The 144,179-nt window shown below is 49.2% G+C and overlaps 3 protein-coding genes across 7 annotated transcripts in view; 2 read left to right on the top strand and 1 right to left on the bottom strand.

Moving 5' to 3' along the window:
* Positions 1-34,192: 34,192 nt before the first annotated feature.
* LOC149349881 (uncharacterized) lies at positions 34,193-98,841 on the top strand. Its single transcript, XM_089578863.1, has 6 exons — positions 34,193-34,739; positions 66,749-67,195; positions 68,509-68,744; positions 81,856-82,177; positions 86,477-86,650; positions 95,906-98,841. Exons 1-6 carry the CDS (start codon positions 34,236-34,238, stop codon positions 96,182-96,184), a joined length of 1,962 nt encoding a protein of 653 aa, XP_089434989.1. The 5' UTR covers positions 34,193-34,235; the 3' UTR covers positions 96,185-98,841.
* A 172-nt stretch (positions 98,842-99,013) lies between these two features.
* On the top strand, positions 99,014-128,248 carry LOC149349880 (TNF receptor-associated factor 5-like). Of its 5 annotated transcripts, none has more exons than XM_089578859.1 (8): positions 99,014-99,232; positions 100,594-100,828; positions 119,811-119,903; positions 121,108-121,179; positions 121,248-121,445; positions 122,111-122,344; positions 123,697-123,747; positions 127,622-128,248. In XM_089578859.1, the coding sequence occupies exons 2-8, from the start codon at positions 100,802-100,804 to the stop codon at positions 127,847-127,849; spliced, it is 903 nt and encodes a 300-aa protein (XP_089434985.1). In that variant the 5' UTR covers positions 99,014-99,232; positions 100,594-100,801; the 3' UTR covers positions 127,850-128,248. The 5 variants fall into 5 exon arrangements, with proteins under 5 accessions (XP_089434985.1, XP_089434986.1, XP_089434987.1 ...); XM_089578860.1 differs by having other exon boundaries at positions 99,014-99,262; XM_089578861.1 differs by having other exon boundaries at positions 99,146-99,300; positions 100,594-100,819.
* An 11,470-nt stretch (positions 128,249-139,718) lies between these two features.
* Positions 139,719-144,179, bottom strand: part of LOC149349879 (putative caffeoyl-CoA O-methyltransferase 1) — a 16,388-nt gene continuing 11,927 nt past the window's right edge. Inside the window, exons 5-7 of the mRNA XM_089578857.1 lie at positions 143,909-143,963; positions 143,178-143,311; positions 139,719-140,034 (exon numbers count right to left, since the gene is read on the bottom strand). Of these exons, the coding sequence (XP_089434983.1) occupies positions 139,882-140,034; positions 143,178-143,311; positions 143,909-143,963 (342 nt within the window). The 3' untranslated portion in view covers positions 139,719-139,881. The remainder of the gene's footprint in view (positions 140,035-143,177; positions 143,312-143,908; positions 143,964-144,179) is intronic.

Genomic DNA, 144,179 nt, shown 5'->3' with positions numbered 1-144,179 from the left:
GATGCCGACGGATGCCACGGCCGATATTAATGGTCGCGCCGAACTGGGTCGCGCGTCGTCCGGGGTCGGCCGCCGCGCAGGAAGTGTATCACGCGCCTCGGAGTTGCTGCAAATTTGACTCGCTCGCGTGCAGGAAGGGAGGGGGATCTGCTTAACGGCTTTGCTCGCCGCCTTTGCGCGGTGTGCGCTGCGCGAATTTGAGCGATGCTGCGGCACTTAGCCAAACTGGCCGCTTGCGCCGTGCCCGACTCCAGTCCGGCACGCCCCGGTCAGCTTGGGATTTCGAGCATTCTTTCTTGCTTGCTTGCTTCCTTCAGAGTTCACCTCCGCGGATACATTGGCCTTTTCCTTGGCACACCGGGGCGCGCGACTGCGCTGTTCCCTGGGTATGCCTCTTAGGGAACACTGGATTGATTAGAAATTATAGCGTATTGTTTCGGTGATTTTACGTTCCTTTAATAGTTGCGGGTAGTTTGCACGAAACAGGCGAGGCATAAAACTATGGAACCTTGACTGCGGAGAACTCCGACACAAAGTAAACACAGAAGTTTGCATAGGCTTTTTTTGGAGACATACTTCACTGGAGGGCATCCACTGCCCGATATCGCTAGCGCAAACACTTGTTGAGGAATCAGGCTTTATCTTTTCTTTTCAATGCCAGGAACACGAAGGAAGAAGAGCGTAAACAATCTTCTTGCTGAGTGGCAGCGCATGTTTCGGCAGCTTATCTGTTTCTCGGGAATTTCAAGGCCTCACTTCTAGAAAAGTCAATAACTTCTCCTTATTTCTGCCTTTTACCCAGTTCCAGATAAAACTCAACAATCCTGACAATGAAATGGAATAGGAATAACACCAAGGGTACTGTGGCAGCAATCGCCCAGTAACTGGAAGAATCCAAACACCTAGAACATGAACTTCGGATTGATACTTTTCTTTTTGCATAAATGAGTACAAACTCCTCCTTCTCAAAGGAAATAAAGGTGATTGATTGATTGATTGATTGAAACTAAGCGAATCTTGATGATGCGGCCCTTGCCGGAAGTATGGAGTGCTGATGGTCAATATTTGCGGTTCTCTTCTTTAATATCAGCGATAATTATTCGTATTCGGCCTATATTATTTTCCTAAATCGACAGGCTGCGGTACTCGGGGGCGAGGCCAGGGATTAGAAGTGTTTAGTTCTTTACGAGCAGTCTTGAAATGCTCGATTTTAAAATTGAGCTCATTTCTCGTGCACGTTGGTTTGTTTTTTAGAATTTTATTTTATTTCGCATGCATGCCTCAAATTCCGTGCGGCAGGGGTCAAGCTCCAGCAGACTAATATTACCCTTGCTCTCAGGCCATAAGACAGTATACGATGCATTCAGCGGGCTTGGACTCACTCGCTACTATTCCCAGAAGAAATGTCTCAGCTACTTTGAAGGTTCTCACCCGATTGACGCATGTGGCTATGCCAGCTGTTGTCACGACCATGGTTGGTCACGAGGTCGCGAGCCCGCTCTGTAATGGACACGACAAGTTCAGTGCGGCCGTCGAATAAAGTTAGGTGTACTGATGCGCCTCGACATTAGCCTCTGCCCGTTGTTTAAACACGGGACAATGCGACCTGCCTGGTTGCCGCCTACTGGTCAAATTGGCGTCAGCTGAGACGTCGGATACTTGGAAGAAAGTGCCCCATTGAGAATTTTTTGGAATGCGCAATGCTTTTTCAGTTATTGTCTCTAACAGGGTAGTATGAGCACACGCCCTGATTTCGCTAAATAAAATGCCAGCTATTGCATTTTGGTTCGTTTGTCGTGTCTCCTCCGAGTAAGTTATTCCTGCTCCTCATGTCCTCAGGCACAATATTCGTAACAGCAGAAAAATGGGGTTCTCCGAGAAGCAGGAAATTTGATTTAAAAAACACCGTCTTATGCATTTATCGGATTTTCAGGATATATAAAGCAAAAAAAAAAAAGATGATTAAGCACAATTATTGAGATCTGGTTTTTCACGATATCTGCCACAGATTCATTTGTCCTTTTATGTCTTACCGTGTGTCTCTTTCATGCGTTTTCTTGAAGCCGTTAACACACACGGCGGAATCAAACTTGTGGTTGTGAGTTGTTGAGATCGACGGCAGCGGGTCTCGTTTGAAACCAGCCAGCACACCTAAAAAAAAAAACGGATTTTTTAAGGCGGAAGCCTTTAATGCCTCATCGTTGTAAGAAGGAGTTGTCGACAGAAATGTCACGCTTTTCAATTGGTCAAAATGCTCGTGACGTCACAGTGCGCGAATTTCAAATGGGGCTAATTGTACTTTGGCAAGTAACCATGCAGCCAATTAAAGGGATCGTATAGTGATGCTCCAACTAAGTGCAATTGAGTTTAGTTAATTGCTGAATTAATAAATTAGCCTAATTAAGATAAAGGAGAATCAAGAGGTGAGAAGAGGAAAAGAAAAGAAAGACGCGCGTCGCAGCAACAACCGCGTCCGCGGAAGCATACGCTGCTGAAAAAACAGATAAGCGGCCGAAGCCGCGTTCGCTCCACCACCACCCACTTCCCCACCCAGTTCGACATTGCCCGCTTCGACGTTCCTCGTTTCATATACATTGTGTGGAACATCCTAGACAGTTCCAACATTTGACAGGTTAATGACAGAACACGATGGATAGAATTACAATAATGTAAATATCAAATAGCCTAATTAACCTTTCTAGTCAGACCACATAAATAAATAAAACCGATTACGAAATTGGTCGAGTTGGGGAACCGAACTAGGGTCTCCGGAGTGCGACACGAGCACGCTAGCCACTCCGCCATGCCAGCTGAATGGTCTAAATAATACGGCGTCTTCGTTCACTCCCATCTTCCTCCCTTCCCTTACGGCGAGGTTCAGGTGTCCACCCAGATATGCGAGAGAAATACATTTCCTTTCCTCAAAAATAAATTTACCGTCCAGCAAGGCGTAGAGCCAAATGGACGATGGCGTTCTGTGGACTCCCTGGCAGCGTTGCAAGACGCTGTCGTGTTTCACTCTTACAGGCGAAGCTTAACATCTTAACCACACATCAGTGACACAAGCAGACAGCCAACGGACGCGTCATTCGCTGGCAGCACTTGAATCATCATTCACAACCACATTCGTGGCAGAATGCTGTGCTCAGGCTTTCGCCTTTAACCACTTTAGTCGCCAAAGTGTCTCCTGATTTTTTGTATAAAAACTTTGTTTATTAACTCTTGCAAAAAATTCCTTCAGTCACCTTCAAAGTACTCTCCATGAAATGCGATGCACTTGTCAAGTCGTTTTTCCCACTGTTTGAAGCATCTCTGGAACTCTTCAACTTTGATATCGTCCAGTGCCCTTTGCGAAGCTGTTTGTACGGCCTCCACATCATCAAAACGCTTCCCTTTTAGACTTTTCTTCATTCTCGGAAAGATAAAAAAAGTCGCACGGGGCTAGGTCTGGTGAATATGGAGGGTGGGGAACGACAGTTTATCCCCGAGAGGCCAAATAGTGGGTCACTCGTAAGGCCGCGTGTGCGGGGCGTTGTCGTGATGAAGGAACCAGGCACCTGATCGCCAAAGTTCCGGGCGTTTCCTACGCACATCCTCTCGCAGACGTCTTAAAACTTCCAAATAAAAGTGCTGGTTAACAGTCTGGCCAGGGGGAACATATTCTTGGTGCACAATTCCGCGAACATCAAAAAAGACAATGATCATTGTCTTCACATTAACTGCCTTGCTTTTTTTGGTCTCGTCTCGGAGAGTTGGGAGACTTCCACTGGCTTGACGCTTGCTTAGTTTCTGGGTCATACCCGTACCACCAACTCTCATCACCTGTAATGATTTTCTTCAAGAAGTTTGGATCACTTTCAATCTCTTTTTTTAAATCCCGGCTCAAATTCAATCGAATGTTCTTTTGATCCTGTGTGAGAATGCGAGGAACAAATTTAGCGGAAACACGTCTCATTTGCAACTGCTCAGTCAAAATTCGCTGACGCGAGCTCTAACTCACACCTGTCTCTTCTGAAATTTGGTCTATCGTGGAACGACGATCTTCGTTCATTTTTTGATGGATTTTTTCAACGTTTTCATTGTTTCGAGACGTTGAAGGACGCCCAGAACGAGCATGGTCTTCGACACTCATCTCACCACGTTTGAAGCGCCCAAACCACTCGGAAACTTGTGTGCGGGTCATAGCACCCTCTTTAAAAGCCTTTTGCAACATTTGGTAAGCTTCTGTTGCCGATTTTTCAAGCAAGAAACAAAACTTCAAACACACTCTTTGTTCTTTTAAATTTGCCATAAAGATTTCGCAGGCGGAACAAAATCACTGCAAGCGAAACACAACACTACGCTCAAATGTTTGCCTACAAACTTATGTCGTCTGCACAGCTGTTTCGTGAAGGTCTCTACTAACCCCATTTAGCAGTAGAACTCTCTACTACGCCTACGAATGGCAGCACTCTCTCAGTTCGGTTTCTTTTGGGTCCCCCCTCGTATATGGCTGCTAGCAACTTCAGTGTGATTACCTTCGGGCCTGCCGTCATGGACCGCCCGGAGAGGACCCAGGTGACAGCTGATTCCAATTATGGAGTTTGGCCGGTCGGAGTGCAGGACCAAAACGAAGGGGCTGATGCTTAATGGCCGAGTCACATTGCGGAAACAGTCGGCCAACCCGGCCGACAAAACAGTGTTTTCGTCGGGTTGGCGATCCTGTCACACCGCGTCAACACGAACAGAGGGTAAACATGTCGCTGTCTCCCGCCAGCCTGTGTTGGCCACATGTGCGCCGCTTGTTCACAAACTCTCTGTCACACCGGAAAAACCACCTCAATCGCGTTCCCCGGCGCTTCTCTGCCTTTGCTCGCGCGCTCTCCTCCGTGCGTGTGCACAACCGCGGAAACTGGAGACACCTTGCGCTGTCGTAGCTACTGGCGGTTTTACAGAATATCGGACGAACTATGATCGTGCGCGGCGGCTGAGGTGCAGCCTTGCTCGATTCTGACTCGGACGACCAGCCGCCACAGCAGAGAAACCGCGCTGGATGATCGACTGGCTGCGAAGGGCGCCTGAGAAAGGCGTTTTCGAAAACTTCATGCGAAAGAATTAAACACGGACTACATGCGTCTACTTTCTGTGCCCTGTGTCTATTTCTACACATTTTGTGTTTTGCGCTGCTGTTCCACAATGCATTATCAACCCGGCCGGTCACTACAAATCACGCCACAATCTCGGCAGATTCATCGAGTTTGTTCCACGCTCTGAGAGTACAAAAAACAAAGATATAATTGTACGCATCATTCTTGCAATCAAATGGGAACCCAGTAAAGTTATTCTGATTGCTATCTCAAAGAAAAAAAATGCAGCACTGCTTTCTTCTTCATCTCAAGTTCAAAAATAGCAGGACCGCAGCAGACAGCATTACCACGATACATAGGGTGCGTTCCAATTCTCTAGACGTCTGACAAGACGTCTAGTGTGACGTCTAGGAAGCCGTCTACATGTCTACATATTGGAACGTGTCTACTTCACGCGCCGCCTTGCGCATATAAACTGAACTAACATTTGCGAATAGTTGCACTCCTATGTTCTTAAAAAATCTTAATAAAACAAGTTAAAAACGCGCTGTTAGTAGTTTGCTAGTTCTTATTTTATTTTTTTTTCTGCAATAATGGTGCGTTCATCGCTACCGCCTCAGCAGACGATCTCACCTGCATAGCAGACGATCTCACCCGCACGATTTCCTCTCGCGCGATTCACAAATATAATCGTAGGTCCACAAAGACGGCTTTATTTGCCGCTAGTTCCTATAAAAATCAACTTAACGGAATGACTGACACTTGAAAGATGGTGCGTCTCCGGGCTCCAGTGCCCGCGAAGATCACGGCTCACTCAGCTCTGACCAAAGTAACGTTGGCTCTGACTGCACCAACTGCTCCGCCATCTTTAGACAGGAAGTTAGCCTGCATCGATGTGGACTTCGGCGAAGCAGTCTTTGTTGGACGGCTTCGTGAAAATTGGAACGCATCTAAAAATGGCGGCTGTCCGGCAAGACGTCTAAGTAGACGTCTACTCGGGAGTATTGGAACGCAGCCATAGAGTTTCTTACTATTACCTAGAGGGAAAGCTGGCGGCGCTGCCCTTCAGCCACCGTGGACGCCCAAAGCATCATGGGGCGGTGAGCTACTTGTTGCGGGACAGTCGTAGTTTTTCGGGAACACAGAGTAGTACTACTCAGACGTTTCATTTCAAAAACGTTGTTCGTGTGTGCGCAGACGACTTTCGCGCGACCGCAGTGTGCAAAAACCATAGTAGTGAAAACGCGACGACACACGACGCCAATAAAAGGTTTTACTCTTCTGAAATGCCATTAAAAAACCTCTTAAAGTATCTAAGCAACAACATTTTTTTTTGAAAACATATTTACTTTTAAAAATGCGCTTGTTAATTACGAAATATTAGTTCTTATAGTGTTCATTGCTTGGCCAATAGGAGAGCGAGTCGTCTCTTATTTTGGGCAAATTTTGCACTTAAATGCTTTTCTGCTCGTTTGTTGCAATCATTAGACAAGATTTTCAATGTCAGGACGTTTGTAGTTATCAAACAGCTTTATTTCTTGATTATTTTTTGGCCAAAAGTTGCAGTTCCGCAACAAGCTCACCGCCCCATGATGCTTTGAGCGCCCATGGTGGCTGAGGTGGTCACGTGGGGTCTCCATGCAAACTCCCATAGACGGCTTGCCAGCTTTCCCTCTAGGTAATAGTAAGAAACTCTATGCCACGATAGGAAGCGCTCTTTTTCTCTTTTTTGCACTTTGCAAACGAAGTTTCCAAGCACGAAAGGCACAAAAGCGGTGAATCGCCGCAGAGTGCTTGGTTTGTTCGTGCGGTGTCGCCAGGAAATTCGCCCGGCCGGCGAACAGCGCCAACCATGTCCACGAACGCTGTTTGTTTGTTGTTCCGGTTCCCGAAAGCTGTCATACCGAGGGAACACCCCAGCAACCTGTCTCGTTTCCCTGCCGTGCAGTGTGACAAGAAGTTGTGTGACAAGTTGGTTGGGCGACTTGTTGACGGCTCGCTTGCGAACATGTTTGGTTCATGTCGTTGTTGTGTTTCCGCAGTGTGACTCGGGCTTAAAAACCAGACCCCCTTTCCGAAGTGCCTGCACGTGTCGAACGCCGCCGCCGCCGCCGCCGCCGCGTGGAGACGGACGTTATCTTCCCCAATTGCTGTGACCGTGGCGGGGAACAAAGGGCTTCGTTTCCTGTGGCGCTTTGGCGTGCCAAGCACCGCAACGAGCTGGTGGGCATCATTCGAACATCTCCAAGAACGAGGGACCACTTTCCGGCCTCGAGCGGCGGATGTCATTTGATGACCAACAGATGTCGGTGACCCGCGGGAACCTTTGGCTGGCCGGAAACCACCACCTACCGCAGTCGACGCCTCGACGGCAACCTTCTTTCCCTCGGACTCAACACGTGACAGGGGCGTGACCATAAGTGCGGTGTTGTGTTTGTGCGCACAAGTGAAAGCTCTAGGCCCCTCCCACTCCGGCGTGGGCGTCCTCAACCTAGGGACTTTAGGGAACGAGAAGGATATAAAAGTCGACAACGAATGCGCCAGAAGAGCTTCACTTCAGAGTAGCTTCACTTCAGTCTCACTTCTAACCACCATGATGTAAAAATGTAAATAAACCCACTCGTAATATTCCTCCCATCACCCAACTCTTTGACTCGACGTCACTCTTGTCCTGGTGGTGGTGGGAACGGGTTCGAAGCTTGACCGCGGTTCCGTCAAGCAACGAGCTAGCAACGACCCCGAAACCCCATCTATCCAACAGAGTATACGTTTCATTCAGCATTTCGTGACTCCAGGCTTGTCAGCTTAATTGCAACCTGATCTCCAGAACATTGCTGCGTTTAATAAATATTAAATTTTTGCCAATTTTTTTTTTGCTTTTTACGTTAGAATAACACCGCGCACGCTTTTGCTAAACTAATTCCTCAAGTCCCTTCTCTTTTAAAACAAATGATTAATTATTCAGGGAAGATAATTATGAAAGGCAACGAAGCTGATTAAGCTGCGGCAGTCTTGGTGGCGTAAAGGGCAGATGGGTCAGCCTTAGACTGAACGTGTCGGCAAGTGACGCATAGTATAAATAAAATATAGTCAATGCCCCGGAAGGCCAATGTCCTCTCAGAATTTCAGTAATAGCCGAAACCAGTTCGGCAGCCAGAACTAAATATTTCGACTGCGCATTTTTTTCGTTCGCTCTCCCCAGCGCAGTGACTCTTCTGATGATAGACTAATGAACTCCAGCGCGAGTTCATTATTGTCAAGCTTTCTTGAGTCATCACGACGCCACAATCACCCGGACCCACTTATAGTTTTGTTTCATGAATGCTCGAAAAATGATGAGCGTCCCTGCTACTCCGCTCGCTGTTCTGTTCAAAACGAACGCCGTTTCCACAGAGACTGTCCTTGTGAGCCCACTCGCAGCAATAATTTTTAGCAGTGAAGAATGGAGCTTTGCCAGACTGTACGAGAACCCTTTGCGTGCGCGAAGAGTAGCTCGCAGAAAAAAAAAAAAATGTGCGTGGGGCAAGCTTCCCCGCTCACCTGTGAGAGGTTACAGAAACCTGTCTTTTCCCGAAGCGTCGTTGATCCCCATCACAGGTCCTACGTACTAGATGCATGAACTCCTGTTTATATTTGTGCAGTATGAATTATAGTGTAGCTCCTGCGGTTACGCTAAGTGCGCACCGCTGCTGGGACGCTCCCGCGAAGCTGCATATCGGCATTGTACGGAATGGAGATTCCTTACACAAAGCACGCAGACGCGCTTTGGCTGGAGGCCACATTGGCCAGATGGTTTGAGCGACACACAATCACGCACTCTATACAAACGACGCACGCATGAGCGCACGGAGTTTGTCGGCCATGGGAGACGGAGATGCGGTCTCCCGCGAGGGGGAGGGAAGGGGGAGCGCCGAACGGTGAAAGACGCGCTTTGACTGCGAAGCGGCCTCGGGGAAGCCGGTAGTGATGATTGATTGCCAGCGCGTCGAGCTGCTGGACGTTCAAGCGAATTCCATCAGCCGTACGTTGCAGCGTACTACGTGCGTAGCTGCGTACGTTATTCGCGAGGCATTTACAGCGCTATTCAGTATGCTGGCAAGGACCTAATTGACGGCGGTAGTGGCGCGTATGTTAGTGATACAAGCTAGTTAGCCTTACATTGATCATGTCGACTAATGCCCCGTCTGTCCCTCACTGTCGAAAACGATATATATACCTCTTGCCTGCACCCCGTAAGACCAGTGTCCTCTGCAAGCTTCAAAGTATAGCGGTGCTAGTGCGCGCCTCTCTGTTTGTGGATCTTAAGGAAACGTACTCACCACCACCTCGGGTTGCGAACCAATGTCTCACGCTCATTGGGAAAACGTGGGCCAACTAGTCGAGAATAGTGCTCGCCACGAACAGCGGCGCAACTCAAGCGCAGAGGGGACCCTGCACGGTGTGTATAGCCGCGCCGGCGCGTAGGCAGTGTCGGTGAGTGGTTTTCTCTCGCCATAAACTCGGTGTATCACAAGGGAAGTGCAAAGGGGGTCGAAGCGAAAAGAAGTGGCATGCTATGCGCTGCTTTGCGAAACTTTTGTCTTTTGGAACCGTTTGCTGATGCCTCTTGCTCCGGACAAGAAAACAGCTAGTCATCATGCCAGACACGCCTTTTTGTTTACTAGAGCTTTATGCGAAGGTCCGCAATAAATAAAGTGGAATAAAGACCACCATTAGTGCAGGCAGTAATATTCGCTTGCAAATGCAGTTGTTAGATCGTCGGTAAATGAATTTTTGTAGGACTTCTCATTCCGCACTGGGAGTGGGAGGAGCAAACAACTAGCTTCCAACGCCTGCAGCAAGTTTTTAACCGCCTCTTCTAGTACTGGGAAACTTTTCAAGGTGAACACCTTTAAAGGGGCTGCGAAACACTGCCTGGGGGAATACCGGCTATACTTCAGGTGGGTTCTTTATGTCACACAGATGCTGACTTAAAAAGAATTACAAGAATCGATGCACAGGAACTGGAGTTATTCAGTGAAGAAATTTGAAAATACAAGCAAACAAAACGCTGCCCTCAACTCGATTTTGGCGGGGCTTCCCACTCCTATTTCGCTCTCCCAATGACGGCACCTGGCGCAACCAATCAAAACAGCCAGCCAGAGCACGTCGCGGAAGTTTGTACTCCATGGTTGCCTGCTCTCTGTAACTTGTTCTTGCTGAGACTGGCAGCGTTGTTTCCATGCCAGAGCGCCCCTGGTGGTGTATTTTTATTTTACTTGCTTTACAGGGCTTTTATCTAAGACAAGGAAGTTGTTTTTGTTGATCTAATATAAAACGCAGACAGGTGACAAAATGTGTCTCTATTTATACACACAATTTGCAGTATATTTACTGTTTGTCCTGTCATCAAGCTCGCGCCAGGTGATGTCATATCCGCTGCTAAAAACCCGCCACTGTGTGGCGACACCATCAGAGCCATGAAGTTGTTTTTGGGAGGACATTAAAATATTAAAAAACGGAATGTACGCGGTATTACCGACGCTAATAGCACCATTATAACTCACTGTATGCAATCAACAGGCAAAACAGTTAACTAAGATTGTGTTTCTGGGTCCCTTTAACAGCTAATTAAGTATTGTGGTGAAAATGGCGTCGCCAACGAAGCTAACGCCTAACTTATTTCCCGCATCAAGTTGCTGATCAATTCTTGATCTCCGTGCCAACTGTTAACAATCTTATTTCAGTTGGCAGGGCGACTTTCCCGGTGTGCCAGTCATTCCTAAGTTTCCTCTTCGGACAAGGGTGATCTTTTTCTTCTTGTATGAAGATTTAAGAACGCTATCAATCTCTTCTTTCATGCAGCTACGTTTAGATTTGCTTGAACTGGGATAATCCTCTCGGCTATTTCAGAACGCGCAGCAACTTGCTAAAAAAACGAGTGGCAGCCCAGACGCCCTTTTGTTGCAGGAGTGCCGATGCTGAACCAGCACAGGTGCGGTTTCACTCCCCTCTTCCCACATCCCGCTGCTCATTCACCAAAGGTTTGGCTAATAGGGCCCTGGCGCATCGGAATCAGTCCCGTCATGTGATGATACAACGGTTGAAAGTTTAATTTTAACTGAACACTTCAAACTCGTTTTCTTTCAACGCATGTTAAAGATCCCCAGGTGGCGGAAATTAATCATCCGGAGCCCCCCGCTACGTTTCTTCTTTCTCTCTTCCTGCTTTCACTCCCTCCCTCATTCGTCCCCATGGTGTGGTTCAGGTGTCCACCGAGTATGGGACAGCTACTGCACCTCTCCTTTCTTTATAACTAATTTATTACAGCGCCAGCAACACTTCCCCTGAAAAATAAAAAATGACTTGGGATCACTGACGCGTATTGCAGTGCAGCCATCGCACCCCCCCCCCCCCCTGCTTTCATGTAAAAGGTGACAGGTTGCATGCTAACACTGCACTCAACATATACCATAGTGAATTAAAAATTCAGGGAGCACTTTGACTGTCTAAAGTGCGTAGAGGCGAAAGCGTTCTCCGCACCACTTTGACTGCCTCTGTGGCACTGGTGGCGTGACATATAATTGAGTACTAATTCCTAAGTGATGACAAATCACTAATTAATGATTGATTACTGATTAATGCTTGAATACCATTTAACTGCTAATTAATGACGCTTAAGCTTGGCCTTTAGGAGTGGAACGCGACAGCGTGTTGTAGCGCTGCCAGGGAGTCAACGGAACACTACCACCCGTTCGGCGCGATGCCTTGCCCTTTGAACGCAACGCTTTTTGAGGAAAGGAAATGGCGCAGTAATTCTCTGTCATCTAGGTGGACACCTGAACCGCACCGTAGAGAAAGGGAGGAAGTGGGAGTGAAAGAAGACAAAGAGGGCCCATAATGAAGAAAATGAAAATTGTATTTGAGGAAAGGAAATTACGCAGTAACTGTCTCACATATCTCGGTGGACACCCGTCAAAATTCAGGGGGGCACTTTTTTGACCTAAAGTGTGGTCAGTATGTTTGGTTAAGATGTTAAGCTTCGCCTCTGAGTGTGGAACGCGACAGCGTCTTGCAACGCTGCCAGGGAGTCCATTGAACGCCATCGCCCATTCGGTTCTATGCCTCGCTCGTCGGTAAATTGGTTTTTGAGGAAAGGGAATGTATCTGTCTCTCATATCTCGGTGGACACCTAAACCTCGCCGGAAGGGAAGGGAGGAGGATGGCAGTGAGCGAAGACACCGTATTCACTAGACTCGCCTTTGTTCATTCAAAACCTTCGAGCTGGCATGGCGGAGTGGATAGCATGCTCGTCTCGAACGCCGAAGACCGGGGTTCGATTCCCGAGCTCGACGAATTTCCTACTCTGTTTTAGTTATTTATATGGCCTGACTAGAAAAGTTAATTAGGCTAATTGGGCAATTAAGCAATTAACTAAGCTCAGTCCCACTTACTTGGAGAATCACTATACGATCCCTTCAATTGGTTGCGTGATTACTAGCCAAAGTACAATTGACCCCGTTTGAAATTCGTGCACTGTGACGTCACGACCGTTTCGACCAATTGAAAAGCGTGACATTTCTGTCGACAACTGCTGCTTACAACGATGAGAGATTAAAGGCTTTCGCCTTAAAATTCTTGAGAAAGTTCCTCAACAAACGCTGATCAATTGATCGGGAAACTGTCATAAATCAGCTCTACAGTGACGCCGAAGCCGTGGACAAGAGCTTATAGAAGCCGCGCTGGGGCGGCTGACTGGGACAGCTGACTAGGGTGGCTGAAGAGCGGTCACACCGGATAGCAAATCGCAGAACAAAACGAGACGCACCCATCCCACAGCATCGTGCACGTCATCTTGTGACGCGAGTCTCAGGAGATCGCCAGGAAACCCTGCGCACGTATACAGGAAGCGCGAATGCAGCCCTCCAAAGATTGGACGCACTACCGTATTCAGGAAGCTTTAGCAGGCACGCCATGGCAAGGAAGGAACTTCGTCATCCTGGACTTTGTCACAGAGGAGTTATCCTCGATGTCAGCGGTCAGAGGCGTACGAGAGAGCCGCGTGTAACAACTCTTCCACTACGGCCGTCTAAGCTACCCAGCCACCTCCGTTTCGAAATTAATAAATTAATTATTATGCCATAGGCATAGGCATTGCCTGGCTATGTTTGCGGAGCTTGTCCGCATGATTATGTCCGAACAAATGGGTTTATGCGAAAAAGAATGGTACCATCGGATAGAGCATCAAAAAAAATCGTAAGGAAAATCTGGAGGGTGTAGGTGGGTCATTCAGTTAATTAATTAGAGCCAGAAATGTCCAAAAAGTGGGTGGGGCTGAAGCAAAAGCGGCGCCAAATTTGAAAACGAAGCGTGGCACGAAGTTTGAATATTCAGGCTTGCGAATTTATCCAATGAGGGTGCCGCAGTGATCTCTAACGTTTTTTTATTCATGCCGTCTAGAAGGCTTTGCAAAAATTTGTTCCCTGTGCGAATACAAAGCACCGGGCGAAATCCACCGTCATTACAACCAATAATTGTCTGCCTGAAGAACTCTCAGACAGTTTTCGAAGAGACAAAGGGATACAAAGCTACAAAGCATAACTGGGCTGTTTTGTTCTTGAATATTGAAGTGGTTATGCTCAAGAGGTGGCGTAAACTCCATCTGTTAACAAATTAAAAGAAAGACAGGCTTTGTTTTTCTGAGATCTCTGCAATGCACAGCGGAGAGGTTTGCAGTCTGGAGCGAAGTCACGTTCGGCATTCCTGGAACCACCCAGGCACTGTTAACTGCTTTCGTTGAAAAACATGGGATAACACGCCCAGTGCCCGCATAGGAGGCTGCGTTGGCAACATCAGGCGGAAGAATAGCATGTTGCTCACGAGTGTGCAGAGAACATTCTGGTTGTTTGGTTGGTTGGTTTATGCGGTTTAACGTCCCAAAGCTACTAAGGTTATGAGGGACGCCGTAGTGGAGGGCTCCGGAAATTTCGACCACCTGGGGTTCTTTAACGTGCACTGACATCGCACAGTACACGGGCCTCTAGAACTTCGCCTCCATCGAAATTCGGCCGCCGCGGCCGGGATCGAACCCGCGTCTTTCGGGTCAGCAGCCGAGCGCCATAACCACGGAGCCACCGCGGCGGCAGAGAACATTCTGCCTACCAGCCCCAAAGTCAGATGTTCATTTCCGTGTTGGTCCGCCGCGGTGGCTCAGTAACTTTGGTGTTCGGCTGCTGATCCCAAGGTCTCGGGTTCGATCCCGACTGCGGAGGCCGCATTTTGATAGAGGTGAAATACAAAAACGGCCCGTGCGTTGTGCAATGTCACCGCAAGTTAAAGAACCCCAGGTGGTGTAAATTAATCCAAAGCCCTCCCCTACAACGTCCGTCATAGCCCATGTGTCGCTTCAGGACGTTAAACCCAGCAATTTACAACGTAAATTTTAGTGGTGGCATGTGTTTGTGGGCCAGCGCAGTGCAATTGTCTTCTGACATATTTACAGGGTGACGTCAGCGAAGGGCGCGATATATAGAGAGCTATGTAAAATTAAAAATATATATACGTTGTTTTTCTGGAAGAGGAAGAAGCAGTGCTGTGCAAATATGCTAGAAGACACAATAAAGAAAGCAAAAATTGCATTCTATTCCAGAGGACAATTTTTTTTTTATACCAGTTTATCATTACATGTTCTTATCTTCAGGAGCGTTCGGGATGCACCTTTATGCAACTCGTAGATGTTGCATACCTGCTCGAGAGAGAGAGGCGCCAATGTAGGTGTCGCTTTCGTTACCTTCAAAGCAGTTATCAAACAAGATTACCGATTTACTGTGCAGAGTGGCGCACACAATTTGCCTTTCCAGGGTCATCTGAAAATACAACTGTTCTCGCGCCCTTTCGCTCGTATTTTTACCATGAAAAAAAAAAATGATTATTTTATATGGAAAGCAAAATGATAGGTGCGACATTTAGAGACAGGAAAAGAGCACAGTAGATCAGGGAACAAACACGAGTTGATGGTATCTTGAGGGAAATCAAGAAGAAAGGGGTACGGGCAGGAGTAGGGGTGGACAAGCACATGTATTTTCGGATTTTGAGATGGCTTCAGGTTATATGTGGCACCAAAAACTGCTTTTAAAACTTCAAATGATAATAAAAATGGTGCTCTGCTCGAATGAATAGTGGCATACTTTTCATTCCCTAGCCAAACCCTAACTGCTGAGGGAATAAATTAGGATTCTGCCTCGGTACAGTCTGGTGTTCCCCCGGGTTGCGTCCTCGGAGCATTACTTGTCGTACTTTTTATAAATGACATTTTTTTTAGATAAATCAGATGAAATACGTTTGTTCGCCGGTGATTGTGCACATTGTCATACGGTTTTCAGCCACACCGACCAGAAGCTATTAAGCATGTCCTTGTGTAAAATTCAGGCATGGCGTTCAACTTGGCAGATATGTACGAATTACAAAGGAAAAGGCAGCTATGACTGTCCCGCGCAAGGTTAATGCATTAAAGTTCTGCTGCACCATCGATAACAACCCCTTACCTTATATTACGAGTTAAAAATACCTAGGTGTTGTAATTGCATCAGACTTGAAATGGAATGACCACATAACATATACTGCACGAAAGGCAGTTAAGCAACTCACGCAGCAAATTCCCGACCGAAATCCCATTACTTGCATACATATCTTGACCAATTTTCGAATATGCAGCGGTTGTTTGTGGCCCGCACACGAAGAACAATATCACTAACCTTGAGAATGACCAGTGTAAATCTGTCAGGTTTATTTATAATTCTGATAATTGGAAGACATCCCCAAAAGCTTTTTGCAAGTGGCAGATTTGGAGAGCGCATACCGGCAAGTCGATACCATCAAAGATTAAGGCTGTTCTGCTTTATTTATCACAATCAGCTTGAATTGAATAGAATCGCTCATTTTCAGTTGGTTACTCGGCGACCAACCCGTTCATTCCGTTTAAACGAAAAAAGAGCGTTTTTCATGCAGAACGAATGTATCACAAATCCTCATTTTTTTCCCAGAACAATTTGCACCTAGGACAGCTTGGCAGTAAATTTTATTGAGTGTTCGACAGCGTCCTCTTTTTTTGACTGTGCTACGTGATATGGACTGACACATAGCTGAGTGTTTCCCGCTGCCGTAACACAGTATTTACAACCTCTTTTATTCTGCACGTGTTATACAAGCTATTCTCATGTCATCGTTCTCTCGACTGGGTGTACATTGTAGTGCCGTATAGAGTCTCATTCTGTACCACCCACTCCTGCCTGAGGCTTGACATTCAGGCTGGCAGCATGCAATAAATAAATAAATATTCAGAGCCCTATTGTGGTGTGAGCTATAGGATTGCAAATAAACTCGGATACCTGCTGTCACCTACACCTACAGTTTGATCATGACTATGTCATGCTAAGTAACTTGGAAGATTATTTACTGCCAGCGATTTAGGATCTCAAAAGGCAAAGTATATCCTTAGGCTTGGCAGTTACTATACCCAAAACCATAAAAATTTTCTGTAGCCAAGTGATGGAACAACAGTTTTAGAATGTTTGTGAGATAGACAATTTTAGCGGGTGCATATATGTTGGGCCAAGCAGTGATGGCAGATTAAGGTAACGAGAAAGAAACAAGTGGAAAAATACTATTGGTTTAGTGAACATTTGGCGAACACTGAGATGATTACCAGCATCTATCAAAAGGCAAATGCATCACCATTTTATCCATGCTATGATCACTGGTTGAACACGTAGGCTGACGAAGAAGCTTTATATGACAACAAGGAATAAACAGCGATAGCTGGAAGCGAGATTTGCGCATGTGCCGTTAAGAAAACGAGACCTCCATGACAAATGACAGGTGGCCACTTACAGATGGAGTACCATGGGCATAGAACTGGCGCACGATAAAGATATCTAACCACTCGTTGCGATTCTCTACCGTCAAATGCAGCAGATAATTACGTGGAGTGTGTAAGTAAAGAAATTCTCAGACATAGGGCGACCGCGGCAGACGCGGGACCGGAGTAACTAGAGATCACTGACAGTGGCTGCATCTGGCTTGATCCAACTGACGATGGCGGTGAAAGGAGTAACCATCCAAGACTATAATGTGCGCACTGACACGCAGCATGCCATTTTAAAGCACTTTTATGGAACCTTTTTTTTCTTCGAAGTGTGAACTCTTTATTGACTCAACCGCTCCACAGTCGTCGCACAGGCGGAACATAGGCGCAAGCTCAGGCGGAGCAGTATGCAACATGAATATTTTGAGGCTAATAACATTGCATGCGCTCTAACGTGATCATCGTGATGAAAGAGACTTCGATTACGTACCGCGCGACTGCACAGCGATGCGCCTGTTGCATAAAAGCAACTCCACTGACGTCAACGTGCAGGTCTGGGCTGTTTAGTACATCGCATAGCCAAACTATATCGCGCTCACCGGCACACAGAACAAAAGCGCTGCGTTCGTTTCTTATTCTGTGTTTGTGCGCGCCGTAGACAGGCCGATGACGTCAATCCGGCAGCTATCCGCGGAGAGCTGTGCTCGTCACGGACCAGCGCACTGTCGAAGCGCGTTCAACGCCGCATCCCGATGGTTCACGACTCCACAACGTGTCCACGGTCGATCACGCGCTCGCACTGCAGTGCGCGGGGGCAGACAGGAGGCGCGTGCTCTGCACGAGGAGCAGAAGCAGCGGCAGTCGGGCGAAAGAAGCACGAGGCGATTGAGGTTAGAGCGACGACATACCGGGCAATTATATGCGAGGCTCCCCCCGTAGCCGCGCGAGCGTCGGCCACCAAACAGAGCACGCGCGCAGTCTGTCGTGCGTTCCTTCGCCCTTTTTTTTCTCGGTCCCACACGACGGACGCGTGCTTGGAGGACCAGTTTGGCCGGCCGCATCTCGATGCGCGCTGCCGGACCGCCACCGCTCATTGGGAAGACAAAATACTGTAAGAGCCCATTTGGAGTGCGTATGCGTCAGGACTCGGCAGTGAGCAGCCCGTAATGGCCGCCATGAAATTCTCCGACGAGCGATGGTGTGGTCAACGTGGGCTTGGCGTGGTTATAAGCGGGCCGTGCAGCACCGTGCAGTTGTTTGCCCGTTCTTCTCTCGGCTCTTTTGCCGACTATACAATAGCATTCAGGAGACGATAAAATAGGCTTGCAACGTCTCCGGCAGGTTCCCTGGTCAGCGTAACTACAACGCGCCCTGATTTGCTGTTTAGACTTTGAAAGCCTCGTTGGGAGCTGAACACTCATAGCGAACAGCTCTGAAGCGGACACGCGGGGCTCTTAGCTGGCATTTCAAGCGTGCTGGATGATACAAGAGCGAGTCTTATAAAGCGCGTGCGCTAATACTGATCCTAAGACTACCATAGATCATTACGCTGAGTTTTTCCACCTTCTTCTTGGACAATATGGCGATTAAAGCATTCTTCTTTTGGTCCCTCTGTTTTATTTTAGACGGCACATGGTAAGTTTGAATTTGATCAGAGACATTCAGCATGTACCGTGCATGTGTCATCGTTACCATGTTACCGGACTTGCATCTGGACTGCGCATACATGCCGCGTACTGCAAAAACACGCCGGAAACGAATGCCGTGCCGTAACAGCGGATGGCCTTGCAGCAGCACGGGCGCCTGGGGTGTCGAGAAAATCGGGATTGGTCGAGTTGGTCGTGACGTCACAACCACATGACCTTTCTTGAGTAATTGAAACACCCCACAACGATCACACAGTACAATAGTGATGACTTCACTGCACACTTCCTCATTCGTCAACAGGGTCGTCACTACATTGAATCACCATTGCGTACTGCCTCAGAAGAAAGGAAATCAATTGCGCTGAAAAGAAAAATGGTCGAGATAACGCTCGAACCGCTGCATTGCTGCCCCTCCGGGCTACCCCTTGACCACTGGCAAACGTTCGACTTGATTAAAGGGTGGCCCTGTGCAAAGCCTTGTGTGTTTTGTGGTAAATTGAAAAAAAAAAAAAAACAGTGTCTGCGTCTACGAAGTGATATGCAAAGAGGACCCCAGGCACCTGAAAGGACAAATTATCGCTAACGCGTCGCGTCATACTCTTACGGTGGAGCCCCCGGAATTTAAGTGCACACCGCCACCAGGGAGGATGGAGAGCATGCAGCCAGCTCGGCAACGCTGGATATATAGATTATTAATCAACGATGGCTGTGCGGCGCAAAGTAATTTTAAAGATCCACCGGGACATTTGTTTCTGTTTCACAAAATTGATAATACCGTAAAAAAAATGCATAAAGAACACTCATCACGCGGGTGGCGAGCTGAAGGCCTTCGTGTGGAAGCTGAAGATTCTACCACTTGAACAAAGCAGCGCCCAGAGTGATGCTTAATGTCCTGGATTGTTGCACTCATGGCCTACGCTTCAAGTTCCATTTCGATAAATTATAACATCATCCAAATTACGCTCCGTTTCACCCTTGAAGGTAGACTCTCAAAAAGGAAAGTGGTAAAAGGTAGTAAGTGCCGCAGTTACTAACTCGGATTGGTTTTTACTGCTTCGGATTGCTTTTTACTACTTTAATATTTATAACTTCTTCAAGGTAGTAAAAGTCTGCTCTTGAAACCTTTTTACTACCTAAGGTCGCTAGTTAGTACCTTGTCAGTCACAAGGAGGTTATAATAAAACTTCTGGAGTGGAGGTCCCCTATGCATGCATGCAGAAACAGGTGAAGCCAGCCAGACCGACCGGCGGCCATCTTGCCAGGGGCGAAAGCAGGCCGTGGTGAAATGCGCGCCAGCAGAGAACGACTAATTTTGCGATTTTTTTTTTTCGCTTCAGCCGCAAGATTAAGTGAGAAACATCTTCTGGTAGGGATGTTGCTTCTAAGGGCACTAAATTCGCTTGTATAATCTCCCTGATTTTCGCGTGAATTTGCCTGAAAGGCTCTGGTAGGCGATTTCTCCTGTTAACTGTCGCTGCCTTGGAAAGCTGATAATTTTCTGAATAAATCGCGCAAAGCGTGTCGTTTCAGCTAATCATGCAATGAAACATTATCAGTGATAGGACGGAAAATTAACTGACGGACATTACAGTTCTGTAATACATGGTAGGGTTCTCGAATATCTAAAATATGCGGAAAGAAATGAAAGTAACTGCAATGGTTGAGCAGACAGTCATTGCTGCCTGGATTATGATCTGCCGTACATAGACCAGATCACCAGTACTACTGACACCATTTGAATACCAGAACTGCTTCATGGTGCCATAAAGCTGTGTATTCAGTTTGTGTTTCAATTTAAGCCGAAAGGTTGTTTAAACATGAACAACAGAACCGCGCTTTACTCTCATTTAATCAGGGTTTATTCATTCTATTACAGGGTTCCATGGCAAATTAAGGTAGAAAGGCAAATATGAAAAGCAGCAAGTTACGGAAACAAAAACTGACACATAAAGAGCACTCTCAAGAAGAGCAATGCCGACTATCTGAACCTGGCGTATCTATACTGCATTGAGTAATGCATATATACACCAGAGTCACTGATTCTTAAAGATAATTAGTCTGGACAAGGGAGTGCGCACCTTCTCTTTGCAATTTCCTCGGTTCATCTGCTTAGCAATGTGATGAATTCTGACCTTCAGATAGAGTTGTGCAATTTTCTTGGACAGGTAAATATGGTTATCTAATGGGAAACATGATAACATGGCTCGGTATACGCTCCATTCTAGCAAAATAAAGTGCTTAAAAATTGGCTGTAGCTTAGCTGAGGTCAAGCCTGGATATCTCGAAGCCAAAAGCTGCGGCAAGGCGGAGGAGGAGCCGCGCGTGTAGTGAATACGGTGCTGTCTTAGAAGGTTGCTTTAGAGACATGTACTGTGGCGTGCGTTCCTCACGGGTGTACACCAAAATATGAGAGACAGGCATTTTCTTTCCTTAAAAGCAATTTTCATTTCATTTTCCTTAAGGCCCTTACGGCGCCCGGTTCCGGTGTCCACCGTGACATCACGCAGTTCGCGCATGCGCACCTGTGGCTTTTTCTCACGGGGCCCACGCTACGCTAGCCTCGGTGTTGACTAGCCTAGTGAAGCTTTTCGCTTCAAAAGCGCGATGTAATTTGCACAGTTGTGTTCGTGCACATGCACTATGGTGTCGGGGGCGGTTGCAGGTGCGATCGACCAAGCCTAGTACACTGCTGCGCAAATACAAATGAAACGTTATTCCTGGCGCCTTGACGCGATTCGTACATCCAAGTGCAATGCACGACCCCACCATTGACAATGCAGTCGCTTGCTGTCCGTTGAAGAAACAGTGCACTAGCACAACTGCAACAAAACACCACGGAGCCACTAAGCTATACGGCGGACGCTACGCGTCCTGGCTGTTTTCTGCCCCTGGTAACATGGCGCCGCGTCAGTGAGCGCCGGCTTCACTTTTCGAGCGCCCCCTCCACTCCAGAAGTTTTAATATAACCTCCTTGGTCAGTCACCGCTCCTTTAACACTAAATAAAAGGTAAGAAAATCATTGACACACACTGTTGAGTGAATAAAATGGTTTAGTAATTAAACATTTCTGCAGCGTCGTGCGGTTATGTATACTTCGCCTGCGCGCGCGCGCGCCCTGAAACGCGGCAGATGTCGCGATTCGATCAGCTGCGTCCACGGTTTATTTTGTCGACGATATGGGCAGCAGAGACTTTGAGGATGCTGCCTCATCAAGGGCGAAGAATACGTCTCGGTTATTTTATTTTGGCTCGACTCGGCGGCCGTTTTGAAAGGGGTATGTATTCACGTTACCGATGTTATTTTCCTCATTTGCAGAGCTGCCGTATCATTCGGGCAAGATAAGATATCGTCTGTGCGGCGAAGGGTTCGCCCGACTGTTTCGCCCTTAGTGGCGTGCGCAAATACAAGAGCCCGAAGTTATTGTTTTGTAGCCGGAAAACTGCACGCGCTAGAATTCTGTAGCTTAAGTTTTGATTTTTTTTTTCACAAGTATTTGCCATTGGATAGGCAGGTCGACATGTGTGTATTCCAACGTTTTCTTTAAATTTTCAGTTTTTGATAGAAGCATATCACTGAAAGATTTGTTCCAATTTTATCTAAAAATCTTGATTTCGAAAGTAAAATTTGATAATAGAACATAAAACCAATTTAACGAGCTCCAAATTATTAAAAGCATGTTTAATGAATTTCGGATTTATACACCGAATTAAATTTTAATTTTCATAGTTCTTGGACCAGAAGAGACAAGCTTGTTCCAAAGTTCAGCAGTGGTTGTTTCAGCTGGCGCCATTTCGGCCACCACTAAGTTTTCTTGCCACTCTCCGCCAAGTTAAGGCAATCATAACGGATGAAAAAATCGTCACTGAATTCCTCAACTTTTCAACCGCGGTTTAAGCATGGCAGAAGTCGACATCCACTTTGTCAGGCAATTCAACTTTGGTATCTTTAAATATCGCCTGCCAAGGAGGCCATTAGAGCTGCTGACGGCATTCCGCCGCAGTGCTGACATTACGGAAAATGCGGTGAAATGCGCGCATATGCTCTTGGTTCGAACACCGTAACGGCGTTCCTCTTGACAGGTTCTATGGAAGGTGAAGGAAAAATAATGGGAAATTCGCGGTGTGGCGGTGTAGTGTGTTTGGAAGTAATTATGCTAGAAGGGCCAGTTGGTTCAGTTTCACTATGGGGCACGCAGCCTGAAAAAGCTACGAATTTAAGCATACAGCCACAGGAAGAGTGCTGTCTTCAGTAAGTAATGGGCCGCACGTCAGCTATAGATCTGTGGGAGGAGGTCTCCCACACTTAGGCACGTGGGCACACTAAGGAAGGCCACTAGAGGGTGGTCTGTAGAATGCGTGTAAGCTTGTTCTCTCTTTTTCACTTGCGCCCCGCCGCGGTGGCTCAGCGGTTACGGCGCTCGGCTGCTGACCCGAGAGACGCGGGTTCGATCCCGGCCGCGGCGGCTGAATTTCGATGAAGGTGAAAGTCTAGAGGCCCGTGTGCTGTGCGATGTCAGTGCACGTTAAAGAACCCCAGGTGGTCGAAATTTCCGGAGCCCTTCACTACGGCGTCCCTCATAGCCTGAGTTGCTTTGGGACGTTAAACCCCAATAAACCAAGCCATCTTTTTCACTTTCAGGCACAAATTTCAACAAGCCAATTTCATTTTTTAAATGCATGAGAGGAAAAATATATTCTCTTAACTCTTTCCCTATCCTTGGGAAAAATATCTGTATTTGGGGGTGTTTCCGTTAAAGTCGTTTCCGCAGCGTCTGGATGAAATTTTGTGCAGAATATCGTATAAAATTAATGTCGCTGTCGTGAGCAACAGGGCTGCCGCCATGGAAATGTGGAGAAGCTGTTGTTGAGAAGCGATATGTTCTGAGTCGTAATTTATACAGATCCTCAATACCAAGTCAAGCTTCAACTCTTGTAATTATCTTCCCCCAAATTGCTTTGCAGGGTACTGGCATCAGGAAATCGGAGGTTACTGAAGTTGTCATCATTAACTTCCATGCTTAAATTTTACGAATCCAGCCATCAGAAAACCTGCTTTGTATATGCGATTAACAGCAGTGGATGTCACGCTTGGTGACACCCTTCCTGATTCGTATATTTTATAGCTTAGCCTGAGGAGAGCTAAGATCTCTCTGAAGTCCCTAGAGATGTATGGTCCACCGCCATATATGGTTCTTCTACGCCCTGGCTACTCAATACCTGCGTGACTGCTGGTGTTTTTGTTCAATTAAATAGTTTGAAGTATGAAATGTTCCTAGCTTCCATTCTCCACAAACTAAAGCGAACGTCGTCCGGGAACTGGGGCGTGCCTGAAGCCGAACAGGTGAGCGAGCGTAAAAGTGAACATAAAACCCAATTTGTCGAAACATTCCGGAAGTTCTCATCTGAATGGTTGAATGATATAGTAGTATATACAACGCACGAAGCTATATACACGGCGTCACGGTTAACACACATTTCGCTACAATGGTCGCATTCGGTAACATTCGCGCCTGTTGGGGTCTCCGTTGCTCTATATAGTATAGTAATGGTATCAGTAACAATATGCGCGGCTTGTCAGAGGTCTCGACTGACTTGACGAAAGCTATATCGATGTAACTGAATCCATGGAGGGAACGGGACAATAAACTTTATTTAGAGACATCAAGTCTCAGTGCTGCTTCCCGAGTCTGGTAGTTCCTATATAGGGGGTCGCATCTGCATGCCTGGTATTCCACGGATAATTACGCTGTCATCTTTACAAAGCCAACTTGTATTTTTCCCTCTGCTCCAGGGAAGTGCGCAGTGAACTGAATGGGCCCCGCCGCGGTGACTCAGTGGTTACGGCGCTCGGCTGCTGACCCGAAAGACGCGGGTTCGATCCCGGCCGGGGCGGCCGAATTTCGATGGAGGCGAAATTCTAGAGGCCCGTGTGCTGTGCGATGTCAGTGCACGTTAAAGGACCCCAGGTGGTCGAAATTTCCGGAGCCCTTCACTACGGCGTCCCTCATAGCCTGTGTCGCGTTGGGACGTTAGACCTCAATAAACCAAACCAGTGCACTGAATGGAAGAAACTCATTTCGCAAATGACTCGGACACCTCTCCGCTTCAGGCATCCTCTCTCCCCCATGATGTTTGCTCTTCCTGTCGCTGCCTTGGGGGACACCCTTGTCTTTCGGGGCCTCACCGAAATGTCACTTGTCTAGTTGAGCGGTGCAGCAAAGGTATTCACCTTCTTATCACTTAAACGGTTTCCATGCCTGGAGTCAAACCTGCGAATCGCAGGCGCAGACCTGAGCTATACGCTGCACCGCTTCTCCAGGATTCAGCAGCCGTTCCGCAACGTCCTGCAACCGTTCCGCAATCTGCCGCAGAAACGCTGTTTGAGGAGGACTGCAGTTCATCGTCCAGACCTCATTGTTCTCTTCCAGGAGCCACTCCAGAAGTCGTCCTTCCAGAATGCACCCTCTCCAGCGTGTGCACCCATTTCCTCCAAGTTGTCACGAGTTGCGCCACTGCCGTGAAAAAGGAGAATAACAATCAAGAAAAGCTAATCATGCATCCACAGTCCGCCGCACTGTCGCCCGACTTGAGTGCGGTCTGAAGAGGCGCCCGGGGTGCGTTATCGTGGGTAGAGGCGTCAACAGGCGGCCGCTGTCCGGAGACAGCCTCGCGGCCCCTCTGATGCTCGAGGGCAGCCCCGGGCGGCTTTCCCTGCCTCGGGCCAAGCACAATGGGCGCGTACTCCGGCGGGCGGCGGGTGCAACACGCGGCAACAGCGGTAGTGACGACACGACGGCCGTCGAGCGCGCGACCCGAAAGAGACGGCGTCGACAAACGCCAGCAAGCAAAACAGAAAAAGGAGGTAGAAAAACATGGCTCATTTCGCCGCGACGCGCAACATTCGTGTCGTCACTCGGGTATTGTGACGACAAGGAGCTGAGCGACCAATAGGGACGTACGCTGCGATTGGATTGAGCGCACGCTAGCCAAGCCCCTTTTGAAAGGTGTGCACGAGCGACGTACAGATGTCAGCGGTTGTGAGGTTTGTGTCGGAGTAACGGCGCTTGCGGTTGCAACGTATACGCTTGCTCCTCAGGGTGAAATCAGTGACGACGCGGAGGCAGTCAGTTTCTGGAGAGACGTGTGGCTATTTTCGAGGATGTGCGTCGTCGCTTATAATCAGCATGCGCAGGTGAATACGTACGTGACGTTGTCAGTGTTGTCAGAACAGATACTGCAGGCGATGTGTGCTGGTAGGAAACTTGCGGAAAACTATTTATCGGAATAGAACTCGATGCACAGTGGAATTCTGTTGGATCGACGAAATCGGTACACTCAAAAACATTTTGAATTATCCTAATTTGAAGTTGCACGAACTGTTCAAAACAATGAAAGGAATAAACCTTTATTTATTTGAAGCAAGTTTGTGATGTTGATCTGTACCTAGGCCCCAAGGCGTTCACTAAACGCGATGTGAGCTGACTGTCACCATGTGGCTCGATAGCGCTCAACAAGGACGGGACATAACACAACCGCTTGTTGTGCGCTATGTCCTTGTTGTGCGCCATGGAACCCCATGTCGATTACCCACTAGCCCGAACTATAACTTTCTAAGTCACCATGTGGTTGTATTTACTTCCACAGGGAGTTATTTAGGAATATACTGAGGCGAGGCAAGTTTCTGCGATCGAAGAGTCGGAGGAAGACGTCGAACACTCGCTCTTGCATCGCCACGAACATGCAACAGGCTAGTGAAAGCTCGGGGACGCCCCACAAGCTGAGGACAGAAGGCCACTTCCTGTGGCAGAATATCTGAGCCCAAGGCCAGAAAGTTTTCGACACCGCGGCCTTTAATTGACTCGCTTTAAATGTCCTCTCGGAAGCGTCAAAAAATTTAAAACATTACGAGGTCTTTTTTATCATGCAGATACTGATAATAAATTATGTGCGCTTCAAGAATATAAAGCGCAAGTGTATTCGTGCGCATAAACTGAATGTCGCTATTTTGGTGAATTAGTCTGCTTCCCTTGAATCGTATATTTAAAGTTTAACTGAAGGTAGAAGGAGTTTCATGAAAGAAAAATTTTTCTTCCCCATAACTTCTTCCTGTATCGACAGTAAGCATTGGTAGCAAAGTTGATTTTCGTTCTGTTGTATACGTGCTCGCTGGAATTGTGAAACTTTTCGATTTGTCACCTGCTCTGGTGTTATTCTACCATTGTCACCCACTCCCATCTATAATGCTTCGATCGACGGGCACCACTAAACAAACAAACAAGGCAACAAACAAACAGACAAACAAATCAAGCTATTTAATTTTTCAGCGTGAAAGAAGAAGACGGTATCGCATAAAAGTACCAGCATCTTCTCACACAAACATGTAAAGAAAAGTCACCTTTTCGTAAACAAAGACCGCGTATCGCATGCAGAAGGCATGCAACTTCGAGGATCTATCAGTAAAGCTGGCCGTGGCAAAAAAGGAACACCACATCAAACTTGTAGACCCGCAACGACAGCAAGCATTTGTAACAGGTTCAATATTCAGCACAATTCTTTTTCCTAAAACGAAGCTCACAATCATTCCAGCTACACGCGACTCAATCGAGACTGCCACGAAATAAAAACATGAGACCCCTTTGAGTTCTGCGTCTTCTGCATGAGCTCACATACACCGTTCACACGATACTGTGGTCACTGCCCCGAGCCTAGTATACTGCCGAAAGGCCCAGGCACGCACGGCTCAGAAAATGCACAGGACATGCATCTCGTCCGTCATGTGTAACGACAGGAGGAAGATCTGAATAAAAGTAGGAAATGGACCAACACTACACCGTCTACTACAGAAGGCGAGAAGTGATCACTTCGAGAAAAGACGACTCTTTTGATAGCTTCTCACCAAGTAAAAAAACAAAAGCCTAAACCATACGGCAGGCAGGCGATAGCCTGAGAATCGACCGCGGCACATTAACGGGCTGCCGGCAAAGGAGGGATTTCGCGCCAACTCTTTACGTCTCATGGAGTAGGCGCGACGCTTGTTGGGTGAATGCCCGTGCTCTTCTCTACTGTGCATCTGTGTATAGAGCTCTTCTCAGTTGACACCACTCCGCAGCTGCACTGCTGTACTCAAGGCTTGCGGCCTTCGAAGCTCTTCTAACAAGAATGGCGTGGTGCTGCGCAAGCCACGCGGAGCACAACATCTCTCCGTGGTTTTCCCGCTACCGTGTCAGCTATAGTAGGCATCTGCCACCTCTGCCGCCCTGCTCCAGCAGCATTCATTTATTATTGCTCTGTTATGTTCCAAGTCGCAGCTCATCCAGCTCTTCATTTTTTTTCCAAATGGGCTTCCGCCCTCTCCTTTCGCTCCTTCTCGCGCTGAAAACGAGCGCGCGGTCGTTAGCCGAGGCGCGAGACAGGAGCGCGCGCACACACGGCGCGCTGGGAAGCGTCCGGCGGCGTGCTCTATGCATTTTCATGCGCACGCTCCGCGAAAGGGAAGAGGCCCATCAGGCCTACGCAGTCTTTGTCTGCCTCCTCTTCTCTTTCCCCGCGGGAGCCGTCGGCTCATACTCCCAGCCGAAGAAAACAGCCGCCGCGAAATGGGGATTCCCACCTGAGCGGCCTGTCTGTTGTGCTCGGCACGAGCGAGTGAAATGTCCGAGGCGGCGACCCGTACGAGTTGGCGATGCGGAAGTTTGGTGTTACTTTTTTCTTTCTTTCCGGGGCGCACAAGCCTAGCAGTCGACCGCCGTGAGCGCGGCGCGCCAGAGCGACACGGATGTGTACTCAAGCTGGTAGTTTTCGGAGCGTAATCGTTTCTTCGCTTCCCAGGAGGATGCGCGTTGTGCTGTCGACGGGCAAAAACGCGCTGAGACAGGTCTCTCGTCTCCCGTGCGACGCTTCCGGCGCGTACAGATATGCGCGCCGCCGTCCTTGGAGTATTTCCCGACCACGTCGAATGAACGTCGTCAATGAGTTGGGATATTGCGTGAGATTCATTGCGACAATGGCGAGTGGTTGTCAGACACGGCGGTTGGCTTTGGAGGCGTCCTTCAAGGCCCCACGCTTACGTGTTTTAGCTGCGTTCCTTACTTGTAGCAGCAGAATCGTGTTGCTTAAAAAGGTTCAATCTACAGCGGCGGCTTCCCAATCCCGCCCTGTCGTGTCTTTCCTTAGGCGATGAAAACTTTCTCCTTACAAGCGATCAGGTTGATGAAATAAGTGTTTCCTGCGGCCGGAAGCACTAGCAATTATAGGGAGAAATGGAACCACGTGATAATTGTGTCTCAGTCGCTGTTCTGAGTGATACGTAGCAAGACGATGAGGGAAGGAAGTTCTTAGTCATTTACTGACTTTTCCAAAGCGGCGACCGTGTAATCGATCCAGACGCCAGTTCGGCGTCCTTCTAATGGCTTGCTCTATGGCTATGCATGTGTTGTCTAGCCAAAGGTCTGCAGGCTCATCCTTAGACAATTTTCCTGGAGTTCTACGGAAAAAAGGTCAACACAAGCGACATCTCAAGTTAAGCGTGTGGTTAGCAGTCTCCTCTGTACTACGCGCTGTTTGGAGTTTTACAAAGACCGCATAATCGCGTTATATACAGGCCCATGTAGTTTGCGGCTTAATAGAGGGCAGTCGACCGCGATCACATCGGCTCAGTAGAAGCGCCTGAATCCCTTAATTCGTATAGGGCGCCGCTAAGGCTGCAGGCGGGTCTTGGTAAGCGGCCGGAAGCTTCGCTCCTCTTCTCACCCTAATTATCGCCGCCTCGACGCCGCCACCCGTCTGCAAGACCAAACCTTTCTTGAAAGTCTAGGAGCGATCGCGACATTTCCTTCCCTGTGCAGCTTGTACCCCAGGAGGAAACCTTGCAGTTACGCCACGTCAATTAACACGCAGCTGGAAGTGAGCAGCGCGTCGCTCATGACGCAGCAGAAGGAGTGGTGGTATACGGCTTCGTATGTGAAATCAGATGCAACCTTTTAAGTGGGCCACCGAGCGTGTACTATAGGCTCGCTAAAACTTCGCCGCGCTGCGAGAGCTGACGACGGGTCTGGCGTCAGCTTCTCAGGAAACGGAAGTCATTAGCCAATGAGAATACTTGATGACTGGAATGCATATTGTAACGGCGCATGCAAACAGGGACGCAGGAAGAAGGGGCATGATAATGCGCGGACTTCAACTGAGGTTTACTTCAAAGGCGCGTCAAATATATAGAAAGGAGCGTAAGCACGTGCGAACAATAAATGTGCAATTTGCTTATGCTGTAATATATGCATTCAACGTGCCTGTGTAGTAAACATCACTTGAAGTTCACGTTTTGCGATGCCTCTTCTTTCTGCGTCTCTGTTTGCTTGCGCGGTCAGCAACTAGCCCGTCTTTCTGGGTTAACTTAATGATTGGCCCGAGCCTCGGCTATCGTAACGTTGGATATTGCGGTTTCTCTCTTCGGGCAGTAGTGAACCGCTGTCATGTGTGAACAGCTTTGTATAAGTCTTCCCGTGGTGAAATGACGTCATTTCCCGTAACCTCAACATTTCCGTGACGCAACAGCGGCGTGGGAATAGCACATCAGCCACTGTGCTGTTTGATACCGCAAGCATTGTGCTCTTTTTTTATCTCTAACTTCATTTATCTAAAATGTTTTATTTTTCTTTGTGGGTTTATATGCATATGCGCTTATTGAGTTTATGGGGTTTAATGTCCCAAAGCGACTCAGGCTATGAGAGACACCGTAGTCGGCCGCATTTCTATGGAGACGAAATGGAAAAACGCCCCTGTGCTGTGCTATGTAAGTGAACGGTATAAAATCACAGGTGATCAAAATTAATGCGTAGTCCTCTGCTGTGGCACCTCTCATAGCGCTTCTACAGCTTTGACACATTAAAACTGTAATGTCATGAACACAAAGAAACAACTATATGATATGCATCCTAGCTAAAGGTAACGAAGCTTTTGTAAAAAAAGTCGCGTGACCTAGTCTGCAGTATATTTTAGTTCTCTAAAGTTAATTAATTCGTAAATATTGATTACCTAGCTTTTCAATTACTTCAAAGGCAAACAGTCAAATCAGAAGTTTTAGATCGTCTTGAAGAACCTCTAGGTGAAATGTTTGCACCAAAGAACAATTTACGCAAAGCAACATTTTTGTACCGTCCTTAACAGCTCACAAAGTACAAAAGTTTCTACGTGACAGCGATGCTGCTTCGCCTCCCATGACGCGTCTCGGAGAACAAAAATCCGCATTTTTCTGGAGCGCTGTCCCTGACTGGGCTTTGCGTGTGTACTGGGTGAGAGATATGCGCCAGCAGCTGTCGCGCTTCCCTTTAAGGCCGGTGAATGAAGTTGTATACGCGCTATGTTGGTGCATAGATTTCAGCAAGCTGTTTTTCAAGATGATTACAACTTTTGAATTCACACTTTATTCCCCGAGCCTGCGTTTAAAAAGTTAACTAATTCGTTTTCACTGCTTGGTTGCAGTTGGTTGCACTGACTTTTAACTGAGACGCCTGGTATAGTATCTGGGATATCGTGCTAACAGAGATATAACCTGCGTGTTTGGTGACTGACCAGGGAATTCGTGGAATGCAATTACGACAATGTTCTCCGAAATTGCTCGACAATACTCTAGATGCGTTGTCCCTGCGCCACCGATGTCACCTTGGCGGTACAGGTCCGGAACCACCAACTCCACCCCGATCAGCGTTGATGTCAGAGCGTTCAACGCCTGCACTCAGGGGCCATATCTAGTAACGATATATAGTAACGAGCCATATCTTAACTCCCATTTCTTTATTTTTTCTTACTTTTTATCGGTCACCCCCGCCACTCAGCGACGCAGAGTGCTCGCAAGATATCAGTTCTGGCGTCAAGGAATCTCTACATTAAATTCGACCCCACTTAGCTGGACGCAGGCCTGCGCCTGCCCCATCACGTACTGAGTAAACTGCGGCAAGGTTGAAATTGATATCTAACTTTTTCCACTTCTACGAGCAAATGTTTGCAGCTGTTCCCACAGTCCAACGCTGGACGTGGCGGCGGCTTTTGACGTTTTTTGAAAAGGCCTATACGAGGTCTCTATACTTTCTGTCCCTCTATAGCCGTCCGCTTCCGGACCTCCGTGGTTGACTCGTGAGACGCACACTCAAGTGGAAGCCAGATCCACTCGCGCCTGCTTCTACGAGCCACTATATACTCGATCTGGACTACGCGATCGTGCTCCAACACTCTACTCTTTAGTCCAGTTCGTACCAGTGTGTTGGTGCCACTAAGCAGTGTTTGCTACGGAAATTTTCGAACCGTGAGTTGCGTGCAGTTTGCACCTCGGCTAAGCAAGCTGGTTTTTCAATATTCAAACACAAATGTAGCCTCTATGCAAATACCTCCAGACGGACAATCTCTAGTCAACGGGAGCAAACCAGTGGTTCCTGCCTTTGCTTCAATAAGGCTTCAGGTAAACGCCGCTGGACTCCCCTTTCTTCATGGAAGGTCGCCACATAAGGGCTTCACACCTCCGATCACATGATGACTCCTGGAACGGTTCTTTCACCGCACCGCCGAGGACATTAGCTCCCATTATATCAACGGCCCACAACCGCGCCGCGGAATAAGACGTGACCAAACTGCGGAAGGTGCCATGGCGGACGCGTCTCCTTTCACTAGCGCCGCTCGCTGCAGCAGTCAAGGGGCGGCGGCAGTGCGGTCAGCGTGCCACCGCCAGTCACGCTGCCTAAGGTGAAGACCACCGGCGGCGTTCGCGCGCGGAGGCAACCGCTGCGAACCCAATGCGTCGTGATCCGCCGACTCGGAAGTGCGAGAATCCGACACACGGCCGCACCAGCGGGCGGCCTGAGGCGGTGTCCGGAGCGTCCGGCCCATTTCCCCCCACCGCGCGATGCCGCTAATTTCGGCGTGCTGCTTCTCGTTAGCCTGGCCGGCTCCCAGGATATCTTTCCGCTTACATACTGCTGGGCTCGGGCGACAAGTCCCACTTGCCCGGTCCGTTCCCGAGTTGAAGAGTAAAACTCTCCGGTATAGAGGCAGCAAGCTTGCGCTGTGCACGGCTGTATACTTGTCACATTCGTCGCGTTATGAAGAAACCGCCATCGCGGTTTGCAGCAGGTTTCGGACGTCGGGCTAACGGCTACTCTGCGTAGCGCAGAGCACGAATAGAGCGCTTAGCGGGAAATGTTAGCGCACTTTACATTTTCCTGCCTTAGGTTCGTGCAACGGCATCGAGTTTCAATCTTATTGTGTCGTGAGATGAGGACATAACGATCGTCGCGCACGCCAAGGAAAACCTGCCACAGAAGAAATTATTCATGAACCTTGCACGGTGCGCCTTTCCCGTACGCTCCGCTGACTCTTCAGCGTAACGTCGCTGATGCTGTCTTTTCTTTTATGGTCGTTTATTTGTGCATGTCTGTTTCTCTGTTCTCGTTCAGAACGGACATGTATACTTCCCGCATGTCAAGCAACCTAAACCTTCGATCAAGAGTTGAACTGCGCAGGCAAGACGGCCGCAGAAACCGCGCTTGAGCGGCATCAAAGCAGATGCTCAACTGAAAAGACAGAAAGCCATGAAGAAAAGAGGCTGCCTGATGAAGCCAGACTTTCCGGGTCGGCCACATGCGTACTTCCCAGGAGAAAGAGCAGAAGGCGGCGTTTGCTTTAGGCACTTGTCCCCGTTAAAGGTATCGGTGACGGACGGGGCATCGGGTTTCGGCACAGTCCAGCAATATGCTGAGGGCATTCACAGAGCCTGCTGACTAAGTGCAACTTTATCAGCGCCTGTGACAGACAACCTCCGTGAACGGAAGTTTGGCCATTCCGCTGAGGTTCAGAAATAGAATCTAAGAAAGCACAACAAGAAAAGGTGTAGGGAGTCAGACTGCGTTTTGCCCATTCTAGTCAGCTTGTATTACACGTACGGGACTCTATATAAAGCGGCAGAAATAGTCCCCGCAATCCCCATTTACCCTCGCCCTCAGTAACAACAAAAAGAGAAAAAGCCCCTGATAGGGTGGGTATACATATAAATCGGGAGTTCAGTTTTCGGCCTGACTTGAGAGGGGGGGGGGGGGGGGGGTATGTGGAGTGCTATTTTTCTTGCATTTGAGAATCCGGTAAAAACGGGGCTACTCAAAAAGAAAAATTCCAGATTGAGATCTTTTTTTTCAGAAAAAAGCAATTGTCTATTAGCGCCCGCTTTTCTTTTTTAACCACATACGAATATCTTCTTTGTAAAGATATTTCTCAAGGATGCATCCGATTGATTGATTGATTGATTGATTGATTGATTGATTGATTGATTGATTGATTGATTGATTGATTGATTGATTGATTGATTGATTGATTGATTGATTGATTGATTGATTGATTGATTATATACACTCTGGCTTGTCTATAAAGCTAATCAACGTCGACCTGAAGCTGAGGTGAATAAGAAGCACTGCCTTTTCTTTTTTTTTCTTCGGCCTGCGGGGGAAACAGGGAGTTGTTCTAGCGCCAACAGTCCCCCTGCGGTCCCAGCCGCCCGCGGTGGAGGACTGCCGGGGCGCGGCTACCACTTTCGGCGGCCGGCGGCGGGCGGGCCGAACCCGTTTTCTGGCTCAGTGTGTCAGTAGGCGAGGGAGCGGCGGCTGCCTGACCCTCGTCGTCGGCCAGTGGCGGCTCGGCGGCCACCATGAGCAGCGGCAGGCGCATCCGTCCCGAGCGGCCCGCCGGCGCCCAGCGGCGAAACGTGCAGAAGCTCACCTGGCGGGACTCGCACTGGCTGCAGGGCTTCACCGGCGACGTGGACGAGCCGCGCGGCGGTGGCCCCTCGGCCAGCCTGAGCGACATGAGCGGCGGCGCGGCCCTGCGCCGCGTGCTGCTCCTCTGCGAGCGGCAGCAGCACCGCGAGGCTGCCGCGCTGCTCTCGCGCCTCGCGCCGGCCGCCTTCCGCGCGCTGCTGGCCGAGCTGCCGGTCGAGCTGCTGCTGGACCAGCTGCCCGGCTCGCTGCCGCCGCTCGAGGCCCTGTACGCGCGGGCCGCCTTCCTCGAGGAGTCGGCGCTGCAGGCGCTCAAGCCCGACGCCCTGCTGCTGCAGCTGGTGCGCCTCTTCGCGCTGCAGCACGACGCCGACCGCGAGGGCGCCCCGTGGCTCGGCCCGCCCCCCATGGTCGCCTCGTGCAAGAAGCTGCTCAAGGTGCGTCCCGCTCACGGCCCAGGGGGGCTCAGCGCCACGGGCTCTCTGGCGCTGGGCCCCCCGCGACGTCGGCGGCTGCAGATGTGTGTACCGGCGCCCGGACGGTGTCCGTGCAGTATCTGTCTCGGAAACTATAAGCTCCAGTTCGCGCCTGGAGGTTAAGGGCCGATCTCAGTGGTTGCTGTCGCGAACGTCTTTACTGGCACAGAAAATTTCACCTCTAAAAGCATCTGATGCGTCAGAACGGTTTGCGAATGGCTGGCGCCCGTCTCTTCGGCAATTACATCCATCCATGCACCGTTCTAACGCGCCAATAACAGCTTCGAGAATTCGACCCCTGGTTGCTAGCGTGAACTGGAGCTTATGCCAACAAGGCCATGGGATGGACAAAGTGTCGGCAAACTACTGCCCATGACAGGCAGCCGCTAATGGTCGTGATGCAGTAGATGGCATATGCGTTAGTAGCCTTCACCTGGCGCGCTTATATATGGCGCGTATTAGTACCGTATGATTTGAATGTGTTCTGAGTAGCCCATATGATGCATATCTGCTTCGTTACTGCCGTGTTCTTTATTGATAAATATTTCTGCCACCGCATCAGACTTGCTCTACAAACGTCGCCGTACCCGACAGTAAACAGTGTAGCTGACCTGGACAAGTTCGTTGTTCTTCACTGCCGCAGGGTCATTTGACCGGAGTGCGAGTCAGTCTGCAAATATGGTCCAGTTTACCGCGGATGCCCTACTATTATACTCCTAAACTAAGCCGTCTTTCGCTGATCCTAGTTCTGACTTCGAGGTTCGCCGGAGTCTTCGATGTCAGGTCTTCACAAAAAAGAAATGTGAATTCTCGGCCGAGTTAGCCGTTCACTCTCCAATTCGCGTGCACACTGACACTGCGGCTTATACTAAGCAATGGACCACGCTGTACGCTACCCGTGGTCAACGTACGGCAATGTCGCAGGCGCGCTCGTACGCAGGCTCGCATCGTTACTTTTCCGCGCGTCGCGCCGCTTCGGCGGTCCTTGCGACGCCGCAGTTCAATGCATTGGCAGTCAGCTGCGCTTATCGTGTCTCGCCTGCCATTGAAAAAAAAAGAAAAACGTCAACCCCCTCCGGTTGTGCTGCATGTTCATTCCTGGCCCGAACGTTTCATTGCTCCCTGCGTGCACTGTGTTCAGTGGTTCCGTATTGATAAGGGTGCTCTTCCACCACTTGGAAATTTCTGCCTCAAAAAAAATATATTTATTCGAGGCGCATAAAACTGTCCGGTAGCTGTGCTTTTCAATGCAGTTGCAGTGAGGATTCGAAAAAATTTTGTATCTGAAATCCCAGAGGAAGACAGCAGCTGAAGGGCCACATATGTCTCAGAACATTCTGCTGTGTGAGGTGAAAGCTTCTTGTGGACTGCTCACGCATACTGCCTATGCCATTGTTCTTGCTTACCATGACATCATCGCCATCTTCGGGCAGCTTTATATCTTATCCTCTACAAGGCGCACTTTGCGCTGTTTCTTAAATGTGGGAGACTCGGCCAGTATTCATGATTGTCTCCTTGCAACCAGCGCATCAACATTTGCTCTTTACTCCTTATCGCACGTCGCCGACATCTGGCAATATTTTGCCGCAAAAATGTTTTCAGTTTTCGAAGAGTTTGTTTATTTCACGACCCACTTCGCAGCATACAAGACGGAAATTTCTAGCTGCCCATCGTTATGTTAGTAAATTTTGAAACTTCAGTCTAGTTCATAACCGCCCTCCGTGTCGCAGTGAAACGCTTTTCGTTAGAATTAAAAATAAAATTACTATCACTGGAACTTTTCCAATGTCTGAAAGCTTCAGCGGAATTAATCGCAATATTAAACGTATAATGCTTCCTTCAGTCTTTCTCTTTTGTATCTCGGTTTCGCAGGCACTTCACGCGTTTAAGGATTTGTATGAAGTTTCGTGCACTCATATATGACCCATTATGTGTTTCGCAGTGTTCTAGACAGCGGTAAAACCGAAGCAAGCCATAAAACGATAACTAAGCACTATACAGTTTCGATGCTGCTAACGCGAAAATCATTTCTTTATTGCACGGACGCTAGCGCTATTCCTAATCTGAAGGAAAAAAAAAAACGTATCCTAAAATGACGTCTCCGTATAGTGAAAGCGTGACGCAAGAATGTAAGCAAATGAAAGCATGCAGGCAATAATAAACGCAAGAATATAAGCATAGAATTACTATTTATTGAATTCGTATTCGTTAATTTCTCCTCGTTTCAGCACAGTCTACATGCATTCCCATTAAACTTAATACAAGCCGCCGCAAAAAAAAAAAAAAAAAATAGTGGTGGACGCTCCACGCACATAACGGTAACGGCATACGATGGTTAGCGAACAGGAAATGGTCATTCTGTTGCTGAGATAGAGTTGATAGAGCGCTGCACCTTCTTCGCCGTGCTCCCCAAAGTGGGTATTTGCACGCAGCTGCAACGCTGCCTCAACGTGCCCACTGACGAGCGACGCACGCCGCGAACGAATCCTGAAGCTGACGCGCTTCCCCCCCGCAGACTTTCGTATCACGGCTTCCAGTAACAAATGTCCGCCGGGCTACCCCCGGCGCATCAGCGCTATGGGCGTTAAAGCGCGTAGAGACAGAGAGAGAGAGAAGGGGGAGGGAAGACGCCCGCCGTGGCCGTGGTGCCGCGGCTCCACGCTTCACCGGAGCCGCTTTCACCGAACGCGCGGTACGTCACACGCAGCGAGCAACGCACGCGCTCGGGTTAAGCGGCTTTTGCGGATGCGCTCCGGTGGTGACCGGAGGTTATTTCTGGCATCCCGCGGCGCGCTAACGTCGAAGTCGTCATGTGACACCACCAGCGGACGCGCTTTCGGACGGGCCGCCTGTAACCTATCAGCTTAGAGCTCGCGTTCCGTTTGTCAAGGCAGGCGACACTAGCTGTAGGTGCTGTCCGTGCTTCTATTGTGTAAAAGCAGCGGATTGTTTTGGGCCGTTTTGTTTCCATGGGAATGATGGCGAGGCATATTTATGTGTGGCATACCGAGTACACGAACTACTTTATGCAGTAGAAGGACAATCCGGAAAGAACCATCCTCTATAGTTACCCTGCAGATCTCTCTCGTGGCCAGATATTTTCGAGGCTACGGGGTCATCCCCTGCGAACTAATGCCATGAGCGGTGGCAAACCATATGGAATGATGAAGGGAACCTCACTGAAGGGATTTGCTTTCATTATCATTCAAGAAATGGGTTCTGCGGGGAAGTCTGTCACCGAAATCGAAGGAAGAAACGTTGCATGAGACTGGCGTTACCTTCAAGTAGAACAGGGTTGATTTTTTTTTTCACTCTGAAAGTCGCGTAAGGCGCAAAGAATTAGCGAGTCACTTTCATGCGACATTAAATCTCCACCGCTGCCCATCCATGTGCCGCTCATTATCGACTGAGCAACCCCAAATTCGTACGGGCATGCGCTGTCTAATCCATGTGCTGAGGGATAACGCACAATCGGCCGCTGACACCTCATCAACAAAGCGTTTGCAATCAAGATGGATGCTAACTTGGCAGCTACCGGTTAGGCGTTTAGGGCTATAAAGAAATAAATTACATGCGCTCAGTTTTCAACCGACAGCGTTAAGGAGCCTCGTGTAGCAGAAAATCCGACGCCGACGTCGCCACCGTCGATGTCATTGACCGTGAGCTAAAGACCCACGAAAAATACCCAGAGAAGCAACCTAGGAGGCAGGTGGGCCACCTGGGTCGTCATCACAACCTGCCCTCCTGGTTGTGAGCAAACTGCCCCACTGTGACAGGAGGCAGTTAAATTATTGATTTATCGCTAGAAGTTGCTCGGGAAGAGCAACCTGCGTCGCACAGGAACTCCCGTTAGGAACACCTCTCACCACAGGGCAGTGGCACATCGCTAAACCCCTGCGCCACTGCGCCAGGAGAGGTATGAGGACGCCCAAGGATCTGTGAATGTAAAGTAGAGAATGACCAATTCCGCATAGATGGGCACTAACCCATTAACGCTACTGCGCCGCGTCATACCCTTAAGGTGGAATTTAAGTGTCTCCTCCGTTTTTTTTTTTTTTCATAGATGCGAACAGAGTAGAAAAGATCATCTCGATGCAAACCTCCTCGACGACATCGTCAGTGAATTTTGCAGAGCTTTTAAGGAAGACTGCAATACGCCCGCAATACTTGGGCTGTCTTGATCGCAACTTTTTTTTTTTCTGCGTGCGTGAGAATTATAGCGCTGTCAGTGCGTATCACTGTAGTCCCTAATTAATTGTGGCGTCCAGAACCCAGGAATCGAGGAGCTCCTCATTGCGGGACTCGCGGTTAAGTGGAACGCAAACGGCTCGCCGTGAGCGCTAGCCGGAATCGTGCGGCACAGATACCCTCTTCCCTCCTCTAATTCTTCGTGCTCACACAGAAGACGAGGCCACGTTGCGCGGGAATCGAACCCGCGGCTGCAGAACGCTCGCGGCGCTGACGCGTGCCACTGGTGCGTTCTTTCATCGTCTAGCGGTCGTTAGTGCTCGTGAATACACGGCCGCGTTTGTTTGGCGGCGCTCTGCTCCGGTCGACTCCCGCTTGCGCGGTGCGTTCTCGCGTGCATTAGCGTGCACCGTGACTTCCGGTTGGCCCTGCGGCGGTCGACACAACGACGAGGCAGTGGGGCTTCAACAGAGACTCCCGCGTGGCGACCTCTGGTGGCCGGGGTCGGGGTGCGCTCCTTCCCTTGGGCACCCGTTGGTGCACCGTTACCACCTGCGACTGTTTGCCATGCGTCGCTTGTCGCCGGTCAGGCCGAGGGTAGCGGGTGGAATTCCTGCGCGCCGACCACCCCTGACCCCGCAGGACTGCTGGCTGCGGAGATGTACGCATGCAGCACGTGACGACAGTACAGCGGGTAGTGCCGTCTGATTTGTGGCCTTGTCCACGCTGCAAGTCGGCGGTTTTGTTGTCGTGGTCCTTTTATTCTTCTCTGATCCTTTTCTGTTTTTCTAATCTTCCTCCAAGCCGAAAGACAGATAGGGCAAAAACAAGGACGAAAAAGACGTCCTGTGAAGAGAAGATTGTCCTGCAACGGATCGGCGGAGAAAAAACGAATTTCTTTTTCCCGTAGCGAAGCACGCTATAAATCTCTTTCCGAGCTGTTAATACAGCTTCACCGCAATGCGAAAGGAGGAAAAATGCGTGCAGTTGACGTGTTTCTGGATCCAGCGGACTCAACATGATTCCCACGATGACACCACATGTACAGGTCAAAAGCGTTAGCACGCTTAATCGGCATTCCGTCCTTGTCTGACTAATTGACAGAGACGCCATTATTCGCGTAAAGCACATCGCGGCTGTCCCGACTTACAAGGTAGGAAATTGTTTGATTTCCATCACCTTGAGAAAGTGTGTCGTGCCTTTCCAGTCAGTATACCGCCTTTCGAAGATGCTGCCTCTTCTGATGCATAAACGATGGAGTCTACAAGTGGTGAAGTAAATGGGACGAGGTTCTGAACCTGAGTGCTGAGGCGTAACTTTGCAGAAACTTAAAGGGGCCCAGAAACGCAATCTTAGTTAACTGTTTTGCCTGTTGATTGCATACAGTGAGTTATAATGGTGCTATTAGCGTCGGTAATACCGCGTATATTCCGTTTTTTAATATTTTAATGTCCTCCCAAAAACAACTTCATGGCTCTGATGGTGTCGCCACACAGTGGCGGGTTTTTAGCAGCGGTTATGACATCACCTGGCGCGAGCTTGATGATCGGACAAACAGTAAATATACTGCAAATTGTGTGAATAAATAGACACATATTGCACCTGTCTGCGTTTTATATTAGACCAACAAAAACAACTTGTTTGTCTTAGATAAAAGCCCTGCAAAGCAAGTAAAATAAAAATACACCACCAGGGGCGCTCTGGCATGGAAACGACTAGGGTGCCTCGATGCCAGCGTGAAACGACGATGCCAGTCTCAGCAAAAACGAGTTACAGGGAGCAGGAAACCATGGAGTACAAACTACCGCGACGTGCTCTGGCTGGCTGTTTTGATTGGTTGCGCCAGGTGCCGTCATTGGGAGAGCGAAATAGGAGTGGGAAGCCCCGCCAAAATCGAGTTGAGGGCAGCGTTTTGTTTGCTTGTATTTTGAAATTTCTCCACTGAATAACTCCCGTTCCTGTGCATCGATTCCTGTAATTCTTTTTAAGTCAGCATCTGTGTGACATAAATAACCCACCTGAAGTATAGCCGGTATCCCCCCAAGCAATGTTTCGCAGCCCCTATAATGCTGACCTGTGCTTGCGCTAAACTAAAAGCTACAGATGCAAACTGGCTTGCAAAGCTTCCCGTTATTTGACCACGAAGCGCGTCACTGCAGTTGAGTCACGGCTGGGAAGTTTATTTACCTTGGGTTGCATTTGCCACACATACATATGCTGCTTAACTAACATAACCACAGACAGCAAGAAGCTGCCACGATTTTTGCACGCGGGATACCACTCGATCGTTCCGACGTGCTGCTTACATCGCGCTCTATGAACAGTATGTACACATTGCAAGTTGAAACGGTATGATCACAAAAGGCAGACAGGTTTTCCCACCCGCATATCAGAGGATAGTGTGAGGACACCGGCCACAAGAGTCGTAAACTACGCGGTTAAAAATAAAATTGTGAGCTTTACAGCAGTGGAGAAACAGCTGGTGACTTCTGGAGGAGGAATATGGATACATTCCTTTAGTGAAGCGGCTTTTTGGAGTCTATATAGTGCTCAAACCTTCTTTCTTCCTACTAAAGTTTCTCTCGGAGTTGTGCGCTTAACTTAGTTTTGATATCATTAACGCAAGTCGCTTCCTTTCCGCAGTACTGTGGCGATAGCACTGACGACAGATGACCGCGAGCCCAATAGCGATCGCCGCATTCATCTGTCGATGGAGAGCCCTGCCGCAAAACATGTGCGTGTATAAGAGAGGCCGCGAAATCGCAACATCACACTTCCATGCCGCGTTGCGCAAACAAACAAACGCGCCCTCATTTGAGACCAGGTGATTGCAACATCTGCAGAAGTAAGAAAGATGCGCTTCCCTGTCCCATTTTCGCGGGGTGGCCGCAAATATGGTCCCGAAGCGATTCCACGAGGGAAACATCAGAGCTCCTTCATCAACTATCGGGCACATCAAGCAGAACCAGTGTCAAATGCCAAGGCGCGCCCGTAGCAGACGATGCGGAGACCCGCCGGTGCAGTCTTATGCAGCTGGGCTTTTCCTTCGTCGCCCGTGTTCGCCGCATTCAGAAGTGGCTTAAGCCAAGGGCGAGGTAATGCTCCCTGCTAAGAGTGGCTTTAGCGCGTGCAGCCGTTTAGAGCCGGTTATATACATACGCTGGTCACTCAGCAGCGGCGGCCCTTATAATTGGAGCAGCATCTGGCGCGGTGACTGATCGCCGCTGCGCGGCGGCTCTCGCCGCAGCGGCGGCCGTTCGTGCATTTCTCTGCCGGGGATTAATCGCCGCGCTCAGATCGACCCCATTCGAGCGCGCGCTGACACCGGCGCGCTGTGCGAGGCAGTGCGCGCATCATGTGCTTCGGGGCACGCGGCGAGCGGTGCGTCGTATGAGCATTCGTCTCTGCGACGGTGTCTATGTATAATACTGGCGCGCCATAGCTCGCACTTGCGGCTCGTGTCCGATGCAGGAAAGTGCGCGGACGCAGCAGCGCCAGATATCGATACCGAGCTGTTGCCGCGGCGGGAAAGAGGCTGAAACAAAGCTCCCCCCGAAGCAGCCGCGCCCGCAGTCTCGCGCGCTTCCTCGATTCCGGTGCGGGGCGCCGCGGCGGATTTCCTCGTTCCCCTTTGTTTCGCGCCCAGAAGCGTGTCCAAATTTAGTCGCGAGCATTCCGGCGCGCGCATATGGCGCGCTACCGCGCGCAGGTGCGTGCGCGTGATGCTGCACCGTTACGGCAGCTGCCACCGCTGTGGCGTCGGGCCCCTCCCCCACCACGAGTGGTGTCTGGCCCCAAGTCGTCGTCCGTAATTAAGATCCGATTTGAATGCGAGAAGGGCGCGGCCGCGATCATACACGGTTCTGCAGAGGCGCCGAACGGGGCCGATTGCCTCGCGGCCTACTGCGCCGATAGTTCGCGGTTCAGTTCATAGATCGGTAGTGCAAGCACGAAATAGCCGAAGCCTATATATATACATATGCGACGACTACAGTGTTTTCCTCTGTGTATATCACTGTAGCACTTTGCATCGCTCCATACGCATGCTGAATGAACTCCCTGCTTGCAGTGCAGCCTCCGCAACCCTGACGTGTGTTTGGGAATTCTCTCATCCATTGTCAGCACGGGCAACTCATAGCTGGTTATAATGTGAAGCATGCGCGCAGTGGGGAGAAATATGCTGATCTAAAAAGAAAACGAAAAAAATACGGGCACATTTTATACAACTTATTGTGTGCAGTATAGTTGTGTGCAATTTGTACGCAGCATACCTTTACTGTTAATATTGAACAAACGCAACTAGATAGAGACGGCTCCAGACTTGGTTCAAGTAAGCTGCCTGTAGCCACAACCGGCACCTCGGGTCAGCTCTCATTAAGACAGCATATACCTTTCCGCTGAGGAGAACAACTGCTACTGCTACGGCGTCACATTCAGCTGCCTAGGAATATCACTCGTGCAGTGTTGTTATCATCTACATTTAACCTTGGTGGCTCGCATGTTGCGGGATATGCTGCTGTGGACTATGGTGCCTGTAACGCATAAGCTATGCGTGGTTTTTGCGCGTAGCTCTTATTCTTCTCTCTGTGCATCAAAGTTTCTCCGATGTACGAGTGCCGTCAGAAATAAACGTAACGCAGTTATGTCACACGTCCACTGGCACGAGCCATACTGCGGCAACTTGTGTGCGTTTCACGGTCACATTTTTTTGCGCCAGCGTACTGTGGCATCGAATTTTAAATACTTCTGACGCCATTTTATTTCATGGTACGCGGAACATTGATGATTGTGCATACATATACAAAGTATAGGGTGACAAAATTCCAACATTTGTCCTTTTCTTGCGGGGGGGGGGGGGGGGGGGGGGGATTAGAGTGGAGGGGATTTATACGCTTTCGTCGCTTAGCACTTCGTTTTCCAGTCCTATCATAGATTGGTTTTTCTTGCGGGCCTGCCGTTGCTAGATGGGTGCCAGCGGATTAAAAGTCCCCAGACGGGGCTTTTGATGTGCTTCTTTCTGTGTACTAGGGAACCTAATGAATTATTATTTCCGAGAGAAAAATAAAAGTAGAGAGGAAAGCAAATGAAAACACAGGGACTTGTTCGTCTTTCAGTCTTCCGAGTTGAACAAGTTCGACGCAAGCAGACCTGCCCATTGAAAGCGGTGTTCCGCAGTCACGCGTCCTCACTTCCGTCAGTGAGTAAAAGTGACCCTCTGAGATAAGGACGACCGTAATGAGACAACCCACACACGGAGATTACAAACGCTCAAACAAACGACGGGGATAAGCGCAGCACGTGGAGCGCGTACTCCGCAATGATTCAAGCTGACATTCATGCCTTCGCACCAAAGCTGAAGAGGGGAGCTCGCGTCGCTCTCAGGAATGCGTGCCCATCGTGTGGCCGGTGGGGCAGGCGTTATCGCTGAGCCGCGTGAGAGCGATCACCTCCCGTCAGTAGATAACTGATTGCCCCGAAACGATGTCCACGATTGCGGCGGCGAAAAATAAAACAAAATTCCCGCACGCGAGAATGCCGCGTGCTTGTCAGTTGTAATCTGGCTGTACGTGGCAAGTGGAAATCCCAGCGACACGTCATCGGAACGCCACTGAATTCCTTCTAATGGTAGAGAGGCTCCTTACAAAGGGGCACTTTCGACTGACTATAGTTGGCCTCTATCGATAGATTCCCGCGCTTTAATGAAAGAGGGGCTAAATTTCAGTGAACATCGAGCTTCCGTAAATTAGGAGAGGTCAAAAATTGAAATGCAGGTATCGCACCACTCGGCTATTTCACAAGAAAACTGCAATAACGTAAATACAATATATTTTTTTTTTGTTGCAAATCTCTGAGGCTGCGCCACATCACCACTCCCTTCCAAACGGTGATCACGGAGTTCTTTTCGTTTTTGACGTCACGAGTTTGAAACTATTGGCGAAAAAAAAAAGTTCCATTTCTTAATCCAATTATTCCAGCAGCAAATAGTTCTTTTCCTGAACAAACATCAGCAGTCAGAAAGAAGTCCATGCAATCGATTTTTACTGAGAACAAAAACTGCCTCCACTGTCTCTTGTACAGCACCTTTGTGGCACGGTATAATATATAGACAGGAACTATATGCGTTTCAGTACGGTCGGTTTTAGCCGGTCATTATATAGCTGCAGCCAGTCTCTTATAAACCGGTTACGCGCTAAATACCAGCCATACAGGCGCCAGGCGTAAAGAGATGCCACTGAGTGAAAGTTAGCGATTGCTGCCCTTTAGGTGCAAATACAAACCGCAATAACCGTACAGTGCCAATATATCCTTCTAGTACGAACAGGTTTCCGCTTGTCGCTTGGATTCTTCGAGGCTAACGCCGCATGGCAACGCCGCTACCGCACAGTTCCTTTCAAGTGGCGGCAGTATCGACTGTCATAAAGAGTACGAAGCTCATCAACCTTAATACAATGCGCGTCGAGCATGGCAGTATTGCCTAAATGGTTTGCGCCTCCTCTTCTGACAGCCAAATCTCGCGGAGAAAGCTTAAATAGGAAGGGTTTGTGCGTGTGGCAGGGAAGGTGTACCTGAACTGTTCTCAGAGCCGCTAGTAACGCATTAGTGTGAAGCATAAAACGAAGGAAAGATAGAGAGAGAAAAAAACAAAAACGTAGGAAGATTAAGCCTGACTTGATGTTCCCGCCTGGCTATCCCCGAGCGATGGGATTCCGCAGAAAGTGTAGTACAGGGCATATGTGGTTTTAAACGAGCATAGGATTATTACCCCAGGGTTGCAAACGAAGATATACCAAGTTAGAAGATATCCCAAAAGCGACAGTGTCTCTGTCTCACCTGCCTTTAAGAAATTTATGGCATTCACCGGAAAGAAGTACCAGGCAAGCGAGAAAGAGAGTGGAAGAGAAAGAAGCTATGGCTGGGAGGCTAACCAAAGTAAATTTCGGTTTATGCCTGGATAAGAAAGACGCAAATGGAAGCGAGGACAATTAAATTATAGATAAGCATCACATTAAGTATCACATCGACATTCTGGCGCACTGTATGAAGAAGCCACGCTTTGCGAAATATTAATCCTCTTAGCGTCTCAACCCCACGGGTTCCTTCGTGGGCTTAGAACTGGTGTTTAAAACACTGCATTACGTTTACATAGAGTCCACCCGACGCATGTGAACGTTTTTCCTGCTCACGACCGTCGCACACAGCCTCCGTGATTAGCACGACAACGGGCTTAGAAAACAGCGGCCGACACGGCAATCGCTCCCCCGGAAAGAGGCCTGCCCTGCTCGTCGACCGGCGGACACCTGCTAATCTTCACTGGAGCGAGCCCTCGCGTGCGCCGCACGGGGTCTGTGGGCTGCCTCCTTGTCCAGTTAGCATTCGCCGCCACGCTCGCTCCCATTGTTATGTTAACTCGCTGAGTCCGCCGCATCCGCCTCCGTGTGAAGACAGCCACCGTCCCGCGCATCCCTCGTCGGAGCCGGCGGGTGATTCACTTGAGCGAGCAGTAATCGCTGCGGATTCCTGCGCCATTTAGCCCGTGACAAATGAAGACGGCCGATAAGATCGACCGGTATACTTGTTTCGAAGCGCGAACGAGCCCGGCCGGCCGAGACAAAGGCGTCGCCGATCGTCTCGCGTGACTCCGAAACAAGGAGCCCTCTACGCGGCCTGCAGTGTGGACGACGAAATGGCAGCCGCGGCTTCGGGCATGCTATGTCTGGTCGCACTTCGGTGCCTCCTTGTATGGTCCTCGCCAAGCAGTTGCAGCTCGGCCGTTATCTGCTCTTTGTCTCTAGTCCATGGAAGGTCCGGACTAAAGATGGGCGGCGAGCGAGTTTCCGCGAACATAGACGGAATCTCCAAGCGGCCCAAAAAGGGCCTCGCACGGAACCACTCTCCGCAGCAGCATTCGAATTTGGAGGGTCCCCCTTGCCGCAGCAGCGCTTTACCTCACTTGAGCAGGAGGCGGTTATTGGAGGGGGCGCCGTATCAAATGTAACCGCCTTACATTAAAAACAGACGGCGGTTCCGTACAGAGTATATATGACCCAGCTTCAGGATACTATCATGACTCTATTAGATTTCTATTCTTCTTCACTCTTTGTCCTTGCTTAAAGCGCCGCCACACCCCCTTTGTTGCCGCGATCAGTGGCGCGGTGGACAACAATTGAATTGAGTCCAAAAACAAACAAACAAACAAAAAATTGTTATGATCTTCCGGCCCCGCTTCGACGTCGTTTCGTCTTCTTCGAAATGTTCGCGCATTTAGCCAGAAGTCAAGCGCAGGCTTCAGAGCCGGTGATTCGGGGTCCAGGCCATTGTTTCCTGAGAACACCGCTCGTTGTACCTGGAACAGGAAGTAGGCTCTTTGTATCTTCGCCAGTCTTCCTTTCGTGGCAAGTAATTCAAACTATTCTTATACACACAACGGAAAACACCCAGTAGTCGAACAACGCCGTTACGAATGTGCGATTTTCCTTTCCTTCACCTATAAGCGACGCAGTTTCGTAATATAGAAAGAGTGACCGGGAGTTATTCGCGCTATTTTCGCGTCCCGTGCTGGCGTTCAAAACAGCTGACGGCCGCCAGTTGGTCTCATTCCGGAACTCTCGACAAGCGGAATCCTGTAAGCGGACTTTGTTTACGACCGAACAAGCTACCACACCTCTGCCGCGAATACCTCTGCCTTTGTTTGTCTGAACGGGCTTCGCGGCCGAGCAGCCGCCTCTCAATTACTTTTTCACCGCGGTGCATCGAACTATCAATACACCGTACACGCCCCGACTGCCCGGCTGCACAAGCACGGGACACGCTCGCGTGATGCTTATCGTGAGAGCGGCTGTTCTCGCGCCAGTAGCCGACCCCGTTTCTATCTTTTTTTTTTTTTTTCGTCCATCCCGAGGAAACCCTGCGCGCCCGCGGGCGTGCCGATGGTCGTGCAACTCATTAGGCGCTCGCACGGGGCCGGCCACCAATCGGGCGTGTTTCGGTGGCCCTTTGTCCGAGTGCGGGCCTTATTACAGCAATTTGGTGTGCTGCGGGTGCAAGGTCTCGCTTCGGAAGAGCGGGGCAGGCGTGAAGCCACGGATCGCTGCCCAGCAATTGATTCGCACTTGCAGGAAGAAGCGCTTACGCTCCCGGGATTACGAGTTCTAAAAGAATGAGCTCGCTCATGTAGTAGCGAGCTATGTTAGCGCATTGCGATCCGTAATAACGCTCAGGAGGCGCACAAACGACACGATGTTCGCCACATGGGATACGAGCGATGTCTATCGCGTACTCAATACCGAGGCGTTCAGGACTCTGCCGGTTAATCGAACCGCGCGGCTTGTTCAGTAGTACTGAGATTCGAAATGAGCCACAGTGATGAGTTGAAACCTGTGAACGCGTACGCACGCATGCAAAATAAACGAGTAAAAAATAGCGCATATCATAGTCAGAACAGTTCCGGTGGATCCGAAACTTACTTCGTCGTGTACCGGATCAGACTTCGGTGGAATATTACATGCGGCTCTTTTGTGTGTGTGTGTGTCATCGTGCACGCCATCCTCTTTCCTGCTTTTGAAGCCGCTGTTCGTCTCCTGCGTGGAATATTCAGTGCTTTCAACGTATTCTTGAGGCTGGTGTCACACTGAGGGCCTGCTGAATTCCGCTTTTCATTTTAAATGCGGTCCACAAAGAAATGGAGCAGCCAATATATTCCGCACCTTAAGAACTGCACAGCAAGCCGATGTGTACAAAAGAGAACAGAAGTAAAATGAAGTCCTTCGTTCGCAGACATTTGAACAACAACAAAAAAAAAAAAAACACAGAAACCGGGCGCACAGCTGCGATGGAACGGCATTCAGTAACAGATCTTAACATAAATTTGTCTTCATCCCCTATAGAAATACAAAATCTTGGCGTAGACCGTATTAGTCCTTGTTCGCTCCCCTGAACTCATTTATTACTAAAGGCACGATTGTGAGCTTATTGACGAAACCTACAAAAACGCGAACTAGGTGAGAACGCAGACGACAAAACGCAGCTCTGAGCTCCTGCATAGGGGTGAGAACCTCGACCGGAGGGCATTGAGCGTCCTCCGTAGGGAGGCCCGAAAAAAAGGCCCCCTCCACTTTGACAACACAAGAGATATATGCCGCCTCGAATTCCCCAAATAGCCGAAAAGTCCCTAACCTTTTACAGGATGACATGTCGTCATGTGTCCATCACTCTGTCTGCGTCATAGAGTTTCTTACTATTACCTAGAGGGAAAGCTGGCGGCGAAGCACTTCAGCCACCATGGACGCTCAAAGCATCATGGGGCGGTGAGCTACTTGTTGCGGCACAGTCGTAGTTTTTCGGGAACATGGAGTGGCACTACTAAGACGTTTCATTCCAAAAACGCTGTTCGTGTGTGCGCAGACGACTTTCGCGCGAACGCAGTGGGCAAAATCTATAGTAGTGAAAACGCGACGACACACGACGCCAATAAAAGGTTTCATTTTTTCGAAATGCCATTAAAAATCCTTTTATAGTGTTTAAGCAGCAACATTTTTTTTTGAAAACATATGTACTTTTAAAAGTGCGCCTGTTAATAACGAAATATTAGTTTTTATTGTGTTCATTACTTGGCCAATAGGAGAGCGAGTCGTCTCTTATTTTGGGCAAACTTTGCACTTAAATGCTTTTCTGCTTGTTTGTTGCAATCATTAGACAAGATTTTCAATGTTAGGACGTTTGTAGTTATCAAACAACTTTATTTCTTGATTATTTTTTGGCCAAAAGTTGCAGTTCCGCAACAAGTAGCTCACCGCCCCATGATGCTTTGAGCGCCCATGGTGGCTGAAGTCATAGAGTTTCTTACTATTACCTAGAGGGAAAGCTGGCGGCGCTGCACTTCAGCCACCATGGACGCCCAAAGCATCATGGGGCGGTGAGCTACTTGTTGCGGCACAGTCGTAATTTTTTGGGAACATGGAGTGGCACTACTAAGACGTTTCATTCCGAAAACGCTGTTCGTGTGTGCGCAGACGACTTTCGCGCGAACGCAGTGGGCAAAACCCATAGTAGTAAAACCGCGACGACACACGACGCCAATAAAAGGTTTCACTCTTCCGAAATGCCATTAAAAACCTCTTATAGTATTTAAGCAACAACATCTTTTTTAAAAACATATTTACTTTTAAAAATGCGCCTGTTAATTACGAAATATTAGTTTTTATAGTGTTCACTACTTGGCCAATAGGAGAGCGAGTAGTCTCTTATTTTGGGCAAACTTTGCACTTAAATGCTTTTCTGCTCGTTTGTTGCAATCATTAGACAAGATATTGAATGTCAGGACGTTTGTAGTTATCGAACAACTTTATTTTTCTATTATTTTTGGCCAAAAGTTACAGTTCCGCAACAAGTAGCTCACCGCCCCATGATGCTTTGAGCGCGCATGGTGGCTGAAGTGGTCTCGAGGGGTCGCCATGCAAACTCCCATAGACGGGCTGCCAGCTTTCCCTCTAGGTAATAGTAAGAAACTCTATGGCTGAAGTGGTCTCGAGGGGTCGCCATGCAAACTCCCATAGACGGGCTGCCAGCTTTCCCTCTAGGTAATAGTAAGAAACTCTATGGTCTGCGTCCCTTCCACTGGCTTTTTTCTTGTAACTATGTGCCAACTCGCCAAGCTCTCTACCCTACTGAGTCTCTAACTTTGTATCAAATCTTAAGCGGAATACTACCTAAAAAAAATTGAAGCTCACTCATTTAGGCTGAAACTTTCTGTGTATAATTAATTAAATTTGGAGACACTTTTCTGCCAAGTTTTACAAGTGTGTGTCATTGTGGCAGAAGTTATTATTAGAAATACCCGCAGCAACGGTGCTGCGAAGTCACGTTCCCACGTTTTAGAGTTTCTGCAAAGAAAACACTGCTTGAACACGGGTGCTGCCTTGTTCTCAGTGGTCTCTGAAAAAAAATAAAAAAATTGAGTGGTAAGGTTTTAACGTTGTTATAAACGGAATAGACGTGCGAGAGCAAGTGTTCATGCCTGGTTGGCTCATTGCTTTGCTTTGCTGGGTCGTCGGCACGTCTGGAGACGATATTAGTTCGATAGTAGTATTTGTTGATGAAGATGACAATGTGCTGTGCACAGCGCGAGAGTGTATTTCAATTTAACACGAGGCGTGATCGGCTGTGGCGATCGCATTGCACTCTCCTGCAGCGGCCAGCTGCTCGCGCCGACGCGGGTTCGAATCCCAGTGGCGTCAATATTTATGTTATTTATTTATGGTTTGGCCAAGGTCACCATCAAGGTCAAGCTTCACAGAAACTCGGTAAGCCGGTTAGACCGTGTTAAGTAGTGCTTTCGCACCAAAAGACGAACAAGCAAATAGTACCAGCCTAATCGCATCAGCTACTGCGCTGGTGGACCGATGCGGTGTTCCCGTTTTCCGAATGCCTGAGGAGCCTTCTACGTAGATTACATTTTTCCGAGTGAAAAGATACACATTCATATGGAAGGATATCAATACACTTCAAATGAGGATGACGAACCAACACGGTGGCGGGTAAAAATGCTGGATTGGTCGTGCGTTGACGTTTGCGCAAACCCCATCTCGGATTTAGTCCTTCTAGCCTCCAAGGCCTTCGCTACTTCTAAAATTTCATGTTCGACCTTGAGATTTCATGTTCGTTAGATCTCAAGGGAAATCTCAATCGTTAGGAGAGCATGTTCGTTAGAAATAACGAAGAACGACCTTTCAAACGAAGGCCCACACGCCACGCTCTAGCTGTATAACGCGCCCCGCACGCACACTTTTAAAACAGCCTTCGGAGCTCGTTTTCTAGGACTTGAAGCAGCATGCACTGGCCACGGACTGCAGGTTAATCATTATTTATCGCTTTACTTATCGTTATTTATCTATTTAGTGCATGTGAAAACAAGTTTCCAATCAGAATATATGTAAGCCGAGGAATCGAAAAATACAAAGATAAGAAACCCCACTAGTTTTAGCGCCGGCTTTCCCGGCAGCGGCCGGCCGGCAGAGCGCTATAGGGCTGGCGCGTCTCTCCACCAGGGGAAAAATGCAGCGCTAGCGTTGCGGAGCGAACTCCAGCTTGGGTTCGCTATACTGACGCCGCCGAAACGTCACCGACCGGTACGTGCACGCGTTGACGGTTTATCTTCTAAGCTCAACCGGCAGCCTATGGCAAACAAGTGACATCACCGTCTGCTGATGATTTCGTACTGACGGCCAGGAAAACTGATACTGAAATCGTTCTGAGAGACGAGCCCTCTCTTTGATATAAACATTTCTTCGTAATCTCTATTCGCAGTTCACCTTGCCTAGATTTCAGGAACTTGCACGTGCATTTCAGGATATGCACCTCCTTTACCGAAGTTTCTCGCGACGCCGATAAGCGCTCACGCGCTTTTTCATTGACGCCCTCGTTGGTTATCGCGTGCATGTGAGTGCGTGTGCCATGCCACATGATGGACGTTCTTTGAAAAGGACTATGGATAAAGGGTGCACGAAAGTAGTCAAAAGTCTATCTTGACCATCATGAAACAAGTAAAGCGTTCTAGTGCCCTTTGAGTATTCTTGTATATAGAGCCAACAGACGGCTGCACTTAACGGTATCGCATAAACACAATCGTCCGTGACGCTCGTGGGTTTCTTCCGATGCCTTTCAGTACAAATAACTCTTCACTGAGAGCAACTCGTGCAGTCAGTTTCACGCGTACTCTGTGTTAAGGCCCATTTCGCGCTGCTTTCACTCTTCCCTGAATGGACACATGGCGGTAGCAGATTTAAAATACAAACCATGCTATGTGTGGGTGGAGTTATATGTAGACCAAATATATATTGTAAACACCGATCGACGGTGCACATCACCAGGGCACCCCTACAGAAGGAGATAAAGATTATATTGGTTCATGTTGCGCTTAGAAACAGTTACTAATTGGAGAGGGATGATGCCTATGCCTCATTTAGTTGGAAGCGTGGGCTGCAGCCCCGGAGTTGCATGCCAGTGACGTCACGATTGTTTACTCACGCGTAGGCAGCGTGCGCGGTCACCGGGAACTGATGTAATACCTACACAACGCAGAAATACTTAGTCGGCCAGTGTGCGAGGCAGGGGCTAGGCCTACTAATGGTATCTACAGCAGTCCAAAGGTCAGCAGGAGTGAGCGGAGGGTGGAAAGTGCAGCAGAACTACACTGTCCCTCCGATCCTGAAATGGGCTCTGTCTGACTGCACTTTTGGCCGGCTGTGGTATGAGGACTCCCAGCAATCTACGAAAGTAAATTCGAGAAAGACCCACTCCCCATATATATATATATATATATATATATATATATATATATATATATATATATATATATATATATATATATATATATATATATATATATATATACATACGGTTTAGTGTTCGTGGTCTAGACTGCCGTGCCGCGTAGTTTCTGACACATTTGATGTAGTCCTGGTTCTTTAGCTTTGTCGCTTCATAAGTACGTCTTTAGTCCTTGTGGAAAGTGAATTCTGTCAGCAATCTTTGTCGTTGGAGTCATAAACGTTGCTAGTTGTATGCGACACCTCAACGACAGAAATAAAAATTAAAAATGTCTACAACTTCTCCTCAACTGCCACTTCCTAAAAATTTAGACCCCCCCCCCCCCCCCTAATTTAAATTCGTGTGGAAACCCCTGGTGACTGCCCCCACTCACAATGCTCACGTCGTGCGAGCTGGATTGCAACTTTCTTACAAGGCTCTCAGTACGAACCAAGTTTCACAAACAGAGGATAATGAAAAGCCACAGGAGCGTAAAGAGATAACAAAAAGAAAGAGAGAAAGGGAGTGGGTTTATTTCCTTTTTTTTTTTACTGTTCTACAATACCAACTAACTAGCACAAGTGAAAGTTGTTGTCCTACCTCAATATGCAGAGTCGAAGGGTTGCCACACAGTGGCGTACCAACGCGCAATGCGGCTACCTATACGTATGCTGTCGACTTTGAGGGAATGTACCCGTGCGCATCGTCCAAGTACTAACGCGAACCTCCAGCCAACGCACACACACGCAGCTTCGAGCCCGCAGCACAATTTCCTCGAAACACGCATCATTACAGGCCATTCCGTTGCTCGCTTCTCGGGATAATAATAGCTCTGGCGCATGGCTCGGAAGTTCCTATTGGCACTGCGTGCACTGCTATTCGGGCCAAGTGCTCCGCGTTACGCAAAATTATTCGTCCTCGGTACACAGACAAGGCTGGCCATCCCAATTGGCCTTTATCGAAGGGCTCATCGTCTGGCCTGGCGCACGCTCTCTCAGCAGCAATATACGGACTGGCTCGCGTGCGTGTAGGACTCAGTGCTCGTGACTTTACTCTTTATTTCTTCTTTACGACGTACGAGTCAGAATTTTTGTTCGCTCCGCCAGACGAACGCTGCTGCTTGCAAACTCCCGCTGTGTCCTCTGGCCGCCACTTGTTGTTCCACAACGAGTCCGAAGTCGCGCAGTAGGAATCGGGCGTGTGTATTTACACACAGGCGAGCACACACACGCGCGCACGCTGGGCAGGTGTGCGCGATCGCGGATTAGCGACACGCTGGTAGCGGCGTCGTTAGCAGGTCACTCTTGGCTCGTCCTCTTTTTTGGGGGGGCCCGCCTTGGCCGCCGCCGGTCACACTGGCTCATTACGCGCCTGACCCCTCCCGCCGCCCAACCTCGGAGCCCCGCTGCGTGCGCATCTGTGTGCGGACTATCTCTTCGGAGTGTCGTTCTTGGCGCGCCGACTGGTTTATACCCAGTGAAAAGGGTCGCCTCGTTTCGGTCGCGCAGCAGCGCCCGCGGGGATGGCATTGCTCTGTGTACAGAAGGGTAGGCTCAGTCTGTTGCGTATGTATATTTATACACAGACACGGCTCGCGGCATCGTCTGCACTCTGGCGCGGTGAGGACGGGCGCCGTTCGCTTGCCCTCTGATCTAAATATTTCGTTGTAACCACGGGTTATCGGCATCCCGCGTGGACTCGTTGAGTGCTAAATGAGGGCTTCGTTCGTCTATTTATTACGCAAGACAGGCTCAGAAATTGCGGTTACCGAAGACCCAGTTTTGTAACGACCACCCTACTAAGTGCTGCCTTCGGCTCGTTTAGGTGCTGACGGGATCCTGAAGCGGGGATGATGCCAGAGCCGCTTGTTATGTCGGACGTAGCTTGACCTGCTAGATTCGTCCCGGAGATAATGCCATAGACAGTGAGTCTAAGAATGCTATCCATGATATGATGTAGACGCTGCCAAAGAGAAATTCACCCTTTCTGATTAAAAAAACTGTAGGGTTAACGAAGGGGCGAATTAAGGGGCCGGGTGGATCGGTCTACCCGCCCTTTTTCAAGAAATTTTAGATAGGAACGCTATGCTGAACCCATATTTTGACGAAAAAGGTCCGAAAAATACACGATTAAAATTTGATCTCGCTCCCCTCGTAGTACAGGGCTCCGGATTAATTTAGAAAGACGGTTTTGTGGTTCGCCTCCATCGAAATACGGCCGCCGCAGCCGGTATCGAACCCGAAACCTTCGGATCAGCAACCGAACGCCACAGCCACTTAGGGTACCCCCTATGGCTGCCACCACTGAGCACGGTTGTGATAAAATCAAGGACGGGGATAAAAACGGTTCCTGGGGTACCCAAGCTTATGTGGATAAAGTTAAACTAGCCACTTCCATTAAAAAGTGGTTAAGAAACAGGCAGCATTCTCGATGACGAACGATTCGTGGCGGAATGAAACAACTCTTTGGTCTTTTCCACATATATAGGCCTTGTGAAAGTAACATTTGCTCCAAGACTGAAAGCATTACTTCACTACTTCCACGAGCAAGCACGTTTTTGAATGTTCTTTTTTAACCACGAACGAACAGCAGAATTTTGTAGTTAAAGTGAGAAAATATAGCTAATGGCGAATTTAGTGACCCTAAGTTCACCACCGTTTTCGAGGTTTCAGATTTCCGCACGTTGGTCACTACAGGGCAGGCTGGCTGTCTGGAAACTGTCTCATGTGGGAGTTTGTGCCCTAAAAAAATATACGACAAACTGACATGTCCCACTGCTTGGGAGACAGCCTCTGCGTCTCTTGAGGGCACGACTTCCCTCCTCACTGGCGCTATACTCAAGCTTGACACATAATTTTCGAGATAGCTCGCGTGCACCATCACGAAGATTCTCAACCACGGTATAGATGGTTATGCTATCGTGATGACCATCTTTAAATCTTTAAATAACTAACTAGCCATGTTGCGCGAACAGGCTCTGGATTACTCGGTCTTTGAGGTGAAAATAGGTAATAAGATAGTGCATATGGAGCTATAAAGAAGTACAGTAAACAAAAGTTGAGAATTTCGCGGTAGCACAAAGAGCTCCATGATAGTGTCGGACACACTCGCGAGTCCGCGTAGTTGTCCAGTCGAGTCTTTTCCCGCTGAAGTAACGAGCAGTGAGTCGGAATTTGGACGAAAACCCGACGAACAAGAGTGTGAACCGAAGAGGTCCATTCTACGTTTTCGCACTACGCTTCGCTGCCTGCAAGCTGCAATTCGGTGAAATTTCGATCACTGTCCAGTGATTAACTTATACCACTAGTTGAAGCGACAGTAAACGAAGAAAAAAAAAGTACAAGTCGATAAAAAATAAAAAAACTAAAAGCAGTGCGATTCACCCCACCCTCTCTTGGATTTTCTCTCCCAGAGAGAGTGTGGTGAATCGCATTGCTGTTAGGCCTTTTATTTTTTATTCAAATGCATGCCCGCAATCTCTGCAGTCAACCTTCTTTCTCGACTTTGTTGTCATTGAAATGCGATCCCAGTGGCCGAGATTTCACACCGCACCGTCGCCCTCGAGCTCCTGTTTGAGTCCCCCCCCCCCCCCCTTTTTTTTTCCTGGAGAGTTTAACAATGATCGCTATCGTACAGCGTAAGAACTGCGTGTTCTATAAGTCGGCTACTTAATCTGGTCGCTGTCACGTTTCTGCCGGCACAGAGATGGCGATGATCCAAATTACACTGTGTCAGTACAGAAGAAAAATGTGCACTCGTACACGGAGGCTCATGCAGGAAGTGGTGAGAGGGAGTGGCGCGCTAAACGGGGTTGAACCCACGCGGTCTTTTTTTTTTTCCCCGGATCCGTGGAAGGATCCGAGAGCATACAGCTCTCCTCCCACGTATCTGGCGCCGTGCCATCGGTGCACGTTCCAGATAAGGCGGAGGCTATCACCCGTGTACGAAACAGGGGTGGTCGGAAAATGTTCCGTGCGGCTGAAAGTTGCGTGTGCTGCTTCTCCGCTGGACGAAAAAACCTGGCCGTTCCGTGCGGATCCCAGTTTCTCTTCCTCCGCGTCCGTTCGCATCTCTTTCTTTCTCGCCTGTTCACAACGCGACGAGCGTCCCGTCTTGTTCGCGAAGAGTAGGGAGCCGATAAAAGTGGGCTCGCCCCGCAGACGGCGCGATAAAGTCGGCGCGCCGAAAGACGGCCGCTCCCCGCAGCTTCGCGGGGAGTCCGTTATTGCCCGTCTTCTTTGCATCCGTCCCAAACCAGTCTCTGTGAAAAAGGAACAAGACCAGCTGGCGCACTAAAATTGATCACAAGCGCACGCACTGGCACATACTATACACGAATTGGGTTAGCTGTACCAGTTAAAGGCGTCGGGCTCTACCCGCGTGCCTAGTCTCGTCGCATGTGATGGTGGTGAGGGGGGGGGGGGGGGGGGGGGGGGATTGAGAACTCGCCTTTATATTCGCGGCCAACGCGCTGTGCGAGCAGATTGCGCGGCAATGAGGCGACGGACGAAGGCGGCGCGAAGGGAAGACGCAAAGCAGTGGCGGGAGGGGGGGGGGGGGGGGGTTGCTGAGGCGGTTATACCGGGCATGTTCTCTTTGTTCGCGACTATCGCAGTTGGGGTGTGCATTCGTTGAAAGTGCGCGCGGTCTTTCCTTTTCATTGTTTTTTTTTTTTTTTTTCGCGCAGAAACTGCGAAGTGCCGCGGCCGAGCCCGTTGGAGATGACCCGCGCGCCTCTTGAGACCATTGTGCCAGCGACGGCCGCGGGCAACATGCGCGCGGCATTTCGCTCCTGGCTTATCGTATTCGGCTACGTTTAAGCTTTCGTCTCGAGTCTGGCTCGCTATAGCGACCCAACTAGAAAGCGGCTAAAATTAGCGCCACAGAGGCGACACACGTGGTCTCTCGTCCGCAGCCTGCATGCAGCCCTTGTCGCCATGACCCGGCTGCTATGCATTGAGAAACGCGTTGGCTCGTTCGTTTTAGCGAAGGCTGCGTAGCGATCGTGCGTGTTTTTGCTGTGCGGCCATTTATGTCAGGAGGCGAGTTGGCTAGCTAATAATAAGTTCCAATTCGTCTATACGAAGAAAAAAAAAGAAATAAAAAATTCTACTTTGGTACGTGGGCGCGGCAGCGAAGTAGTTAGACATCAGTGCACAGCGCCGCACAGCCTCAGCGAATGTGAACTGTAAATTACTTTCTTTTTCTTCCCCGTTGGATCGAAGAGCCACGGGAAGGGAGTCACTTAAGAGAACGCTTCGCTTCTTTTAACTGGGGATGTCACTGCATATGGGGACTTTCGAAGTTATAGCCAACAGTATGACAGTAGCCGTCGTTGAAGCAAGCGCCGACAGTGATGCGTAGCCCCTTCTTCTGGGCACGCAGGCACACAGTGGCCTCGCGACTTCGAATAAAACAGAGGCGAGAACACGTAGTGCTGCCGCTGAGCGGTTCAGGAAAGTAGTCAAAGTAGGTGTCAAACGTAGAAGAAAACAGCCGATCCTTTTATTTCGCCGCTAAATTTGTCGGCGTCGCTAGAAAGGAAAATATAAACGCTCAACAATATGACTCGCCTCAAACTATAACCACCTACAATATATGGTGCCACAGTACAAATAGGTCATGTTCATTTCCAGCACAAGACTGTAAACCTCAACGTTGACGAGGTTTTGCCCTGTAGACGCAGTTTCAATATTGCTACAACAACGATTAACTCCAGCTTCCTGTCGTTCCTACGTTCGGTTTTCGTCAAGGCGACCGTGCGAGAAAAGGCGCTTTTACTCCGTGTTTGACATTGGAAGTGGAAGGATCCCGAAGGCGCCTTTCTGGAGGCGAGGAGAGGAAAAGGGTACGCAAGAGAAGCGTTTTGTTCTTTATGTAGCTGTAATCATTCGAGTGTTATGATATGTAGGAACGCACCGTCCGTTTTTATCGAGCCGCCCTTAATCTTCTCCTCGAATGCTATGCGATCTTATGGCATAGCACTCCGCAATCAAGCGCCTATTCTCTCGAATCGATCAGCGCGTGCTGCGCCGCATATTGAACCCTATCGTTTGTGTGCAGCTTCTAGTCGGATAGGTTCATGGAATACTCTTTGGAATGTCAACCAGTTTTGAAATTTTGCGCCGGCTTATCGGACGCAAGCGTCAAAGTAGCTCTCCCAGCAGTCCCAACTCTCAAGATGGTTGAGTTTTGTCCTCTTAATTAATCACAAAGGTCAAAATTGATGTACAACTTTGCGTATTTATAAGCATCGAAAAAAAATTCCGGTTGTTGAGCAAAAAAAAAAAAGAGTCTGAAAGTAGCCCAAAAGTCACCAAGTCGCAAACTGACTTTAAGTCACCCCGGCGTCTTTGTAAGTAGGCAATTTGGCGCAAAACCGCCACCAACGACAGCCTGATGTGGTGGTGCAGATGATTACGCACGGCCATCACTTCACAGATTTCAGAGAAACAGGCTGAGTAAATCTTAGCACGTCGCTCGAGGATACTGGCAGTGATCGGCCTCTTTCCCACTTACATCCCCGATTCCATTTCCTCCTATGCAAGGTAGCCAACCAGAACACTTTTCCGGTTAACCTTCCCGTCTTTTCTCTATATGTTTAAGGACTATTGCTTGTATAGCCAGCCCCTTTCGACCGCGCAGCTGATGGGATCACGTGCTAACGTGGAGCTGAGGAGTGTCTACAGCTTCATGGGAAAGTGCCCATGCAGATGGAACGTGGAGGCTTTGCACGGGTTCGTCCACCGTTAGCAGAAAGTGGCTTTTTCTGCGCGATTTTCGCTCTCACCCTGCTAATTCCCTACATCATGAGGTGCGTGCGGCGAGTTTGTGATATGCCGTCTTAAGAACGAGGAGGTACACCGCGAAGAGCAATAAATCGAGCTTGGGAGTGATACTTACCCTTCGCCATATTCTTGACGGCATCTACAACCACTGCTGTTTAACAGCGCAGAACTTTGTCTTGCTTCAGCAACGCAGCTTTTAGGGAGAAACAATGCTATTGCGCTGCCCGATGTCAACAGCCTGCAATACGGTAGCCTAAGCGCCGGCGAATCGCGAACTGCTCCTCCGAATTCTGGCTTTCGCAGTGATGATGAAGACATGTGTTGTCGACGGAGGCGCTCCGGTTTCTTGAGACAAGTGCACAGGCGACGCCGTCCGTTCGAGTCCTGCAGCGGTCGCCATTCTCCGAGCACCGGCGACCACGCTCCCCTTCTTGGAAGAGCAGCGGGAGGCCCGAGAGACGCGGAGCCACATCTGGACACCGCTCGCCGGTTACCGGGGCCCCCTCGACATCCGGTCGGAGAGAGGGACACGAGCAGTGCCGTTCGAACTCGCTTGCGGAAAAGGACATGCGTGCTGTGCTCCGTCTTTTCTGTGTTCTTATGTAACCTTCGCAGGCTAATAAACCTGCCCATTTATTTGTTTTATCTGGACGTTTGTTGTGTCGACTACATCTACTACATCTTCAGAAGTGGGATTGAGACTGCCTTGCAAAACTGGCGCCTTCACCGAGAGCTTCGACCACGTAAGCCACGATGATGCTCCGATCGAAGCCAACGACGGAAGGTCCTGCGAGCAAGGTAGCACCACGACCGGGCCTTTCAACGGACAGCGACGCACCCAACGATGTGGGGGCAAGGGAGGCGGCACTCAGCGAAAGCGATACTCTACGAAACGACGAGGGGCAGTCTAATTCAGGGCGGGGATCCATGAACGCCGACACGGTAGACGGCCACGGACTGGACAACCCCAACGGAAGAGCGCCCGGGGCCTTCGACTTCCAGGCGCTGATGCAGGCTGCGGTGCAGACGGCGGTACGTGAGGCCTTGCAGGGAGCAGCCCAGCTTCTGCAGGCGGCCCAAACGCCACATCACCCACCGACGGGAACATCAAGCGTCGTGGATGGACGACTGGCCACGGCAAGTGCACAACTGGTGCCAAGTTATGACCCGTCATCTAACGACCAGCCAACAGTCGAAATGTGGCTGAACAAGGTAGACAACCTGGCTGCAGCGTACGGTTGGAGCGACCAGCAAACGACGTGCTTCGCACTCACAAAGCTGCAAGGTGTTGCCAAGACGTGGTACGACGGCCTGACGAATGTCCAGCGCACTTGGGCAGAGTGGAAACGCGAGTTGAAGAAGGCATTTCCGTCAGCATCCAGTTTCCAGCACACCTTCCGGGACATGGAAGCACGCAAGAAACAGCGCCACGAAAGTATAGAGGCGTACTTCTACGACAAGCTGGCGAAAGCAAGGCGCTGCGATGTAGGCGACCCGGCCTGTATTGAATACCTTATCACTGGACTCGACAATGAAGATCTTGTGCGGTCCCTCAGCGTCAGAGACTACGCCAGCCCCGACGAGTTGCTCAGGTGCATGAAGCGGCTCTACGAGCGTACAGAAGTCATAAAGGAAACTAGAACCAAGACGCTGTATCAACCACCAGCTATTCGGCACCCTCAACGCGTCCTAGGAGGACACAATTCGTCACCAGCGGCGCATCAGCTTCAACACTGCGCTGGAGACAACGGATCGACGAGGGCTCCCCGACGAAAATTCAACGACAAAGGCGAGCCACTTTGTTTTAATTGTTCTTCATATGGACATTTCTCGGCAGTATGTCCAAAACCTCAGCGTAGACCGCGCTGCACGAATTGTGGAAAAGCAGGCCATGAGAGCAAAGACTGCTATTCGAGGAAAGGCTCGACAGCCAGCGACACAGCTAAAACAGCCGTCCTAGCCCAAGAAAGCAGCAGTACAAGTGGCAGCATGGTGCTAAATCAGAAGTACTTCATGGATGCCAACGTGAATGGGAAGGCGATCAAAGCGTACATCGACATGGGCAGCCAATGCTTAACGATACGAGAAAGCGAAGCGGAAAAGTTACACCTCTCTTATGAAGCACTCAGCCGTCCATTCACTATCAGAGGGTTTGGAATGGGAAAAACAACACCCCTGGGAAGCTTCGAAGCGAGGCTGACGGTGGACCAGGCTACGGCCGACGTCAAGGTACACGTTGTCCGCGACGAAGTGCAGGCTGTCCCATTGCTTGTCGGTCAACCCTTTACTGAGCAGCCTCACATTACGGTGGTGCGCCGTAAGAACACCGTGCGCATTTTCGAGGAGCGTAACGGGTCGGAGGACGAAGACGGAACTCTTACCAATCTTGCTATACCGGCCCTACCTCCGCGACGTGTGAACTTGTGGGCGAAGGAGGCCGTTGTCATACCTCCTAATTACGTCGGGTTCATTGCGCTTGGGAGTGACAACGTTACGCACAGCGACATCTTCGTTCGCGGCAGGCTGCACGAGATGAGCGGCGAGTATGTGCCAAGCTGCGTATTAAGAGAAGATGAACAGGGCGAGATATGCCTGCCCGTGGCAAACGTATCCGAATCTCCTCTGATTTTTGCTCAAAACCAGAAGATCGCGAGAGGAACGTTGTGCATGGAAGAAGAAAATACCGAACCCTCCCTGATCGCAAACAGCAACGAAAGAAAACCGGCAAAGGCGATCTCGGGTGAAGATTTGACGGTTGGCACAACGATTTCTGCCACGCAGAAAGAGGCACTCGTCGCAGTGATTAACCAGTACCGCGACTGCTTTGCGACGTGCCTTTCAGAAATCGGGTGCACGGTCGCGGCGCAAATGAAGATTGAGGTGACCACCGACGCTCCTGTAACGTACCGCCCATACCGCCTAGCCTACTCCGAAAGGCAGGCTGTGAGAACAATGATTGACGAACTCAAGGAGGCTGGAGTAGTAACGGACTCTAACTCTGCTTACGCGAGCCCTATCCTACTTGTTTCAAAGAAGAATGGCGAGAAGCGGCTTTGCGTAGACTTTCGAGCCCTCAACAAAATAACGAAAAAGGACAGGTATCCGCTACCGTTGATTGATGACCAACTTGACAGGCTACATGATAAACGGCTGTTCACTAGCCTAGACCTTGCGTGCGGCTATTATCAGGTGCCAATCGATAAAGAGAGCCGAGAGAAGACAGCGTTCGTCACTCCGGATGGACACTACGAATTCACCCGCATGCCATTCGGACTTGTCAACGCACCGAGCGTGTTCCAGCGCATGATAAACACTGTCCTCGGCTCCCTTAGGCACACGAAGGTCATGGCCTACATGGATGACCTGCTGATTCCATCGGCTTCGTTTGAGGAAGGATTAGACAGCTTGGGCGAGGTACTAGAGCTCCTTCGTTCGGCTGGTCTCACGCTGCGCTTGAAAAAGTGCTCCTTCTTCCAAGAGAAAATTAGCTACTTGGGTTATGAAATTGCCGCATCGACCATCAACCCCGACAGCCTCAAGTTGATAGGAATTGCAAATTTTCCTACACCAGCAAACGTCCACGACCTCCGACGCTTCCTGGGCCTATGCAGCTATTTCCGACGTTTTGTGGCTGGATTTGCCATGATAGCCAAGCCACTTACGATCCTGCTTTGCAAGGGAGAAGAATGGCGCTGGGACGACGATCAAGAGACTGCATTCAGGCAGCTACAAAGACAGCTGATGAGCAAGCCAACGCTGGCACTTTACGCACACGGAGCGAGAACGGAAGTGCACACCGACGCTTGCAAGGTCGGCCTCGGAGGAGTGTTGTTGCAAGAGCAACCAGACGGCCTCATGCACCCCGTTATGTATGTTAGCCGTAGCACCACGCGAGACGAGGAACGGTACCATTCATACGAACTTGAAGCATTAGCCGTTGTGTGGACAATTGAGAAGCTTAGACCATACCTGTACGGAACCGAGTTTCTTGTTGTTACAGACTGCAACTCATTGAGAACTGCTTTGTCAAAGCGAGATCTGGTGCCACGTGTCGGCAGGTGGTATCTAAAGTTGCAAGAGTATACGTTTGATGTAGAGCATCGACCAGGAGCTAGGATGAGCCACGTCGACGCCCTCAGCAGGGCTCCTGCGTCGGAATCCGAAGAAGTTGACGTTGCAAGTGGCATTAATGTCTTTGTAACAGAGCTCTCCAACGAAGACTGGCTAACGCTAGCACAGAAGACGGACGTAACATTACAGTCGATCGTGGATTCCCTAAAGGGATCATCAGAGACGAAAGAAGCTGAGCGCATCAGAAAAGAATATGTCCTGGTTGAAGGCAGGCTTTTCAGGAGAACGTGTGGCAACAACGGCGACGAGCGTCTGCTATGGGTAGTGCCACGAGCGGCACGTTGGCAGGTCGTGAGACGATGCCACGACGATGTGGGTCACTTTGCAGTTGACAAAACCATGGCCTTGCTCGAAAGCAAATACTGGTTTCCAAGAATGCGCCGGTACGTGAAGCGACATATCTCGTGCTGCTTAGAGTGTTTGTATCGAAAGGTTCCGTCCGGAAAAAAACCTGGAAAGCTGCACAGCATCGAAAAAGTGGCCGTGCCATTCGACACCATTCATATGGATCACTTGGGCCCATTTATCCGCAGCAAGAGTGGCAATACACACGTGATTGTGGCAGTGGACGGCTTCACTAAGTTTGTGCTCATTCGGGCCGTGCGAAGCACCGCGTCGGGCTACGCCAAAAGCTTTCTCAGGGACATCGTCTCCATATTCGGGGCCCCACGAAGGTTGGTTACCGATCAGGGAACTGCCTACACCAGCCGGCAATTCGAGCACTACTGTAAGACTCTCAGCATAATCCACGTGAAAAACGCAACTTGCACGCCTCGTGCCAACGGACAAGTCGAGAGGTACAACAGAATGATAACCCCTGCGATTGCCAGCTTATCCGAACGAAGCGACGGGAAGGACTGGGACGAAACGCTCACGCAGGTGCAATGGGGAATCAACAACACGGTAAACCGAGCTACGAAGACGACTCCATTCACTCTGCTTTTCAACTTTCGCCCCCGGAACGTGACAGGGGACTCAGTTGACGACGAAATCGCACTGGAGCTGGACGCCAGTATGCTGAAACTAAGAGAGAAGGCCATCGACAACATACGCCGGGACCAAGAAAAGCAGAGAAGTAACTACAACAAACGAAGAAAGACCGCGCCGAGCTACCAACCAGGCGACATGGTATTGCTTGAGAGGGAACCAGCTGCAACGGGGGAGTCGCGTAAATTGTGCCAAAAGTACAGAGGCCCATATATCGTCGTGGAAACACTTCCCAACGACAGATACAGGGTGCAAGACTTCCCAGAGGTCCAGCGGACGCAGCGGTTCTACGAAGGCGTCGTGGCGGCGGACAGGATGAAGCGCTTTGAGCTGGGAATGGTGGCAAGCGAGGATCATTCGTCGGACAACGACGAGGGTGAGGAAACTGAGGCTTGAGAAAAGAAAGCAGATGAAGCGAAGATGCACACCAACCGAGGGCGGCTGGAAAGGAAAAGGATGGCCGACTGTTGTCGACGGAGGCGCTCCGGTTTCTTGAGACAAGTGCACAGGCGACGCCGTCCGTTCGAGTCCTGCAGCGGTCGCCATTCTCCGAGCACCGGCGACCACGCTCCCCTTCTTGGAAGAGCAGCGGGAGGCCCGAGAGACGCGGAGCCACATCTGGACACCGCTCGCCGGTTACCGGGGCCCCCTCGACATCCGGTCGGAGAGAGGGACACGAGCAGTGCCGTTCGAACTCGCTTGCGGAAAAGGACATGCGTGCTGTGCTCCGTCTTTTCTGTGTTCTTATGTAACCTTCGCAGGCTAATAAACCTGCCCATTTATTTGTTTTATCTGGACGTTTGTTGTGTCGACTACATCTACTACACATGTAGGTGGCTTGTCTCGCATTTAACGTATATCCGCAGCCGTAGCGCAATACACATGTCCTGCTTTGCTTCGGACACATATATTTTATATATCTTCTTCCATGTTCTACCCTATACATACGCTTGAGTCTACCTGTGGGACGGTATTTTCCAGAATTAACAGATTTTACTCTTTAATCTTCGCCACGTTTCACCTCATTACTCGTTTCAGAATACCAGCATCCTGCAGGCACAATGCTAATAACGCGTGGAGTTGCACGAACCACGCTTCTGGGAATCCACGCCCACTCTGGGAAAGGCAACGCTCCCTCTTAAGGCGAGGTATTTCTGTAATCTAAAATGGGCATTCACGCTGAAGGTGCCAGTCTCACAGGTAGATACAGACGCGACAAGGTAATGGCACGAGGTCTTAGAATCTAACCCCAGTCGCAACGGTCGCATTTCGATGGAGAGGCGAAGCACAAAAACACTTGACAAAACGGCATATTTTCTAGCTCAAATTTTGCTTTTATTCGTCTTACGTTGCGTTTTTTAAATGAATGAATGAATGAATGAATGAATGAATGAGGTTTATTTCCGCAAATACAGTGGCAGAAGACTTATGCTCGAAAGAAAAAAAAAGGAAAAGTTTGTTAGTCAGGGTTACTTCTCTGGCCCTGAGATGTGGAGCATATATAACTACAAAGGAATGAGCGTGGTGCCGAGAAGTATCCGCACGGTGACGTCATCGTGCCTCTCTTCGCAGGCGGTGCTGAAGGCGGATCCTCGTGCCCGGCAGCAGCTGCGCAGCCGCAAGCAGGCGCTGGACCGGGCGCTGGAGGGCCTCGGCCAGCACGGCCTGGTCACCCCGGCCGGGGGCAGCGCGGCGAGCGCGGGTGAGGCGCCCCTCCTGCACCTGGGCGAGGCACTGCGCGGCCAGCTCGAGGCGCTGCTGTCTCGCTGCAAGGCCGGCGCGCTGCGGCTCTCCTCGGGCGCCGAGGCCCGCGTGTCGCTCAGTCGGGGCCCGGCACCCAGCACGGCTTCGCACCAGCGCCAGCTGAGCCTCCGCCGGGTGCAGGTCCAGGAGCGCCTCATCCGCAACAAGACGCTGCTGGACGCCCTGGAACCGGCCGAGCAGGCGGCCAGGGGCCTCGAGACACTCCTGGCAGTGCTGCGGAGGCGCATACAGTTGGACAAGGACGCCCTCTGTCAGGCACGTACCTGGTCCGCTCCAAATGGCACAAATGCTGTAGGGGTCCTTCACGAACACTCTTGGGTGTCTATACGAGCAACATCCTCCGGAAAGAATATCTTGTTAAATGCGCTAGAGGAGCACAGAAACTAAACGCATGAACAGCAGCTTTCGATTGTGTCCTCAACGAGGCATCAACTCTAATTATCGCCTGCGCTTACAGCACAAGGTAAACAAAGTGCTGCCAAAAGTTCCCGAGCCACTAGGTTTGCGTTTGGTTAGTGAAACGAGGCTCTCATAGCTACTTCGTCGCCCCAAAGCTCTGGAGAACTTGAGTTGTTCTTACGCTCCAGACGTATGTACCTCTGGAAATTAAATACAAACCGTGATTGATCTCCAAGCAGGACCCCTGGTGTACTGGGAACTTTTGACCAAGACGGACGAGCAGAGCCATGAGGGAAAAAAGGGTGAATAACGCGCTTAACAAAATCTGTGTGTTGAACTTCCGTACACCCACAGTCGCTTAACATGTATGAACACATGAGAAGCACATAAGTCATATTTAGGAGTTTAAAAGTAAATAAGAAAAAAAAGTGTCTCTGCCCGCACCAATTTCATATAACGGGCTTACAGACAATTTTAATGATAAATGAAAGTGCTTTAAAGCGGACAAATAAGTTATTGCACATGGGAAAAGCTATACTACAGGGACACATAGCCGGGGAAGCGGGCCCAGGGAAACTTTCTTGATCTCCCCTGGGACCCGCAGCATAGTGGGATGTGTTGAAAGAAAATAAATAGTGATGCTGCGAGTGGATTATGGCAACTGGGCCTAAACTGGGAACAGCGTCGGATTTAGCAGTTGATCCGAATAGATTCAAGCTCCCTTTCAGATCTCCGTAAAGGGTGACTACTCCTTTGCATGCCTCAATTAAAAATAAGCCCCTTTCAAAAAACAGAACTCATGCCGGCGGAAAAACAGTACCCACGAAGAATGAGGTATAAGCAACGTGCTGCTTAGTTTGCAGACTGTACCACTGTGAAAAACGCGACACCTCAGACAAGTCCTCGTGAATGCTAAAGAAAATGCTTCCGTATACCACTGGCAGTCTTTCTTCAACCTCGCCTATGTTTTCATTTCTAATTAGGGAGACGCTCAAAAAATAAACGAAATCTTAGCGTCAGAGGGCTGAGAGGAAGAGCGCTCGCAGCCGGAGCCTTTCCGTTCAAGCGAAATCGAGCCGCACAGCAACCGAGGCCCTCGACATGTCGTCGGGGGAGGACGTCGTGCCCCGCGGCGATCTACGCTGACCCGCTGCGGCGCGCTCTTGCAGTTCACGCAGCTGCGCAAGGAGATCGCCGAGGACTTGGACGAGGCAGCAGTGGTGGCGCCCGTGCTGCTGCGCTACTCGGCCGGCTGCCAGCGCGTGCTCGAGCTTATGCGCGACGTTGCCGAGGCGGACGACGAGGACGACTCGGACCTGTCGGCAGGATACCACTCGGACTCGGACCAGTCCGGTGCTGCCATGCAGCGCGCGGGCCAGGTCTGCAAGGCCTCCTCAAACTACAGGTCAGCCACCCACGGCAGGTTATGCACTAGTGCTCAATTACTACCCGCAGAAATTCCGCACGTTCTTTTACCACTGGATTGCCAGGGCTAAAATGCTACTCGGTGGCAGGAATGTATTGATGGCTTGTTGTCATACCGGGATTGTCGTTTTGGTTTAGCGAACTGCTGGATGAAGAATGAGGGGCATACCCTCAATGACCTGTGCCCTTAGCGAATGGCGCGTCCTCCGATTCTGCCCCCGACAACCGTCGCCGGTGGTGGCGGAACGCAACTAATGCCGTTCGCGAAACCACAAAACCGAAAACAGCCTTTCAATTGGTGATTTGGATTCAGATCCTGAGTTCTGACTGAGCGATGATGGATATTGTCCTCCTTCGCGAATTCGGAGAGCTGTTCCGAATCACCGTTTGGAGTACGCCAGAAGCTGTGGGGTTAAAATACGGCGATAAATGCGTTTTAACTAGTTAACCGCGGCTGACTGTTGAAACCGCCGACCCCATCTCGTGATCGCGAGCGCTGCCTAGCGCGATCACCAACTACGGCGTGGCCGAGCTCTAAGGGAACAAAGGAGCAACACTTGCTTACAAAAACAGCGCATTTATTGCTACAGCAACAACAACGCCAGCTAGCAACAAAATACGCTGAGGAATCGAGGTCATCCGACTCACCAGAAAGGTTACGAGCGAATATTCGCCCGCTCTAGGGCAGGGGAGAAACTCCGAGGCCCGAAGGGACAAACTGGCGGGAAATTTTCCCGCGAAGCCTCGCCCCGCTGGCGGAGAGCGGAGCGCAGCAGCGAGACGTCTGCATGCGACGAGTTCCTAAGGCCTAAGCGCGAGAGCTGTCTCCCGCGCCCGCAGTAATCACGCCACCTGTGCGCTAGTGGCGCTGCGACGCAGGCGCCTTCCCTTGTTAGTTAACTAAAAATGAGGACACCGCGGGGAAACAAACCCTAAGGGGACGGAGCGAGGCGAGTCTCCACAAAGCATCCTTTCTGTAGTCGTTCACCCCGTGCATCCTATAGTGCGGGTCTCATAAAATTGTAGTTTAGTGGTTTATTCAAAACAAAATAAAAAACGGAATAAAAAGATTTTGCTAGCTGCGGCATCTGCAATCGAAACTTTAAGCAACTGAGCTGCGGCTAAGGTTCATATTATAATCCGCCAGGAAACATACGTGCCATGAGCTACACAGAAAGAGAAGAGACCAAACAGTTGGGAATCCGATTCTCTGCTGGCGTGTTGTGTATTTTTTTTTTCCTTCTAAAGTGTTACTCTAGTTCGCACGATTATAGGGTCTGTAAGTGGCGTTGTTTATAGTGGAGAAGGAAGGCAGATTATAGTGAAAGGAAAGGCGCAGAAAGAAAGCGGTAAAGGAAAGGAAAGAAGTGTAATGTGGGTGAGTGCTACCAACTTGTGCACAGAACCGTACGTGGTGTCGCAACTCAGCATGCACCTGCACATTCGTAAGCGCCCGTGTGCTGTGCAATGTTACTGCACGTTAAAGAACCACATGGTGGTAGAAATTAATCTGGGGGTCTCCACTACGGCACTTTTTTCTCTCTTTCCTCTTTCACTCCCACTTTCCTCCCTTCCCTCGCGGCGCGGCTGAGATGTCCACCGAAAAAAGAGACAGTTACTTCGTCTTTCTTTTCCTCAAAACCAATTTACCATTTATTCTTTATTTTTTACCGAAGTCGCATGCTGTTTTGGGGCATTGTTCGTTGCCACGGTGCACGTTTCGAGGTCAAATTGTGCAACCTGCAAATTTTTGTTCCTATGGCATTATTTTTCTGTAAATAAAAGGTCTACCGCAGTATGTGCGCAGCAACAGTACCGCCAAGGGCCTATTTTTTTTATCCGAGTAGCCACAGACGAAAACTTACGGGGCAGCTTTTAACAAAAGTCGTACAGCCGTGAATGTCCCTCTCGATAAGTTCTGGGAACGCATGGGCGCTGATGAATGTCATAGCAATCAGGATATTGTTCGTAATGCCAACCCCTTAAAGAATTCCCCCAACAGCTGGTAGCCCTCTTTCCTGGCATCTGACAATGAGAGAGATTCTGTGCTCAAAAATGTACTAGAGAGATGAGTCTGTCTTCTCAGACAGTGGCGCTTTGTAATATTCGTCGTGATGGTGTTACCAGAAAAGTAACGCATGAGAACTAGGTTATAAAAAGAGGAAAGGAATGGAAATTTTATCACCCTCCTTTGACCAAGCTGGGAGCAAGCAAACACCTCTTCCAGTCCCTTTTACACGTGCATTTTCGCAACGAAGCCTGACCGTGTTAGCCCGGCACGTATCTATGGCAACGCTTGCTGTTGTGCTAGTTGGTCCTCCATGACTTTGATGAACCAGCGCAATGAACACAATGGGCGCGCGCTGCAACCCCCCCCCCCCGCCCCCCCAGTTGACGTCACTCCGTGGTTCACGTGCCATGTGATCTTTGCCGTCTGCTCTGGAGCAACAAGCAGCGGCGAGCACTGTAGCGCAGGCGGTACAGCGAACGTCAGCAATGGGATACTGCTGCGCGCTACGCGCCAAAGACAAGCGATATTTGAAACGCGCAGGTGAAGGCCAAAATTTGATGAGCCACAGCACTGAAGGCAATCGCATTTTCATCATTCTAAAAAGTGATATGTCCATCATTAATGGCGAGCTACAAATCTGTAATTGCAACCAGGCGCCTAAGTGTTACAGTTAGAAAGTTCAAAATTCGAAAGTTAAACGGTGGCCTTTAGGTACAGTATCCGCCTCGCATTGGGGAGGCGCTGGTTTTCCTAATGTGTGCAAGTTTTCCCCTGCCAGGTGATCGGCTTTTCTTCCCCGTGAAATGCTTGGGAAAAGGGTCGTGAACCAAATCTTTCCAAATTATTGGCTATATCGAACACACATTAAAGCCCTTTGCAAATCTTGTGTAAAAGTATAGGAATTTCGTCGGTCGTTCGACATACCAAACTGCGCGCCGCTTCCCTGCAAGTGGAGCTTCTCCTCACGGACCTCTTCGATTACTTTTCGCGCGAAGACTGGTCAGCTGCCCAGCCTTGGACACCTGCTAGCAACGCTTGCTCTATGAAACCATGCGACGAGGCGAACGTGGGGTGTGCTTGAGGGCGGTTTTCACGCCTCATCGTTGTCATGCGGTGAAGCCAACCTAACTCTATACTAATTCTTGCCGGCGGCCATCGCCTGGAATGCTTTGCTCGCTTCGCTGCCGCAGGACTTGCGGAGACCAACTGTACCTCAATTTAAATGAGCAATTATTATATTTATAGTATACTGATAACAGGATTAGGCATCTTATGATATGTAATGACTAGTTCCAAAGAACCGTCCGCTGCTGCTTCAGTGCGCAGCAGGTTAGGTCTTAGCAACGTTTAGCGAGCGGTACGCTGCCAGCACGCCGGCGAGCTGCACGTCGCTGCAAGAAGCGCGTCACTAGCGTGGGTGCAATGTTTTCTTGCTTCTAGGTTACAGATGAGCTTATCAGTTTCATTTTTGTATATATCGAATTATCGATATATCGAACTATTTGGCCCTCCCCTTGCAGTTCATTATACCCTGGTTCGACTGTATTTACTCTTTTTTAGCGCGCTTCTTTTTCCACGAACATTCATCCTCTAAACAATAATTAAAACAACGCCAGGAACAACCCCATTCGACGCGTTCACGCCTCTTCTTGACGAACGAATCAAAGATAAGCTCGCTGTCTGGACTTGGCTGCGAAGCCAGGCTTGATGGCAGCGGTGCTGCAGCTGCTACATATTTCTACTTGAACAAGCCAGTGAAAGGACGTGCTCATGCGCTTTTCGGTCAATGGTCGATTAGTGGCTCGCACGCATTCACGCCGAACAGTAAATGAGTGAATGCTTATTAACCCAGTGCAATACAGCAAATGGGCCTCCGACGAAAAGCTACGAGAGTAGCTTAACTGAGAGCTGCCTGAGGCCCAGAAAAGCAAGTCAAAATTGGAGGAGACACTTGAGCTCCATCTTAAGGGTATGACGCGATTGCGTTATTGGCCATATATGCGGAATGGGTCATTCTCAACTTTACATTCATAGATCTCCCAGAGTCCTCACACCCTTCCTGGCGCAGTGGTGCAGCGGTTAAGAGATGCGCCACTGCCCTGCGATGGCAGGTGCTGCCACCGGTAGGGCTTGTGAGTCTCGGGTTGCTCTTCCCGAGCAACCTCTCGCGACCACTCAGTGTTGTAACTTCCGCCTGCCACTCTGGCCAGTTTGCTCACAATCCGGTGGGCAGGTTGTGTGACGTCACAAGGTCACGTGACCTAGGAGGCGCAGCTAGAACGCTTCTCCGGGGATTTTTCGCTCACAACGCTGACGACATCGACGACGCCGGATCTTCCGCTGAAAGCGAGCTTAACGCTACCGCGTTAAAAAAAAAACAGATAAAAGGCAGAGCGACACAGCATGTGCATACTCATAGGCAAACATAATACATAGAGCACCAACTGAGAAAGCAAATAACGGCGAATTTACGCGCGATAAACAAGAAAATAAAAAAACGAGCAAAGTAGCGAGCGGCCAGGGACCATCTAACAGTATCATACCTCGGCAAAATCATAAGTACTTAATCAGGCTCACTCACAAAAGTTTGGTCAACCTACGGGCTCTCACTAAAACTCACACTCACAGAGGCCCGTGCTCACTTGAGCTCACGAACTCAAACTCATTCAGGTTCACAATTCACTTGGGCTCAATCAAACACACGAATCACACGGAACCAACAAATCATAACGACTCACGACTCACTTCGACTCACAGCTCATCTGCGCTCGGCCATTTCTACTCACGACTACTCTGGACTCTCTCACTCATTCCGACTCAAGACTCATTTGGGTTCACTCAATCATTTCGACTCACGACTCATTTTGGGTCACTCATTCATTTCGACTCACGACTCGTTTGTGCTAAGACACTTATTTCGACTCACTGCTCACATGAGCATGGGAATTTTGAGCTGCAAAATAAAGGCTCAAGACGTGTAAAAGACGCACGACAAGGGACACAGCCTCCCACTCGGAGACACGGTGGAACTCGGTCAAAGCTTCCGACACATGCCCATGCGGCTCATTACCGCACCTGCGTAAACTAAAGGGACAAAACGCAGTCTTCCTCGTTTCCACGGAATTCTCTTCTTCAGTCGCCCACAGACATCGAGAAGCCGCCTCGCCCTCAAGCGCCCTTGGTCGCGGCAGTAAATCTCCCCTCCCCTGCCAGCAAGAAACGAGGAGGGAAAGAAAAAAAAAACTCTAAGCGCACGTAGTCGTCGCGAATACACAGATGATCTGAGCCCAGCTCGGATTCACGACTCAGATCGTGACCTGAATGTGAGTCCGGGCTCACTCACTCTCCAGATCATGATCTAAATATGAGCCCGAGTGAGCCTGAGTGAGTTGACCTATTAGTAAGGCTGCCGACCGATGCGTCAAACATCACGACAGAGCGGGGCCCGCGAACCTACGACATGCGCGCAATGGCAGGTGCGGCAATGTTCGGAGGTTCCATCACCAAAGAACTGTGCGGCCGCATAGTTTCGGTTTCCCTTTTCTGCGTTTCGCTCCAGACAGCTGCAAACACAGCGCTCCAGACAGCGCTTGCCCTGTCCTCGCCTCGTCTTCTTTAGTTACTGCGCTATGCTTTCTGTGTGACAGTGAGTACATTTTTTTTTTCATTTTTTTCACGAGAAGGTGGCCAGCCGATCCGGCATCGACGCGTTTCTCTCGTTTGCGTCCCTGTGGTTCTTCTATTCTTTTCGTGCACCTGTTCGCAGCTTGTGCATTGGGGCCTCTTCGCACACGACAACGTCGTTTGTGGGTAGACGCTGCTGCCACTACGTCGCACCGTGAAGGAAGTGACGGAGGCCTTTGTAATGATGACCGAAACTTGGTACAGAGATGACGCTCACGTGCTTCGAACGAGTGGCTACACCAGCTATTATTTGAATCGGCCTTCTAAAAGAGGAGGCGGTGTGATGATAATGGCAAAAAATTCCATACGTTGCACTTTTGTCGAATCTTATTCCTCCATAACGGATGATTTTGAGTTACTGTTCAATCTGCTAACGCTATTTTCTGTGTGATGTATCGACCCCCGGCAGGATGCATCACAAATTTTTTCACATTTCTTGACAGGTTTCTCTGCTGGGTAAATGAAAATTCCTATATGTTAGTACTGGCAGGAGATTTGAATATAGATTTACTTAAGATGTCAGCACAACAAACGAAACTGTGCCAATTGCTTGAAATGAATGGTTTTACACACTTAATACACACTCCTACGCGCATTCAAAGTGATGTATCAACACTGTTAGACATTTTTGTTACTAACATTGATGATCCAGATCTGCTGTCAGGAGGCATATGGGCACATATCAGCGATCATCTTCCCATATTTCTGGTTATTAAGCTGCACACCCACAAACCAAAATTTGCACCTATAGAACCGATAACTATCCGCAACATAGATACAGTCAGTTTGGAATCATTTCGCCATGAAATGAACCTTGTCGACTGGACTGAAGTCCTATCGATTACAGATCCAGAAACAGCTTACGACTGCTTCCATGCAAAGTTCAAACATGTTTATGATAAATGTTTTCCTCTCATGACACGTACACCTACACGCAAAGGGAAAAAGCCATGGATAACAAAGAGATGCTTAAAAGAAATTCGTAAAAAGAACAAATTATACAAAAAATTCCTCATACACAAAGACAATGATGCACTACGGCAATTTAAAACACAAAGAAACAAAGTTAATAGCCTCATGCGGTATGAAAAAAAGCGGTATCTGCAGCAATTGTTCAATGACAGTGTTATTAAGAAATCAGAATTAACTTGGAAGCGTATAAATTTCATTTTGGGTCGGGGGCCAAATGACCAGTCTCGAATAAATGAAATAACTGTGGCAGGCGAAATCATTTCCGATACAAAATTAGCAAACTGCTTCAATGAACACTTTGTGTCCCTAACAAATAGCACTCATGATCAAAACTGCATGCGTTACTTGAAACATGAAACTACATCCAAAAGCGCGTTTTGTTCTCCCACTACGGCAAACGAAGTAATCAGCATTTTTGCATCTATAAAAAACAGCAACTGTTGCGATGCATACGGTCTGCAGATTACACCAGTAAAACACGTGTTAGATATAATTTCCTCTGTGCTAGAACATCTGTTTAATCTTATCATCAGCTGCGGGACCTTTCCAACGAAACTTAAAATTGCAAAAGTCACAGTTTTACACAAAGGTGGGGATCTAAATGATCTTTCGAATTACAGGCCGATCTCAATACTCCCGGTTTTCTCAAAGGGCTTAGAAAAACTAATACATTCCCGGATGACATCTTTCGTGACAAAACATAATATCCTTACTAGCGCTCAGTTTGGTTTTATAAAAGGCTTGTCGACAGAAACTGCTCTTTTAACACAAAAGGAAATTATTCTAGATTCATTTGAGAAACAATTGTGCACATTAGGTGTATTTATTGATTACTCTAAAGCATTTGACCATATTAATCATATCACTCTCTTGGAAAAACTAGGTCATTATGGCTTTCGTGGCACTTTTCTACAACTGTTGAAGTCTTACCTGCAGAACCGTAAACAGATGGTGGTCATTAATAATAAAAATTCTGATTTGAAGTTAATTACTGCAGGTGTACCACAAGGAAGTATCCTGGGGCCTCTATTATTTTGCATTTACATTAATGACCTCATCAACATTAGCAGTGTAGTAAAGTTTGTCATGTATGCTGACGACACCACCATGCTTCTTACCGGATCAAACCCCGCTGACATAATTAAAGACGCCAACCAAGCACTCGTAGAATTATCATCCTGGAGTTGTTCAAATTCACTAAATATAAATACAAAAAAAAACTAAAGCTGTTTTCTTCAGATCAAAAAACCGTATATTGGGCAAGTTACCTGCTTTAAAGCTGAATGATTCAGTAATTGACATCGTGCCTGCAGTCAAGTGTCTAGGAGTATTCTTCGATGAACACATGTCATGGAACTTGCAAGTGGAATCAGTTGCTACAAAGGTCTCTCGCGTGTCTGGTATTCTTTTAAAATTACGGTCATATTTACCAAAATGCATTAAACTTCTAATATATAATTCGTTATTTCTATCAACTCTAAACTACTGTCACCTGGTATGGGGCACTACTACTGTTTCAAATAAAAATAAACTCTACATTCCTCAAAAGAAAGTCATTCGCGCCATCATGAACACTCCATTTGACAGTCACACACAACCACTTTTTACTGAATTAAACTTACTTCCTATCCCGGACATGTACGATGCTAACTTGTTCAGGCGCTATGAAGCTGGCATAAAAAAGAATAATACCGCATTAGTTAAGATTGCAAACCTAAAGCTAAAAACTAGTATTCGTACTACACGACAAGCTGAAACCTGGGAAATTCCATACTCACGAACAAATTATGGACTTCAAATGTTGTGTCATCTCCTTCCCTCATACTTAAACAAATGTAGGTAGAAGTTTCTTTTTTTTTCGGTTTTCTTTTTGTTACGAATTTTATATTTCTTTAGTCATTGTTTATTTTTTATTGCAGTCATTCTCTTGTTGATATTTCATGCAATATTTCTATGCTATTAAGAACTACCTTCATAGTAGATTTGTTTCATACATGCCTGTATTTATATTTATTTATATTCCTAACAACTGTATTAAGTCGCTTACCTTCTGTGAACTTCCATTTGTGTTCGTTTTCTTCCTTTTTTTTTCTTTTTTCTCTTTTTTTCTGAGAGCTGTGTACAATTAACTAAGAACAATTTTCTCTTGCTGTATGCCATGCTGCCATGTAGAAAAGGGCCGTGGGCCTAGTCAAGCCCATAAAGAGGCTTTTTGTCCACGACCCTCAGCATTTTTGCGGTGCTGAAATAAAGATTTGATTTGATTTGATTTGATTTAACATTTTGGAGCAGTTCTGTTGACATTCTGTACAGTAGCCGTGTTTACACGAATGCGACAACTGGCGCATCCTATCTCATCACAAAAATTTTCTAGTGCATGGCATTCATGAAAACGGGGGTAATTTTCGCGATTTTCGCAGTGCAAGTAAGCGCGATCGTATCGCACCAGGAACTATGAGAGGAAAATTTAATGTGGGTCTGCAGCGCTGTCTCAGCAGCGGGAAAGCCCTAGGATGTGCATACGCAATGTGGTATTTAAAATCGTGAGACGAGTACGACATTACAGCAGTCGATGAGCCAGGCAGCAAGCATAGAAAAAAACCGGCAACCGGTTGCGCCGGAGTTGCTGCTTTGCCTTCGATGTGCTGCCGCAGCGCCAGAGGCAGTGCGCGGCATGCATGCAAACGCTGAAGCATTGCATTATCCGTTAATGCGCTAGGAAATACGATGTGATGTGCTTCAGGCGCATTCTGTCGATTTTGTGTGAACGCGGCTATAGTGTGCGCGCAGTAAAGCATCTGACGGAACTGCTAAAATCGTCGGCGTAGTTTCCATCTCAAAAGCAGGCGACTACCGCCGAGGTTATCACCACATAAATTTACTATACGATGCGAACAGTTTCTGGCAGTTTGCATTTTTTTTCTCGGGAGGGCGAGGAGGGGGGGGGGGGGTGATTCGTTAATCAGGACCATCGGATGATTCAGACATTCTCCCCGGTCCCTCACAACTCTAATTATCGATCTTTACTGCATAAGCGAAAGCTACTGTAGCTTGAGTATGAACAATTGTTAAGGCGAAAGCCTTTGATGTCTCATCGTTGTAAGCAGCAGTTGTCGACAGAAATGTCCCGCTTTTCAATTGGTCGAAATGGTCGTGACGTCACAGTGCGCGAATTTCAAACGGGGCTAATTGTACTTTGGCTAGTAACCATGCAACCAATTGAAGGGATCATGTAGTGATGTTCCAAGTAAGTGGGACTTTACCTAGGTAATTGCTTAATTACCCAATTAACCTAATTAACTTTTCTAGTCAGGCCATATAAATAAATAAAACCGAGTAGGAAATTGGTCGAGCTTGGGAATCGAACCCCGGTCTTCGGAGTGCGAGACGAGCATGCTATCCACTCCGCCATTCTAGCTCGATGGTTTGGAATGAACAAAGGCGTGTCTAGTGAATACGGTGTCTTCGCTCACTCCCATCCTCCTCCCTTCCCTTCCGGCAAGGTTTAGGTGTCCACCGAGATATGAGAGACAGATACATTTCCTTTCCTAAAAAACCAATTTACCGACGAGCAAGGCGTGGAACCAAATGGGCGATGGCGTTCTATGGACTCCCTGGCAGCGTTGCAAGACGCTGTCGCGTTCCACTTAGAGGCGAAGCGTAACATCTTAACCACACATCAGTGACCGCACTTTAGGTAAAAAAAAAGTGCCCCCCCCCCCCCCCCCCCCCTGAATTCTGACGGCTGTCCACCGAGATATGTGAGACCGTTACTGCGCAATTTCCTTTTTTCAAATACCATTTTCATTTTCTTCATTACGGCCCATCTTTGTCTTTCTTCTTTCACTTCCACTTCCTCCCTTTCTCTACGGTGCGGTTCAGGTGTCCACCGAGATGACAGAGAATTACTGCGCCATTACCTTTCGTCAAAAAGCGTTGCGTTCAAAGGGAAACGCATCGCGCCGAACGGGTGGTGGCGTTCCGTGGACTCCCTGGTAGCGCTACAACACGCGGTCGCGTTCCACTCCTAAAGGCGAAGCTTAAGCGTCATTAATTAGCAGTTAATTAGTATTCATGCATTAATCAGTAATTAACCATTAATTGGTAATTTGTCATAACTTAGTAATTAGTAGTCAATTACATGTGACGCCACAAGTGCCACAGAAGTAGTCAAAGTAGTGCGGAAAACGATTTCGCCTCTACGCACTTTAGACAGCCAAAGTGCCCCCTGAATTTTGTAGGAGTTGGGGGAGGGCTATTCCAGCAGTGATGCCTAGTCGCATAGCTGCCACCGACACTGTCTGATACGATTTCAACATGACTACTTAAGGCTTAATCTATTGGGATTAAATTGCTTCGGATTCATCAGTGATTTACCTGTCGGCCTGTCAGACTGTGTGCTGACGATTACCTTTTGTATGCCCGTCACGTGCCTTGATGATTTGAATGTATTGCAGACCTACCTTGACCAAGTTTCTGACTGGTGCTTCAAGTTGGGCTCGACGCTGTATGTATCTAACTGTTACCACATGCAATTTACTAATAAAAAACAAACAACTTGCAGGACGGTTGCCACTGTGTAACGCTATTCAGCGACAGCTGTTGAGGTATTGTCATCTCACGATGTACTGAGGCAAAGAACTTGAGAGCGACGTGCATATATGTAGAGTTATACAGCATTCTTTTTAGTTTTCCACACATGCTCGTTCTTCGACTAGCGCTCCTCTCCACTCCGCTGCTCGGGTGGTCGGGAGGACCCCCTCCTCGGGAGGTGGGCTTCGCAGTAGCCGCCGCAGAGGGACCGTGCTCCATTACTTGGCTCTCACTATAAACTCCCTCCACCTTCCACGGAACTCAGAACTCCGATGGATCTCGTGGCAGCCACCCTACGGTTGCGCATTCTACCACTCTCGTCATACCATCCTTCTTTGACGATAACCACCTTCCGAGTGGTTCCCGTGGCAACCTTTCCAGAAAAGGGTTATAGCGCCGAAACAGACAACACACAGAAAGCTAGACTGGCTTTCTGTGTGTTGTCTGTTTCGGCGCTATAACCCTTTTCTGGAAACATGCACCTACTAGCCCCCCAACAAGTATTACTCAGTATTACTCTATTACCCATGGCAACCACCCACCGGCTACGCGCTACTATACTAGGACGCCAAACCCTGGGAAGGGGCCGACGTAAAAATTATTGGGTCATACCTGTTAAGCCATGACACTATCCGAACCATAGATGAGGTGAAATACCTTGGTATTTTACTTATCCCTGTAGTGAACAGCCCACATTGATATGATGACTGCCAAAGCTTGTCGTCTTTTGTATCTTTTTTTTTTAATTTGAAAGCGCGCCCTGTAGGTACTGAAGGAACAACTACTTGACAGAATGTCAGGCCAATATTAGAATATGCTTGTGTAGCATAGTACCCTTTCACAGGTAGAGGTAGAAGCAACATGAGAGGGAACACGCGAGCGTGTGCCCTCCGCGCTTCGTGAAGCACTGCCGCCGAAAGCTGGTAAGAATTTGCGGCAAAGGCACATGCCCAGTAAGCATGGTCGGCTGCTCATTCCGCACATGCACCTGACGCTGCCCATTTTCGTCGGCTTTCAGCGGCAGTGCTTCACGAAGCTCGGAGGCACGCACTGACATGTTCCCTTTCATACTGCTTCTACCTGTACTCTCAAAGACAAGTTGGAAAGGGTGCAGTAACACGCTGCAAGGTTTCTACCCGGGAATAACAACTTCGTGTATAAAGAGTTCAGAAATTAGCAACAGTACTGCCTGGAATACTTTGTCTATCTGGCTTAAAATCTGCTGGCTGAAATTCAAACAGTATTTACAGTGATTGTACCTGTATCGATTTAAGCAGTTATTTAAAGCAGCCACGCAACGTATCGCAGACTAGACAACTAAATAGGCTAACAGTTATCAATGCCGCATTAATGCATTTAAGTCTTGGTTTTTCCTCAACAGAATTATTGACTGGAATAATCTTCCCAATGATGTTGTTTGTGCACCTGATTTTCAGCTGTTTAAATGATATTTTGGTGTACTATTTCCAAGTCTCTGTTTCCTATGTTTACCAGCGCTGTGCCGAAGTGTGTTCACGTTGATACTAAGTAGCTCTAAATTCTTTTTCGTTTCGGATGTTGTGTTACCTTGCTGACATGTTCGAAATATATTTTTTGTGTGTGATATAGTATGTAGCTAATTAATTCCTCTATAGTAATACCTAATGAGGTTTATAGGTACTTCTCGTAAACGAATTAATCTGGGCCATTAATTAAATTTATTTTTCCCAAAACGCAAGCAAGCAACGTGCGACGGCGTCCAATGCAGCACCGCATAAGTGCGGTGACCAAGGGTTAGCACCTGTGTGCTCGTGGCAAAAAGCAATCACTGAAATGTCTTTCGTGCTCGCAGCTCCAGTTCGAGCGCCGTGGGCACCGATGTGCCGTCGTCGGAGGCCGAGGAGTTGGCCACGGCGCGCCAGACCATCTCGGCGTTGCAGCAGCGCCAGCGCGAGCTCCAGGATCGGCTGGCCAGCCAGGCGCAGCGGATGGTGGGGCGCAGCTCCCGTTTCGAAAGCACAGCGCAGGGCGACCAGCGGCCCTCGGCGCTAGTGCGGCGTTACGGGAGCCTCTACGCGCAGGCGCGAGTGGACACGCTGGACGCGCTGGACGCCATCCCCCAGCTGCGGGATGCCGACGAGCTCAAGAGCAAGCTGCTCTTCTCCGTCGTCGTGGTCAGTACACGTCCATGTGGGAGAGGGTTACCAGTGTCCCTTTGGAAGACAACTGCTAGTGGCTCATTCTTGTGCGCGACTTATGCGCGAATTATGATTTTTTTCTATCGAAGCTGCGTCCTTCATCTACACAATCGTCTTCTCCCAAGCACGCCTGGATATCACTGTATTCTAGCTTCTTCATCACTCTTAATTCCCACCTGGAAAACATTGTATTCTGCCAAGGATACATGTACCCGACACCAGGAACGTGCTAAGGGTTGCTCATATAAATGTTTCGCACTTAAAAACCAAAGTATCTTGGTGAACGCTCTACCTCTTCTAATTTCAGGCAGGCTTGCAAGATGCGGAGGGCTTAAAGTCTGGCTCCGTCGGAGGGGTTCTCTCGTGAGTCGAGCACAAGTGGAGAGGGTAATAGACGAAGAGAAAGAAAGCGGATAGCAGCCTCTTTTCTGCATATAGTTTTATACAAAGTGCATGGAGAAATCGTCAGTTTATGACAGAGACCTTAAACAAGCGATCCCCACGCTGTGCCTCGATGGTATCTGAAGTAAAACATCTTGCAAAAACGCCCGCAAAAAAAAAAAAAAAAGAAAAGAGCGCTGTGTGCTCATTTTGATACGCCAATATCCAAAGAAAATAAAGGCGAGGGGGGTCTCGACCCCTCGTCAATATTGGAGGGGGTTCTGAGACCCCCCGAGACCCCCCTGACTTTAAGATGCGGACAGGGAAATCGGGTATATTTCGAACGGGTGCGGTTAAGGGGAGTAGGGTGGAGCGGAAGGAGTTGTCGACAGTGGCGTACGGAGTGATCGAATGCTCAAGGGCAATGATAACAGTTGCAGCTGTCATTTCGGCAGGCCAAACACGTTCGGGGAATTCATTTGCACACGCTAAAAACACATGGGTGTTTGCCCTGCGAACGTTCCGTTGTACAGGCTGTTCATGCCGCGCATCGAACAAGAATTCGAAGCATCGACCACAAGGAAGCCTCTCACGGGTTTCCCCAGAGAAACCAAGAAATAACACAACTTGGAGAATGGCATGCGCAGTCAGCCTGTTTACCAGGCGCGAGGAATGGGGTCTCCAAGCTCTCCAAGTCTCCGTCGCTGAATGCCCGCAGAGAAAGCGGTGCGTTCTCTCAGAACAAATCCCTTGCGGATTTGTAAATACGCATGACATTAGGTCCTATTTTATCCTGCGTGGAAACGCAACTAGCGAACGCTTCGCAAATGGAAATCGCTGGGCCATGTTTGTTAAGGTGAGATGACATAGCAGCAGCCACCATTTTAGAGTTCTTGCAAGAACGTGCGGGCGTGAACCAAGCAATGGCCAAATGCAAATGCCAATCGCATTTCTTGTAGTCTGACACGGAGTTCACTAGCAGTAATCTACATGGCTGCAAAGCTATTCTGCATGTCAGCCATTGGGGAAATTTTCTGTAGGGGAATCCTTCCTATGCACTGTCACGTCTCTTTTTAAGCCCTAACCTTCTGAAATTTCCGGCGCGCTGCTCACATTGTATGGAGGAGGGAGAGAGAAATGCTACGCGATAAAAAATCGCTTGCGACTACATTTTATCCCTACCTAGCGCACTAGCGTCATCTGTCGAGAGTGATCCCAATCTAAGTACCGCTTGTGCGGCAAGGCGGGAACGACGAATGCCTCTGCTGCGCGCCAGTTATAATGATAGCTTTGAAAAACCCATGCGGAAAACTGAAATTTATTCTGGCAAGTAAGCGCTCGCAGTGAACACCTTTGTTAAATCAGGAGGCTGGCAAGAAAGCCTAAATGAAATGCAAATCAAGATTAGCTCTTTTTCCCGTGAGCTGGAGAATATGAATAAAGTCAGTAATTATGTGGCACGAGCTAGCGGTCATGAGACGTGTGTGACTGAAGCGCATGCGGTTACATTTATATTCTGTACTCGAACAGGGAGCATGGCCAGAACGCCCAAGTGACACGCAAATCAATATGCGCTGTCTCTCTGGCTGGCTGAAAAATACAAATATAGTCAGTAAATGGCTTGCACGCCGATATGAGGCGCACTTTTTTTGGTGTTTTGCTGAGGTGGTGGGGTTGTAATGAGGAAATTAAAGCTGCAGTAACTGTCTCACTTATGGTGGACACTGGAACCACGCCGTGAGCGAGTAGGTGAAGGAAGGGGGGGGGGGAAGGCAGAGGGAAAAAGTAGGGGTAATGATGGGCTCCGGATTAATTGCGACCACCTGGGTTAATTTAACATGCACACATCACACGCACTGACAGCGTGCAAACGTAATGAAACTGAGAGGGGCAACCATGAGACACAAAGTTTCAACTCTGTAATCAATTAACAAATCTATTCAATGCGTGAAAATATATTATCAGTCAGATTGCAAGCTAGCTTGCATTGATGACATTCAAAGCGGAAGCTAATAGCGCACTGGGGTTCTAGAGCGCAGCTTGGATATTAAATTTCCTTTAGTTACTTTGGCAAATGTGGTCAACGTCTTATTCGCTCGATATGGCTTCTTGATATACAATCCGATTCGACTTAACGGTTTTCGCTTCAGGCTTAACCTACCCGAGCTGAACTGCTCTGACGCGGTTCATTTTCGCAAGAAGGCTGAAAAGATTACATGAGGTTAGCTACACGAAGGGTTCGTCTGTCCTGCACCGTAATTTTGATTTCAGACTGAGCGACGGTCGACCGAGCGACAAAGGCGGAGCAGTTCGACGAATCACCTTGCCGCTGGGAAGGTGGGGTTATACTCCGATGTTCTTAGCGGGCGGGAGCGCGTCGGTTGGAGTCGGACATGCCAGATTGGCGACGCCGCACTAGGCGCATAATTCGGCCACCTGCAGACTAGCGCAGCGCCTGCGACTGGCGAAGCGCCCGCGCAGAGCATCCCGCACGCCATCTGTTGTGAAATTCACGAGTCTAAAAGCTGACAACGAGAGCGTGGACCGGTTCGGAGCCTCGCGTGCCTCGTTACATTGTGTTTCAAGTGAAATGTGTAAACTGCTTGAACCAGTGGAGCCTACTAGAGCTCTGTGAGCGACAAAATCCTATTCTCAGCAACCGTGAACGTCAGCACGTTTCTAGGAAGCAGTTAGTACTTTGCATGGCGCTCTTTCTCCGCTTTCGCAGCGGTACAGTTGCGTAGCATTTTTTATTTCTTTGTTTTTGTCACGAAGCGTAGGTACCATGGATGTAGCTATTTATGCCGGGGCCCCTGTAACGTGGCACTTGTCTCGAAGTTTTACAATCAATTGCTACGGATGCGCTTCAATGGCAAGCATTAATGAGTCAGCAGGAAAGGATGTTGGTGCTTGCATGCAGCAAACTTCATTTTTTAACCGGACGAAGGCGATCCACTGTTCCCATGCGCTCTCTAGCCAACCCCATAGGTCTGGCAGCCATCACATCGAAGTCGTAGCTTCCACTCCACAGCAAACAGATTGTGAGACGGAGTATAGATTGCCAGGACAGTTGGTAGACGGCTGAAAGGTGCTACATGAAAAAAAAAGTCTTATATTCTAATGTGCACTATACGCTTCAAGTCCCCTGCTGCACGAAATGGTTTTCCTTTATGCATTAGGTACCTTCTTCTAGCACATCTTTAACGGACCTTCCATAGAGGCGCATGTAATATTCGGGCAGCGATCTGCGCTTGTAAGTACTACTGAGAGCATAAGTGTTGCATAGCGACAGAGCTTCGAATAGATTTCAGTCCGCGCCATGTCGCAGTTTATTCATTTTGATCCGTATCGCTTCTCGGAAGCGCTGAAAGACGTCGCAAGAGCAGCGAGCGATGCAGCAGCACTTGGTATACACTGCTTTTACTCCCAGCTGTACATGGGTGCTGCGCTGTTATCTAGGTGGTCTTAGACCAGCAATGGTCACGTGGGCTTCCACTGAAACCTATGTGTCACAGCGCTAGCTGTAAGAGGAAAATTACACCATTTTATGACGTCCTGCGTCCGCGGTGTGCACAAGGGCACAAATGCAGAGCGCTGGCAGAGGAGGGGTAGTGCAGGTGCCCACTTGTGCACCTGAGTGGGCGTACGAGGAAAATGAGCGGACAAGAGACAGGATCATGTCTAATCGTGCAATGTATATCATGCGTTAAAAGTCATTTGCAACATCCGGGACGATGTGTCCCTCCTTTGCTAATAAACTTGACCTTTGTCGCCGGCTCTTATTCGCATCATTCATGTCGCAGTCGAAGTGCCTATTTCCTCATTGGCGGTCTCAGTCCGGACGCCAATCGGGGCGCCAATCGGAGTAACGCCTCTCTTCCCGTGTGCTTGCAGCTGGGCTTCCGGTCGGTGCAGAACACCGTGAGCGAGATGAAAGCCCAGGTGCGACGCGCACTCCAGATCCCGGCGCAGTTGAACAGCGACCCGCGTGTGATCGAGCTCGATGCCAGCGTGGACGACTACCTGCGCGCCAACCCGGAGGCCTGCGACGTGTCCCGCAATGTGGAGGTACGCCCGTAGTGCGGGAAGCGCTGCGCGCCCTAAGCCGAATGGGCGAGAGTCACGATGTCGTTTCGCCTGTGCAACGATCGCAATCGAAACGCGCGCAACGAGCAGCATCGACGTGGAAGTGCTTGTCACTGGCATTGAGCGCGGACAGTGTGCCTTGGCGTGCAGACGCGGAATCTGTGTGCGGTTAAAATTCTTGTCCGTGTGGACGATGTCGAAAGTAGCTTATACACGTGTGTTGTTTCTAACTTAAAACGCACAGGGCAATCAATCAGTGACACTGGAAACATGATCATAAGCGTCATTTACTCAATACCACCGACAAAAACAGGCGTTTTCTTCTCTTTCCCCTTCTCTTCTTCGATTCTTCCATTCCTTTCCTCACGATGTGGTTTAGCTCGCTATTTTGAGCGAAACAGCTACTGCGCCATTCCTTTCATCAAAAGCGCCCATTTGCTCCACGACAAAATCGCCATCGGTTGCCACAAAGTGACACTAGCATCTAAACAGTTCAAATTTGTTTCTCTCACTCTGCTCCATTTCTTTTTTTTTTTTTTGCTCACTGGGAAATCTCGAATGAAATACACGTTGCGAATTCACGCAGCTGCGAGCGTGCCGCGGCTCTCCTCACGATTGCGATAAGCGCCCTGCTCGCAAAGTGAGGCGTTTCCTGGCTCGACCGTCGTGCATAGCGGTGCAGCAACTTCTTTCATGAGCAAGGGCGCCTGCGATAGCTTTTACTTCATGGCCGCAAACTGCACTGAAGTTATACATAGGGACGAAACCGGCCACTACGAGAGGCACCAGCATGGATTAGGAGATGAAGTTCTGCTGCCTGATGTTTTTGGAGAATATTTACGTAAGGAGAGTGATTACTGTGTTCTGACTGTCGTATGGAAAAGAGTGCAAGAAGATTGAGAAAACGGTTGAATACAATTGCTTAGTGCAGTCGTGCATTTCTCGTGCGCTAGCGCTTACAGTGGCCATTCCACGCATTTAGCCGTTGTGTGTAAGTCTGCCAGTTTGTCTGAAGCCTGTTCTGTGGCAGACTGCGCACCTGCCCACCGGGCAGCCTGCCCAGGGTACCCGGTTACCAGGTTATATATATAAACGTAATTCGGTTGACACACGGTAGAAAAACAACAACTTTATTCTAACGTTTCGACCAGGGTCTGGCCTTCGTCAGAATGATGTGCCTATATATATATATATATATATATATATATATATATATATATATATATATATATATATATATATATATATATATATATAGCAAAGTATACGCTTCGTTAAAGGAAACATATTTATTCTACTCGACGTTTCGATCGGAAGACCGATCTGAAGAAGATCGGTCTTCCGATCGAAACTTCGAGTAGAATAAATATGTTTCCTTTAACGAAGCGTATACTTCGCTATACACTCTTGTAAGCAGTCAAGTACTCCATGCTTTCGCAACCTATATATATATATATATATATATATATATATATTGAAGAGTGGTTTATTGGCACGTTGAAACGCCGGCAACGAAGACCCGGGCGCAAGTCGTCTAGGAACCAGCGAGGCGAGAGACCGGCACACAAGCGGCAGTTCTCCAGCACGAGCCTTTCGCGGGCGGCGCTAGCGCTTCGTCGTCGTTGGTGGCGGTGCTGGATCTTCTTCTTCATTCCAACTGCCCCGGCGGAAAGAGGGAGCCATCCTGGCGACTCAAGGCGAGGAGACGACGAGAGGGCTGTAATAAGGCTTCAAGCGGCTGACATGAACGACGTCGCGACCACGGCGGCGATGGTCCAAAGAAGGTGTCACCGGTTCGATGATATAGTTCACTGGTGACGTACGCTCTAAGATGCGGTAAGGACCAATGTGCTTGGCCGAAAATTTGGACGCAGCCGGAACAGAGAGCCAGACCAATGATCCAGTGGAGAAGTGTGAAGCGGGCGTGTCTTGGTCCGACTCATGTGTCCGGAGCCCTTGACGTTCGGCGGTGAAGGAGCGAGCCAACTGGCGGCACTGCTCAGCATGGCGGGTAAGGTCAGAAATGGAAGTATATTCTGAGCTGTCGGGGTTGTAGGGAAGGATTGTGTCCAGCAGACAGGAAGGCTCGCGCCCAAATAAAAGAAAGAATGGGGAAAAGCCGGTGGTTGCCTGGGATGCGGTGTTATATGCATAGGTCACGAACGGAAGGACTTGATCCCAATTAGAGCTGTCGGAGCTAATGTACATGGCGATCATGTCCCCAAGAGTACGGTTGAATCGTTCGGTGAGGCCGTTGGTTTGGGGGTGGTAAGCGGTAGTGGTACGGTGGACTGAGTGGCACGCATCGAGAAGCTCGCGAACAACTTCAGACAAGAAAACACGGCCGCGGTCACTGAGAAGTTCTCGCGGAGCGCCGTGACGCAGGACGAAGTGATGAAGAAGGAAGAAGGCGACGTCGCGAGCAGTAGCCGCAGGTAGGGCAGCGGTCTCAGCATACCGAGTGAGGTGGTCCACGGCGACTATAATCCATCGATTCCCGGCGGTCGTGAAGGGGAGTCGCCCATATAGGTCGATGCCCACACGATCGAAAGGGCGAGCCGGGCACGGTAATGGCTGTAACGGGGCAGTCGAGGGTCGAGGTGACGACTTCCGCTGCTGACAGGCTGTGCAGGAGCGAACGAATCGACGAACAAAGTTGTACATGCCCCGCCAGTAGTACCTCTGGCGTAGCCGCTCGTAGGTTTTTAGCGATCCAGCGTGAGCGCTTTGAGGGTCGGCGTGGTAGTGCGCACAGATCTCAGACCGAAGATGGCGGGCAATCACGAGGAGCCACTTTCGGCCGTCCGGACGATAGTTGCGGCGGTATAGGAGATCGTCGCGGATGGCGAAATGGGGAGCTTGGCGAGGGAAGGAGGACGTAGAGTGCGAACGAAGGGCATCCAGCAAGGAAGAAATCCATGGATCCTGGCGTTGTTGATTGGGCATGTCGATAGCAGTGAGCGCTGCGAGTGGGGAATCAGATACGAGGGAAGAGGGCGCAGGAGAGGGCAGTGGCGAGAGTGACAAGGCGTCGGCGTCGGAGTGCTTGCGGCCCGACCGGTAGACAACGGTAACATCGAATTCCTGAAGACGGAGTGCCCAGCGGCCAAGGCGTCCTGAGGGATCTTTGAGGGAGGCCAACCAACACAAGGCGTGGTGATCAGTAACGACGGTGAACGGGCGGCCATATAAGTAAGGGCGGAATTTTGTGAGAGCCCACACTACGGCCAGACACTCCTTTTCAGTCACGCTGTAGTTCGACTCTGCTTTGGTGAGAGCACGGCTGGCGTACGCAACAACGTATTCAGAAAATTCGGGCTTGCGCTGGGCCAGGACAGCACCGAGGCCAATTCCGCTTGCGTCGGTGTGCACCTCAGTAGGAGCACTGGGGTCATAGTGCCGAAGAATAGGGGGTGAAGTAAGACGACGACGGAGCGCAGCAAAAGCTTCATCGCAGGCAGAGTCCCACGTAGACAGGTCGGCGGGACCATTGAGGAGTTTCGTAAGGGGCGCGACGATAGAGGCGAAATTAGGGACAAAGCGCCGAAAATAGGAGCAGAGGCCCACAAATCGGCGCTCCTGTTTCGTAGAGGTCGGTTTAGGGAATTCAGCCACAGCCCGGAGTTTGTCAGGATCAGGTAGGACGCCATCTTTGGATACGAGGTGGCCGAGTATTGTCAGTTGCCGGGCACCAAAGTGACATTTCTTGAGGTTAAGCTGAAGGCCAGCACGGGTGAGGCAGCTCAATATCTGGCGCAAGCGCTGGAGGTGCGTCGGAAAATCGGGCGAAAACACAACAACATCATCCAAGTAGCAGAGACAAATGTTCCACTTGAGCCCGCGCAATACATTGTCCATCATTCGTTCGAACGTGGCGGGAGCGTTACACAGACCGAATGGCATTACGGTGAATTCATATAGGCCGTCAGGGGTAACGAATGCCGTTTTAGGACGGTCGGACTCAGACATCGGCACTTGCCAATAGCCGGAACGGAGATCCAGAGAGGAGAAGAATTCGGCGCCTTGCAAGCAGTCTAGGGCGTCGTCAATACGGGGTAGCGGGTAGACGTCTTTGCGCGTAATTTTGTTGAGCCGGCGATAGTCCACGCAAAATCGTATCGAGCCATCCTTCTTCTTCACCAGCACCACTGGGGACGACCAAGGACTGGCAGATGGCTGAATAATGCCGCGTTGTAGCATGTCGTCCACTTGCTCAGCGATGAGGCGGCGCTCGGGAAGTGACACACGGTAGGGGCGCTGGCGGAGAGGAGTATGGGTACCGGTTTCAATGTGGTGCTCGACATTGGTCGCACGGCCCAAAAAAGAGGACTGGTGGTCAAACGAGGAGCGAAACTGGTTGAGCAGGGCAAGAAGCTGCGCGTGTTGAGCTGTGTCGAGGGCGGGGTCAATAGAGCGGTCGAAAATGTCCGAAGGCAGTGGGTGATCGGGAGTAGGGCCACGTGGGGTGAGGGCAGCGAAGTCGGGACTGGAGGAGGTCACATCGGTGTCCAAGGAAGTGATCAAGGTAGCGGTTTCAAAATGGCCAAGGCACTCGCCACGGAGCAGGGAGAGGGCAGAGAAGGAGGTGTTAGAGACGAGGATGGCGGCAGTACCGTGTTGAATGTCGATGACGGCGAAGGGAACAGAGAGGCGTCGGCGAGAAGCAAGGATGGGGGAAGGCGTGAAGAGAACGGTGGCGTCAGAAACAGAGGCGGCGCAAACAGGGACAAGCACAGCACTGTCAGGGGGAATGTGAGTGTCCTCGGCGACAACAAACTTAGCATCACGGCGAATCGAAGGCTCGTCGAAGGCAGCATCACAGAGCGTAGAAAAGACGACATGCGCACGGGCGCAGTCAATGACGGCGCTGTGGCGGGATAGAAAATCCCAGCCAAGGATGACGTCATGGGAGCTTGCACGGAGAACTAAAAATTCGACAACATATAAAACATCGGCGATGACTACGCGTGCTGTGCAAGCGGCAGACGGATGAACGGGCTCGGCGCTAGCTGTACGGAGGGAGAGTCCAGAAGATGGGGTGGTAACTTTTCGAAGTGAACGGCAGAAGTTTTCGTTAATGACAGAAACGGAGGCCCCAGTGTCCACAAGCGCAAGTGTCTTGACGCCGTCTACAAACACGTCAAGAAGATTCGGCGGTGAAAGGCGAGGACTTAAGCAGGGCGATGATAGCGCAGTTCGTGCCCCAGGAACTGCGGCTGCTAGTTTTCCGAATCGGCGGGGACGGGGCGACGCCTCATGGGCGACAAGGAGCGGCGGCGAGGGGAGGGCGAGCGGTGGGAAACGTAGGGCTGGCGACCAAGCGCGCGGTCAGGTGAGGTCCCCTGATGCGGTGGTTCGAAAGGTGCGCGAAAGGTGCGATCTGTATCGCGGTAGTCCGGCAGAGGGTGGAGAGGCGCAGGCAGAGTACGTCGACATAGGCGAGCGACGTGGCCTGGAAAACCGCAGGCGTAGCAGATCGGTCGGTTGTCAGCCGTGCGCCAAGGATTGTAGGCAGCGGGCGCGAAACGCTGTCGGGAAACAACAGGCGCAGGCACCGCAGGAGGAGCATAGGCATAGGCCTGCGGCCGCGGTGGTCTTCTGACAGCCTCGGCATACGTGAGAGGCACGGGTGCGGGCGCAGGCGGCACGCTTACTGGAGGGTCGTAGCTTAACGGGGCGGCAACTGGGGTGGGCTGGATCGGGAGTAGACCGGCCTGGGGAGCCAAGGGTGCCGGTTGCCGAAGACTAGGAAGTGCATCGGCGACCTCCTGCGTGATGGCATTCCGGATCTCAGGACTGAGGACGGGTGGTGACGGGTGTGGGTTAGATATGAGCGATAGCTGCCGGGCGACCTCTTCCCGCACGAAGTCTTTGATTGTGGCTAGCAAGTCGTGGTTGATGCCCAGGCCGGAGATGGAGTCGGCAGGCGGGGAAAGGCGACGAGCGCAAAGACGTTGCTTGCGCAACTCGTCAGAACTTTGGCACAGTGTATAAACCGAGGCGACGGTGGTGGGGCTCTTCGCCAGCAACATCTGAAAAGCGTCGTCGTCGATGCCTTTCAGGACGTGCTTAATCTTGTCAGCTTCGGACATAGCTGCATCAACACGCTTGCATAGGTCAACTACATCTTCAATGTAGCTCGTGAAAGTCTCGTCCTTGTGCTGAGCTCGGACACGCAAGCTTTGCTCAGCGCGCAGTTTCCGGACGGCGGGACGGCCGAAAACCTCCGCAAGTGTGCTCTTGAAAACGGCCCAGGTGGGGATGTCGGCCTCGTGGTTTCGGAACCACAGGTTCGCTACGTCGCTCAGGTAGAATATAACGTTGGTCAGTTTGACGCTGTCATCCCAATTGTTATGGCGGCTCACCCGTTCGTATGATTCCAGCCAATCTTCTACATCCTGGTCGCTGTGGCCGCTGAAAACAGCGGGGTCGCGCTGCCGGACGGCACCGGAGCAGATGACGGGCTGCGGCGGGGGTGCGGGCTGTTGACTGGTCTTGGACATCGGGATGGTGCGGCTGCGAAGGTCCACGGTGATGGGGAACGGTGAACGCAGCAACCTCCACCAAATGAAGAGTGGTTTATTGGCACGTTGAAACGCCGGCAACGAAGACCCGGGCGCAAGTCGTCTAGGAACCAGCGAGGCGAGAGACCGGCACACAAGCGGCAGTTCTCCAGCACGAGCCTTTCGCGGGCGGCGCTAGCGCTTCGTCGTCGTTGGTGGCGGTGCTGGATCTTCTTCTTCATTCCAATATATATATATATATATATATATATATATATATATATATATATATATATATATATATATATATAGGCACATCATTTGACCGCTGCACCACTGCGCCAGGAGTGGTAGGAAGACCCTCAGGGTTGTATGAGTGTAGATAATGACCAATTCCGCATATATGGACATTAACCTATTATCGCTATCCGAAAAACTGCAATCCGTGAGCACTGGGTCTGAACACCGGAACCGAAGTGAAAACCAAACTCTTAGCGTGCCTAATTCGCTTTTGGCCTAGGTACGAAAATCAACAATCATTTTTTTTTTCCTGCAGAAAAGTTATTTGGACGCAACTTTTGTGCTCCTGTACTGCGTTTTCGTTTCTTCTGCAAGCCAATAACAAAAGTCGTTGGTCGAGTCGCGCCCTCTGCTATGTGAGTATGAAGGAAGCCAATCTTTCAATAAAGAGCTGTGCTGCTCTGCAGTCACGGCATCGCGATGCGGTCACTCCAGGCGGCATACGATGCTTTCACTTAGAATTACGCAGCCGCTTTGTGAAAGTATCGAAAGACCCTGACTGAGCTATGCGCAATCTCACAATTGTCTGGCACTCGAGTGGAAGCTGCAGCTAACGTCATCAAATTTGGAGCAGGATTCCTGAATAGTGTCGCACCTCGCGAGGTGATAAAGAGAGTATATCGGTGCAGTCCGCTTCTCTATCAGCCGCCATGTGCACAGAGAAATAGACAGTGATGGGCATATGCAACACAATGAGTAACACTAGGAAAAAAAAGGAGCTTATATTTTGTCTACAAGCGCACAAATAAATCCGCAGTAAAAACGGACAGAAAACACGCGCAAATTAATATTGGAGTTATTTCAAAACTCTGTGGTTTTCGCTATGACAGAGGCGAAAAATTTGAAGGGGCACTGACGTAATATGACACGAGTTCTAGCGACAGTTGCATGTGTAAGGGGAATGTGGGAGAAAGCATGTCTCAAGTGAATGTCATTGGGGATTCAGCTGTGAGTCATTTAACTTTCTAGGGTAGAGCTGCAGGCTGGCTGTTTGCGAATTCAGGTTTTCTAAAACAGCGAAAAACCGACGAAGAGATACTTAACGATGGCGGTTAAATGGGTCGCATGATGCACTGACCACGTTAGCGATTACAATTTGTCATGTGATATTTATGTGTTGATGTCATATCATACGTATCAGACCTCGCAGGTTTGGCGGGGTGGGGTCTCTGCTACTGTTCTTTTTCACATAGGGCCCAGAAGCCAGTAAAGTTCATGAGAGCTTTTTCTTCGAAGTCCTTTGCCTTATTTTCCCCGCGAAATAAAGATTGATTGATTGATTGATTGATTGATTGATTGATTGATTGATTGATTGATTGATTGATTGATTGATTGATTGATTGATTGATTGATTGATTGATTGATTGGACAGTTGACGTTGTGAAAAGTCAATTTTTCGTTCGTCTCTTTTAAATTTGATATCCTGCTTTAACTTTGTGGTCTGAACTCGAAGGCCTTGGGACTCTCAGAGATAAGGAGTTTCAGTGTAGCGGACTTTGCGTGATTGTGCGCTTAGCGGAATAACGGGTCCAGAGTGCGCATGCGCAGAACGCTAACGATGAAGTAGCTTAGCGTACGCACGCGACTTTCAGAAGTTAGCGTTGCGGCTTTTGCACTTAGCGTGAAAACATGGCGGCGGCATCCTACCAAGCGAAAGGCGCTCGCTTCAGGCGAATAAACAGTCGTTGAGGTTCTAGTCGGCACGTTTACCGCTAAATACTGGTGTTGTTGCCTTTCGCTATGACTGACCTTATTTGACTAAAAAGTCGACGACAAAGTTGTGCACGCCCAGTTGTTGAGATACAGTATCGATTTTGGCGCGCCCAGGCCTAATGGAGCCTCCAGCTGCGTTGCAACCGTCTGAAACTGCTCGACATGTTACATAAATAGGTTTCGAGCTTTGTCCCAGTGTTTTATGCACTGAGATAATTTAACAGCGTTGAACTTTTGTTAGCATTACTGTATTAATTGTATGTAAAAGACCTGATATATAATATTGTTGCCAAAATAGTGGTCAAAATAGTGCCTCACCTATAAAAAATAGGTGATAATACGCGAAATAGGATTACAGGGTGAAGGCTGGGACAGTAGAGGATTTGCAGGTCGGGGCACCAACGCAGCATCACCTCCGGCACTATTTTCACCTTAGAATAGTGCACTTTAAAATAGTGCATCACCTTCGGTACTATTGCCAAAATAATGGGAGTGGCAAGCTTTTTAAAAAGGTCTTTCTCTTTCATGTAATGTATACCTCGTTTAACGTTTTCGGAACGCTATACTGAAACTCTCTGTGGGGATAAGCTGCTTGCGGAACGCTAGCTTAATTTTCCCTTCGGTCCGCTATCGCGCTTAGCTATACTGAAACTCGGTTTTCGCGAGTGTGCGCATTCGATGTAGCAGTGCTGACGCTCCTCTCTCTCTCTCGGCTGCGCAGGAGGTGTGCGCGCAGATCTGGGCCACGCTGTACGACTACCCGTGCCTCAAGGGCTGCGCGGGCCTGACGCGCTACGTGTGCGACTGCGTGCGGCTCGCCTGGGCGCTCAGCATACACGGCTTCGTGCTCGAGTTCGAGACGCGTGCCTTCCGGCGGGAGCTGCACGTGCGCTTTCACACGTCCGACCACCGCTCGGAGCGCATCCGCACCTACCTGTGGCCGGCGCTGCTGCAGGCGCCCAGGGGACCCTGCGTCCACAAGGGGGTCGTCATCACCTGAACACGCAAGACTCTTGGAGCGTCGCGAGTGCCTCCGGTGCTCGCGCGCGTCGCTCGGTCCTGGCGAAGGAATGGTGTATGAAGCGCAGAAAAGAGAGGACAAGTGTGGACTGCTCGATAAAACAGGACCCTCCGCGGTGGCTCAGTGGTTACGGCGCTCGGTTGCTGACCCGAAAGACGCGGGTTCGATCCCGGCCGCGGCGTTCGAATTTCGATGAAGGCGAAATTCTAGAGGCCCGTGTACTGCGCGATGTCATTGCACGTTAAAGAAAGCCAGGTGGTCGAACTTTCCGGAGCCCTTCACTACGGCGTCCCTCATAGCCTGAGTCACTTTGGGGCGTTAAACCCTAATAAACTTGTTCAGTAAAACACCGCTTTAACGGCCCGTCCTGACGAATGCAACAGCCAGCTTTCACCTGCAATCAAGGTTTCACGAGAATTATGCATACTTAGTCAGCGCCTTCAAAGGCGCTTTAGGGGCAGGCAACAAATTCGCAGAGGGGGAGGGCTCTGGGGAACGTCGAGGCAGCATCAGAAAAGCTAACTGTACGGCAGGTGACGGCTTGCTCTCAGTTTTATGATTATGATTACCAGATTCGCGATATTAGTGGTGCCACCTAGACGACTTGATAAGGCTTCAAGTGTGCTAGGTTTTGGCCGGCGACGCTTCCACGAACCACCATGGCTGACACACAGCGTCTGTGAGATTGTGAAGGCGTTTGCGTGACGCGAGCTTTAACGACGTGTAGTACTCGTTCGCGCAAGTTAGTGAAATTCTCGTCTTGCGTGCTAGGTCAACTTGATCTGTTCTGAGGATGACAGGCGTCCAGCGCTGGAATTTACTCTCAGGAGGTAAGCGGGAGGGGGTCTATTTTCCTTTAGCGTATGTTTTGAACTGGAAGCTCGCGATTCCAGAACATGTGAGTCAAAATTTGGGTCGGCTTGTCCACGCAAGTCTTCCATGTTCCAGGTGTAACAATTCGTGGAAGGTTATTTCCTGCATTACAGTCGGTTGGTTTTCTGCGCGAGAGCCTCGCTAGAACCACTCTCACGAAGGCGGGAAAGAAGCCTTCTTGCCATATATGAACGAAGCTTCGCGTTAAACTACACTAAGGTAAATTTCGCTAAATTAGGCTTGCAATAAGGCAGCGACCTCGTTAGCGAGCCTTGTGAGTCGCAGTCATTTAGCGTGGCACACCGAATACGCACCCAATACTCAGAGCTCGGCCGCATGGCTGGTTTGCTGTACTGTTGACTGAAATGTTTTCTCGCAAACCACTTATCAGCAGCTCTGTGACAATTATGCTGTGAGAGATCTCCATCAGAGTCAAAAGAGCTGTCACATAGCGACTTCCGTAGAGCTGACGCACCCGGCTATTCGAGGCAGTGAATATAAAAATTCTATTTCGGCTTCGCGTGCCCTGGTAGTTCATTACGGGGTTTTCAGCCTCGATGCCAAAGTCAGCAGTCCGGCTACACCACCCGGAATCTTTAAGAACATTTGGGGCTCAGCAACCTCGAAAGCTGTCCCTGAAACGTCGGCCGAGCGGGTTAGGAAGGAACAAACTTCGATGAATGCACCGATGTCATCTGACGTTAGCCACAGCTGAGGCGCGCAAACTGTACAAGTTCCGCCTGTCTGTTTCAGCCAGTGAGAGCGCTGCGAGCGACCGACAAAAATGAGGTGCTTGTGGCGTTTCTCGTTAAGACCGCGAAATAGGTAATCAGAGTAGTAGTGAACGTGGCATCGGAAAGAGGACCCTTCATGAAAAAAGAAAGCTAGGCTTATAATGGTAAGCAGGAGACATATTTTTGCTTCATTTCGTTCTCCTAACTCGTCCCAGTTTCTCTAAAGTCGAGGGTTTGTTCTGCAACAGCCGCTGTTTTGAATGTGTTTTGTGACATCACCAGATCTGCACGCGATGTGCCAACTCTCTGAGTGCTCCCTGATGTGTAATGCATTCATTGAAAGCATTGATTTTTTTTTTCTCTTTTTCCAACGAGACGAGATTGTACATACATGACTGTGAAGCAGTTTTCCACATGTAGCTGACGCATCGTTCATCTCGGTGTCTACGTGCACTCTATGTGCATGTTAAGTTTTGTTGCGATTGCGCAAGCTGCATAAACTATTAGAATTAACCAGCCCTTAATACTTGAAGACATTGTCTAAGAATGCCCTAGTTTTCTATACGCCTGGAATAAAAACGTAGTTTTCACGATTAATTTCCCCCGTTTCCAGTGCCCAGAGCGTGAATCACTGATGTGCAGATGCTTACACCGGTGTTTCACTCTGTGACGCCAATGCTGCACTCAGAAAGATAAACTCCCAATAGAGCAGAGCCTCTGCCTCCAGGAGCCTTATATATAACAGACGAGCAGCTGCGCTTAGCGACATGATGAGCATTACGACTTAATTTACGTGTCTACTATGAATGCCAGCATCTCGACTACCTGTGCATCGCAGGCACACCTCCTTACTAAAATAAATGATCCGAGATAACTGCTTCGCAACGCAAGCAAAAACTGCCGGCCGATCCTGAGATGAACGCTGCATCTGCAAAAACGAAGACGCTTTTCTCTGGACCATATTTATTCTCACCAGACTGAATGAATCCCTGTGCCAAAATGTTGAATAAAATACCCTGTATGCTTCGACGACTGCGCCTCTTTTTCAACGAGCCTGACCCGTTCAGGTTGGCGTGCCTCTAAAGAGTGCGCGTAGCCGTTATCTTCCTTATCGGGGACCGGGAAATGGACCCGTGAGCAAGGGCGGTTTCTCTGCACTGCCAGGATTGCCACAAGATTTTTTTTTTCCTTCTGCGAAGAATGGTTGCCGCTATTATATGGTGATACATTAAAGTCTGAATAGCTTTTCGGTCCGATGTTTACGCGGTGCACGAAATTTGTAGTGGTACGTCCAGCTGCGTACAGGAGTGTTGGACTCTCACTGGCGCCCTCTCGACTTGCGGCCGCTATCGCTCGATAAGGGCTAACGCGCCCCTGCGGCCGAAAGCTTCCGGCGGGAGCCTTTCGCAACAAGTGGAAGGTAAGTCGCACGGCGTGGCACCTTGTGGCTGCAAGTATATCATCGATCTGTGCACCAGTGGACGAGAGGTGAGGGATAATTCGCTCCGATAGTGCGCTTCGTGCGCACGGAACGCTCGACGCGGGTTAGCTGGCTCACCAGAAGACGCGATCGCCAGGCGCCGATCGGTGACGCGTTCCGCTGCTCGTTACCGCTCGGCGACTGACATCGATCGCGAGCCATAATCGTACGAGAAAGAGAGCAGCTGCGAACCGTCGCTCAGGACGATAGCCGTCCTCGGCAATGCTAGCACCAAGGGCTGGTCTGGTTCCCCCGCAAGCTCGCTGCCTTCGGGCACAGTCGGGCCGTTGGTAGGCCTCCTTGCCTTCCAGCGGCGGCGCTCGCTGTCAGAACAACGCGCGCTCGCGCTTCGATTGATAATTCGCCGCGTGGACCTCCATAGTGGGAGCCGGCAGCGGCCCGCAGACCGAGTGAAATGGCAGGCGCGGAGCGCGTCAACCTGTAAACGAGTTTACGGCAATGCACGCAGGAAAGGTGCAATTCGCGAAAATGCAGTGGGGCATCCATAGCGTGCACTTATCTCTGCCGCTTATGCAACTGCGAAGCCGTAAAGCACAGCGGAGCTGAAGTCAGCGGTTGTGCCTTTATTTCCTGCTCGGAGAATTTTTCTCGCAATAGGCCGCAGCATACTTCCACTTTTCGCCGTTTTCACCACATTGACTTCCTCCCGCGCACTCGCATATTGCAGTTGTAGCGGCAATTCTTGTATGGGCTCAAAGCCGGTAATAGCGCTGCACGCGTCATAGCTTCTTATACTTAACGGCCTGGCATTGCTGCTGTTCTTTAAGCCTTATCTGCATGGTTATCTTTCCGTCAGAACACGGAATTATAGCGACCGACAATAAATGTGACTGCCCATAAGCTATTTGTCTCTCTTCGGTTGAGCCTCCGCGGTGATGTCAGGGCTAAACGAGCACTTCTATTGTCACGTTTTAGGGGCATAAACCGATATTGGGTCAAATCAAGTCACCTTTTTCATTAGTGCCATGAACACGTCGTTATCCAACGTTGTCATCTGGCACATTTATCAGCACCGGGACGAAATTAGGTCCGTATATGTGCTTGGAGGCACATATTTTGTGTGTGTGCGTGTTCAACGAGTGTATAAAGCGCGCACTGAGAGCGTTTAGCCGCTTTATCCTATCATTTCGCTTTAGTGGCGACTGCATAAGCACGGCGGCGACTGAAAGGTTTCGGTTTCGCACTGCATGTCTTGCTCTTCAGAGTCCCCTGTTTAGTATGGCTAAACGCCGGTCGTCGGTAGCCGTGGTAATACGAGCATGCATCTCAACCGTTTGCAGGACCAACTCTCGAGTCTCGACATGTCGACCTCCATGGACCTTGCGATTCGGTTAGGTCCGGAAACGTAGCGAGGCAGCACACCTGAATTTGGAAGGGGCGTTCAGCATGAGGAGACCCGGAACCATCAACGAGAGCTGACAGATTACAACGACGTTGCTCACTCGGCGGTGTTTGCGGAGAGCGCTGCTCCCCCTCAGAACCTCCGGCATGGACGGCGACTCAGCTGTAACCAACGTTCGTATGCATTCCCTACCGCTGTGTGCACACCTGCAAAATTACGTGCCCTGGTCATTTATTTATTTATTTAAGCTTAAGCTTGCCTAAACAAACGATCTTCTTTTATTGCAGCAATTTCAGTAGGTGAGACAGGAAAATCCCGAAAACACAATATTGCGCCAAAATATCGGTACAGCAAAGCGTCCCAGTTTGCAACTAATTAATGCAGCGGGTGAGTTATGGGAAGGAAAGTTGAGCGCCCGCGGCTTTTTGTCGATAACGAAAAGCCTCCATAGTTCATGACCATGACCGTTTCGAATATCGCGCCCAGCCTTGTTTTCAAGTGCAAATCACGTCATCGAGTGCATGAACAGTAATTTGCGATATGGGCAGCGCCTGGCCACTTTGCGCTTTGAGAGAGCAGCTCTTGCTTCATACTTAGTGAAATCTCATTTGTGAATGACAGATTCTGCATGCGAAACTATTTTTCTCCTGATGACTCTCAGCTGAAAATAACTTCCTAAATAATTTGCTTTGGATAATTGTTACGCGTCACATTCCTTTGAATTACAGAAGGGAGAGATGTGTGTATAAGTTTGAAGTTTCGTTGCATTTTCCGTTTCGTTGTTTCATATTGTTCAGTCCCACGCAATCTAGTTTCATTACCCTTGTAGCTGACGACGAAACTACGCATAGCGAACAATTAGCAAAAGTTCGTTATTCGTAGGTTCGACTATACAGAGCTGCCGAACATATCGAATGAATTTCCGACACGTTTTGAAGTAGGTTCGTCTGTACCGAGCTACCGAACATATCGAATGAATTTCCGACACGTTTTGAAGTTAAGAGCAGACTGTACGGTCAAATAAATGAGATCATTGCAATTTAACCTAAGTTTTTTTTATGAATTTTCATATTTATCTAATGTCAAAGAAAAAAGGCAGTTTTAAGAAATTACTGTCGCTACCATTTCACTGGTGTGCATTGCACCAAGGTTTCACGATCAGACTCGTTCACGACGTGCGATCGGACGTGAGACACATACTTGACCTTCCCTCTTTTTTTTCCCGCAAACTGCCCGTCCGTTGCGTAATGCCCTTTAGAGGGGCCACTACACGATGGTTGCCTTCAAATATGAATCGTTTATAGTTGCATCGATGGGACTCAAAATCAGCTTTGTTCAAACAGGGGCATCCATAAGTCACGTAATGCGCGAGTTAAATTAGCGTCCAGTCGAACCGGATGCCTATCACAGTGCTCTGATACAGAGGGTCGTATTATTTGTATATAATATCTCTTGGGCACCTTTCCAATGAAGGGTGCCAGGTATACGTCACTCAGCAGTGCACGTAGAGAGAAAGTTCGCTGTGCCGTTCAACAGGGCTCAACTCCGGGCAGTGATTATAAACAAAAGCTGATACTGCCGCTGGCTTCACACTTGATGTCTGGCGTGTAAGCACTGTAGATGGAGCCAGGTTACTCTTGCAAATCAAAGCTAATCTAGTGGACCTGATCAACCTGAGAACCTTGTGCTTACTATGCAACTTCTGCGTAACAGCGCAGCAAGGGACACGGGTGCAGAAAAGAACACCACAACAAAACCGCTGACGTCGTGTCTCACGTGTCGTCGTATTCTTTTCTGCGTCCGTGTCCCTTGCTGCGCTGTTACGTAGAAGTGGATGTACAGTCCAGCGCGATTTGAAGGTTATCGCGCGAGCGTCGACCAGCCTAGCACTCCATGCACCTGGCGGCCGGTTTTGGAACAGGAAAAATCATGATTTCGCACTCTTCTCTCCCTCGTTCGCTGTTCTATGGTGGCTAGAAGGGGTAGGCGACGCGACCGGGAGGCGAGCGCCGCGCTTCCATTTCATGCCATGCGTAGGTGGCGCTGCTGTCCGTAGTGCGATGGGGCGAGCGGGCTGCGCGCAGGAAAGACTGGCTGCGCCGGGTTCGCGTGCGTGCAGAAAGCTGGATTTTGTTTTGAGTTCACGCTGGATGCACCCGCGCAGATTAGTCTGAAACTGAGGTGAAGACTTTACAGCCTACAGTGATCATCAGTCTGCGTACGCTTTTAGCTCGTGAAAGCGCTCACTATAGAAAGTAATGTGACGTTCCGTGCGTGAGCTACCAGGGCCCATATCTTCGGCGGAATCTTCTCTGTGCTCAACCGTCCTACTCCCTTGTCTCCCCTTAAACGGTCCGCGTTCGGCGGCGCCGCGTAGACGGAGCCCCCAGCGGCGGCAAAGCCACTGAAGGGGTACAATGGTAGAAAGCTGCCGACGGGAGACAAACGACATCCCAACGAGGCAGGTCGGCAGGGGAGGCTGACAACCGGACAAGAGAAGAAAGCTGCCGACGGGAGACAAACGACATTCCAACGAGGGAGGTCGGGGGTGCCGCAGGCGCCGCCGTGGAAAGGAGGAAGAAGGAAACAATCCAGCCGGGAAGACAGGAGATCGGGCGTGGCCGGCGGAGCAGACATAGCTGGCCTGTGCGGACGAAAGGCACGCTGAGGACGACATCGTTCACGAAAAGGGTCCTTCAGCGCCGAAGCCGGACGGTGCGCGGTTTCTGCCAGCCACCGACGGATCGAAACTCCGGAGCCCCTCCATCGCCCCCATTAAGGCGTCGCCACGTAAGCTCGGACGCCCCAGCCTCTGATGTACAATGTGTAATTATTGAATACATCACTTTGTTTAAACTGAGCCATACGGTGTCTTCTTGCCTCTCCGTCCCGTGTGGACCTGCGCATTATGTGGGGTCGTCACAGTAATCTTGCGAGTCCCACACGATCTCGCAACTCTCGACGAAAGGAGCGCCACAGAAATAAGCAGTCATGTACCTGCGCAAGCAAACCAACATGTGAATATAACTTTTATTTCACACTACGTTCAGGAACTTATCACGGAGGCATACTGCACAAATGTGAAACTATAAAAATGACTCGATCGTTAAAAAATAGAAAGCTTAGAGGGTAAGGAACATCATGTATCACATAGACTTACTGCACGTAACAGAAAAAATAAAGTGACTCGTTGAAAAATAGCTTAGACCATCGTCAGGAACATCATGTATCCCAGAAACATACTGCACATGTACCTTATGACTGAAACTATAAAAGTCGCTAATTAAAAAGTGGAAAGCTTAGAAGGCACACTTCAGAGCACTCGTCGAAGTTTTAACATCTTCATTCGCTCCCGCGTTTCGTCCCGTTTTGCGTTCTGAGATTTCACGTAGAAATGAAGCCTTGTGAGCACATAGAACTTGATGATTCTGTTTGTGAGTGCTGTTTTGTGTTCTGGGCAGCCTACAAGATTCAACTATGTAAGCTGGAGAAAAGATACCAAGTCCATTAGGCTGTCGCTTCTTACTTGCTTCACACTGAAGCAGTGGTCCTCTCTCGGTGCTTAGAGTTGGCTTCGAACTCTCCTTTTTTTCCAAAGCCTTTGCATGGAATAAGGGAGTCTACCTCTAGAAGAAGATCTTCAATCATTTTAGCATCGGTAACCTCGACGCTTCTGACTTGGGTTGCTTGCACTAACACCGTCGCTTGAATCGCGCTGCTGTCCGACATCACGAGGACTACCTTTTCAAAGTAGAGATTGTGGTCTTCTAATGCACACACAGTGAAAGCCGTGACGTTATCAGAACCAGCGATCTGGTGTCTGAACCAATACACGCTTGGTAGCTCGCATCTTTGAACGCAAAATTCAGATGCAAGAGCCTGCTGATCTGAAACACTCCCTTCATCATTTGCGGTCTCTACGCCTTTTGAAGAGGCACCCATTTCGCAACGTTGGAGCTTCGAGGGGAGGCCGCATGTCGACGTTTTCGATTGCCTCTTCTGAGGGGCTTTCTTGGAAAGGTACGACGGAGAATTTGGGAAAATCGTTGGAACCGCGTCGCTTGTAAGCACGGGTCGATCACGGGGAATCTTGACTGTTGCTTCGTTGATCACGTGCGTGAAGTGCCGGACAATATACTGTTCATCAAAGTGAAGTTCACAGAGGGCTGAGTTCTCGTCGAGAGCTTTGTGAGCCCGGGGCACGGCTCGTCGCCATGCTTCAAAGCGTTCGGGGTCCTTTGGCACAGAAAACGAAGTGACACGCTCACCCGACTTCCTTGACGATACGTAGCCAGACGTACAGTTAGGCGCAAAGCAGTGCGTTTGTCTCGCTTTCTTTGTACGATGATCCATTTGCTGATCCAGGACACGGACCTGAAGCATGCATGCCAACAAGTACCCCTTCACAAAAGAAACACAGCGAAAAACACGTGGGAGCACCGTCGAGACGAGCAGACGACAACCGCACGTGCGCACGCATGAGCAGGGAGCGGGGAGCGCGGGAGGCATCGAAATGCTGACCGCAGCGCCGCTGCGGCCACCGCGATGGCGGCATGAATTGACGGAGCGCCCTTTCGCCGCAAACGCGCCGGCGTTGACGCCACCTACCCCTTCTAGCCACCATAGCTGTTCCATACAACAACCACCACCCCCGCGACGAACCCACCGCCCTTCCTCTCTATTCTAAGCTTTCAATTTGTTGCGATAAAGTGCGGACTTGTTTGTCTCGTATCTTCGCAGGCGATAACAAAATTGGTGGGGAAGATCTGGTAAAGCCAGTGCTTGGCACTTCTTGATTTTCACGACTTTGAAGTTGAAAAAAATATATCAACGCAGCATCGCCTCGTCATATAGCCTTTGTTCACCAGATAATACCGAAGAATACGTCGTGCGCACTACGATCACTGCCTGTTCGCAGAACCAAAAAATAAACTGATAGCCCAGCAGGGAGTGACGGCTGCTGAAGGAACAGCAAAAAGAGTGAGGGAAGCTGGCCGGATACCTCCCTCGCCTCGGCAGCGAATTCTGGGCCATGGCGCTGTTCATGTTCCGGGTCGACGCTAGCACGATAACCTTCAAATCGGGCTCAACTGTACCTGCAAGCCCGGTCTTTCGTCTTAGCGAAATTCATTACTAGTATATAAGACGTCCAGCCAAGGCCTTTGGCCGAGTCACACTAAGTTGGCTTCCTGGGCAGGTCAAAGCGATAAGAATTCTGCAGTGCCTTATAGCTTGCGACCATATTCCTTTATTTCTTTTTATTCTCCAATTATTTCGCACTGACATGTGTATAGTTTAGTTGTAAACAAGAAACGAATTCAGCAGCACACCTAACATGCAATCATCGCATTTTAGGAATACTAAATATTCGTCAGAGAAATAGTTGAACTGGTGTGATGGTCGCATTAAACTTTTTTATTAAAAAAGGTTTAATGAAGTTTCTTATCGATTACTGCGTGCGAAATTTTCAAATTGTAATACTGAATATTTTTCGATTGTCACCCTTATCTCGGCTACAAATTTTATTTTGCCAGCTGTACACTCGTCATAGCTTTCATCATAGTCCCTTTTCCTTACTTGTATTATTTTAAGTTTTAGCTAGGGGTGTGCGATTATTCAAAATTTCGGAAACGAATCCAATATGTTTGCTGTTCCGTTATTTTTTTATTCCAGAAAGTGATATTCGAGAATTTTCGATTATTCGAAAATTCCCTGATATTCGGCACCGATCTAGTACCACTCTGACTTTCACGAGTTCGACCGTGGCAAAAGCTTAAAATCTGTCCAAATTATCCGCAAATCAACTTTTAAGTGACAGGAAAACAGCACAAAGGCATCCTCTTCGCTTCCTTCTCCGTCATTTATCGCTTGGCCGGTCACATTCGGACGCTGACAAGCTTGAACCTCATGTGAAATTCCGCAAGTGGGCTTTCCCACATATAAAATGTGATAATATGGACGACCATTCGAATCGAACAATCAGAGCGCGAAAGCGCGTCATTTCTTTTGTTATCCTTCCATAATGAGTTACATACCTAGCGTTCACTCCCGTGACACTCATCCTATCTCTTTCGAAACTCTTCTAGCGTGAGCTCCGCCACATCGCTTTAGTCAACAACGGAGAAGCCCATTTGCGCAATTTTGCATGCGGCTCCCAAAGGGGGGCAAGCGTCGCCGGCAGGGCAAGCGATCCTGCAAAAGTGCCGCCCATTGCACGGTGCTTTGTAACCCGCGCACCTCTGAGATGCGTGTGACGGCAGGCGTGACGGTGATATGAAGGACCCCGTCACTAACCCTTCGGCCCTGGTGACGCCAACTGACACCACAACACAAATGTTCCACTCGCGCCTCAGTAACAGAGAAAAACACTGTTAATTTTTGCTGGGATAGTTCCCCGGGGATGTTGCTATCGGCATCACTGTCTACTGAGCTGTGCGGTCTAAATAAGAAGCAGAAGCAGCATGGTAGGTATGGCTCAAGAAGCCGAGGTATAGCACATTTGTCGATTTATACCTCACTAACCATTCCTTCCCTTATACTCCGTTTCATACATAGCTGTCAACGCTGCCAAAGGTACGAAAGTAGTCCGCTGCAAAAAACAAGCAAAATGTACCCGTTCGCCTCGCGTCGTGGCTGAGTGGTACGAAGCGCGCGCCTGTGTGTTCATTTTACAAAGGGCCTAGGTTCAACTCCCGGCTTGGCTGCTTTCTTTATTTCTTTTTTATTTTTCTTATAATTATCATTAGGTAGAAAGTCAAAACTGTCAAACTCTAATGCCTACTTTGAAAAACACTGCGCTATTTACTTGCGCTGCTTACTTGTTTCGAAGGGAAAAAGCAGTATACATAGCTTGCACCGACGTCACATCCGGTGGCCGTCGGCTGCTAGTCGGCCATGCTGCCGAACCACCGCCAGACCGCCTCTAGCTTACCGCTGCCTATGTTAGCTCGCATCGTGTTGGTTCTCGTCCATCCGTAGATTCAGTATGGTTTTGTGTCCCACCCTTGGCTGCTCCGACCGTAGCGACAGGTCGAGGTGAAACAAGAAGCCGATTAACTCGAACTTCATCTGCATTCGTCAGATAATCGGAGGCATGCAAGTGCGAGCGCTCCATGACTCAGTACGAATCTGCGCAAGCTGCGGCTGGCTCGCATTAAGCGCGACAATTTGGACCCCGATAACTCAAATTTACTTGTGTGCTGAGCGCACTTTGTGACAGGTAAGAGGCTTGTGTCGTCAACTAAATGTTTGCGAAAACGTGGGAAGCAATGGTTACACCCTGAAGTGAATGTTGCTGTTGACCCTATCCGATTTGTCTGACAACACAAGACTGGGTCCCGCGTCGCTGCATCCTAGCTACAGCACTAGGCAAGCCGGTTCGGATCGCCACGACCGCAGCGAGCAATGACGGCAGAGAAAGCGGCGTGCCGAGGCCGAGCTTTTCGTCTCGTAGGCGCATCGCAGACAGGCTTCTCACCTACCTACTGTAGAAATCGTTGTGTGCTTCCATTGATTAGAAGGCTTTCATTTCTTCCAATTACACAAAGCTGGAAAGAGTACACGATATCCCCCTGGGTCACTTCAGGGAACACATCAACGCTCATCGCCGCGTCGACTCCCGGTCGCAGCGTGTACGGACCTATATCGTCGCAAATTTTCACTTTTTGTGCGGAGCGTACGCGCGCCGATCGAATAAGTTCAGAGCAGTAGCCTGCACTGAATGGTTCATTCATCTGTGGAGTAGGCATCGCGCCCGAAAGATAAGAAAATAATCCAAAGTGTCGGAGGAGTGGTCAGGCGTCGCAGGACGGACGGGCGGAGACGGCCGAAATGGTTCGGCAGCATGGCCGCAAGCGCTTGATGGAGGCGGAAGTGACGTCACGTGCAACCTATGTATAGACCAGATTTTTTTACCCTCGCACGCAGGCTGCGGACGCGCGCCTACTCTCGACACCAGTCGCCATCTGTCGGCGCGCGCGGCCCGAGGGACTGCGGGTCGCGCCGGCGCCGCGCATAGAACGCATGTTTACGTGTTCGCTTCTGCCGTTTTGTGCTCCATCAGCTAACGTATGAGGGTGTGTGCTGTGCGTCACTACTCACATTTGCCCTCTTCCAGACAGTGCTGCGGTTATCTTGTGCGCAGTTACTCGTTAACGTGACATCCGAGGGTAGTCGACCAGGTAGTGTACGGACTGGAAACCGGCACTTCGAAGCAGATTTCTGCGCTGTCGTGTCGTTTGTTGTCGCCTTTTACGTGCGATATCATCTATGATAATATTATGCATCAGAATGTAGATCTACTGACTTGACTCAGTGGAGTAGTAACTGGATAGGCGAGCTGCAGGTTGTCCCGACGGAGCGCGTGTTTTCGATCACCAGTACGTGTTCAGCATCCTTGCGCTGAGCTTGCTCTTGTTCCCATTAAGAACATTTCATGCACAGGATTGTAAGCACGACCGCTACCGATTTCAGCTGCTTTTTCCGCACGCATGTCAGAGGTATCTGGGGGGTAAAGGTTTATCTATAGTATCTTTCTGCTGTTGGTATCTACCTTAGCTTGGTTTGGTTTATTAAGGTTTTACGTCCCAAAGCGACTCAGGCTATGAGGGACGCCGTAGTGAAGGGCTCCGGAAATTTCGACCACCTGGGGTTCTTTAACGTGCACTGACATCGCACAGTACACGGGCCTCTAGAATTTCGCCTCCTTCGAAATTCGGCCGCCGCGGCCGGGATCGAACCCGCGTCTTTTGGGCCAGAGCAGAGAGCCGTAACCACTGAGCCACCGCAGCGGTGCGGTATCTACATTATTCATAGGAAAATATGCGCGATTTCATTACATTTTCCACACTTAGCCAAACGCCTACGCAACGCTCTCACACGCGGCGAGAGCTCCTGAATAAAATAACGCGACTTCGGACCTCAGAATTAGTGAAAGGTAGATTAGCTGCTCATATCTATTCAAGCTTTGATAAATTAAGCGAAAGTACGTTTTTATGCACCAGGTTGCATAAACCATGACAAAATTTCTTTTCTGTAGGCGCTGCGACTCAGTGGGCTCACAGCGGTAATTTGTTGATAAACTGGCGCGGCGACAAGAAAGCCCTGCTTGTGGAAGGGGTGGGGGGGGGGGGGGGCCTTATGTCCGGCCGGCAGGAAGGAATAAGAGTGCATGGGAATTGGAACTGCATGCTAGGCGCACACCTAATGCTTGATATTGAACAAAAGTTTCTTTGCGGTGGAGCACCAAGACGGAATTCGATTAAGCACGAGCGCGTTCGAAGCGCCGGCACAATTAACCTGAATGTCAAACTAAATGTCATTAAAACTCGTCAATGTTATCGCTTTGATAACGTAAATACTTCCTGCAACACAGCCACGCAGCGGAAGTATGCTCGACAATGTTTTTTTAGCGCCCGAAGCGCGGCTATATGCAGGCGCGGCCGCGGAACTGCCGCAGCCCCGCAGTCCCCAAAGAAACGCCCGCACCGCGGCGCGCCAGTCGGTGCAAAATGGCCGCGCCCAGGAGAGGCTCAAAAATCTGGTCTATAGTGTATTGGCGACGGACGTGATTGCGAAGTGCTGTTCTCGGGCGTTCAGTGACTCTTTTGCATGCGGCACACAATGAATCATTAATTGTGTGGTGATAGAATTCAGTGCGGCGTCGATAATTCCGAGCAGCCTCGGCTCGCGGCAACCCGGCATTGATCGGCGTATTCAGCGGCTTTAAAATGAGCGGCATCTGATTCGGGAAGTCTCCACATTTGAGCTGTTGTCACAAGGAAAATTCTTTGAAGTGCTTCCGTTCGTAGTAATGTTTTGTATTAGATGTCGGATTCGGTGTGTTATGGGTGAGATGGGGATTGTTGAAAGCTGTGTATTTGGGCCGTGAGCAGAGATGCTGCTGCGCAGGTCATCGAACGCAACAAATGGTGTCGTATATTAGCGCACTTGCCGCTGCAGTTGACATTGTTATTGTGAGAAGCCGACGACAAGGTTCCGTGGTTCCTGAATAGGGCACACAAAGAGGTTGACGAAGCTCGCTGTTCCTTCTCCACACAGTAGCTCCTCATCGTCCTCTCGCGGTAACAATATAAACGAGTAAAAATTCGGGCTTCTTACACACCAATTAGATGTAAGCGCAGCGTGAGTGAACGTTGTGGCTGGCATTTAATTGTTGACATCCGCTCTCATGTTTTCAATCTTTGTAAATATCATCTTTGTAACTAAAGTTGTCCATTTGCTCGATCGTAATCTACTATCGTTGTTTTTCACTGCTGCCACAACTCACAAGAGTGTAGAAACTGGTGCTGTAGGTTATGGAATGGTATATATAACATTTGCTACGCGTATCATGTGAGTGGCCTACAGCGGTTGTACGGTCGGTGATTTTTACAGAAAAGAGAACAGCGCACCAGGTCTCGCAGGAAGGAAATGCTTCAGGTAAACCACTCAAGCAGACAACATGACCGGCCGGCCTGCGCGGCCGGCCTAGCTGCGAAAACCTGATACAGGAGGGACCGGAAAAAACAAACAAAAAACTAAGGCACTCTGTTTTGTAGAACATAAAAGAAAAAGCAATCTTTTTGCAAAATAAAACACCGTTATCATTATACTGCAATATCAACCAACATTTGCTTTAATTTTGAGTTCATTACGATTTTTACTTTTGACGCACTACATTACGATGCGGACGAGGAGCGCGAACAGGCGCAGTAGCCTTGGCTGCGTTGACTGCTATGTATGAAACGGAGTATAGCTAAAATTAACACGTTTGGAATATGCGAAGAGATATTTATATTGTATTTTAAACCCATTTTATATTCATGAATGCGCCAAAAATATGCGGAAAATAGGTTCCTGAAATTTCATGCTCGGTAATCAAAATATATTTTTTAAATTTGGCGAAAATACCTCACCTGAAGCATGCTTTGAGCACGTTTCGAATACATGAAAAAATGTATATGCTGTTTTGGCACCTTGTCAGTGCATTAAAAGGGAATTTTCGTAAATATGAAATTAATTCGCCCAAAGTACACTTTAGTTCTAACAAATGGGCAGTCCTCGTAAACATACTTGCATCACACTTCAAGCTGCCGCGGAACAATCTGTAGTGCTCGAAATCACTTTTAAGGAAACAGTAAAAACTTGCCCTTTTCTGTCGTCCTTTCGCTGATCGTAACGTCAAGCAGCGAGACAACCAACTCTTAATTACATTGCATGCGGAGAACTTGATAGCATTAGACAGGCAAGGGCGTCTTGGGCACATCCGGGCCCGAACATGCCAGCGAAAAGGACCCCGACTCGCAAGACCGACCGGCTCCCATAGATGCCCATGTATTTGTTGGTTGACAGTTCGACTCCTGACCGATGCCAGGCGCAAATTGCGACTAGCGCTTCTGTTCTAGATCACCCCTAGATTCGAACACGATCAGTCCCGCACTTGTGCGACAGTTTGGGAGCCCAGTCTTCGCGCCGGAAGCGCCCCACGGGACAAGATAATGTGTCGTCTCTCAGGGGGTATATATAGGGCACACCGAGTATTGCGTTCCTCGGAACACTTCCAGTCTGCTGACGACACTTTCTCTCGGCATTTGCGATTTGGCGAAGACTTATATTCGGTTTAAGTGGCATCACGTGACCTTGCAATGTCATCGGCCTTCTGACTTATGACAATTAACGCCGCGTTTTCTCACGGATGGGGCTCCTTACGCGTATCGCATTGAAAGGATCACCGACCAAACCTTTGTGTCGGCGGGTCAGTGATTAGCTCTGACGTTGAACAACTTTAATCCGTGTCGTCTAGTAAAGCTGACTAGTCCTTGCCCTTTTTAAGCCGAGCTGAATATATATTTTTAATGTGATGAAATGTATTTGATGTCTATTTTTACTGTATTTTTAATGTGCAACATAAATACTAAGCGGGCAGAAGTTGTATTTTTGCATATTTGTAAGCATGTGCAAGATATTGATCGTAGCATGCTCAAAAAGCATCCATTTTGGTATTTAAGTACAGGGACAAAATAACACAAAATTAATATGAAATTAATACAGTATGCTCGAAATGAATTTTTAGCGTAGCGTTTTTTCGCTAGGGGGGATTTACTGTCCCCACCTTTGGCTAATTGGGGCAATTCTTCCGGCTCTTTGAAGTCCAAATTAATGAGCTTTTACTACCTATCATGCTATTTTTGGTTGCCAGTCATGTGTAAATGCATGGATTTCATTTTGTTACTCACTTTGTATGACCAAAATACCGGTTGCATACTGTTATGCTGTCTAATGAAACAGCATACATTTATATTTCTGTGCACGTCATGTATTTTATCGCATGTTGCTGAGTCAGTCTAGGTTTGTTTATTTCAGTTGCGAAGACCGTACAATATTTTGCAAAAAAAAAATAATGACAACAACATCCGCCTTCTTATCTTTACCTGAATTATTTTTTTTCCCGCACTGAACAGATATTCAATATCCGATTCGATTTTCGAAGGCGTTTTTCCTTCATATTAAGTATTCGATTCGTATTCGAAAATTTCAATATTCGCACATCCCTAGTTTAACCCGCACTGTTCCCTAGTGAATGCCTAACATTTGCACTGTTCTCCTAATTGAAAAATAACTCTAGCCGCCGCAGTGGCTCAGTGGTTATGGCGCTGGGCTGCTGACCTGAAAGACGCGGGTTCGATCCCAGCCGCAGCGGTCGCATTTCGATGGAGGTGAAATGCTAGAGGTCCATGCACTGTGCGTTGCCAGTGCGCATTAAAGAACCCCAGGTGATAGAAATTATCCGGAGCCTTTCACTACGGCGTACGTTATAGCCTTAGTCGCTTTGGGGCGGTAAACGCCATAAAACCAACTCAAATAGAAACTCGAAAATTGTTTGCCGATATTTTAGTGAAAGGATTCACTTTCAACAGCCAGCTGGGGCTGAATGCTGCACCCTCAAACCAGCGTCCCGTGAGCGCTTGTACCTACCTCACTTCGAATATGCATTCTGGGTAATGATTTTATCTAGAGATGCCTTCACAGCATCACTATGGGTTTGTTTGTTTGTTTGTTTGTTTGTTTGTTTATTGTGCTTAAGACAGTACAGAAGTAGTGCCAAGGGGCACACACATAGGAATGAAAATAAAACAAACTTGCACATGAACAGAGGCAGTCTGTCGTTTACAGAGGAAATTAAAAAGAGCAGGATTGAAGCCAGAACTAAGTATTCAAATTATACAATTGTGTAAACTAAGCACAAAATAAATTGACAGAATAAGTTGAATAATAAAATACAGAACCAGTCAGTGGGCATAAACTCATGCAGCAGAAAATAAGATCACAGGACAACATTGAATTATGATATGCTATTCGCAAGCAGCATCATTGATCAAATACTGTAGGTATGCTTACAACTTATACAGAAAATAAATTTTCCCCTTTTTCCTGAACGAAATCAGGGAAGAACAACGATTAATAATTTCGATTAAAGGCGGGAAAAGATTCAAACAGTTAGGAATTTGCCACTTGAGCAGTTGCATACCATAATTCGTTCTAATGAAAGGTTTAACAAAGGAGTGGTGTCTGAACGTGTAATAAGGTAAATTCTTAGTGTAAGTAGAACGGAAAAGTTCGCTATTTGCTTTCACCTCTAGATAGATAGCTTCGGAAAGCCGCTGGTAGTACAAGGCTTCAAGTTTCAATGTACCATCTGTAACAAAAACTCAGACACGTGTTCATAAGACGATAGGCCATGAATAAATCTTAAACCTTTCTTTTGCATCAGATATAATTTATTAAGGTTAGATTTTGAAGTTACGCCCCAAACAAGTAGACAGTACGTCAACTGGGAATGAATTAAGGCGAAATATAGCTGGCGTTTTAGGTTCTTTGGAAGGTAAGCTTGAATTCTGTTTAGCATCCCCAGCATTTGAGCAATACTACTTTTTACTGAATTTACATGTTCGGACCAGAGAAGGTTTTCACAAAATTTGACCCCTAAGAATTTATGCTCGGATACTCTTTCTAAAGTATGCAGGTTAAATTTCAGTGTATACGCAAGATTGGCCCGCTTATTTTTAGGACCAAATAAAATATTTTTTTTTTCACATTTAAATTAAGTTGATTAGCCTGAAGCCACTGAGACAGATTCTCAAGCCATATATTTGCGGTTACGCAGAGAGATGTTAAATCATCAGAAGAAAAGAAAACATTTGTATCATCCGCATAGAGAATAATGTTTTGGGTTTGGAAAGTGAGACTATGTCATTTACATATAAGAGAAAAATTACAGGACCAAGAATGGAGCCTTGCGGGACACCGAATTTTATCGCTCCGGTGTCTGAAACGATACTGTTACGATTTGTTAGGTAACTGTGGATCAGTTTAAGTGGAAGGCCTCTTATGCCATAATGAGGTAATTTGGTTTACAGAATGTCATGTTTTATGGAATCAAATGCTTTCTTAAAGTCTAAAAATATACCTACGGTGTGCAGTTGTTGCTCAATATTGTTAACAATTTTATCTCGAATTTTTAGTAGTGCTGACTTAGTGGATTTGCCTTTCTGGAATCCATATTGACAGTCAGATAGTAGGTTGTGTGTATTTAGATGATTAATCAATCTAGTGTTAATAGCTTTCTCTACTACCTTTGAGAACAATGGCAAAATTTATATAGGCCTATAATTACCTATATCGTTCAGAGCTCCTCCTTTGTGTATAACAGAGACTTTTGCTATTTGCATTTTTTCGGGAAAAACACCAGTCGCAAACACCAGATTTATCAGTCGAAACAGCACATCGCATATCAAATCTACCACAGCCTTAATTGGCAACACACTGATCCTGTCGAAACCAAACGCAGAGCTATTCTTAATATCGTTGATTATGCTGACAATTTCCGCGGGAGTAACAGGTTTTAAAAACATGGTGTTCTGGATACTATGTTTAATATATGGGGTAGCTTGTAGAGAGGATGTTGAGTTCACGGCACCAAAATCTAGGAAATGTCGATTGAATTCATTTGCAAGGCTTATACCACTGAATAACTGCTCACCTAACTCAATTTCATTAGACATACAGTTAGCGGGTTGTCTCAACAAGCTCTTTATTGTGCGCCACGTTTTTTTGCGGATCGAAGTGAATACTGGCAAATTTATCAGTATAGTAGCGCATACGAGACTTCTTTAAATCGGCCCCTAACTTATTTCTCAATTTCTTAAACTGTTTTAATATCTCTATGTCTCTCGATGATACGAACCTTTCAAAGAGTTCATTACGGGCTTTTATTCTGCGCAGCAGGTCTTCAGTTATCCACGGCTTTCTTCCTTTCTTGCTCTTTTTGTGTATTACCAAAGGAAATGCACTGTCATAAAGTTTAATCATTCCTTCCAGAAACTGGTTATAGAACGAATTCGGATCTTCTAAACATATAACAGCGCTCCAGTCTACTGATGCTACTAGCTGGCGGAAATAACTAATGTTGCTTTTCGTAATGTTCCGCCTCGAAATAACTGGATCGGTTTTCCGGTTTTGGCATGAGGAAAAATTCGGGAGAAATCAAAACTGCGCCATATGATCACTGATATCACTCATTAAAACGCCAGCTTCTATTTCATTTTTTCCATGGGAAGATAAACATAAGTCAATCAACGTTTCAGTAGATTCTGTAATTCTAGTGGGGGCCTCAATAATGTTAACAAAACCACAAGATGCTAAAAGATCCGTGAATTCCCGGGGACGATCAGACACTTGAAAAAGATCGATATTAAAGTCGCCCATGATTACAACAGGCATGTTCAGCATTGCCATCTGATCCAGCATAAGTGCGAAAAGACGACAGAAATCGTCAAACTGACCAGATGGAGGGCGATAGATTACACCAAATATGAAAGAATGACACTTTATGAAAAGGGATTCAAAGCAAGGGTTTATAAAGCAGTGCTCCGACATGACCTTATAAGATAAGTTATGCTTAACGAAAAGGGCAACGCCTCCTCCTTTTTTGTTTGTTCTGCAAACTGCTTCACATGAATACCCGTTAAAATCTACTGTGTGGCGACTGCTAATGAGCCATGTCTCGCTGAAGGCTAAGATGTCGAAGTCGTGGCTCAACGAGGCCAGTTGTAGGTCTAATTCATCCTTTTTGCCACTTAAACTACGCACGCTTAAGTGATGGAAGGAATAAAAGCGAGACCTTTCCTTTTTTGAAACTGCAGTGCCGAAAGATACGGCATCATGATAAGAGTGTTGCGGCGGTAACGTTTCCATCTTGACGTACTGGGCGCATGAGCAATTACAACTTCTTTTTACACCAGTTTTTCGAGATCACTTTCAGTGTGAATCCGAATGATGCCGGTACCTACATCCTTTCGCACAAGCACATGTCCGTTCTTTTGCCACGTGAAGCGATAGCCTTTTTCTTCTCTTTTTGCTCGCGCTAGCCACAAAAGACGTTTGTTCATTGCCGTAAGGTTGTCTAGAAACCATAGGTCTGACGATATTGTCTGAAGCTGAGAGCGAATTTGCATCCATTTGTCTTTCAGATTGCTTGATGAAAACCGTGCAATAACAACGGAGTCTTTACCCGGTCTTGCTGGCACGCGGTGGACAGACTAAATTCGAATCCGTTAGTTCAGGTAGATCCAGTTTACATGCTAGGTCATTTAATTTCCCAAAGAGGTTTTCATTATCATCCTTGACCATGCCGTGAATTTCAAGGTTGTTTCGACGGCTGTATTGCTCCAGATCGTTTAGCTGAAGCTTCATGTCTTTGACGTAAGGAAAGTTGCCAGACTCGATTGCTGCAACTCTTTTTTTTGCATATCAGCAACATCCTTGTCGTGAGCGTCCAGCTTTTCTAGAATTTTGTCATACTTGTCAGACACAAGTGCGATATACGCCTCAATTCCATCTACCTTTGATATCAGTTCAGAAAGCGCCTCAACCTTAGCCACTAGAGGAACAAGCAGTGAAAGCTTTTCGTTTATGTCATTCGGCTTGGATTCAAGGTTAGGATTTTCCGGTGTTGTGGAAGTCGATCCACTCCGTTTCTTTGCATTTTCACAAGTCCTACAGTTCCAGTTAGCCTTTAAAGAGTCGGCCTTCTTGCGATATTGGTTAGCAGTGACACCGGAACATTCACCAATATGATATGCATATCGGCATGATATGCATGTAATAGACAATCCATCGCTAGCTATTTCTTCATGGCATGACAAACACTCCGACATATTGAGAATATATCAGTGCAGCAACAGCAGCAGCAGCGGAAGTATCAAAGTTATTAATGAATAAAGCGCAGACTTTACCAACCTGCAAGTTCGATGGAAGCAGTTATTGACGGCACTTAGATCCGTCCGCTGCTGCTGCTGCGTGCAAGTGGCAATGTCGTCCCCGGTGTTCTTCTTATAACTCGACCGCCCGTCGTTGGATCAGCTGACTCGAAGTTCAGTGATAGGCCGGTAATATTGATACGCTCCCAGGTGATGTGAGCAGCACCGGCGATGCGAGGCTTGGCACGATCGGCGAAAACGCCTGCAGGTTCGATGGAAGCAGTTATTGACGGCACTTAGATCCGTCCGCTGCTGCTGCTGCGTGCAAGCAGTGCGTGCGCACTGGGTTCGTGACGAACCCAGTGCGCGCACCCTCCTGATAGTATCCCACTTCGTGCTTTGGTGAACCTGACCTTTAATGTTTGCTATAACCTATCCGTGGAACAATTCCTGCCGACTTAGCTCACCACTTGCCATATACATGGAATGCATTTCTGCATATGTTGCGACCACGTCCGCCGACGTATTCCCCGATAACATTGTAATGTTATTTCAAAGGTGGCACGGTGATGTTGCTCTTTGTTTTTTTTTTCTTTTTCGCAAAGAACGATTGTTTTTTTTTCTATCTTTTTTATAATTTTCACTGCTGCTTCTTTGGCGAACTTCAGCATTTTTTTTTCATATCATAAACAAGAATGATGAGCTCTCCAATATCTACTCATATAGAACAGGCTGTACTGGTTTACAGTATCACTAAACAAATAAATAAATATTCCGTTAGAAAACGAAGAAAACTGCAAACCAGGCAGGCAGGCAGTCTTGAACAGTGTGAAGTTTTCAGGAAAATACAGCGAGTTGTGGCTGCTCCATTTCTGAACTGGTGACGCAAGATGAATTAATTGCAATTCGAAGAGCGCCAGATAATGAGAGATCTGCCACTGAAAAATTAGCTTTGTTGCACGAATGACCTTGTTTATGAACCAATAAAGTGGGCTAGCACTAGAGCTTCTACTCAGACTTTTAGCCACTATCTTTGTGGTCCCTCTGCGACCTTGAAGAGTTGAATACCCGTGTGCCACCCGCCTGGGTGGCAGGTGGTCCATCTAGACCACGTGACCTTGTGACGCCAGCACAACCTGCCCACCGGATTGTAAGCAAATCCATTACGTAAATGGGTGAATGCTAACTTAAGGCTAACTTAAGTTAGTGGGTTTACTTGAGGTGGAGCTTAAGTGTCCTGTTACCCCCTCCGCCCCACCTTTTGGCTTTCTCTGAACTCGAGCCATTCCCCCCCCCCCCCCCCCCCCTGCCTTGTCCTTCCAGTGCCAGCCTATTTTGTTTGCCTTGTTCTCATTTCCCTGTACCACGCTGACTAATCCTCTTATCTGAGTTTTCCAGGTCCACCCATCGCCTCCCCCCCGTCGCAGCCCCTTCAAAGCCTTTGTTCATAACACACCCCCCGGAAGTTTTTCCACTATTGCAGCTTAACGAATCAAGATTCACCTCCCTCCCCTTCCTGACACGCATCCCCTCTCACACCACTTTCCTTCCCCACCCCCGGGGCCTTCCTCCTCGGAGCGAAGGCCCTATTTAATCCCTGCCAATGATGAACGCTTTGCCCAGACGAAGACAAGTCCCCTTGTCGAAACGTTGGTTCAAGCAACCTGAGGTTTTCCCCTCCCTTGTTCATTTTGTGATCCCCTCCAGTTTTAGTGCGTTAGCACGAACGCTCGCCCTCTACGATTTCGCCTATGTTTGTCTGTCGCCTGCTTCACTTTGAAAACATAGCCTCGACCGAAACCGAAGCCGAAGCGAAAACCGAAGTGCTAGAGAACCTATATTCACCCTTTGGCCTAATCACGCTAAATTGTCCTGCATTTTTTTCTTTCGCTTTCAGCTGATGGACTCTCCCGTCCCGGTCGTACTCCGGCATCAGTGTTCCCCAGGCCGACGAACGTGTAGGCTCTCCGTACTGGGGTGTACGTACGAGGTAAAATTTGCGGAGAAAGTTACTGTTTCCTTGCTGTTTTACCTTTCTCTTTCTTTCTCTTGCTTTTTTTATAGCAACCATGCGTACGTCCCTTAATGTTATGCTCAACTCTACGACTCTCTAGAGGGATGGGCGCAGTAATGTAGGCACTGTATTCCCTGGGAGGCTAACCTCGTCAGAGTTCAGCATGCACTCACTCACCTCAGAGGAATTCAGCGCTGTCCTAATGAAAGCGGTACACATCTGCCAAGAAAAGCCGGCGCATGCAAGAGCATATCATCGCGGCTAATGTAGGGATTAATTCAATCATGCATGGTGAACTTAAGAAGGAGAGCAGAGTAGCTGTGAAAGCTAACATAATAGACCTTTAATTCCACTTTGAAGTATACATACTTGTCTGGGAACACACTATGTATCCCGTGAAGGCTCATACCTATGTGGTGAGTGGTGTAAAATAGACAAAAAAAAAACGTGATTAAAACGCCAAGAGGACCTGATCACATAGAAAAGTAATGCTGATACCATAGGAAGAGGTAGCCTGGCATTTTTAAGGTCAGAAAGCAAGTTACAAGAGTCAAATAATCATTGAATGGTTTCAGTGGACTAATTCAATTAGTCATTAACGGTTGAAATTAAATCACTTAAAATTATTCTAGCTGAAGTGACAACGCTTACGGGGCTTAGTATTTATGTGTGGCCACTGCAACTAATAATATATCTCGGAGCTTGTAAACTGCGCTAAATTTAAAATTTGCCTTTCTCCCCGAAAAGGAAAATAACTGGCCATCTAATCCTCTTCATCACAATATATCGTATGCGTGGATCTAGGAAAAAATGTGAAGGACTGTCTGACCAGCTTCAAAGCTGGAATGGCCAATGAAGCGGCAGCAGATAAGGAACTCGTAAGAAGAAAACTGGCATGCTAGCACTCGAGGGAAAAGTTTGTTTTGGCGCTTTTCAAACCAGTCTAAATACACTTCTCTTGCAACTGGAAACATCATTGCTAAATTTACAGAGCCATTAATTGATTTGATTCGCGCAGTGTTTGAAATCCTGTTCCAGCCTTGTCAGATTTTATTCGTTCATCTTTCAATGAACGCAGGCCTGAAATGTGGCCTCGCCAAAAGCAGTGGACGCTTGAGCGCCCACTACAGGAGTCATTATCGTTTCTGGTGATGAATTTCGCGTGCTGCTTGTTGAACAGGGCACGCAGGAAGACCTCGAACGCCACGAAACGCTGGAGAGCCACATGAACTTCATTCTCACCTACACAGAAGTGCGTACGATACAATTTCATTGTGCGAGTACTGTTGGTTTCTGTGCTAAAGCGAGCCCGCGTTGCAGAAAGCCAATGGCTCCATGGAGACTCTCCGCCAAGCGCTGACCGAGAGCACACAGCAAAACCTGGAACTGCAGAGCAGCTTGAACGCCATCAAAGAGCAAATGACCGGCATGCTGCGGGAACAGCAGAATCTCCAAGAGCAACTCCGAATACTGACATCGCGGGTACACGATGGTCAGGAGCAATGTCAACGGATGGCGGTAAGAGTCCGGAAACGGAGCAACTCGGAAGAGTTGTGAACTTTGCCGAAACGAGAATCCATTTTTAGTTGTTCAAACTGGTATGAGAGTTGTAGGGTGGCAGGCATTCAGTAACGGTCGGAAATATCAGATGCAGCTTTTTTAGCAGAAAATGAATTTATTGCGACGGCTGATTCAGAATGTGGGTTATTCAGCACTCGGCCCTCTTCCTCCTTTTTCTATAGTCATTGTTATTGTTTCTGGTGCGCTTTGTCGCTCACGCTACTAAGTAGACCGAATTACAAGCTCGCTGTATCTTCTTTTTCTTCTAGTCGCTCTCTACCGCAGATGCGTTCGCATCCGTTTTTGTTGACAGCAGCTGCTTATGATATGACAGGTCTCAAGACAGAAGACAACAGGCAGAGACCATCCAAAAAACTTAGGCAACCTAGGCAAGAGTGAAAGTGAAAGCCTGCGACGGCGACGGTGCTTTGGAAGAGGTATATGAAGAGGGCCTGGCTATGTATACGAGCCTTAGTCTATGATGATAACGTTTCGCAAGAGGAAACAATCTAAGTGTACAGGTCGCCTTTCCCATGCGCTTCGCGCCTGTTATTGTCCAGTTTCAATGGCACGATAGCACAGGGCTAAGCAACCGATGCTGACGCGAGCATGCACTCTGGCAGGAAGGCGTAGACTCGAGGCTGGAGGAGATGCTGTCGCGGTCCTGGTCGCAAGGCAAATTCGTGTGGTACATTAAGCCCTACAGCGTCCTGCGGAGGCAGCAGGAGAGCGGAGAGATCGCACGGGTCGTTAGCGCGCCCTTCTACACTGGCGTCCCCGGCTACAAGCTGCGCCTGATGGCCGACCTCAACGGCTACGGTGAGGGCCGCGGGAGTCACCTGTCACTGTTCCTGCAGGTAGGCATTTTCACTGGTCTTTGCCGCTGTGAACGCGCAAATCATGTTGTGACTGCAGTGGTGTCCTGGTTGGGGCGCCCAAAACTGCGATTTGTCGCCATCGTTTTCCAAAGTCGTTCATTGTTATAGCATCGTTAAAAGATGTTCGGTCCTGTCATATTCTCGCAAGACAGCGGTAGTAGGTTGCCACAGATTGAAAGGCTTCTGCAGGAAAACAATGAAATACTGTGCAGCAGGTACCAGACGCGAGACACGATTAACACGAATTGGTGGTTCGGCGTTCAATGCCGCTCACTTGCGCTTTCGGCGAAATATCCGTTGAGATATTTGCAGCGCATAGCTCCTCGCTCGCTCGGATCTCAAGCTCCGCAGTTCTGACTACGGATAGTACAAGGCGAACTTTTGCTTCGCGACATTGTTAAGCCACTGCCGTTCCTCTTTTCTGCAGTCTCTTGTTTTATGACGCGTCGAAGATCAACTACACATACTTGAACGGCTGAAAACTAAGTATTGTATGTTTCTCCGCTTGCTTCGCGCAGTTATTCTGCAATGCCGGGTAATATTTTTGTATATGCCGTGAGTGATATCCAACCTCTCCAGTTCGCTCATAGGCTTCTGTTCTTTTAACTTGTTTGGAAAGCATGAAAAATGCAGCATGACCAATATGTGAAGGGAAAACCTCAGTCTGGAACGACGCTTCAGCAATGAAACGAGAATAGACATTACGTGGTAGAACACGCAGCGGCTCAGCTGCCGGCGACTGTGCAAGCGAAAGGTTCACCTTTCGAAAACAAGCAACCATCGACCTTCGCACAAAATAACCATCGGCGGCATGCAATGTTCCACTTACTTGGGCAGTGTATGAGGTGTAGAAACGCCATCCTGTTTGCTGGTCAGTGCGTTTTCTTATTCAGCTTGGTTCATAACTCATGCACAATTCTCGCGTGGCTTGCAGATAATCCGACTTCGAAAACTGTGCTCATTTTATTCTCAGCTTCGGCACAGTGAGCGAAATGCTCGCCATTCTGGGCCCCTCTATACGAGCATTCAAGCATCAGCTATCATCGGAGAAGTACCCGATTCGGACTCGTATATCGGTGCGCCCATTCAAAACTTTCGAAAGGCTGTTGATTCGACTTTCGCGCATGAAGTTTTTGTGCAATCTGAAACGCCAGCTTACTCCATATTTTAATCGAAATCAAACGTCACCTCCATAAAAACGTTATCGGCTATACCTGAGAATTAATAGACAACTTTTGCTGCCACTTCTGATTTCTCTCGCAAGAGGGGGTTTATCGTTGTGTCGTCATTGAGCTGGGAATATTCCCTGCTGTTCTTCTCTCCTGTTGCAGGTAATGCAGGGCAAATTCGACTGTGTACTGGACTGGCCATGCAAATACGAGGTAAGTACGGCGCCAAAAAGAAATTGCCGATCCCAAACACGACACACCTATTACACATTTTACTATCTTCGAATGCCCTGTACGGTAACTAAGCACGGGCCCTTCCGACTGCTGTAAAAAAGGCTAACAAACGTGATCCTGTTTTATATCCATCTTATATGTAAGAATTGCAGCTGATTTCTGTCAGGAGTTTAAAAGGTAAATTCGAGTCGTAACAACTAACAATAAAAATTTTCTTATTATCATCTTTGTGCCTCTGGAAGTCATTGTTCTCAACAAAAATTAGATAATCGTCCACATATTGGAAGATCTGTTTGATATGGTCCCCTAAATTACTTATGATAGCCTTGTTCACATAGCAAAGGAAGATATTAGCACCGGAGCCACTTTCGAGCCGACGCACACGCCCGTTTTTTTTTTTAATATACAGTCTGCTCCCCCATTCAAAAAGTTAATTTAAAATAAAAAGACAACCATTCCAGACAAGAACCAACCCGCACTGAAATGAATTCCTCTTCATCATTATCAACTTCTATACTCCTACTGGAGGAGCCTATCATGCAGAAGTTAATATCGGAGTAGAACGTTCTTGCGGGCTATAGTTGGTTCATTGCCGAAAAGAGTAGTACTGCGTGAATGGGACAGGACAGGAGAACGAGGAAACACAGACGACAACACAGGCGTCGAGACCTGACAGAAACTGCATGATTAATCATCAGAGAAGTTTGAATTCTTTTTCCGTGCTATCTAGGTACGTTCCTAACAAAATTCTTCCTCGGACGTGGTCATAATTCGTGACTGAAAGGATTATAAAAATACAATAGCTTGAATTAAAAACATCGCTACTATAAGGTTCTGATTTTTGCTCACTGACACCTGAAGGTAAAAGCAACTAAGAAAACCCGATGTTGTCTGTTGCAAGGGTAATTTTGAAGTGGCCTTCACTTTTGTATTTTTCGGATAGGCAGCTGGCAGGTTAAGAAACCATTACGCATGTGGTGGATGGAGAGTAGTGGGAATATTCTCTGTGTGTCAACGCCTGCCACATTGCTTCTCGTATGTTTACAGTGGGGAGAGTTCTGGCCATCGTACGCCTAATATGCGTTGTACTTCCTTTATGTCGGCAAACTCCAAAGCCGATACATTTCTTCGGAAGCAAAACTTTTGGCCACCTGGGACGCATCAGATTTCGTAAAAAAAGTTCTAATGTATCTCCGATGTTGGTGGCCCTTACGGGCCGCTTCATCTGCTTTTTCATTAGCCTGAATGCCACAGTGAGCAGGTACCCACTGAAATTTCTTCACTCAATCGACCCACATCTTAGATCAAGACTCTCACCCAGAATTCCTCGACATCTGGAAACACTTTATCATCGACTTCGTCTTAATGCTGCCTATACAAACGGCTTACGATACCGTTTTAGACAAATGGACAGTCCGCACTGTGACAACTGTGCCGCGATAGAAACTGTGGAGCATATCTAGCTTGAGTGCCCTGCATATGCCAACGAGCGTGCGTACTATGAACATTGCATGCAGAAGCTCTGCTCAGTGCCCCTTACAATGGACAAAGTTTTAGGTCCCTTAGCCTGCCTTAGGCAACAGAGACTTGCAATGACTTTTCTATTCACATATTTAAAAGACATTGGACATCTTGATAAGCTTTAAACTCACTTGCACGTCACCTTCATGCATTCTTCATGCAGTGAACTTCGTCAGCCCATTTGACGGACTATGCACTCCATCACTCCATAGGTTACATCAATTCTCGCCATTGCATCCTTAGTACCCATTTCATGGCCGCATTTTATCTTCGTTTTTTTTTACCTCTTCCACTCTGCTCTCCTTCTGTCTTTATCTCCCAAATTCCCCTCCCTACGCAGAGTAGCATGCCAGCGATTTGGTGTTGTGGTGCTGTGCAGTAACAGCGTTACGGCCAAGCTTAACTGCTAAATTTTAGTGGTGCCGGAGTCTGTCAGTTTCTGTGCGGGGCGAATATGACTCACTAGAGCATGACAGCCGTTATCATTCCTCCACTGCAATGTATTCCCTTCGTACTGGTCCATGGCTTCATGTACAAAATAAATCTGCTCATGCACAGACGTAAGGAGTGAAATAAAGCTAGTGGCAAACGAGTCAACCTGCTTGTTGAAAAAATGTTTCCATATGTAATTCTTAAAAAGAAATATTTACCAGTTGCAACTCAAATGGCAACAGAAAATAAGAGAATAATTTCCCTCATACCCGCTACATGCTTGAAGTTGAAGTATTTTTAACCCTATAATACGCAGACAATAAAAACGCCTGATAAAAATAACAAACATCGAGCGTTTAATCAGTCCTGGTCTCTAAATCGCAGGAAATGAAGAAGGGCTCGCATTTGTTTGAGAAAATTATCAGTGTATAATTAAAACCTAGCAAATTAGCATTAATTCAGAATGTCTTAAAATGATACAACTGCGCACAAATACTCAGGCTCATAGATGAATTCAGTTGCAACTTTCGAAGCAGTTCCATGATCTGAGGAGGTAGGAGTGCGTAGATGATGTAGTTAAAATTTCTGGCTGGCTTGCCAGCAAGCTTAGATTTGGCACAGAGTGAGAAAGATAGAGATAGAAAGTACTTAACTGCGGCGCAGCGATAAGCGTCGAGGATACCCTGCGCCAGTCACCAAGGCCAACTTGTGAGGCTAAGCAGGCCCGCCACGTTGGGGGAGAGATGTATAGATAATGGTAGGATTTAATGGCAACGGTGCAAGGAAGACGGTATGTTTCTGATTAGCATAGCGTTCGGGGCAATAGAGGCATGAAGGGGAGGGGCGGAGACGACAGAGGAAAGATAGGCAGTGATGAGGTGCGTATTTATGTGCATGCGGCCAAGAATGCGTTGCTCGGGGATGATGAAAGTTTTCACAGGAATGAGAGGACACAAGAAGATTCTCTAACGTTGCCGTAATGCTGATTTATTTCGTGTTTATAATGGGTAGCAGTGTCCCACGGATAAGGCGTTTAGTTATATGTTACACTCTGTCTTCTGCGTCACAGGGATCTTACACTTCGTTTTTGAAAACGTTGGGAAATGTGGTTCATATATACCTGTGAGCATTTTATATGAAAGTTGTTTTGCATGAAAGAAAAAAAAAGACAGTTATAAAGGTAAGTGCAGTTCATATTGTACGTGATTCCAGGGCCGGTCGATACTTTCTGACAGGCCATGAGACTTCTGCGTAATGCAAAGCTAGAGCTTTGCACGCCACCCATAGAGGGACCGCGCTACGGCAACTGGAGGGCGGAGCCTTAGTTTAGGAGACAGCTCAGTATTGTTCGATATGCACAAATCCTCAGAGGTTAGCGATTTCTTTCCCTCCATAACACGCCCAGAAGCTGAACGAAATGAAGCGTAGAAATCTCGTTTAATTACATCCATTCTGTATGAATATAGACAAATAATCTCCATTGCCTGGAACTGTATTCCGCTCTGCGCTTAACAGCATTAAAATAACGCTGCCTTTATGACAGTCCTAACACAGCACACTACCTAAATGTGCGAGAATTCTTTCTTGTTAAAACGGCAGCTTCCTGCCCTAAAGACGACCCTGGCGCCTCCGTCCCTATGCGAAACCATGAAGAAAGTTTCATTACCAGTAAAGCTAAAAATGATCCTGATGAAGCGCAGGGCATTACAAGGTCGGCACGCCTTTATGACATTACCGACGGGTATACGCCCCATCCGTTTTGCAACCATGTTGCTTTCTACAGCGTTAGGCAGTGCCTTCCCACGTCCTGAGCGCGTCTTTTGCGAATTCCCCCGCAGCACCGCTCTTCCCAGCAGGTCCCGCTTGAGAGCTACATCTAATGTTCACGTCTCGTCCGCAGCACGTGTTGCGCGTGGTGGACCAGACGGGGCGTGGCCTGCACGTGGACCGGCAGCAGTCGTTCCGCAGCATCCCGTCCCGGAGCAAGCACCTGATGGGGCGGCCCGTGCACGAGTGCAACGTGCCCATCGGCTTCCACACCATGGCGCCGCTCTCCGAGCTGCACAACGAGCGTGCGGGCTTCATCCGCAACGACACGCTGGTCATCGTCTACCGCTGCCGGATCTGAACGGCGCCGTGCGTGCCCGTCGGTAGCTGTCCAACGGTGCGACAGCAGGCGCCACGTCTATAGGGCGCTGAAACCGACAACTGCATACACATCATCCGCCTGCCCCGAGCGCGTGCACAGACGGCGTGGATTTTGGGCGTAGCCACTGACTGGTGACTTACCGTCCGCAAAGTGCGGACAAAGGGCGCAGCTTTTGCCGAGTACCCCTGCTATGTGTGCGAACACTTTCTGGTGCAATCAGTGCATTCGGGAGACTGGGTTCTCTACCTTGAATATTAATGGCAGTGAACGGGAAACAAGACAGGCGGACCTCACGAACGCTTCCCTTCTTTCGTGTCGTTCGCTAGCGCCATTATTCCGCGTAATAATAAAGCATCTAGCCCTACTTCACGCCGTGGATTCTCAGCAAATACAGAAGTGATCACTTTCTTTTGTCGACAGCATTGTTCTTCTCGGTTCGTGCGTGGGCTTGCGATGTATTGAACTCCGAGCATATAATGCTCATAATTTTGGGAAAAGAGGCAAGCCGGAAAGAAAAACCACGGTCGAAAATTACAAGTAATAAGTAACGGCACTACTTGTGGAACGCAAACAGCATTCAGCACTGCTGTCGACCTGCACGACAAGAGGAAGCCGAACTGCTCGGCCTCCAGGCCAAAAGAAAGCGTAGAATGGGCTCTGTCGATCCGCAATGATCGAAACAAAAAGCTATGTTTGTGTTCGCAATGGGCAGCGTCCAACTGCGTAGTGTTTGATGCATTGTGTGACTGTCTCCAAATAACATGATGAAAGTTTTTCTTGCGAACGCAAGTCACGCGGTGACTGTACTTTGCATTTAGCTGGAGAGATCGACACATGCTACGTTGAGGCCAAATACAAATCAAACATACGCGCAAGCCTCAATGTTAAACACTCTCAGTAATCACGACAGCAGTAGATCGTTCTTCTTTCGTTTAGCATAGCCGAATCTTTTACTGTGAGTTGCCATAGGATTGACGAGCGCCCTTATGGCCGAGGAGGTAGATTTCGTTACGAGAGCCTTTGCTTAAGCAGCTGCGTAATGCTGCTTATTCAGATTTCTCCATGCAGAGTTCGCAGTATCAGCGGCTAAGCGCTGTTCATTGTCATTCATGCCTTAACTTAAGCTTGCATTCTCTTACTCGTTAAGTGCTCAGCCGCAAACACATGAATCCGACTAACGCATACATGGGGAGTTTACTGGAAAAGAAACACTGTGATGCTAGTAACAGCGAAACTGGGGAATATTTTTTTGTTCCTGTTGGCGTGCCCAGAAGAAACACTGCCGCATTCCAGAAAGCGTCTGGGCGCCCCTCTCTGTAGCTCCTGGCAGCATCATTCTTTTAATTTTACGCGCAATTATGCTCGAAGCTCGGATTCAGTGAGAATGAAAAGCTATGTCACTGGCACTGGCGGAATACCAATTTATAATGCTTTATGGCAGGCTATGGATGGTGCCGAAAATCGTTCTCTCGATGCTAACAAAAATGATCAATGACTACGCCGTGCAGCGTAACCCGTGAAGCTAACAACAGTTGTTAGGCTGCGCTATACGCGCGGTGCCCTATCGAACAGCTATTGGTATTTCTGCACTCTAGGCAGCACGGTGTAAGCGCTGGAGAAGTGTATCTCAAAGCCGCGTGACCAAATGGCGCACAGAAACGCAAAGCAATTTTGTTATGCAAAGAATGCCCCTCGACTGAATCGTTTGAGGGAGACGTGGAATCTGTTTTTATCTACTGCATGCTTCCGCATTCAGCGGACAGATATGATGGCTCCGCTAGCACGTCCAACCCATGTGTTCAGACTACACTAACACAGGCTCCTGTGAGACCAGCAGTAACGTTGCGCTGAAAGCGTTGCACCAAAATGTTGAACAAGACAACCAACTCAGTCAACGATTACAATTTAAAACAATCTCCTTATTCTTCATTCATGCGTTCTCTCTCTTTTCCCCTCCTTCCACCGTGTGGTGCCATGCTGCAGCTCTCTATAGAATTCCTCTTCATCATGCAAGAAAGAATCACCTTTTTTGTAACCAGAAACATCTGAAGTGAGGGCTTCGCCATGTCGGTTGGTTACCAGTCAGGCAGCCGAACGCCCAGCAGTTCGCGTCGGCAATTACTGCGGAAAACCTCTCCCAGCCTACTCAGGCAAGATACGATCGCTAGAAGGGCAGGTGTACCATATATATCTCAATATTATATAGGTAGAAAGCTGGCGCCACCGTCTATGACAGTTTCTTAGAGAGCACTTCATCCACCGCGACAGTACCGAGAAGATGAGTTTTTTTTTTTTTGGCTTGGTTAGTTATGGGCCGAAAATGCGGATTTTGCCTCTGAATTGGTAGTTGCGCCGCGATGCTCTCCTCTCTGCGCAGAATAAATTATTTCAGTATTGCCTTTTTAACCGCTTCATTAAATTTAACGCATGTGAAAGTTCGGTGCTACGATGGCATCGAAACTTTCACAGAATTTCTTCGAGGTCTGTCGGAGAATAGTCGAATTGTTATGGTTGAATCCACACTCAATCAATTGTCAATCAAGAGCCATCCAAATACACGAAACTTCATCTTCCCGGCATTCCTGCGCCTCTCCACGGTGGGTGAAGTGCAGCGTCACCTGCTTTCTTTCTCTCTAGGTAATACAGTCGTCATCCGATTTTTCGAACTCGGCGGGGCCCGAAAAACGGTCCGAATAATCGAACAGCTCGAAAAATCCGTGAACATGCAAAACATCACTTGTGTGAGAAAAACAGGCTCGAAAAATCGCTAACTTCGCCGTTTTCCGCCTTCCGCCTGCAAGCGATAATATTAGATCGCATTTCACCCATAGCCATGCTTTCATGACAGCCACCACCTCATGTCACCGATACCAGACTGCGCGACGTGGCCACAAGTCATGCCGCGAAGGTGCCGCTCTACGAGCGGCGCGAGAAGCGAGAACGGAGTTTGTTTCCATGCATGGCCAACGATGGTGGCGAAGGCCGAGAGAGGGAACCCATGAGAAGAAGCGAGCGCCTTCGAATGCACCCCACCCCCCCGTTCCTGCATCGTTCCCGCACCATGGGCGTCGTCTATGGCGCTGCTGCTGTCGCGAGGTTGTGCGACCCGCTGCTCGCGCGCTCTTCTGTGTAGGCCACCCCGATGACAGCGACGATTTTTCTATTTGATTTGATTTATTTCCACAAGCAAGGAGGGACAATGTTGTGGGAGAAACAAGGGTCGTAAGCTGCTCAGAGTCAGCCGGACTGGCCCCAAGTTCCATTACAACGTCTGCAGCAAGGCGGAGAGAAAGATTGCGAACAAGAACTAAAATCAGAAAAAAAAACGACGAATAACCTACACAACAATTACAAAAATTTAGTGCGGAATGCATGAAAAAAGTACAGCAGCACACAGGCTTGAGCGCAAAAATACTTCATACAAATATGAAGCAGGACAAGAGAGCACATCGATATCACATTGGGTAAGATCACTTTGTAACTACGGCATCCGGTGACATAACATTTGTGGGCCATAACAAGTTAGGTGAGGAACACATCAAGCCTCTGTAGCTCGAGTTGTGAGGGGGCTGCGCGGTTTGTGAGACTAGCGAGAGAGCTTAGAATTCTGAGGTTATTTTTTGCATCTTTTCGGCAAGTTGAAACCAGGCGGTGTTCATTAAGGCAGGCAATTTTAGGTCTCTAAGCTCACGGAAGAGAGAAGCTGAATGAAAGTCAAGAGGCTTATTGCATATGGCGCAAAGAATTTTTTCTGCAGGACAAGCAACTCATGAATGTTTGTGTAATAGAAGGGAGGAAGGTGGGAGTGAAATAACAAAGAAAGAGGTGCCGTAGTGGAGGTCTCCGGAATTATTTCTACCACCTGGGGATCTTTAACGTGCACTGACATCGCACAGCACACGGGCGCCATTTGCGTTTCACCTTGTGGGCGATTCCTCTGCGCGTGGACGCACAGGCAGTCACTCGAGGCAGGACTTTGTACAAAGGGTTTATTCTCACATCAGGGGGGCCGGTCGTCGTCGTGGCAGCTGGGTCAGGTGGTCCTTTGGCAGGGCTGGTCCAAGAGCGAGAGAGCGCGAGCCTTCCCGGTCTCGCCTTATAAAGGCTTTCTCCCAGCCTCGCTCCCCCCCCCCCCCCCACTCGGGAAGAAGGGGTCCGAGGCTACCCGCGGTGAGCGGCGCGAGATTTGACTTGCCCGCGAGCAGACCCTACATCTCCCCCCCCCCCCCTCAAACGTCCGTCCCGGGGTCCGCCAGAAGGCGTTCGATGACCTCCGGGTCCGGGTCCATAGAGTCGTCGCAGGGGGGAGGGGTGTTCGCCGGGGGGCCGCTCACCGCTGGCTGGACGGGCTCCTCATGAGCCGCCTGGGGGAGCGAGGCGCCTGGCTCCGCTGGGGGCCCTGCCGGCAGCGCCCTCCAAAGCTCCTCGGCCGCCGGGGACAGCAGGTCTGGGCGGCTGGACTGGAGGATGCGGAGGGCCGCCTCCTCCGGGCTGCCCCTCTGCAGTGGCGCAGCGGGGGAAGGCGCTGCAGCCGCCAAGCGCTTTTCCGCCGCCTCCCTGCGCGCTCTATGCAGCGCACCGGCCTCGTGGCGGGGCCGGTGCACAACAAGTGTGCCGCAGAGGGAACACAGGCCGGCCCGCTCCTTGTCACTAAACACGGCCGGGGGCTCCTGGTCCCTCTCCTCCAGGGTCAGGCCGCGGAAAGGCAGCGGCACTTCCTGGAGGTCACCGCCGCGAAGGGGCTGCGCCTGGTCCCGCCACCTGGACCGAGCGCAGTAAGAGATGGCCGCTCCGTTGGCGACCGTGGTCCAGGTGGCCACGTGCCGCAGGACCCTGGGCCGCTTGGGTTGCGGCTGCTCGGCGGCCGAAGCGCCGGCTGGGTGCTGAGGGGGGCCCTGCGCCTGGTCGTCACTGGCCCTCTTGCGTTGGCCTGCACCACTGGGAGGTGCTCTCCAGTGGTTAGGCACGTGGTTAGGCTGGCGGTGGGGGCCACCGCGGCCGTGGAACCTGCGCCACTCGCGCGGCTCCTGCCGCCAGCCGGGTGGCGCGCCTTGATGGCGGCCACCGTGCTACGGTGGTCTGCCTTGCCTTCTGGAGTCCGAGCCACGGGCGTCGGTCCGCTGGAGCTTCCTAGAAGACATACTGAGAGGGCGAGAGCACTGCGAGCGACTATTGATCGAGAGACACGGGTGCTACCTGGTCCTCAGGTTGTAGCGTCGGTTGCGAACCGCACCGCTACCTGCTCGTCCTCCCGGGGGTGAGATCGCCGCATCGCGCTGATTTTCCACCGCTTCGCAGCCATCCTCCTTGCGAAGGTGGAAAGCCTTCAAATCAGCGACATGCACCGGACCGGCGGTTTCGCCGTTTGTCAACAACCGCAGCTGGTAGGTGAGCGGCGTAGTCCGTGCCGTAACTTCGTACGGCCCAGCCCACTTGTGCGCTAGCGACGCGGCGAAACCGCGCGCTGCGTTACTAAGTGGGTGCGTTCTCTTGAGTACTAAGTCGCCCGTGTTGAAAACGACGTGACGGCGACCTTTGTTGTACTGATCCGCCTGCTCCATGCGCGCGACATCGAGGTTTTCTCGGGCTGCGTGCTGCGCTGCCTCCAAGCGCTCCCGGAGCCTTGCCGCGTACTGCGAAAGCGGAGGGGGCGCAGGCCCCGCCGCGTAGAGTAGGGCATTCTCTAGCGGAAAAGCGATCTCTCTCCCAAAATTCAAGTAAGCGGGTGTAATACCCACTGACCTGTTCACGGTTGTCCTTGTAGCGAACGCCAGTTCGGACAGCCGCGCGTCCCAATCTCTGTGCTGCTCGGTCGTCGCGACCAGCATGCTCTTCAGATTTCGATTCACCCGCTCGGTTATGTTGCTCTGAGCGTGGTAGGGACTCGTTCTCCTGTGGCGGATTTGAAGCGCCCGACAAGAGTCTACAAAGACTTTGCTTGTGAAATACGAAGCATTGTCTGTAATCAGGTCGGAAGGGAAACCGAAACGAGTGAAAGTCTCCAACAGTTTTTCCCAAATTCGTTCCGACACAAGCTTCCTAAGGGGGAAAACCTCAACCCACTTGGAATAGTGGTCCGTTATTACCAGGATGAATTGGTTTCCGCGCGCGGACCGAGGGAGGGGTCCCATGATATCGCACGCGACCACTTGCCACGGGTAGTTGCTAACTACCGCCTTCATCATGCCAGCGGGCTTGCCCGCCCGAGGCTTGGCTACCTGGCATACCGGGCAGGTACGGGCGTATCCCAGCACATCCTTTCTCATGCCTGGCCAGGTCGCTACACGGCATAACTTGTCGTAAGTCTTACTGCCGCTGCTATGGCCCGCCAGCGCTGAGTCATTGAAGTACTGCAGGAACCGTTTCCGCAACCTTCTCGGGACCACGACTCGGAAAGGGGATGCTATCGCCTCTTCCTCGTCAAGTTGGGGAATATAGCGGAGCAGCAAGCCATCATCGCCCAGCAGATACGCGTCGTACTTGCCCTCAGCGTTCCCGGTGCAAGCTGCGCTGCTCGCAAGCTCCTTCAGCACCCGCTGGCAAAGACCGTCTGCTTTCTGGGCCTCGATCAGCTCTTCTCTACTGACCGCTACTCCCCAAGACAGATTTCTTTCTGCCTCGCTCCTAGGCAGGCGAGCGGTCGCCGCCACGAGCTGCTGTGTTTCCCTTCCGTCACAGCACCGTTCGTGACCTTTGTCCGTCTCCTCTCTCTCCAAACCGGGCGCGACACTCCCGTCCGCCCTATCCTCCTCTCCAACAGCGGTGAAGCCGCTTTTTACAAAGCTGGGCTGCGCCTCTGAAGCGCTTCCGCCAGCATTCCATGGTGCGCGCGATAAAGCATCGGCCACCTTGTTCAAGCTGCCCCGGCGGTACTCGATGGCGTACGCGTAACGTTGCAACGTCAGCGCCCATCTCGCGAGTCTGCCTGCGGGGTTCTTGAGCCTCTTTAACCAAGACAATGCCTGATGACCTGTCTGCACGGTGAAGACCGCTCCGTCTAGGTACATGTCGAACTTCGACAATGCGAACATGATCGCCAGGCATTCCTTTTCGGTCACGGAGTAATTCCGCTCCGCCGATGTGAGCGTGCGACTAGCGAACGCGACAGGGCGCAGTTTGCCCTCGTGTTCCTGCAACAAAACAGCTCCAACACCGTAGTCACTAGCGTCTGTCTGCAAGACAAACTGCTTGTTCAGGTCGGGGAGGCGCAGACTAGCGGTATTCGCTATCGCGCGAGCCAAGGCAACAAATGCGTCACTCTGTTCCTTGCCCCAGACCCACTTCGAGCCTTTACGCAACAGCAGGTTCAGCGGCCTTGCAAGCTCCGAACAGCGCGGGATGAATTGCCTGTAGAACGCAACCATCCCCAAAAACCTCTGCAAGCTTTTCACATCCATGGGGCAGGGGTAGTTCAGAATTGCCTGCAGTTTGTCATCATTCGGTCTCAGTGTGCCATCATCCACGACAAAGCCCAAGAGGTTCACTCTCTTCGATGCCAACTGCACTTTCTTTGGATTGATGGTTAGACCGGCACGTCTCATTCTATCGAGAACGGAATTCAGGTGAATGAGGTGCTCCTCGAACGACTGTGAGAATATCACAACGTCGTCGAGGTACGCCATGGCGTAGTTGAACCTTGCATCGCCCAGCACGATGTCCATCAGTCGCATGAACGTGCTCGGGGCGTTAGACAAACCAAACGGGAGTCGAGTAAATTCGAAGAGCCCGCGGTGGCAGGTGAATGCGGTTTTCTCAATGTCACCTTCGGCCACCTCAATCTGCAGGTACCCTCTGCTTGCATCTAGGACTGTGAAGAACCTCGCGTTCCCTAACGCGTACATCACAGCCTCGATCGACTGAAAAGGGTACGCAACCGTAGGCGTCAGTGAGTTGAGCTTACGATAATCAACACACAGTGTTAAGGCAGAAGCCTATGGCGCTAGTAGCTAATTTCCCCCTACCGTGTCCGTCTGGAGGGGTTAGGAATGGCGACAGCGGGTCGCGCGCTTCGGATGCTTCGGATGCCGTCCAAGGCTGCGGGAAAGACCGCGACCGCCTTGTCGCGGACCAAGGGGCCGACGACCCCTTGAAAGGATCCCTTGACAAACATAGAAGTGGGGGTGGGGGACAATAAGGTCGACGACTCCTTAAACCCCCGACTGTCTAGCTAAGCAGTGGCGCCTCCAGAGTCGGGCTCTGGCGTGCACTGGGCTCCGCCTACTTGTATGCGCAGTGCCACTGCAGCAGTATTGGTTGGAATTGGGCGAGAGCCGGTTTATTAAAGCTCCGCCCAATTATCGAGGGGATAAAAACCGCTGCAAACAAAGAGCGGGAGGAGCACGCCGAGTCCCAGTCTCGGCCGCTTTTCTGCTGCCCTTTTTTTAACAGCCTTTTTTGACAGCCTTTCTTTAAACCGCCTTTTTCTTAAGTTCTTTGTGTTTTGGTCTCGTCTTCAATAAATTAGTTTTTTTTGCGTCAGTTTTGTCGCAAGAAGTTTGGAGTTGCTGCCCCAACCGGCAACGTGTCGCCGGACAAGCGGACGAAGTACCGCTGACCAACGTACGATCGGACCAACCGGCCATACCGCGACCTTTTGTATTTAACTCACAGCCTGACCGATCCATCTTTCTTCGGTGCTAGAACCACTGGTGACGCCCAGGGACTTTGTGAGGGTCTCACCGCACCGGTGTCAATCATCTCGTCAAGGGCACAGTCGAGAAGCTGCCTCTTATGCGCACTTAACGGCCTCGGGTTACACCTGAAAGGGCGCGTATCACCCGTCTGAATCTTGTGCTGAAGCAGGTCGGTTCTGCCTGGTTTCTCCGTGAAGCAATCCGAAAACGGGAGTAAAGTTTCCGCGAGCCTTCGGCGCTGACTACTGGGTCCTGAGAAAGACGCAATAATCGCTTCTAACGGGCCACCGTCTCTCAGCATCTCGAGGGAGCTCACCTGCCTTTCTGTCGCACAGGTGTGGACACCCACCTTTTGTGCAGGACAGCCGGGCAAGGATGCGCTTTCGAAGGGAATGAGGGGGGCGAGCTGGCTGTAACGATAGCCATTCTCCCCCATGTCGAGCACAATGCCTTCGCTCGAGAGAAAATCCCTTCCCAGAATTACTGGTATCGACAAGCCAGGCAGATAGACGAAGCGATGTCTCCGCTTTCTGCCGTCAAAGCGCATCGTAAGACGCACTGCTCCCTTTGCCTTTGCCGCCCCAGCTGCTAAGCTTAACGGGGTTTCGGCCGGTCTGACACGGATGTTACCTATCCGGCAGGCCTCGTACACCTCGTCACCGACCAGTGACAGCGTTGAGCCCGTGTCTACGAGTGCAGAGTAGCATCGACCCGCTAACTGCACTAGCATAAAAGGGCTTGAGCGCGGAACGACTCCCTGAGCTCTACAGGCGAGCGGGACAAAGGCCTCCCCGTCGCCGGCGCGGGAGTTCTTTTCCTGACTAGCGCCTTGACAACCATGAAATTCTCCCGCTGACGGTGAAAGGCCGGTGCCACCAGACATCACCGCCAGCGCCTGGCGTTTCCCTGCATACGCCTAGCTTGGCATTCGCGTGCCATGTGGCCAGGCTGGTTGCAATTCCAGCAAAGCCGGTCGTTCACCCGCCGCGTGGACGGAGGACCCCTCGTTCCACGAAGCGGTTGGGGACGACTCTCCCCTTTCTCCGCGCATTCCTGACGCTCGCTCGGCGCGTGGCCTGTGAGGCCGGCACGGCGCCGCTGCTCGAATGCGTACGGGTCCAGCGCGCGAGGGACAACAGGGGGTTCCGCCTGCCTTTCCACGGCCATTACCTTCGGCGCGCCGAGCCCTCATCGCGCATTCTCGGCCTCCATCCCATGCGCATCCCGGTTCTAGCGATTCGGCCGGCCTGGGGGGCGGCTGGTAGCGCAGTTCGGCGAGTAAATCCGCCTGCACGGTCTTGGCCTCCTGCGCTAGGGCCTCAAGGTTTGTAAAACTGCGGCCCCGCAGATACGGCTTGAAGCGTGGATGGCACTGCCTGATCACACGCGCAACCTGATCTCGGTCGGTTGCCGTCGGATCTGCCCTCTTGTACAGCTCCTGCATTGCGCGTACGTACTCGAGGAGGCTTTCCTCTGGGTGTTGGGTGCGCAACGCGAGCTCCTCCAGCATCCGGCGCTCATAATCAGGCGGCAAGAACTCGGCGCGGAAACGGTCTTTGAAGTCCGCCATCGACAGGAAAGTCGGCTGGCAGCGCCTCCATCGCGCCGCGCTCTCGACGAGTGCTACAGGCAGGACCTGCCCTAGCATTACGTCATCTGGGGCGCCCAGAGCCGTCTGGTAGTCCTCGAGTTGTTGTAAAAACTCGTGGACTGATTTCGCGTCCGTGTACCCGGAAAAGGAGGGGACCTCCATATTTATCCGCGGGCGCGATGCTGTCGCCGATGCTACCGATGCTGCGGCCTGGCTGGCGCCAGCCACCGAACCGAGCTGACGGGCTAATGCGGCAAACATCTGTCACCTGCCCTATTACGGCCGCCGCGTCGGCCGTCTCACTACCGGCTGCCCCGCCATCCAAAGCCGTGGCTGAAACATCCTTTTTGGGAGGCATAGTTCGCGCTAACTGTCCGGCCGCACCGGCTAACTGCTCATGGCAACAAGAACATTCATATACACAACAATCTATCTACAAACACACGGAAATACACAACAGAAAACGCCCGAAAACTACATAAATAACACAAAACCCCTAACAAATTTACAACACTACACAAGTCGCTACCCCGCGAACATTCCGCCTGACCCGCTCCTTAACCCTAGCGGTCCGGCGTGGCCCCGAACAAAGAGGGCCTGCCACGAGTCTGGCTGCACGTCCCAAAATCGGCAGAGAAATCGTCCACAAGGTGTTAATTAAAGCCCCACGTTGGGCGCCATTATTTGTGGGCGATTCCTCTGCGCGTGGACGCACAGGCAGTCACTCGAGGCAGGACTTTGTACAAAGGGTTTATTCTCACATCAGGGGGGCCGGTCGTCGTCGTGGCAGCTGGGTCAGGTGGTCCTTTGGCAGGGCTGGTCCAAGAGCGAGAGAGCGCGAGCCTTCCCGGTCTCGCCTTATAAAGGCTTTCTCCCAGCCTCGCTCCCCCCGCCCCCCCACTCGGGAAGAAGGTGTCCGAGGCTACCCGCGGTGAGCGGCGCGAGATTTGACTTGCCCGCGAGCAGACCCTACAACCTCCATCGAAACGCGGCCGCCGCGGCCGGGTTCAAACCAGGAACTCAGTAGCCGAGCGTCCTATTAACCACAGAGCCACCGCGACGGGTCACCTGCAAAAAAACTGTGCTTTCGCACAATATTTCGTGCTGAGTAACGCTAAGCCTCCAGCCAATTTTTTTCAGCCCACATCATGGCCCTGTTTCATCCGTGCTGCTGATCGTCCCAATTAACACTAAAATAATGAATCAAAAGTCAGACAGAGGCCCTGTATATTCGGGGCCCCGGGCCTGGAACCAGGCCTGGGCTTTCGGGCCGGCTCGGGTCTGTGCAGTGCTCTAGTATCTACACTCGGCGGCAGCGTTAGAGATCGGTTTGCGTGTCGAAGGCTCTCTCAACACAGATCAGAGGCAGACTAAACAACAACTATTATGTCCTCCGTCTGCCCGATTGCAAAAAGCCCTTTGACATGCACAGGTGTGGCCAGGGTCACCTGCGAATGTAACAGAGCAGTGACTATAACGAAGAAATTTCGGGGTCCCTTCGACCTCCTTATAACGAGGTTCAACTGTGGCATCGCCACCGCTGAAAGAAATAGAACTCACTACATGCAATTAAGATTATTCGCGCCAAAATCTGCCCGCCTCCATCGGTCAACAGAGCCACACATGGCCACCAGTGGCAGTTTTATTCAAGCCGTGGAAGACATGGCAATAGCCAGCCCGGCACAGCGCAGAAAGCGGATTATCAGCGCTGCAGCATCGTGGGATGTAAAAACAAGAAGCCCACGTTGAAGCCTGCGAAGGGCGTGTCGTGCCATTGACTGGGGCGGTCACAGCTTGAGAACAATGTTGACGCCGTCGCCGAATGGCAGCATGCTCAGCTGCACGCGCTCGTCTTTCTTCAGCTTGGCGTTGAGCGCGCGCATCAACAGAGCTTCCGAGTCGGTCGTCTGGTCGTCGAACACTCGGCCTCCCCGCAGGGTCTGCACGTGATAGGACACGCTGCGGTCACGATGGGCTCCGCGCTGAACGGGCAGTCGGAAAACCACGTGGTGTTTTCCGATTGCTCGTTCCTTTGCAGTCGTAATGCCTGTATAGGCTGAATGACTAAGAAGGGGCAGGAGACGAAGCATGTGTTTACAGAAGTACGAGAAGGCTGCAGTGGGATGCAACATACTCTTCGTGTGTTTTTCAGCGAGAGTGAAACTACAAACACGCTAGCTAAAGCTGTCTGTACAGTGTTTACAGAAAGCAGTACTTGATCTCACCACTTCTCTCAAGCAAAACCATTACAGAGAAGTTATGCCAGCAAAAGATGCTGCCGGTCTTATCAGACAAAGACAAAAACTTGAGGGGACAGTCAAGCTCCGACTTAGGGACATGGCCTTAACTGGTCCACTCAGCGGCATGGGGTCCTCTGTGCGCATCACTTCGCAGACACGGACACTGTTCTTTCTTCCACCGTCACATTGGAGATCCCTCACGCGCAAGCATTTCTTATCTGTCGCCTATATGCCCATATGTGCGGAATTGGTCATTCTCTACTCTACATTAATAGATCACGGGGAGTCCTTGTACCACTCCTGGTGCAGTGCCACTGCCCCGGCAAGTGGCTGCTTCAAATACAGCTATAGGTGGGGCTTGTGAGACCCAAGCTCCTCTTCCCGAGCAGCTTCTCGTGGCTTATCATCAATTTCAATGCCACCTGCCACGGTGGGCAGTCGCTCACAATCCAATGGGCAGGTTGTCACTTGCCACGGTGGGCAAGCTTTGATGACTTCATAAGGTCACGTGACCTAGGTGGCAGGTGGCTCATCTGCTTTTTCACTCATAACGCCGACAACGTAGAAAAATTAAATTTTCGACGGCGGCGGCGCCAACAACGTCAGTAATAGAAATACTGAACAATGCTAAACTGTTGACTGGCACCATGCTTTTATTAATTTTTTTCCAGTCACTCTCATCAGAGACATTCTTTGTTAGTGGAGATTGCGCAGCATTGTTGCATTCTTTAAAAGTGGTTACAGGAACTCTGGATATCAGGACCACTGGCTTATTTCAATTACTATATAGCGTGTCTTCGAAATCATGGAGCCTGCATGCTCTTTCGAAAATCATTAACAACGTTGAAAGAAATAAAACTGTAAATTAATCCTTCTCAACATAGGCCCCGGAAAGAGCTATGACCTAATGTGCGAAACACAACTTGTATCGCATGTTCGTAGCATCATGCCATGTACTTCTCGTCCTGCAGTGTAATGCCGCTCCGCGGCCCATGATTTATGCGGTCAGGCATGACTGACACCCACGTCATTTGTATTCGTTCGTATATTAACGGGGTCCCATTCCCGATCAAAGCCGTCGTCCATCCATCCGTGTCATTATTAAGTAGGTGGCCCACTTGCTCAACAGGTTGTAGGCAACCTGCCTAGCATGGCAGGTAGCAATAACATTATTTAAAATACATTAAGTCGAATTTCCGCCTGCCCACCGGGTCACTTTGCACCACCTCAATTATCGAAAGGAAGACAGCATTCTGAGGAACTCTGCAAAAATGAGCCTTACGGGAGCTCGGAAAGACTAGCCTGCGTCTCACATGCCCCACCGGTGGCTGTGTTTGAGAAAGCCACTGCGCCAGTAATGGCATTGAGGACCCCCCCCCCCCCCCCCCCGAGCTATGAATCTATAAAGAGAAGGAGAACTTGCTCTGGAGGGTTCTCTAATGCTGTCGAATTGTATTGTTGCGGGTAAATTAAGCGTAAGCCAAGTTTTTCTTAGAAGATACAGCAAAGATAGTCGAGCTTCACTTAGGCAACGTACGAATCTCATAGGACGCACACGGTGCGGTTTGTTTATGATGAACTATGACACGGGACACGTCTCCGAACAAAACCGCTGCCACAGCCTCCGTCACCGCTGAAGAAGGAGCCGAGCCGGCTTTGAAATGTTGGGTTTTCGAAATTATCAAATTTGTTTCGAGACGTGTCATAGTTTATTATCAGTTATCAAACCCAATCACTGCCTTGAAGTGCGTCAGTTCTTAATATCAGCCAAAAGTTATTCCATGTATTTGAGAAGGAAGTGCGCGTGAACCCAGAGAAGCGACGACACTGGCAACAGAACGCAACACAGCTGGTACGAGAGAGGATTACAGGGTCACGTGACTGTGAACAACAACTGCAGGAGTCCAAGTGATTGGCTTTACAAGCACCTCATGCCTGCAACAACGCGTCCACACCTGGCGGATAGTTCGCGCTATTGTAACCTTAATTGGTTGGCATTTCAGTGTTGAGCGCAGCATTTCTAGCGTGCACCACATCGGTAACGCGTTAAACATGAGTGTTTAAAGGCCTTACCATAGAATCACGCCAGCCTCCGACGCAATAGTACCGCAGTAGTGAACGAGCTGCTCGGCCACCCATTTACTTTTGTCGCTTCACTGCACTGGCTACCAACGGTGCAGTGAAGCTTACGACTAGGGACATAAACAAGCGATAAGCCTTTGTATACCTATTTTTCGCTTTTCTGGCTCAGCTGACAGATACGTTATTACTGATCGCAAATGCAACAAAAGAAAAACAAAGAGGTTTTGGGCGTAATTGGAAGCTGTTGTGTGTCTTCCTTCTTTTTACCCCCAATTTTCGCCCTTTCTTCTGAATCACTTCTGCAAGTAGTCTACGCGCACACATTTGGAGCTAAATGACCTCATTGAGGAGGTCGACAAAAGCAATAGAATAAAAAAGAAAACGTCATTATTTAATTACTGTTGTTATTTTGGATAACGTAACAGCCAAAGCATGTGGCTACGAGGCAATCTCGAGCATGTTGAGTTTAAGTAAAATAGGTTGGTTGGTTGGTTGGTTTATGGGGTTTAACGTACCAAAGCGACTAAGGCTATGAGAGACGCCGTAGTGATGGGCTCGTATTTTCCTCTCTCGTATTTCGTATTTTCCTCTCTCTGATGAATCGCCCCGAAAGGAAGGACAAAAGAAAATCCCTTGTGTGAGCGCTCTGTTTGTGTAAGTGTTCCCTCTTGCAGAAGCTGCTACGGGAAGGGGGGGATCCTGTGCCGTAGAAGTGCAAGACTTATTTTTCTCGCATGCGTAAAGTGTAGAAGTGCACTCACATTATCAAAGGCAATGATTCCATTCGGTTTAACAAGACGCAGGCAGCGTTCGTAGTAGTCGTCGTACCCTTCCTTGTCGGCATCGATGTAGGCGAAATCGTAGCTTTCAGTCTCTCCGTCCGCGATCAGAGCATCTAGGGAGACAAAAAGAAAGAAATGCAGAGCCTAGCCACGCGTAAACTCTTGGCTTCTCACGAAGCAACAAGCTAGCCCCGACTGGTATTCCTTTCCATCTTTCGCCTAGCGCCTCTCTGTGTAAAGACTAGTCAGAATTTCAATTTTTATATATTTTTTTGTTACCAACACATGCCACGTCGTTGTTGCCCATAGTCATATCCTCCCTTCGAGGGCTGTTTCTATTCGAAAGTCAACGTTTTTAGCAATGTGCGAACACAAGGTGAAGACATGTTACTTCGATGTTCTCCAAAATTTTGAAACTTGGAAACCTGTGCATCATCAACTGGGCCGCAAAAGAGCCTGCTGAAATGTCGCACTGGTGATATTATTCTGCGATGACGTGGAATTTAACCGGGCACTGACAATAAGGATGTGCTAAATCCTGATCTGGACGGCCAACATGGAATTAAAGGGGATACTATATATATATATTTCTGCTTAAAAAGAAGTTGGCTAGAATTGAATTAGATTTGCCCAAGGTGCCTTCGATTGTGCAGGTGAACTCGAGCACATTTCCAATTCCACAAAGATACGCTTACGCTCTCAAGTCTCACCTAGGGATTCGGTGGCCTTGCCGATGCGAATGTCGATCTTTTGTTCAACACCAGCCTAAGAGAGGAAGGAGAAGAAAAAAAAAAACACCGTATTTCATCTTTGATCTACCTTTTAAAGCGATCAGAGCAGGCCATGCGTACACGCAGCGCAGGCTGGGATTGCGTCGGTCAGAGCACGCACACATACTGCGCATAAGGGACTCTCTTGGTAGGCCTTGCATTTGCGCATTTCCTGCTCATGATCCAGGTTAAAGGAACAGTCCACATGCCT

Source organism: Amblyomma mixtum, chromosome 3 (genome assembly GCF_055824585.1).
Source record: "Amblyomma mixtum isolate Tamu chromosome 3, ASM5582458v1, whole genome shotgun sequence".
NCBI lineage: Eukaryota > Metazoa > Arthropoda > Arachnida > Ixodida > Ixodidae > Amblyomma > Amblyomma mixtum.
This window is presented reverse-complemented; position numbering and strand designations above follow the sequence as displayed.

What these genes read in the sequence shown, in the direction of transcription:
- LOC149349881 (XM_089578863.1), top strand. Translation starts at nt 34,236, where the DNA reads ATGAGCAGCGGCAGGCGCATCCGTCCCGAGCGGCCCGCCGGCGCCCAG. An exon ending in ACAAGGACGCCCTCTGTCAG is followed by an intron (nt 67,196 to 68,508) that starts GCACGTACCTGG and finishes GCGCTCTTGCAG; the next exon opens with TTCACGCAGCTGCGCAAGGA. An exon ending in AAGGCCTCCTCAAACTACAG is followed by an intron (nt 68,745 to 81,855) that starts GTCAGCCACCCA and finishes TCGTGCTCGCAG; the next exon opens with CTCCAGTTCGAGCGCCGTGG.
- LOC149349880 (XM_089578859.1), top strand. Translation starts at nt 100,802, where the DNA reads ATGGACGGCGACTCAGCTGTAACCAAC. An exon ending in GCGACTCAGCTGTAACCAAC is followed by an intron (nt 100,829 to 119,810) that starts GTTCGTATGCAT and finishes TTTCGCTTTCAG; the next exon opens with CTGATGGACTCTCCCGTCCC. An exon ending in ACCTGTCACTGTTCCTGCAG is followed by an intron (nt 122,345 to 123,696) that starts GTAGGCATTTTC and finishes CTCCTGTTGCAG; the next exon opens with GTAATGCAGGGCAAATTCGA.